Genomic DNA, 141,363 nt, shown 5'->3' on the forward strand with positions numbered 1-141,363 from the left:
TTGTTAACAGCTGTGTGTGTGTGTTTTTTTTTTTGGTAATTTTAAATAGCAAACTTTCATAAACAGCTTACTGTATGAACATTTGTTAGTTGAAATCTGATAAGCTCATGTTAACACAATATAAATTAATATTTGCATAAGATATGCAATTGATATGCATAAGCTTTGTTATCTACATGCATCGTGTAGTCTCTGTTCTTTTGGTTCCTGTGTCTCCTTCAGTGTTGACAAATATTCTAAAAAGATGCTATGAAAACACAATCTATGGAAGGTATTTTCAGTTTTAGTCACCCATGAACACTTTTTTTTTTTTTTTTTTTTTTAAGTTTAAAAAATTGTCTTCAGTAAGGAATGTCTAGCTCGGCTTTCTGCCATTTTATCAAGGGCCAGCAGAGGGGCCAGTATCCTGCTTTTGTCTCCCTCCACAATGCGGCCATTTAAAATGATCTCATCCAAAATAATGTGCACTTTGTCAAAGTTGAACATTATCAGAGAGGCTTTAGGTTAAGGAACACAAACTAAAATACATACTAGAGAGCAATATGTTTACAAAGGATTATAAACAATTTATTATGCTTCCCAACCATCCAAATAAGCAATATCCTGTCAATCATCAAAATTGCTTATATTTGACAACATTAGTCTTGATTATGCTTTTAGTAAAGAATTCCACGTAACAAATCTATGCTGTTTATCAATTATAGTTCAAGTTATTTTTATGTGCATAAACTGCTTTAAATGTACTGCCTGGATTGCAGAATGTGGGACAGTGTTCTTAGCATATGCCTTTGAATTGGAAAGTTACGGATTTAAGGCAAGACTTGCATTGATTATTGAATGTTTAATGTTTTCATTTCTTAAATCGGTACCCGGGAGAAGGTGTTCTACCTTTCTAAAGGGTAGTAAATTCTACCTAATTAAAGAATTGTTAAGGGGTCTAAAATCTTGACAGGGTGGGCTCCAACAACAGTTTTAACCACATACTTTGAAATCAGTTTCACCTATATTAAACATGACTGGAATCTTCAGAACAATACAATATACACTTCCATCACTTGGATCATACTTAGAATTATTGCATTTTAAGTGACTAGTGTTTCATAATGTAATTACATTTTTTTTTATCTTGCAGTTTTCTCTGTATTTTGCCCACTTTATCATCAAAATGTCCGACACCTTATTGACACCCATCCATTACTGAGGCCTCCAATCCTCAATGTGCTTTCTTACTGCTTTATTGATTTGTCTGCAGCTGGATATATATTACAGGCAGCAACACAGAGATCAGGTAGAAGTAGCAGTTACGGTAACAGCTTGAAACATTTGTCTCAAAAAGATTTGATACCACTGGCTGTAACGACATCCACAACTCAAAACATTATCTGACTACCACCAAAGGGTTAATTTTTATTGTACAAAACTCCTAACAAAAGAGACTGTTAGAACACAGTTGTGTGTCAAATATAAAGCCAACATCTGAAAATGACTGTAGCATGTCAGCATTATTTGGTGTGAGGTCAATGTCACTGCACATTGCAGCTATGCAGATTCAACAATGAGGTGCAGTGTCAGTGACACAGTGGTGCTATTACTAGATTATAACCCAGTAAGTACCCATTTACAGGGCTGCTTAATGAACAACGATGCATCATCTGATTTGCAACCTGTTATTTGCTTGCCAATTGGAATCCATCTCTTAATAGAAAAATGACAGCTCCTTACTGATTGAAAAACAGGAATCTGGATGCCTGTTTTACTGGAATATCTTACTTGCAATCTTGGTCCTGCTCTTTTTCTTGCCTAGATCAATGACAGAGTTGGTGTCATTCAAACAATGTAAATAAAAATACCCTAACAGGAACACCTAATATAGAACCATATTCATAAATCATTTACCACCTTGCTAATTTAACACCAGTATTATTTCTAAAAAGCAAAGAAACCAGTGATTTTAAAACGCTTCCAATAAATAGCGCTTTAGTGGTTTCTTGCCAGTTCAGTTGCAATTGAGTTTGTTTTTTGAGAAACAAAATAATGGTGCAAACTTATCACACTGGTAAATGCTTTGTGAACATGAGGGTTCATCACGCTTCGCAACAGGGGCTCCCTGGCATGGTCATTACATGCTAAAGCTGGCAGCAGGGATCCATTCTGTGTAGAAGTCAATTCGTATTGATTCCCTGCATCTGCCCAAAGGTTTGGCAGGCTGCTGTTGTTTAGTTTGAACATATTCAAATCACAAGCTTGGACGAAGTGAGCGAATTCATGTCAGCACTGCAGAAATATGGCTGGAGCTGCCAGTCTTTAAAATATCAAATATTAGCCCTAAAGCCAAACTGGCTTGTATACTACAAACATTATTGCAGCTGGGTCCCAGCACAGTTTAAGGAAAGCACCCAGTGGTACTTTATGTAGAAGCTTCATAATGCATCAGCTGGCATATACAGTAACACTGCTGGTGAAGCGTAAACAACCATTTGCTGTGTTCCTGTCCCCTTGAGCAAGTATCTATTTCTGTCTGTGTCCAGGGCTGAAGTGTTGTTTCTATTGTGCCTTGGCACTGCAGATACTTATTCCTGTTCCCATCAGGGTTATTTTAGGACTTGAGCAGAACCCCCAGCTGTGGCTCTGCCACCCAATACAAATACATATAGACACAGTTATACAGTAACCACCCATTAACTTGCTCACTTAAAAAATAATAAAATTAGACTTAATTATGCACATTGATCCCGTAATGAAACCACACTTCGTCATGTGAAAATTCTAAATGCTTCACACTCCCAGTACCACTGGACTTATTAAACATTATGGCAACATTAAGGGCAATTACCCTTAACTACCAATTAAGAACATGTGAAAAATGACAACAATTACCTTTCAATTAAGTTTTGCTCTATTAGTTAGAAAAGAAACCTGCTTACCTCTGCTTCGTCCACCCAATCACAATAAAAAGTGCTGCATACTGTCGATAGACCAGCTTGAAATCTTTACTCAACGAAGGAACGCTGGAATAAGGCACGGATTAGTAGCTGTATTACATCACATGACAAATGGCTTTATAGTGATAAATGTTTTCTGACTAGTTGGTTACTTGAATCAAGGGTTGAGTATAAAAATTGTGATTTGGTTTGTGCAGCGCTAAAACAACTCTGTATTTTGAGTTATTTTACCAAAATTAAACTAGAACCATTTATGAGAAGGCAATGAAACAGGCATTGTAATGGTGCTTCATAATAATTAAATATGACCTAAAAATGTACCACTTGATATGCAATGACCCATATGCTCTCACAAAGTCCCCCAGCCATTTGAGAGTACCTGCTTGATAGAATGTGCACAGCAGTTAAAGTATGCTTACATTCTGGGCCTCTGTGCTTCCCCAGCATTTCCAGCACATTTCACGCAGTTACATTTCCACCTGTCAAGTTATTCAAGGTGTTTTTTGCCTGAGTGTTTTCTATATGACTTGACATAAATAAAGTGGCTTGAAACAGAATAACATTTCCACTTCTATAAATCAGCCTTTCACTTGAAAAAAAAAGCAGTTAACTACAAGCTCCCCCAAGATGCATAATGTGAGTTGCAGCAAGTAATTGGCAATAAATAACCCATTAACCATCCACCCACCCTTAAAATGTTAACATTTAAGATTAAAACAACTGTCTAAGTTTAAGATCTGAGCCTTATAGGAAGAGATGGTATTCTAACTGGCCTTGATGCAGGTCACTGCACTATAACTCTCACAGCTACTGTGACAGCTTACAAAATGGACACTGACTGAAAACACCAACATCATTAATATTATTTGTTAATTCCTAAGTATTTAATACAGAGATTACAACCATGTGCATATAGCTATTACTAATCATCTCTTGCAACCGATAGATTACAGGAACATTTCTACACTTCACACAGCAATATAACTAGACAGGGTGGAGACACCAATGGGCCACAACATGCATGCTGGCCTGCTTCCTCATTCCAGTCTAATCAAGTGATAATGTGACTTTGCAACCCTGTTGGGCCCACTTGCTCTATAGTAAAGAGGAGGCGGGGCTGAAGGGTCATGTTGTCACATGTTGTCATGTTGTATGGGCAACCAGACATATTATCTAAGCATACTCAAAAGGCAAAAAGATAAACAGAAAAAACACTCTGAAAGACTGCAAAAAATCAATTAAGATTAACAGCACACTGTTTTACGTCAACTGACATCTGACCATGTGCTTTCATAAATCTTAACACACTATTTCATATTTTGTTTTACAACAAAAAAGTAAATAAATGCAAACATCTTGAACATTAAAATAATGCTGAAAATGATCTAGAACCATAGAGTTGCCTACCTCGTTCTTTGTCCGAGAGAGGGAATTTCTAATTACATCTGCTTCTAAAGAAGTCATTTTATGGATCTCCACATGTTCAAAATATTCAGACAGCCTGGTCTGACCTTGCTTGTTCACCATCAAAAAAAACTCGATCATTTTCACTCAGTGGTTTTCTTCGATTCTAAACAGCGGGACCTGTAATTAAATTGTACAACTTGAGTGAACTCTCAGAATATGTGCAAACAAGAAGAAAAGAAAGGGCATGGATCTATCAAAATGCAGGATTACTGCACAACAGAAACAAATCACGTAGTGAGACTAGTATGTTTAACAGGAAGCAGGGTTTACTTTACTTGAGAGTAACCCTATTCCACTTTCTGCCTCAAATCTGCATGAGGTCAATACAGCATGATTTAAATATCACCGTCCACCAGGAGGAGTTCCATCCTGTGAAAATGCACCATTCTGCTGCGTTTAATGTTACCTCAAATCAACCTGTGATACAGGTAACAGTACCAACACATTAATACTGTATAAGAACTACACTCCAAATAGCAATACTAAATAGAACTGCATTAATTAGAATGCAAATCAAGTGCTGCCAGCCACTGTTAGAGGAGAACGAAAAGACATGAGGAAGGTTAACAGCAGGATATGTTCACCCAGAAGCTGTGCTTAGACAGTAATTCCTGTGGCTTGTGGACCTTGTGATTAATAAATCTCTAACACTCACCAAGTTACTTTCAACGCCTATTATCTATCTTGTTACACACATCTATCTCCTTTTTTTTAAAACGATGGTCCCCGGATAATTCTGCATCCCACACTCATGAAATAATTTTACGGTCACTTTTTAGTGCAGTATTGTAATAATGAATGCGTAATTGCACAGTATTTACAGTATAATCATAAATCTCGAAAAACTACTCACTTCTAAATCTTTTGTAGTCATTTTTGTATTACTTTAGTATAAATACATGTTAATTTGGATTCATATGTTGTTTTTTTCTGACTTTATGTGAACGAAAAGACACACATTTGCCCGTTTTCCCATTGGAAATAGTGATATTTTGAAATATCACTGTCCTGGTCACAAAAGCAAAGTTTGTGGGGAATAATAGCCATTTTCTATACTTTTGAGGCATAAGCAATTAGGAAATAACACTTACTAGCCAGGAACAAAAATTGTGTTACATAGTGTAATCAGTCTTGTGAAGCCCATTTAGACAAAATTGATTGTTTGTCTGTGTATTCCAGTGATGTTATTAATCACACTCATACACAAACCTGTGTGCTCCCAAACATTATACCACGATAGTAAAATGCTGAAACAGTAAAACTAAGTAAATACTGACTACCACAGTTAACAAACAACCCAAGGTAATAGCTAAATCTAGGTTTAGACAAAGCCAATGTCATTTCTTATAACCTGATTTACAGCTACGTGACATGCTCTGGATCACACAGCTAGCTGCAGTAATCTACTGACCTACAAACCTAACCTCGAAATGGTTCCCATCTAGGGAGACCAGAAGTCCCGTTTTTTCCATCAAAAGTCCCAGTGTCCTGAGGTTTTTCTCAGTCTTAAACAAATCTCATTTTTCTGCAACTACCTTTTGTCAAAATACTGTAAACAACTGCTTCCTATATAACTTAGTTTTTAAAAAAAGTTACTAGGGTAATCAAGAAGTGATTAACACAGACAGACATACATGCTTATTCCTCAGTGATCCATGCGTTTTCATTTAGTTTATATTCAATATGAATCTACAATTATGTGTTGTACAGGAACTGTGTAGCTGTTCAGTTCTGGCGAGATTTAGCCCAAGCAAAAATGTCAAAACGTAAATTTATTTTTATTAACAATCTACAGAATGAATTATTATTATTATTATTATTATTATACTCAATAAAACAGTAGCAATACATAACACAATGTGCCAAGTAAAACTAATTAGGCATACACTATACACCTGGGAGTGCACTGAAATTAGCTTTGAAAATCTGGTCATCCTATTCCTATCCATGTGTGTTTTATTTCCAGCTTGTATCATAGAAGCTGTGTATTGTTGGGTTTCCTGTGTTTCTATGTTTTGTAAACTGGCCAAATTGCTCATGCTAGGACTGGCATTAAAGTGTCATTTTGCTTCAGTGTACTCTCCATTATGCTTGGAAGTAAGTTGCATGATTAAAAGCTAAATGTAATTATTTATATGAAAACCTGTTTGTTAATTAATATCCTGGTGCAACTACAGTCAGCAAGCCCTGAACATCACTTTTCACTACTTTCATTAATTCCCAGCTGTTTGTTTAATACAGTTATTTGTTTTGCTGAATTCATGACCAATAACCCTTAAATATCTACTTTTACATAACAACAGGTCATCAAATATTTTCACTGGAGATCACGTCAGTCTTTTATCATGGTTTAGACAGACACACAATGCCAGATTCTGATTATCACTTAAAATCCAGTCTATCCGATTTCCTTCCGGAATACTGCAATAAATCTAAATGAAGTATTAATAAGCCATGCTGCGATCAGCACGAAAAACACTATATTAAAATACACACATACTTTCGGCATTCAGAAACATCACACAGTGTGTAGCAGGTACAACACTTTAGCTCACCCACATCTTTATGAAGTGTGCAACACCACCCAAAACACTCCTTAGTTTTTGCCTACATGCAATGATCACGCATGCCCAGTGTTTGACAGCACTGTATATGGGTTTAAAAAAAAAAAGCACTCTCGGCGTGCGTGTCCCATCATGCAGTGCGTGCCCATTCTCCCTCACCCCCGCAGTGAGGAGACAGCATCCTGCCTGACTCACACACTCACATCCAGGGAATGTAATGGCGACAGGCGGCTCGGCGCTGCTCTGACACAAAATCCAAACACCACATAACAACAGACCTCCCGCGGCACCACGGGGAGGGCGTTTACAAACTGTCCACCGAGACATTTGTATTAAAAAGGGCCTGTACAAGAACAGACTGTAGCATTTTTTTTGTTCTTTTATTTTTTTTTTAAATGGATGAACACCCCGGAGGAGGCGGAATAGCCGCTCCAAGGCAGCAGCTGCAACAGCAGGGGAATAATAATAATAACGTTAATCCACAGCCTGGAGCAGGAGGGGGTGCCGGGATGGGACAGCAACAACAGGACGAGATGCCTCGTCCTCAGCAGTACACCATCCCGGGGATCCTGCACTACATCCAGCATGAATGGGCCCGATTCGAGATGGAGAGGGCGCATTGGGAGGTCGAGAGGGCCGAGCTCCAGGTACCGGCATCCAAATGACAAATGTAATAAAATCATAGCAGCTTCAGCCCGACGCAGACTAGTAAAGTAGCACAGGGGAATCCGAAAATATCGAAACGGTGCAGGCTGAATACAGCTTGGAATAGGTGACGTCTACCTGCTTGTCGTTTCCGTGCGAAGTCTGGACTGTCAGGTTATTATTTCTTTCGGTATAAATCAGGAAAAGCAGAAGAAAGCCGAGTGATGTTGTAACTGGTACAATTGCTGAGCTCGCCTACAAGCAGCCATTTTGGTTTTGCCAATATGGCGTCTGCCTGTGTTGCTTTCTGTGTTGTTGTTGTCCTGCAGATCTGAATAGAAGTTACGCGTACTCTGTAACCCTTCAGGTTATCAATGGACCCGACACTAGTTTGAAATAGGATTCAGTACTTTGCATCGTCAGCCATTTCCAGAAGTCAAACCGATTCAATAAATGCAGTTTGTGACATTGACAGCAAAGGCAACACACAGATCGTATATAATATATACACATATATACACACATACATACACACACACACACGTTACACTTATTGCTGCAGGCAATTAAGGCTAATTAAGGCTAAACAATATAATTTGCACTGCAACAGATATAAAAAATAAAAATAAACCCCAGCCATAGTACTCTTACGTTTAGTGACTATGGCAGAAGCAAAACACATTGTTTCAAGTGTGACAACAACGCCACTGCTCGAGAGACGGGAAACTTACCATCCTGTTGTCATTGTTAATTGAGTATTCGAACTTGATTTATAGAGCTACTGTATGCAATTTGAAATACCATTTTTGTTAACCATTTTTGTTAAGCTTTTAATATATATATATATATATATATATATATATATATATATATATATATATATATATATATATATATATATATATATATATATATATATAATTTAATGAATGGACACACTTAGGTGGTACGTTAGTTTGATGATGACACGCTGTGTGTAGATATGATTTTTGTCATTAGTTTAATTATGGCCTGTTTGATCTCATGTTGGTGAGGTCCAGATGTTTTTGAGATGGTGAGACTGAGAGTAAGTCAATGGGATCTGGTTTGTTACTGAGCCAACTGTAACAATTTAGTGGAGACTGGAGCCAGTACTGTGGCTTTGAGACAGAGAATGACAGGTGCCTAGAAAATTTGTCAAGAAGGAATGGCTAATTGTATATCTCCCACAAGCTGAATTCCTATACAAGAAAGTGCAAAAATGCAATTTGGTGTTACACTCTACTGTGGAACACGGTTTACTACAGTTTAGTTGATTTTCATTGGCACAGCATCTGTTTATAATGAGACTTGGCAACTCAGCTGCCTGCAAACTCATTTCGTAGTGTGTGATCTTGTGCCTGGTTGCAAGGTTCTTTTGGTTTTGATTGACGGGATACATTTTCTTAATCAGTAGTACATGTTTATGCTGTTACAAATTTCTTTCTTCAAGCTCTTTTTTTTTAATATATGTTGAGCTCTGGGTAATACAGTTTTCCGTAATGTTATCTCTTGACACCCTATTGATCAATTCATGCTTCTTTTAATGACATTTGATGACTGTCAGGGAAAATACATTTTATTTCTCTTAGTTTACTGGTATCACATTCAGGATTTGTAGGGTATACTGGTAGTGTCGTGTTTGTAAGTTACTTAAAACGAACCAGTTTACTTCTGTTTAAGCTGGTTTGAATTCTGCACGTCCGATTTATCTTTTTTTTTTTTTTTATTGCACAGCCTATATTGGACATATACTATACATTATGCTGGTTGTGGGAGAAGCTATCAACAAAACAGGGCCTAGTCTGTACTAATTGAGGCTTGATCAACCAAACTGTTGCCAACTGATTCATTTTCTGAGTTAAAGGTGGCAGTTTCTAGGAGGCTTAATTGATTCAAAGCATCTGAATAGCATCCAGATTATATTACTAGAACAAAGACACGTTTATTTCTGTTTACTGTTTGTGTCCAATAGAGTAATTCAAAGAATGGTATGTGGTTCTGAGGTTTATACTCTGATTGTATACTAAGTTTAAATCAGGTTTTGGCAAGTGAAAAAGGTTTGATAATCGCAAACCCATTTGTAAAATAATGCACAAGTTTTAAGTTTTTAAAAGGGGCTTTTGACAAGCAAGGTAGAAAGGGCCTCTTCTGATATTTGAATTCAGAAAAAAATAATTGTCTCTTTTTGTAGAGATGCAATGTCTGTAATATTATATATATATATATATTATATATATATATATATATATATATATATATATATATATATATATATATATATATATATATATAAAAATAAATAAATAAATAGCGCTGTAACCAATTGTTGGAGGTAGTCATTTAGGAAGCACACTGTAACTAGCTTCATAATTTAAAGAACAGAAAGTCGGTGTTGAATGTAGATGTTATGCAATGCAAAAATCTGTGGCAGTCCAGGCATTCCATATCATCTCTGGAATGTAGAGGTCAGGAAGGTTGGATGTGAGGCTATAAAGTTAATGTGTTAACAAGCTTTATCTGTATACCAGTTGAGATGATGTTTTTGTGTCAGGAGGTTTTCCTGGTAATGAATGGTGCTTTGGGGCACCTGAGTTCACAAAGTTTAATGTTAAGCTTGCACTGCTGCCTGCGTTCTGTAATCTTCATAAAATGTCATAACAAAAGCTTACGCTGGAAAATATTTCTGTGCCAGAGCATGTTGTGGGCAAAATTAGCATAAGTGAGAAGGAATAATGCTGGCATGAATAAATCCAGTTTGTGTAGAAGCTTGTACTTGTCTTACAGTTTTACTTATGAATGAATTGCATTCTTTGTAAGTAACTTTGTAAATCTGTACTGAACATTGGACACAGTAAGGAAAGCACTTGTTTCTGCAAATTTCAAGACTTGTTAATAAAGCTAGGAATCTGATTTTAGAACAGATCCTACTGATGTTCCTAAACAATGACCAATTCCATCAGCCTAGTCTAGAGCAAGCCAGTAATTACGTTGTAGTTTTCTTTTGAGGTTTCTATTCAAGTCTAATGAGTTATACATTTGGAGAAAACATAAACTGCAGAGCAAATGGAGCCAACAGAGTTCAAAGATCACATGGCTTTCTGGAATGAGGAAATTCAGGACCACAGGAATAGGATGTAGGATACGCAGTCGGATACACAGTCGAAACTAAATTAATCTAAAAGCAAGACAGCATCTATAAGGACAAATGAAAAATGTATAATAATCAGTGTAACAAGCCTGTCAGTGACATTCGTCAGCCACCACAGGTATGAATATAAAATTCTAGATGTCTGTATCATGATAAAGTAGATATCCAACATATCCACCAATAGAAGTTTGACGTTCATACAGATTACGGACAGTCATAATTGAGTGAACACTTCTCTAGATATGTAAAACATGTGTGTAACTGAAAGAAGTATGAGAAATAGATTCTGATACTCTAGTAAGTTGTGCAAAAGAATGCCCTTAGCAAATTTCATCACAATTGGGCAAACTGTTCTCTATATGTGAAACTGTCATTGAGACATATATATCTATGCCTCTGTTATATCCCCTGGCAGAGTTATGCGTTCCCAGATGGTGATATAATAACAATGCAGTCTACTACTGAAATCATTAACTATTTTTTTATATATGTTATGAGGAACAGGTTCTTAATGGCATGTTGTGCCTTGCAATGTTGGGAAGACCGCAACTTAACTGCAATGCTACTGTTGCTTGGGTAATTGGGGTATCGGTTCGTAAATATGATTCAGAACTATAGAGGTGACTGGAACTTGTTAAAGAGCATTTCATAATCCTGTGCACCAAAAAAAAAAAAAACATTATTTTGTCTTTATGCTGTTTTTTGCAGTAGGGTTTTTTTAACATGCCAATGCCCAAATACCTAGGCTACTTAGGAAAATTGTGTTTCTGGCTCATGTTGTGCATCTTGGAAGTTATGCTTCCACCCCCACAAACAAACAGACTGAACTTGTTGAGAAGATTGCTAGAATAGAAACCACCACAGAACAGGTGGAGTGTACCTGCTGTGAAAATCTGTTTGTTCAAGAGGGAGCAGTCCTTGTGAATGCGTACAGCATATTTAGCTTAGTGTAAGTTTGATTTGGGGTATTTCTTGGGAGATGCATATTTTGTATGAGAAAAATGGGATGGTAGAGGAGGGTGTCCCTTTACTTTAGTGACCTCTTGTTTCTTTTGTTTAACCCTTTCCTTCTCCCTTCCACCACACTTACATCATGCAGGTTGGAGGGGATGTGTCTGCCTTTCCTTAAAGCTGGTTTGCTGTGGTTTCCTTTCGGAAATCTTTCTGCGCCAGGTTGTACAGTACTTCCTGTACCCAAACAGGAACAAGGATCACTGTTTACTCTCAACAAGTCATCAGATTTCTAGGCTTGCGTCTTAAATAATTCTCACAGATTTAAAATGTTGCAGCAAGTACTGTCAGAATCCCACTTACTGTAAATCTCCCCAAGAAAGAAACTAGAGTCATGTTATTTGCAGTCAGTGCCATACGTAGACATTGTCATAGCATTTGCACTGTGCCACGCAGAAGTCAGTGTACATGACCTTACATTTAACTTTTTTCCCTTGAAAATGAACAGGAAAAATAATGTGTTTGCATGCTTTACTTGTCAGCATTTACATTCGTCTAGTTCCATTCCAGGTTTAGAATAATTCAATAAAATTGGTTTTAGAACCTGGAGAAATTTAATTGGTTAATTGTTGATGACGGAATAATGAACAAAGACCTGCACTGGAAGCACTGAGGATACCCCCATGCAATATTTCAACCTCCTTAGATTAAAATTACATTACATGATAGGAGTGTGCATATACTTGTATTTTCTGAATAATTCCTTTTAAGAAGTTTTCTCAAAACAAAATATATACTTTCATTGTCAGTTTACAGCCTTAGTACAGCAGTAAAAATGTCTGTGTCCCAGGTAAAAGAGAAATTTGCTTTCAGTCAGTTTTGGTGCTCAATGAAAGTATAGAATTGGTAGAAATGAGAAATGTATATCACAACTTGTTCATGGGATGAACACACGATTTTCATTTTCGGATATGCGCTCATAACTTAAATATTCGTTTGTATATTCGTTTCTTTTCAAAAAGTAATAAAAGCCATTATGTTGCTCATAATCCAGGAGGGGCAGGGGGACGTGGCCCTGTGTGTATGTGTGCCTTTATTTTACAGCAAGACATCACAATAAATAACACATAAAAGTAGAAAAATATCCCAGGAGTAAATAATATGTTGTGTGGGACTTACTTTACTCCAGTGAATAAACTACAAAGCAAAGGACTCCAAATAGCAGTTCAAGTTAAACGTTGTTTTGTTTATTCCTGAAATAAATAGTACATAAAGTTGACACCACATTTTATTTATTTTGTACTTTTTTTTAATTCCTTGCCATTGCTGTTTCTTCACAGTAAACAGTAGCCATCGACACGTTTTCATTAAGTAATAACATGAGGTTTACTTCTGCCTTTTTGTAGCTGAGCAAGCAAACGAAAACTGAAATTTAACTTTAAACACTTGTGGAAATGGCACTGTAAAATGAAGGAGTTCTCGTTTATTACATTCCACGTAACAAAGTCACAGCAAAAAATATAGACTATATAAAATCTATATAAAAACCACAACACATTTCCAGCAATTTGGGCACTGTAAGCGGGTCATTTCAAAATGCCTTTTTTCAGTTGCGTGAGATTTTGACTCGCTGTAAACCAGCACAATGAGTTTTTGACCCAGATGGCCTTCCATAGAGATCACTATACTTGTGCACGCATAAACTAGTTTGTTTACTTTTTGCTGTCTAAAATTACAGACTCGCTTTATTTGTCAGCTTTGGTTGCGTGCATATCCTATTCTGGACTCTCTACTTTTTGGTGACAAAAAATGTTAAATAAGGGGTGAAGAGCAACTGTCAATCATGTTTTTTTTATAAAATTATTTTCTAGATTCCTTTTTTAAAATCCATAACCCTACCCTTATTTGAGATTGTTTTGGGTAGGTGACATTGATAGAAAACCAATTTCTTTTTTAACAAGAACAGTCTTCAAACCAGTCTCTTGTACAGATGAGTAATACTGAATGGGTGGGTGGTTAGCCTCACATTCCAACAGTAAGTGCTCACGAATAGTTTGTGGGAGAGTCATGTTGTGATTGGCTCATTTACTCGCATGTTCCCAGGTCTCATTGATTTCTGGGTATGTTGTGTTTTTTTTTTTTTTTTTTTAAAGCAGTAAAAAGAACCATTTGCAGTAGTTTTACAATGTTATGCATAGTAAGCTTTAAACATCATAGCAGAGTAGGCTGCCTGGAAACATATAACTGAAGGATACTTTAATGTTTACATCACAGGGCTTGAATTTCAGCACAGGATTATGGGAATCGTGCATTTTCCATGTTGCTCCCGCATATCTGCAACTTTCAGTGCGGACAAATCCCGCAGAGATATATTAAGACACCAAGCTACTGTATTTTTTACCCAGTATAGAATACCTGAAACGCCACAACAGTGTCAGTGATGAACGCAGTATGAGCCACGTTCTGCGTAGTTCTGGTTAAATAAATAAGTAAGTAAAAGTAGTGCTGGATGTTTTAAGTGCCGCGAGACTTATTCTCTTGTACGTGATTCTAGGCCACTATCTTTCAGCATTACAGAAACTCAGTACAGTGCAGTAAGTAAACAGTTTTGAAAAAAAAAGACGATATTAAGTCTATCTAGGTGTTGTTTTGCAAGAGGTGACTTTTGCTTTAACTCTTAACACAGCCCCATTCATTTTGGGGTGCCAGCGCACTGAAGGTTACACACACATTACTTGTGCACCATAAAAGCCACCTACCATGGCTTTTCTAAAAGTACAGATTCAGTGTGTCTGTGGTACTTCTAGCCAGAACTACGATCGTCTGAAGTTAAGCCTCTCATCATATGACAGAGTTCACAGCTTACGTTTCGTTTTGAGTCTATTGCGCCATCATTGCAGCAGCTAGACTGAAAGGGGCAGTATTGTTGGAAAGCTTAGAAGCATCTGTTGCACAGTGCCCCCATGTATTTGCATTAGGTCCCATCATGTCGGGTAGGGAAAGGATTTGAACTTTGAAAACATGTAAATTAAACTTGTTGCCACCACATGAACATAAACTGTTTCTGTTGTGTCAGAGTCGGCTGGTGTGTTTTGTGAAAAAAAAAAAAAAGTTGATTAACAGATCCTGCATGAAAGGAAATTAATACAGTATAATGAATACACAGGCTAATAATGACAGAGACGAGACTATTGCAAATGAATTGCACAGTACATTTCTTTTTGGCCCAGATTTTATCTTGCTGGAATCACCAGTCTTGACAACCCATCTTTCCAGTTCTAACAGTATCATCTTGCAACTATGCACATGACATATGGCAATTGAATGTGTATTGCAAACATTTCACACATTAACTTGGTGGATCCTTAACAGAGTTAAATAGGTTAGTGTCTACAAGAATTTGTACAGATATGTTGACAGCGCATATGGAGATTTTTTTTTTAAATTTAAGGTGAATCCAGTTGTTTGTCAGGCTTGCCTGGAGTTGAAAACACACATTTACAATAACACCCCCTCAAATGTATGCATCTAAATTAAAATTAACACATGGCCTCTCTGTGTGCAGTCCTGTTCACCACATTTGTAAACATGTTACGCTTGTTTTTCAACTTGAATTTATTTTAATAAAAAACGTTTACTGCATAATAACAAATTTTGTACTGTGAAATATAATGCCCCCCCCATCAGTCCCGTGCACCTGATCTACAGCCAAAAATATTATCTCATCGCTTTCAAACAAACACATACAAAGATAGCATCAGTTGAAGCCTGACAAATCACTTATACCTGGGTAAAGCGTTATGATCAGTTTGAACTCTCTTTATAACACTAACCATGTGAACTTGAATCACAGGACAGGTACGCTTGAATCTACCCTGCTGCTCGCACTGCTTTTTCCTGTTAGAGTGTAAGCAGGGCTTTTAGTCACGACTCAAGATCTTGTGGAGGAGGGAACAGTAGCTGGACTCGCACTTTGTCTGAAACTTTCAAAATAAAACAAAAGGGATGATTAGTATCATACTTCCTTAACAGACAACAAATGACCAAAATTTTCTTGCCATCACTGAAGCGGTTTCCATACAATTACTGTAGTGTACGGGGCACAGACTTGTAACATTGTACACTCTAGGAATCAGAACTATTTCTAAGCAAATTTAAATGAATCCAAAAGTGAGTGTTTTTTCATATTTTTGGGGCTTGCAGGCTTACTGTGCAAGTTTCAAATGGTGCATAATATCTTAGATTATTATTATTATTATTTTTTAATCGAGGAATGGCCAGGGTGATTACATTTCTTTTATTCTGTAGTTTGTTGTTGCAGGTATATGTAGATTCGTATTATGCATTCATGTAAATTCTAGTGGACATTGCATATTTTAGTTGACTATGACACAGCAGGTAAAATATATGTTGATGAAAGATTGTAAATATAATTAAAGGTTAGTTTACTCGGTAAACAACATGGTTGTCCCAAGGAACTTGGCATTGGTAGTAGTAAAAATAGCCTTAGTTATTTATGGTTGCTTTTAAGTAATGTAGATCATATTACAATATATTGCACATGGTGTTGGTGAACTGTAAACAGAGATTCTAAACTATCTAACAATAGTATTGACTTTTGAGTTGTATGCTATTCTATAACAAGACCAACAGGGTCTTTCACATCTTGTAATTGCAGTGGATTAAGAGTCTGTTGGACTTTCTGATCTGTTAGGCATTATATTTGTTAGACTTTCTGGGTAACGGTGGGTATGTGACAAGAATTAAAAATTGATTTAAAGTGAAGTACAACTGGGACAAGGTCGGCCCCAATTTCTACTGATGTTGCTACTCATTCCTACTGCAGCAGAAAATAGGACCCCAGTTAAAATAAGTTTACCCCAATTGTGTCAACATAGGTGTAAATATAAATGTAGAACCTCTAACTTCAAATTGTGCACTAGCTTTTAAGTTAATTCAGTTACTTTAAGTTTGCATGTCATTGTCAAGTTCTACTTTAAAAGATGTTTACATGTTTCATGGATGGAAATAAACCCCCATTGCATAGCAGTTTGATCCATTCCTGGCTTTACTATGAGTGCAATAAGATGCATCTGAGCTTGTTACGTATACACTGTGGCTAATCAAGCTCATAGCAAAACCTGGAATGGGAAAAACTGCTATGCAATAGGTGTCTTATTTCCATCTCTGATGTTTGGAATGGCTCAGAGGATAATTAATTGCTTTCAAACCAAGTTTCTTCAATATGGAAAAGGTTACTTGTCCAATTGTTAAAATAATTTGTTTGAACATTACCGATTTAAAAAGAATGTTTTGAAGTTGCGGATAAACGTGTTTTGAGGTGGTGATAAATACATTGTTCTCTCTTTTTAGGCTCGGATAGCATTTCTACAAGGAGAAAGAAAGGGTCAAGAAAATTTAAAGAATGATCTAGTAAGAAGAATAAAAATGTTAGAATATGCATTAAAACAAGAAAGGTAAGTGACACTTATAAAGTAGTTTTTATATTGTTGAGATATGTTTGTATATAGCGTTATAATCCATTTTAAGTGTCATAATTTATTTACACGAATGTTCACCAATGCAGATAGTAGCCACAATTCAGAAAGTTAGTGATAGACAGATTTAATGAGGAAATGTTGCATCAAACACCTTTACCTTTCTACCCTTAGGGATACAACCCCTTGAAGTTTCAGGGTAAACTTTAATTCTATTTACAGGTGTGAGTATTGATAAGATCAAGAGGCTATAGAGGTAGATATTGAAAGTTGAACTTTTTTTGCTAAAGTGAAGTTATTTTGGTTAATAAAACTACATTTTTTAAAATTATTGTTATTTCGGGGATGGAGGGTGGTCCATAGAGGAAACTATGCATACTAAATTTCATTAACCATATATCTCATATAACATTGTTACATTGTTTTGACCAAAAACTAGACCAGTTGCTGACCTTGAACAACATTAATAAAGTCTTCAAAGTCAGCTTGAGAGCCTGAAACCTCATTATCCTCAGGTCAAAAGACGACCAAGTGACCCTAAAAAAAGTCTGCCATTCAGTATTGTTTCCTTTTATTTCGGAAATGGAATAGTATACCTGTTAGGTTAAATACAAATTGAAGGGTACATTGTCATGACTTGACACTGATTTAAATGTTTGAAAAAAAAACGTTAGTTCATGTCAGCAGCAGTTTACATTTTTGGCTCAAATGTTTGGGTTAGTTTTGGAAAAACTAGATGACCTTTCCGACATCTTGATTTGATTTGGAATGACCCTGTGCATTTTACTGTTCTGTCATGTTTAATGAAATTGTTGAAGCCATTAATGTAATGTTAGCTGATGCAAAACTTCCTGTCACTTATAACCCATTAAAAGCTTGAAATGGGGAATTTCACACTGAACTGCCACCAGTGAGGATAGTGAAAGCAGATGGTTAAATGTTGCCCACATTTTTGCTTACTGTTAATTCAAAACATTTGAGTATTATATATATATATATATATATATATATATATATATATATATATATATATATATATATATATATATATATATATAAACTGCAATGTTCTTATAGGATGTAATCAATGTGTGGTTTCTAGCTGCTTCTGAAAAATGTAATTTCTCTTCCACTTCCAGGGCAAAGTATCATAAATTAAAATATGGCACAGAATTAAATCAAGGTGACTTAAAGATGCCAACCTTCGAATCAGGTAACAGATTTTCTTTTTTTGTGCTTACCTTGAATGATAACTTAAGTAATAACTGTTTTATAAAGTGTGTCTCGGGAATTGCATTTATTACAAGCTTTAAATATGACTGTTGAGTGATTTCTAAAACAACAAAACCTTGTGTGTCCTCTAATGAATTCCCAAATTGATGTTGCCATAACGGGGTATCGTACCTTGTAAATCACAATTTATGAATGTATTTGCATTTGAACAAATGTGGCAAAAACATTTTTGGAGAACTTTATTTGCAAGGATATTATATTTAAACTTCTACTTTTTCAAATTAAAATTAAATTTGTGTGTTTTGCTCAAGGGTATACAGTAGCTGACATTTTGGGTGCAAGAATTGTAGCTTGTATGTTACCAGAGAGTTCCACTTTTCAGTTGTAAGAATAGACTGATCGTTTTTTATATAGTTTTGTATTTGTTTTGAAAGTGTAAAAGTGGGCAAGTTGGTATCCTTTAGTGATTGTCTTCATTCCCTTTACACATAAATAGTTGCAATGAGGATTGTCTACAGTCTCTTTTAGCAAGCTTGTTATTCATGAGTTTTGAGACTGTCCTGTGTTCTTTTTAGGGCATTCCTTATGCAATGAATGGAATTCAGTCCTATTAAGAATCCTGCTGACCCCGATCACAAAACATTTTTGATGGAAACTAATTCTTTCATTAGTTGGGACATTGTGAATGCAAGATTTTTTAAATGTATAATTACTGGACTTTTGACAGTAGAAAAAAGAAACTACCTTTGGTGTTGATTTTAGTGAAGACTATTAATCTCAAAGTTAAATCTTTTATTTAAGATTTATACTTTAAATAGTATGGATTGCATTTCATGCGTTTTTGGATTATTAATGACGTTAGATACATTTAGAAGTAATTGTAAAAGTTTATGTAATTGCTTAGGTTTAAGATTGGTCTACAGCCCTATCTAAAAGTTTTGTATTAGCATAGGTGTTTTTTTTTTCAGTACTTCTATAGCTTTCCAGAGAAGATGTGATTGCTGTTTGACATTTTGTTGCACCTGTCTACACTTCAGTCATTCTTCATTGCTTTTTGGAAAGCTAAGGAATATGCTATGTGACTAGTTGATTAGAAGTGCCATTCCTAACATCTGTTTTGGTATTACAAGAGTGGTATTTTTCTTTTTAAGTAGTCACGTTTTAAAAAAATAAATAAATAAAAAAAATAAAAGTTGAACTCTGTTTATCATTTTAACGTACTAGCTAATTTTGTTCTTCTGGAAAAGAACTGTAGAATCCTGCATGCAGTACAGTACAAGTACAGTAGTTCTTCTAAACCATACTGTACAGTAACAAGAACAATGCCGCTGTCTGTTTAGTCTTTTCATGTTGAGCACAAAAGGATATAACTTCCCCTTTCTGGTACAAAGTATGTCAGATTTTCATAATCGTGAGAGTAGATCTGGTCGTACTACTTGTAATTAATACCGGATAGGTTATTTACGAATATCTTTTATCTAAAATCTAAATTTATTTTTGTACATCCCTAAGTCTATTCACTCACTTGCCTTGTTACTTTCAGCTTTTTACTTGCAAATAAAGGACCAGTTGTGTTTATGAATGGGTAAATACTTGTGCCCATTGATGTTTAACCCAGACAATGCATACATTGTTATTATTAAATATAATTACTTACACGCAAGTTGCAAAATAATTGGTGCAAGGCGAGGATTAATGGATAATACAACATGAAGTGTTATAAGAACTTTTTGCAAGAGGAGATAATGCAGTGTTTATCATTTAAGTGCTGCAGAAGGTCACTAATCTCCTTAATTGATCGCTTGTTGTTTTTTCTCTTCTAGAAGAAACCAAAGAGACAGAGGTCCCAGCAGTACCTCAGAACAGCCAGCTAACATGGAAACAAGGCAGACAATTGCTTAGACAGTAAGTAATGATATGAAAGATAAACCAGTAAATAAGTTTTCCAGTTGAGTTAGGAACAGGTTATTAAACAGATTTTACAAATTGTCTACAGTGTCCTATTTATTATTTGCATGTACAGGTTAACTGAACAATCACATTTCCAATTGAATTGTTTTGTTCTACCAAGATTTATTTTTTTATTTTTAATACTATGTTGATGTTGGAAGTAAGGTGCTTATTTTTTTTTTCTCATCTCTCTACAGGTATCTTCAGGAAGTAGGTTACACAGATACAATATTAGATGTACGGTCCCAAAGGGTACGGTCTTTACTAGGGCTGTCGGGCTCTGAGCAAAATGGCTCAGTAGAGACAAAAAATCTGGAACAGATTCTCAATGGAGGAGAATCTCCAGCAAAACAAAAGGGACAAGATTTAAAAAGGTGCTATGTTTGTTCCTTTGCTAACTGACTTTGATGTGAAAGTTATAAAAGTTCATTTTTAAGTTTGACTTCAAAGTACATATTTATAGCAACTATTAGTACTGGACTGCTGACAACAAATGGCTTATTCAAGAAGCTCTTTTTATCATGTGGTTTGATAATTGTTTTTTAATTCCCCAGTCAAGAGTTTCAAATCTAGTTTCATCCTTTTTTCTATTCTCTTGTGTAAATGCTATAAACCATGTAGATCAGGGCTTCTCAAACTCGGTCCTGGGGACCTCCTGTGGTAGCTGGTTTTCATTCCAACCAAGCACTCAGTTACTTAACTAAACCCTTAATTGAACTAACAATTTCCTTAATTAGACCTTTTTACTTGTTCTCAGCTCTTAAACAGTTGCAGTTCAAGTTACTTATCAAATGTTACCGCTAACTTTAAATATGCAACTGTTTAAGAGCTGAAAACAAGTAAAAAGGTCTAATTAAGCAAATTATCAGTTCAATTAAGGGTCTAGTTAAGTAATTGAGAGCTCAGTTGGAATGAAAACCAGCAGCCACAGGGGGTCCCCAGGACTGAGTTTGCGAATCCCTGAAGTAGATGCATAAAGAAAATCTGTATGAACACGAGTAACACAATAAGAATGAATTTGCTTATAAATATGTACTTTAAGTTTGTCTGCAATGATTTTTCTAACAAAATAACATATACAGTTAACCTTCATCTGTAATAGATTGTCCATATTGAATTGCAAACTTTAATTAATTTGCTTAGTGTTACTTTCAAAGATTTTATTGCATCTCTGGAAAATATCTATTGCTACTTGGACTTCTATCGGGAGTCTGTCTTGATCTATTGTTACTTTCCAACAACCCCTTAAACTCCAAAATAACCAGTAAATTAATTTCGAAAACTGTTTTGTCTTGTGAAATTTCACCAGCTTTTAGCAAGGTTTAGTTGATGAACATGTGTATCCATGGTAACGTTATGTTGTCTTACTATATTGTTTACAGGAATCCAGGAGATGTTCTGGAAACATTTAACTTCTTAGAAAATGCAGATGACAGTGACGAAGATGATGACGATGACGAAGAGGGAGATCTTGTGGCAGACATGACAGGTGGAAAACAAAAGCACAGAATAAACAAGAAACATAAAATCAAGGTAATCTGGTCACAAAAATGAACTATATGTTATGAAGCATATGCATATTCAGGAAACTATAGTTTGTTGGAACTGTACAAACATGTCATGTCATAGTGTGATATTTATGCTTATTTTATTCTGCCATATATTTAACAGTAACATTGTAAAGAGACTGGTATAGAAGCTCTGTACAAGTGCTGGGATATTTTTGTGGCACTTGCAGATCGGTAATGAGGGACTGGCAGCAGACCTCCCTGATGATCCAGACACAGAGGAGGCATTGAAGGAATTTGATTTCTTAGTGACAGCGGAAGATGGGGAAGGAGCGGGGGAAGCAAGGAGTTCAGGGGATGGAACAGAGTGGGGTAAGGCAGTTTACTGAGATTCTGATTTGCAGTAGTTGTCGAAAGGTAGGATGCCGGTGTAAACAATCATTTTCATTTGCCTCTTGCCATTTCTGCTTGCTTGAAATTTCCTGATTTACAGTATTATACCGTCACTTTGGGGAGTTTACGAGCGTATTAAATGATATAATATGCTTTACTGTTTCATTTAGATATGTATATATATTTTTTAAATTCTTCCGTAGATTTAGAAGTTAATTCTGATCTCTGTTTTTTCCTTTTGAGTTTACATATTACACTGATTGTCTGATATATTTTATAGTATTTAGGGCCACTGGTTACTACAAAAATGTTCTAGTGCCTTTTTATTCTTTTTACAACACAAGTGTAATATCATCTTATTTTTGCATTTGTATTTAGTTTTTTTTTTTTTTTAATGAAAATTGAACACACCATGGCCATTCTTTTTCAGTGTAGTTCAATTTTAATGTTTTGCCCCAGGGCTTATCAGTCTCAATATTACAAGCAACAGCAGTATTAAAATATTATACCATATACTATAAACTTGCTCTGCCACCTTTCTCTTTGGAGACTATGAATTGCCATTTCTAGAAGCACAGATATATTCAGGGTTATGCTTACACCATGAGAATGCATCCCCCATGAAATCTGCACAGCTGCTACTATGGGTTGACTTTCAGGCACTTCATTTGTTGTTGAATTCAAAGCCAGAAACCCTGGAGCATATGGCTGGTGCTTTAAGACTGTGCTTAAATTCTGGGAACACTCATCTCTACAAAATGTAGACTACAGTAGTTACCTTAATAAACTGTTTATTGATTGGCTTTCTTTATGGTTGTGATAACAGAGTTTATTTAAAACAGAACAGTTCCCTGTTTGTTTGTTTTTTTCTTCCCCCACAGCACCTCTGTACACTGTTAGATTAACCTGTGTAATAAGGGTTCAAATAAATAAACTTGTCGTGCTTGTCATGTCAACTCTGCATATTGGTTAGTGTGTGGCTGTTCTCTTAAAATGACACTGTCCTGTGATTCTGCTAGAATGTGTGTTTTCAAAGCATTTGTATCTTATGTTAATTTTATAACCGAGACAGTTATTTATAATCGGCACTTTTATTGCAGCTTTCTGCAAATATGCATCAGTAATCGGGCGTCTCCACAAATCCAGATGACGATGATAGTGTAATTGGATGGTTTATGTAATCCAGGAACATGGACGTTTTATGTTTTCTTTAGGCTGTGCTAAGTGAAATAGCACCTCATTTAAACAATCAGTCTATTTCGGAAGCCAGGTCAATAAAAATCACAAAGCATTGCTTGTTTTGTGGCTGGATTTCTATGACGATAAAATGCAAGTTTTTTTTTTTTTTTTAATTTTATTTAATATTTTTACTTTATTTTTATTTATTTTTTATACAATTCATGTACCAATTTCACTTTGTTTAGTCAAAAAAAAAAAAAATTAAGTTCCATGCACTTGGAGATATAAGTGCCCCCCCTCCACCCAATGGGGGGGGAGGGTGGGTGGGGGATGGTGGTGGAAAGTGAAAGACTACCTGTTTAGATAAACAGTTTAACAGATGTATTTTCTTGACTAACTAAATCATATGATTTGCATGAATGTTATGTCCAATAAACTTGCCTCTGTTCACCTTCCATCTCTTTTCTGCTATAGCCTGCCTTTTGTTTACAATTCTCCGTTCTCAATTTCTTTTTTTAGCTGAGCCTTTAGCATTTCCATCTGGTGGTGGCAAGTCATTTATTATGGGTTCTGATGACGTGCTGGAAAGTGTCCTGGGCCTTGGTGACTTGGCAGATCTAACGGTTACAAATGATGCTGATTACAGCTATGATGTAAGTACTCATTGATGTGGAATTCTGGATAGCTGGATAAAGATGTAACTCTCTTCTCCCAAAAGACCCCCTCCTCGTGAATACTGTACTATAGATAAGACTAAGAAGTGTTTGGTGGGTTCACTAAGACTTTGTGTAGATGACACATCAATTATTTTTCTTTAAGAATGTTAGAATGTAAGTATTTTTTGTTGCTGATACCTCTCATCTGTTTGTCAAACTGACTTAATAATTGTATTTTTATTTCTGATTTAATCTTAACAGTCTCAAACCACAGTTGTGTCCATTTTAATTATGTTCAGTAAAACATAACTTTCATTAAAATATTAAGTTTAAAAAAAAAGATAGTGATGTCATCTATAGTGTATTTTAGGAAAATGAATTTGTATGACCATTAACTTATTAACCTTGTAAATTGATAGTAACAGGGGTTCGTGATTCGTGCAGCCTTCATACAACAGCTGTGTAACAGCACTGTTCTATCTTTAGTTGCCAGCTAATAAGGATGCCTTTAGGAAGACATGGAATCCCAAGTATACACTGCGCAGCCACTTTGATGGAGTGAGATCCTTAGTATTTCACCCAGTAGAGCCTGTGCTGGTAACAGCCTCTGAGGACCACACGCTGAAACTGTGGAACCTGCAGAAAACAGTTCCTGCCAAAAAGCAAGTATCTTACTATTCAAAGTGATCCAGTCTTTCAAATTATTAGACATCTGGTATAGGAAGCCAAGTTGTTGTTGTTGTTGTTGTAGTATAAAAAACAGCAGTTCTATAAAGACGTCAATGAAACAAGGACTCTGCAATCTTCATTACTGGTATGGAAGCTAATTGTTTCCATGATACAATATATAGCTTTGTAATTGCTTAGGCATATATGCATTTTTAAAGGTTGAAGACACTTGCCATCTACTATGGAATACCCTGTGTTGTATGTATTCCCCTCCCACAATTGTATTGCTGTATCATTTGCCTGCTGCTTTTATTAGAATTGGTTTTGTTTACACAAGGGTCAGCTTACTACAATAAATGTTTTGTACATGACCTATGTTGTGTAACAAGGGATATATATATATGCTGTGTTCTTCACATTGTTCACAAAGCCTGAAATAATAATTGTATTGGTAATATTGTCACACCGTTGTACATGTTTAATTCTTCATCTTGTTCTTGCAGGAGTGCCTCATTAGATGTTGAGCCTATTTATACATTCAGAGCCCATGTGTAAGTGTTTTTCTTCTTAATTGAATACAGACTGTCAAGTATTGCTTGACTGAGTATCTTGTTTTTTTACTACATTGACCCAATTTTCATTTTTTATTGTCAAATCAAATGTTATTCATATATCTTCTTTGATGCAAGAAGTATCTCAAAGCGCTGTGCAAGACAAAAGAAAGTAAAAATAAAAACCATTTGTATAGTTTGGTACTATCGTTCTGATATTCGCTCATAATTTAAATATTCATTCAGATGTTCATTCGTTTTGAAAAAAGTAGTAGGCCATTATATTGCTCAGAGCGCACGCACAGACAGCATAGCAGCAAGGGCAGGGGGCGTGGCCCCTGTGTGTATTTTACAGCAAGACGTTAGACTATGTAAGACATTATAGTAGAAAAATATCCCAGGCGTAAAGAATACGTTGTGTAGGCCTTACTTTACCCCAGTGAATTAACTACAAAACAAAGGACGCCAAATAGCAGTTCAAGTTAAACGTTGTTTTGTTTATTCTTGAAATAAATAGTACATAAATTTGACAACGCATTTTATTTCTTTCTTTCTTTTTTGTTGCCCAGAGCTGCATGTCCTCCAACGCTGTTGTAGCTTATGGGTGGCTGCATGGTTAGTCCGCAGTAAGAAAAAAAATGTGGTTGGCTTCCGGACGAGTCAGCGCAGGGCTGGTAGCAGTGAGCTGAGCCTAAAAAAATAATTGGACATATCAAATTTGGAGAAAATAATAAAAATAATTGGCAATGACTAAATAAATATATATATATATATATATATATATATATATATATATATATATATATATATATATATATATATATATATATACAATGAAAGAGATGTCAAATTTTCAATTAAATTTTTTACGATCTGATATTTTCAAATTTACAGTTTTAAATCTGAAAAAATCATTATAGTCAGTAACACACAAGCATCATCACAGACAATAGAAATTACCTAAGTCTACCAGTGTGTCGCAGATGGTAAAAATGAACTTTGGTGACTTACAGATATAAGACTCTTTCAAAAGATAAATAAGATCCCCCGATTTTTCTGTATGTATGTTACTGGTTAAATTATCCAGATCTATTTGCAAATATTTTGTGGCTTCTAGTTGCAAATGAGAACCTAATAACAACTTCTGTCTTATCAGAATTTAACTGTAAACATTTTTGGGGGCATCCACTTCTTCACATCAGTAATGCATTCAGTTAAGGCTGATGCAGCCAGAGTATCATCAGGTTTTATGGTGAGCCATGAAAGGGGTTGATTAAAATGAATGTGTTATTGTTATATTGTTGTTACACCTTCTTCCTTGGTTTTCCCTTCACAGAGGACCTGTATTGTCATTGGCAATCAGCTCCAATGGAGAACACTGTTTCAGTGGTGGTATTGATGCTGCTATTCAGTGGTGGAACATGCCCAGCTCTAATGTAGATCCTTACGACACATACGGTAGTTATCTTTTGTTTCCTTAAAACTTATCTAAAGTTGGTAGAGACCTATTGCGCCTTGTACATTGAATACATCTAACTGTTATAGTTGAGACCTGAGGTGCCTTTTTCAAAAACTGAATTTAATATAATGAGAGAAACGTTCCTAGCTGTACATTTATTCAGTCTCTGACGTACGTTTAAGTAAACCAGGTCTGCCTATTAACTATCCTGTCCTCCTGTCTTCTAAAACCCATAACAGGGGGAGAAAGAGTCAATGTATAAATATTTGCATTAAGAATTTCTGCTGTGTTTTCATAAGCTGTTTTAATGCTTTTCAGATCTGAATGTTCTTGCTGGAACGTTTCTTGGCCACACAGATGCTGTTTGGGGCCTTGCATTTAGTGGTATTAAGAACAGGCTGCTATCCTGCTCAGCAGATGGCACTATTAGGTTATGGAGTCCTTCAGAGAAGTCACCTTGTATAAGCACATATAATGCAGAAAAGGGTAAATTTACATTGTTATTATCAAATGTGTTTTATTAATAAAATTACATTCAATTTACTCCATTTGTAAAAATGTTGAAAAAAACGCAATAGCTGAAGTTTTTTGACATGTGAAATGTATTAGCTGTTTAAAACTCTCAATGTGGTGCTTACTATCCAGCAGTGCAAATTACTTATAACACATTGGATTTTTATATCATTCCCCATGGTTCTCTGCAACCTATAAAAAAAAAAAAAAAAGTTTGCATTTGGATTTTAATTATTACAATACATAGATCAAGCCAAAGCAAATAATTTGTCCTATGTGTTTTTTTTTGGATTGCCCATATAAATGTATAACTTACTATTTTATATTAAGACACAAGCTATTTTAAATTAATTTTAAAAAAGCAGGGTAAATGTTATAACGTGATTCAAAGTCATCCATACTTTTAATAGAAAAAATATGTAGTACAAGAAAATCTATCAAATTTAAGTGGAGAAAAATGTATTCACACACGTTGCATATCTGTCAGTTTTACTTGTTTCTTCTTTTTTTGCAGAGCATGGAATTCCAACTTCTGTTGATTTTAATGGATGTGACCCAGCTCACATGGTGGCCTCTTTTCATAATGGAAACACGGTTATTTATGATTTAGAGACATCTCGGCCAGCTGTGGTTTTGGCGTCACAGGTGGATTCAAGTAAGTTCTTCTGTCTGCACAACAATTAGTCTGCTTTCCTCCAAGGTGGGAACTTCTATATACAACACACCTGCACAGAGCTATGCATGTATTGCAAACCTCTCAAAGTAAATAGACATGCCGATCATGGTAATAGGATCTGATGTCCCTCAGGATGTGTTCTGCACAGCATAGTGTGCAGGCATTCATTCATTGTTCTCCTAACAGCCGTTTCACTTTTAATTTGACACATTTTCTTTAATGTTGTGAATTTTTGTGTTGTAGTAGGATTCATTTATTTTTCTTTCCTCAATAAAATATTATTGTAGGACAAAAGGAAAGTCTAATTCTGTATTAGTTAATTCATTTTAGGTTGTTAAACCTGCTGTGAAATTAATGGAGTTCCATAGCTTGATTTAAAAAATAAATAATTATTATTATTAATAATAATAATAAATGTTTGTTTCTATACTGCTTGCTTGTATACTTGGCTAAAGTGTTTATTATTTTTCAGATTCTGCTTTAGGCAATCATATAAACAGTGTGGTCAGTCATCCCACATTACCTGTTACAATTACCGCTCATGAAGATAGACACATCAAGTTCTTTGACAATAAAACAGGTAAGAGATATTTACTGTGTGTTTAGAGCCTCCATATTTCATATTTAAAGCATCAGATGACAAATTCCTCTGAAATTTCATCATGAAATGTTGAGGGGGAAATCTAGTGGAAATAGAGGACACTTATGCTACTTCTGTTTTACAAGTTGCTCAAATGTATTTTCAAGGTGTGTATTTACACTGGGGTTGTACAGAACATGAAACGGTATCTAGTTGTCTACAGAGCCATATGTTGCTGTTCCTCTGTGATGATTCACTGTAATTCTTTAAATTGAGGGTGCTAATCTGCAGACATTGTGTAGAATTAGATGTAGTGTGGAATAGCATTTACTACAAAAAGCTAATTCCCAGTATGTTGCATTTAAAGGCAGTAGTTTTTTATTTAGAAAAATCTGAACAATAAAACAGTTAAGTCTGCTTGGTAGGTGTCTTCACCTACGGCTTGGCCTCTTGCCTTTACAGCACAGTCAAGTACCAAACGTTAACGCCCTCTAATCAGATTCCGTTACCCAATTCTATTATTTCTGTAACTTAATGTTGTTTGTATTTGTGCAATGTAAACGATGACGATACATGCATGTGTGTGTTTATGGGCTCTAGGTAAATTGATCCATGCAATGGTGGCTCACCTGGATGCCGTTACAAGTTTGGCTGTGGATCCAAATGGAATCTACCTGATGTCAGGAAGTAAGTATGATATTAAAATGGCAGCAATCAGATATATAAAAAAAAAAAAAAAAAAAGTTTGATTTTGTTAAATCCATGTTACTGTACTAACTCCTAGGCCATGACTGCTCTATTCGCCTTTGGAACCTGGACAGCAAGACGTGTGTACAGGAAATCACTGCCCATCGGAAGAAATCGGATGAATCCATTTATGATGTAGCGTTCCATCCATCAAAGGCGTATATAGCCAGTGCAGGAGCTGATGCCCTTGCCAAAGTGTTTGTGTAATGTAATATATCAGACTTAATAGCAGGTGAGCTCGGACAAAATCGAGGGATTGCTTCACTGCCTTGAGTAATGAGATTTACCATTTAGACACTACATCAGCTCTGCCTTTCCACTTGATTCTCCGAAGATGGGCAGCGCAGGTACCAAGTGGTGAAGTTTTCACCAAAGTCCTCAATTAATAATGTCAAAGTAATTCATGTAACTTTAATTACTGCAAGTAAAAACAAAACAAACAAAAAAAACAATACAGAAAACCAATATTTATAACGTTGACTGGGTTTTAACTAAGCTGTATCTGTTATGTAGGTGTATTTAAGTAAAAGTGGAGTCTAATTTTACAACGGTCAATTATGTTGGACTCTGTGCTGCCTTAGGGATAGGAATGCGGTACTCTGCTTGGGAAAGTGACAAAACAATATAGCGATACTCATTCAGTTAGTGCCGTTCAGTTGATATATGAGCTCAGTTGCCCGTTTAATCCATCATTTTTTTTCAAAAAAAATAAATTTTAGTTTTTATAAGCTTTTTATATATAAATAACAGTAACAGTGCTCAAAAGTTTGTTTTAAAAAAAAAAAAAAAAAAAGAAAAAAGTTTTATTCATAATGCCCTGCTTTTACTGATCTCACTGACCCACTGCTATGTAACCACACTCTACCCTTCTTCATTCTGAGATGATCTCAGCTAGTCCTTACTTACGGATGCTATTTTTAACAATTGCTTTAAACCGTCTTATCAGATTATTGATGGCTGTAGAAACAATGTGTTTAAATGGAACACAGAGTTCAGTACTTGCAGTGAACTCTTTTTTAAAATAAATAGCAGCTTCCTATCACTGTGTGATATTTTTGTACATCTTACTGTATTTACAAGTTTATTTATCACGGGTTAGACAATTTAATGCTATTGTCCTGTTATTTATTTCTCTTTTCTGTTGGTCTTTATACCCTTTTCTGTTTTGTTGTTTCCTAGTCAGCCCTGTTTGTCTAAGAAAGGGCTATGGCAAACAACAGAATTCCAAAAACTATAAAGTTAGTATGACCAGATGTTTTTAAGTACAGACCAAGTTTATTTTATGTCGGATAATATGGGTTTGCCTGCCCCGATGGAACTTGAAAGTGAAGTCCCAAGAGAAATAGTGTATTTGTTGGGAGGGTTGAAATAGAATGCAATGGAACTTAAATCACAATTTGAAATCTGCTGTGTTTGGTTTAGCTTTCCCTGCTTTTATTTTTATTTTAATTTTTTTTTTTTTGAACTGTGCATAAGTTTATGGTGTAACAGATTTTTTTTGTTGTTTGTGTAATGCATGATTAATACAATAAAGTATTTTTTCTAGTCTTCCACAAAAAAAAAAAGATTTCTGATCAGTTTGCGAGTTTTGATGAGTTTTGTAAGGTTTTAGTTTTACAAACTATGAATCAACAAGTTTTTAAGATTGTACCACATAGCAAAAGTACAGCTGTTGAAAAGTAATGTATATAAAATGTCTATAGTAAATATTAAATGGTGTACCTGTATAGTGTCTTTTGAATTATTTAAGTTTGATCTCCAATATGTCCTTTTAAAATATCTAATAATTAAAAAGACAGGATGTCAGCCATAAGTTTTTAGATTATTCTTAAATATAGTGTAGATGAATTAGGTTGACAAATCCACCCTAGATTTCTAATGCCTGGTTATACAGTACTGTATAATCCTGTAACGTGTCCAGTTGCAGTCATATGACTTTTTGTTTTGTGGACGATGAATACAAGATGCTTTTATGTCATTGATTAAAACGTGGTACCTAACTGTATTCTATGATACTCTTGGTCAAGTTGCATGATTCTCGTTGTCCAAAATCACAATGGACTTGTTCAGTAATCAAGTTTCAAGATAAAACCTGTCCAGGTATTGGCGTAAAATCTTGTACAGCTATATTACAGGATTTGTTTTCATTCAGGTCACGATGGCTTACGTTTTAATGATACCTGATTAGCTGAAAATATATTTCTTGGAAAAACACAAACTTAACATAGATGTTGTTACAAGGAGGTGATGGAAATTGTATCAATGTAGGTTGTAATAATATTATGATACATGGAAATATATATTATATGTATATATATATATTATATATATATATATATATATATATTATATATATTATATATATATTATATATAATATGTATAAACTTTTATAATAAATTTTTTAGTTGTGGCGGACTAGGTCAAGTCTCAACACGGCTAGTGACTATGCCCTCCAATGCTACACGGATGATTTTAGGTGACATCTTGTTTTCTCTACCATTTAAAACATATTTTCTCTTGTGGTATTTGGTAGTTGTCCGTTGCTATCATTTAGTTTTGTGATTTTGTATGGTTAGTTCAGTTTGTAAGACACCCAGTCTAATATAAACTCAGATCCCTAATGAAATGTAAGAATTCTTCTTAAACAAACACAAAGATCCAGTTCAGATTAAAGCTTTAAATGTTTATTGTTCCATGTAAATACAACACTACAGAGGTTGAAAATAAAATACATTTATTTTACACAATATTGAATAAGTTTACAGAATGTTGACATGCAAACAGTAATAGTCCACAAACCAATGCAAAAAGAATTAAATAGTTATTTGTTTTATCCTTTTGTGAACAGTCTTGTAAGAAAGGGTTATATACGGGTTCTACTGTCCGCTTTATATCTTCTACAATAATTCCTTTTGTACAGCTGAATCGGTATAGCACATGCCAATTTGTTTCCAAATCAGAAGCAAGCATGCAAGCCATTCTGTGCCACTTATACAATGACCATACCACAAGGAAGAAGAGTTCTCTATTAGTTTGGATTTAACTTTTTCTTACCTGCATATCAAAAGTTTTACAGAGGATTATTTCATTCAACCAATAGGCTTTTAGCTTTCATTTCAAACTTCATAACTTGCAAAGAGATCCGTTACACAGTTATATACTGTATTCATTCAACACTGCTGCCATTTAACTAAAATGGGCAGATAATTAGTGCTTGGTGTAAGTTTTACAGTGTAGGCATTATTGGGCTTTGATGCTATTCTGTAAGGCTATGTAGGGTAGACTTCACGTCATACATGGGCGAAGCATTTACTCTAGTGTTGCAAGCCAGCTAAGCCACTTCCAGGTGTTTCCTCTTTCAAATAAGGCAACTCTGCTTTTTTTTCTTTGTTCTTATTGTGTCTCTGTGAAATCTCTGCAGATGCCTTTAATGATGGGCTGCTCAAACTGGTGTAATCCTGTGAACTCTCTGGTGAAGAAGGTGTGTGACTCTTTGGGTTCAGAGGCCATAGCTTTGAGGTCCTCCATTGGTGCCCAGGCCACCCCAACAGAATACACAGTAATGCCTAAAATGAACAAATAAGCGGGTTTTAAAAACATACAGGACTTAGGATTTATACAATGAAGGTACACTTGGATAAGAACCTTTTAAAATAAGCAAAACATGGTCTATGCTACCGTTTTTGTTTCTGTTAAAAAACAAAAAAAGAACCTTGACTTTTGCTTTTAATTGAAGGTTGAAACTGCCACATTTTTAAACCTTTGACACCTAAGCTATTCCCTCTTTCCCTCAGGAACTTATCCCACACAATAGAAGCAACATTGGCATGCAAGGATGTGTGAGAGTAGGTTGGGAACTGACAACACAGTGTATTAGCAGCCAAATAATGCTAGAGCCAATAAACTAGCGTACATGTTTGTGGCTTTGAGACTGGACACCCAACAGGTACACTCATACTTGTCACACTGAAAACAGATGGTGGAGATTAGATCTTTTACTAATTTACTTAACCCACAAAAGCAATACTTGCTCTTTGGCTTTTGTATCTGCTGTGTGTACTATTTTTTAAACCGTAATTTGAAGGGATCCAGTAGATACTCTTTAATCTAAACAGTGTAAAGTTTTATTACAGAAGTAGATTCACTCAGAACATACCTTCCTTCTGTGCAGAAACAGCAGGGCCTCGGACCTCATCATAAGACTGGCCGTCAGTAATAATAACTATGAAGTTCCTGTTAGCTCCTCCTCCTTTTAGTGGATTGTACAAGTTACCGACTGTGTATGAAATGGCTTCCCCAGTTGCCGTCCCACCACTCATGTAGCGAATACCACGGACAGCGGCAAGAGTATCTTCTTTTGTCGTGTAGTCTTGGAATCCAAACTCTTTTTTCTGGTCGTATGTAAACTGGACAGCCCCTATTTTGCTCCCAATATCGGAGATTTCAAAAGCATTGACAATGTTGGCAATAAATTCAAGCACCAGGCGAAAGTTACTGTCCCCCACACTGCTGGATCCATCGATCAGGAAGGCGATGTTAACAGAGTTATAGCAGTTCTTGCTGCAAAGCATCTGCTCTTCAGCGCACAGCCTCTGTGCCAGAGGCTTCACAAACTTGTTTGTGCTGAACCAGCTGGGCATATTGTAAGAAAACAAGTCACTGTCTTTGCAAACAGCCTGGATGAGAGACAAAAATGAAATTGATATTTTAACCACAGTATTTCAGGATGAAGTTCATATTTGGATGCTGGCTAATAACCTAATGATCCTGTCTGGCTGCAAACAATGGTAATTCAAGCAAATGCATTTTACTCTGTCTGGAATGGGTTTCCATTCAAAAGCTACTCTCCCATCCACTGAATGTGCTAGGCTGGATTCACTTTGCTAAATAAATGGGCTTGTGGTACATTAACTTTAAAGCAGCTATTAGTATCTGTCCTGCTTTACCTTTTGCACAAATTCCCTGTCTTGCACCATGCCCAGCTCCTCGGGTGCCGGCTTTGCCACAGAGACAAGGAACACGTTGATGCCAGACTCCCTGGCCACTGTGGCAGCCTCTTCTATGTCGTCAGAGGGCCAGCCATCTATAAACATTACAGCCACACGAGGCAACCCCCTCCGAGCCCCATTCTCGGGGGTAAAGAACGTCTCTGCAGTGTGCCGCAGAGCCTTCCCTGTGACAGAAACAATGCAATGAGGAATTACACAGCAAGTATCGTTAACCATCATTAAATCAAGCTTAAATATACTAAACTGCTTAATCTTGGGGATAGAAATATGTTTTTAAACCTCCCTTATGGTTACCAGTAATTTAAATATTTTTATTCACCTTTCAATTAATCCAACCAAACCAAGCATTTACATGTACTTTTACATTTTTAAAATTCAGATTTAATTCATTAAATTAAGTTTTGTTTTTTGCATGTAATCATTTTTGTCACAGTTTAGCTTCAACCAGCAAAAGGCCAGCTTTGTAGATGTAGTCTTCAGTTCATATTAACTATTCACCTGTATTTGTGTTTCCACCTCTGAAAGCCACCTCCTTAATGGCAAAAACAACATCTTTAGGTTGCGTGAAGTTTTTAAGGTAGAATTCAGTTTTGGGGTTTTCACTGAAAAAAAGAAAGACAAATATCTCCATCCTTAAAGGTTTTATAAGTATCATGTTGTTAAAGTATTTCAATGCCAATTTCTTTTTTAAATCATGCGTTCTTTCATCTAATTGGAATACCTTGCCTGTATTGAATAAGTGGTAATATTATTTCACTATTTTTACTTGCTCATTAAAACTGACCTACATTACAATAAATGTTCTCCAAAGGCAGGCTTTACTGTATGAAGATTTGACATTTCGTAGTGCCTTAAAGGACCGTGACCCTGTCAATTTAGCTGAAGTGCCAGTAGGATGCACGTTAATGTTATTTTTTATATAGATGTTATTTTATCATTAATTTACTGTTGATTCAAAATGACGACCCAGCACAAGTGAGGTTTGCATATTACACTTTTATCCATTTGATAATGAATATTTTATCAACTTATATATATATATATATAGTAATTCTACCGATATTTCCAAAAATATTCACAAATTTTATTGCAATAAAAATAAAATAATAAAAAATACAGAGGCATATTAAATACTAGTTTGTTTGCCGTTGTAAAAACATTCTGTTGAGAACATCGCTGTATCTGTACCATGCTGTACCATGTTTTGATGGCAGAGCCCCTGCATGCTGTAATATACCTGACTTGTACAATCCCTACGTGTGGTCCCTCAGAGCCTATCCCCAGCATTAGGGCTAGCTTGTTGATGAAGTTCTTCTGCAGGTTGAACCTGCGTCGCCCAATGTTGTAGCTTCCATCCAGCAGGAACGCAATATCAACTTTACAGTCTAATGGAAAAGACACGGATCAATTCACATGTTGTACTTTACAGAAGCCAGTCAAATGAAGCTCAGTAGAAAAACAATCTTACCTTTGTTTCCATTGTTAGTTTTTTTCAAGTTTTTCTTAACAGGTTTCTTTGCTAAAACAATCAAATAGAAAAGTCGAGTCTTTTAGATGTGTGCAGTCTCTATCCAGGAAGAGCAGACCCTATCCTGCCCCGTGTAATGCCCTCCTTAATTATTTATCACACATTGTTTCTGCTCTGTTGCTTTCCTCTTCAGTAGGTGGAAATATTTCTTAATTTGATACTTTATATTTCTTCATAGGAGATACAGTATATTGTTATAACAGTGTAACAACACAACATCTTAGAGATGTAAATTAACTACACAAACCTGAATTTGGCAGTGCAGCTGCTTTTGGCTGACCAGAGGCCTCCATTGGGATGCTCTGAGCCCCTTCGTCAGAATGAGGAACACAACATAATTACTGTTCACATGGGGTATTATCTAAAGTGAGTTATAATCTAAGATCCATGACGGCAATACACTTCTTAAGTTGTTTATTCCTAACTCTGTAACATCAACAGCTGTTTTCCATCTTTCTGAAAATAAAACACACATACAAAACAGTGGATGCTTGGTCAAGTGATTAGACAGACATGCTCATAAAAAATGGAATGTTAGAAAAGCATTGAATTAGTGAAATATTGAGCCATGGATCATTTTGGCAGTTTTAGTTTATAAAAATCCTACAAGTTTACACAAGGTATACACATAGTGTGGGAATCTTATCACCACTCATGAAGCCAGGATGGAAGTTCCTCTGCAATTAGAGAACACTAGTAGAGTACTAGTAAAAATATCAAAGAAGGATTCATTATAAAATAACAGTACAATGAAGTTAATATCAAGGTATGAATGAAAGGTATCATGCAGATTCAGAGCAAAGACTTTTTAGAAATATGTCATAATGTAACCAAAGCCATACTGGGGGAATGATAATAAAAATAATAATAATAATAATAATAATAATAATAATAATAATAATAATAATAATAATAATAATAATAACAACAACAACATTACAAAGACTGACACAAGCTAAAGAAAAATACACATACAAGACAAGAAAGCAAAAATTAAACAGAGTCCCACAAACACAAAACATTTTCTGTCATCTACTCTCCAAAAAAGAAATCCTTGAAAAAGCAAAAAAAGAGCACAAAATCTACACAGATCTTACTTGTGAAAATATAAAGCCATTGTCTATATACACAGACAGTTAAGGTCTTTTTATATTGGTAAAACATTGCCACCTACTGGACACTGAGAAGGATGAAATCCATCTGGAGAGAGTCTGAGATTTGATGCCGTTTCCATAGGAGCTGAGGTAGTTTTCCTGGCCAGACAGTTTCTGAATTCTTACTGGACCGCCTGCTGTGCTGATCACACCTCTGAGAGGGACAAAAATATGTTAATCAGGTCTTCATTTGTTTTTATTTATAGAGGTTTTATTTATAGAAATTCTTGATGTATTATGTTGTTTAAAAAGTTCTTTTGGTAAGTCCTGTTTGGTCAGTCAATCTGGGTCTTTTAGTTATTCACTGATCAACAACCAGTGACTCACTGATCTGCTTTGTTACTTTTGGCTGGCTACTGAACAGCTGCAGAAAAGCATTTAGAAGTGAGCAACTGCACTGCCAAAATACATGTTTACTCAAGGCCAAGTTAATACACTACAATCACTATTACAGAACCTTAATCATTTCTTAATTTTATATTCCACCTCTGTTGCCCTTTCTGGTAGATACTCTAAATATATGTACACATCATTATACCTTCTTCTGTTATATGACCTTTTTATCTCAATCAGGTAGGCTGTACATTTAAATGTGTAACTGTGGTCATCTAGTTTAGGCCTCAAGTAAATCAAATGAGGTGCGTGCAGCTTATCATGTAGCAGTCATAGGATCACCAGGGCATAGTTTGAATAATAGTATTTCTAGGCTGTACTAGCTTTACAATGGAAATGCTTCTTTGTTTATGGGGAACGTAGGAGTTAAACGTTTAGAAAGAGTGTTTTTGGAGTTGAACAAAGAGCTATTTAAAAGGTAACTAACGGATAATGTCCAAAAATTCTGGGCTGCAATCCACCTCCTTTTTAACTTTTTAACCTAGGGCTGGGGTTTGTTAGGCTGCAGGATGGAAGAGGCCTCTCGCTGGGTGAAAATTTCATTCTCGTCCAACAATTTGACAGCGTGACACATTGTTTCAAGCTTAATCATGCAGCGACACGGGCAAGCATCGCTCCCACACAGAGCAGAGTCTCTGTGCAGAATGTTGCTGCTTTGAACTTGTTTTGGACTTTATTTCACACTGTGCTGGCTCCTTCTTTCCTGTGTTCAGCAGTCCTACCTAATGTTAAAAATGCATTTCATGGAGAAATAATTATCTGGCTTTTCAAGACTAGCTCGGGTGGGGGAAATGAATCAGACACGTTCCTCTGTCCGCAAGATAAATGAAGCTGGTGAAATGTAAAAGGCTTGTGATGAGGGCAGTGCTGTCTTTTGAATCTCTTTCCAGAACAGCAGAATTGCAGATGGTTGGTATAGAAAAGGACCTCTGCTCTTTTGAGTCAGTGTTTGTGTGCAAGATTATTTTGATAAGTACAGAGGAAACGGTGTCCTGTAGTGTTTCCTAGCTCCTGATCAGGAATGCATGTATACAGGCGTTAGTTGATGCAGAAGCCCAATCTGTGTTGTAGTCTGATGACTGGCGTACAAATTGATGAGCCTGCGTTAGACTTTTGTTAAAAAGCCAAAAACAGTTCCTTGAATATAAAACTGTATTTTAATCAAAAAAGATCACAAGTTAAAACTTTTCTAACTTCCTATAATAAATATTTTCAATACCAGGTAAAATGTAACTAAAAGTTGACACTATGTAGCAATTATTAGTCATAAAGGCTATTATAAAAAGCTTTGTAAATACACTTTGTTATCTTGATAGTATAAAAGGTGTTATATATGCAACAAAGAATTATATTTATCAATGTGTACCACTTTTACGAAAGTCAAACAAAAATAAAACAAGGTATGGAATTAAAGGTATGTTGAAGTTGCTTGTTACTACTAGTCCCCACCCACCCCTTACACTAAAGTGGTTGCCAATGCAACAACAATGACAAAGACATCTACAGCCTACAGCCATGTTTCAGAACACCAGCAGATGTCACTATTCAAGTAGGTTTGCAGACTATTTTAACTTTGGTTCATTAGGCTTAAGTAGAGAAACAGGCGCTGGTTTGGGTACACAAATGAAAAATACTAGTATGCATTACCAAAAAGTTTTTTGTAAGTCCTCTGGTAAGATGATGAATTATGGCATTTTTTCATCCAATATGTTGAACCTTATTACCTGTGAATAGCAGATCCACAAATGCTGGAGACTGAGGCATACACTCCTGACCCGAACACAGAGAACTGCCAGAGAGGACAGTCCGAGGGGCACTCAACCAATGCTGACTCGTCTGTGAAGTCAGTTCCGCGGGTAGCACAGGATATAGGTACGGGAGCTTTAAGGACAAGTAGGCTGGTGTTAAATGTAGTCAACAATATACATACTCTGTGTGTGTGTGTGTGTATATATATATATATATATATATATATATATATATATATATATATATATATATATATATATATATATATATATATATATATATTGTTGTAACCCCTAGAATTTCTCCAATCAGAAGCAAGCTAGAGTGCCATTGCTCACTCTGCACATGCTCAGTTCAGGGCTCAGCCTGCCCGTGGAAAAGGAGCTGCCTGTGCCAAAGCCCTGAAGTTTTATCTCCAACAAATGTTGACCCAGGAGAGTAAACTTTATCTCCAATGTTCTTGTTGTGATACATACCTGTGTTACACAGTTTATGGATCCAGGCTGTGGCTCTGACCTTTATAAATTGGCAGTTATGGGGTTAAATTCCCCTACCTGCCTGGGTTTACTGTGTTCAGGTGGCTGGGGTTGATTAGAGTAATTAATGATCAATCAGCACCCAGCTACCTGACATAAAAGGAGGCCTCAGCTTCCCATTAGAGGAAGGAGGGAGCAGAGAAAGCAAGCTGGTGTTGGTGTTCTGTGGTATTTTTTGTATTTTCTGATCCAGTGAAGGCATCGCTCAGCCTGGAAACCTTTATTTTTGTAAGTCTTGTTCTGTGTCTTTCTGTTTGTACTTAAATACCTTTGTTTTGGCCCTTGTGCCCTTTTATTTTGTGCTTATTTATAATAAAACTGTTATTTTTTTGAACTGCAGTCTGTCTCTGGGCCTCTATCCACTCGCCAGCCTGTCACACAGGCATTTAGCATTCTCATCCCTGATCTCTGGACTTATGAATGACACAATTGATTGCTCTTAATGTTGTTGTTTCTTGATGGAACACAATGTTTAGTAATGGCTCCCTGGGTTGGGGCCAGCTGTAACACATGTTATAATTGACCCCATAGACATTAGCTCAACTATATTTGGGCACAAGAAGCTTGCACTGAAGGAAACAAAATGTGCATATGTCACAACTGTGACTAAAGGAGCATATTCTTGCTTGAAAAGGCTATAATTTTAGACATGGTAAAAAGCTTAAAAAGTAGGATATTAAAAAAATGGCCTTATATGAACATTTTTATTTTTTAATAAAGATACTTAGTTTTTGAGTTAAATAAAAACAAAAATATTTGCTTTATGTAAAAATTGATCTTATTCAATAAAACATTCAGTTCTTGAGTTAAATTAAATGTGTTGCTATTTATTTAATTATTCTTCACAGAATGTTACATCTGACCCTACCCCCTGTTACAAATGACAATGACAATGGGGTCAAATGTAACATTGGACACCTTACATTTCAAGTGCTCTTGCTGTATGTATACCAGCTCTTAAAACAGGATAACTACGGGGATTGGTAGAAGACAAGTTGTTTGAATCAAAGTCTGGTCAAACTAGCTCAAATCATCTCTGAGTAATGGAGATAAAGGTAAAAAAAAAATGTTACATCTGTCTGTGATATCCTCTATATATGGTTAATGTGTATGCCAGAATTCCTATTTGTTGTGATATATTTCAAGTGACATTTATCAAGTTTTTTTTAAAAGACGTGAACGTCAATAATAGCATGTACAATTTTTAATTTTTTTTTTACAATAATTAAATAACATATTTAAATAACTAAATAATTAAATAACATTTAAAAACAATTTTTTAAAGGAAATGTTCATAGGGTAGCTAATCAAGCCTAAGAAAACATACAATTGATTACTGTTTTATATTGTTTTTGTACATTACATTTTCATTGTATTTCATAAAATGTATTTATATTTGATTTATGTGTAAAAATGCTATTTGGCAAATCGCATAGTAACGTAACAGACTTAAATTTGCTCCACGGAGAACGTGCCATTCCACGCTCAAAATATTCAATTTAGTCTGACTATCAAACATGAAATAAAACATACTTACAATTTGCTTCAGACCCTACTGCTGTAGAAGCTAGCGAAAGGATACCTAAACAAATTAAATGAAAGTTTAGAAATACTTCTCAATAATGATTAGCATGCATAACAATGATTATATTATTCATTGCAAAACTGCTTAAACGGTAGGTGGTGGGGTTTTGACAAACATAGTTACATGTCCCCATGTGTTGCTACAACTGTTTAAATAACTTAGCTGTCATTTTTCTTTTTATTGTTAACATCTTACAACTTTTTATACTTACAACTTTAAAGTTTGTTTCAAAACTCTTTTCAAAGTTAGTGCACTGACAGTGTGAGGATTATTGCCCACATTGCAACCAGGTAGATCAGCAATAATATTCCATGAAGTGGCACGGAACTGAAAAGCCAGAGCACTTATTATGTTTTTATTTATTTTTTAAAATCGCTTTACTTGTAGTGATTTGGAGGACAGATCTCAAACCCCAGTGCACTAGACGGGCCGTTTCAAAAACAGACTTTAATGATCAAAGTGCAAAAAGCTGTCACGATGTTAACAGTGAAAAGAAAAATAACAGATACGTTATTTGAACAGTTGCTATATTTTTCTGAACCTCGTTACTTACGCTTTAAGCTTCTGCTATTACACTGTGTATATAAAAATAGAATTGGTAGAATCGCATTCTAATTCTGACAAAATACTGGGTACCTGGATAGTTTTCAGGTCATTTTAAGCTCACATCCAATAGCATTATTCATGTAAAACAAACACACATTTGTTTTCTGTTTTTGCATACTCTTAGTTTCGGAAACTATGAGAATATGTAACCAGTGCTGTAATATAGCAATTCTTATCTAAAAGATAACTGGGACAAATGTAATTACAACCCATGCCCTCCATAAAAAAGAAGCCTAATTCTCTCAAAACCCTTACCTACATGAGCCACACACATACTCTTCTGAACAGGAAGGGAAATTACCCCTGCGCCTTGCTGTGCCAATGAGAGGTACAGTAAGAACTGATTTTCAAAGTCTTAGTACCCTTTTACCAACTGACAAAAAAATGGATTTGAACAGGTCACTGCAGGTCTGCATCACTGTTTTTAGTTGCTGTACAATGGGTTTGACTCAGAATGCATTCCCATTTCTGTGCAAGAAAACAATAAGAATCTCATACTGTATTGTGCAAAGGCAATTACTGTAAAATGTGTGGACCTCTCCCTCTAGGCTGCATACATACCCAAAGCAAACAAAACTGTAGAAAGAATGGACATGATGACAAGATTTCACACCTACAAAAAAGGATCAAATACCTGTTATAACAGCTTGCTGATAAGGTATATGTCAGAAAATATTAATATAACATATCCTGCATTGTAATTAATGCTTTATGAAGTACAAATGCACTTGCTTCAAACCAAGCCAATATTCGTTCTTGAAACAGGGAACTCACAGAAACAAATACAAAATTGTTCAACTAAATAAAAATGTATAAAAATATCAATAAATGCATAAACTAACCACGTATATATATATATATATATATATATATATTATTAATGTAGGACCTTAATAGGAACAATTTATAATTTATAATGATTTTGTTTAAATAATAAAAAAGGCATTTCCTTTTTGGTCCATTGTCAATATAATCTCCCAGAATTAAATGCCCAGTAAACAAAACAAGTTTTATCGAGGTACAAAATATTAGTTTTCCCTACATTGTATTACAAAGGCTATCAAAACAGACAATGCACAGATTTATAATGTTAGCGCTCCTGCAATTAAAACACAAACAACAAACTGCTGATCAAGGGCATATTTCAAAAAGAGAAATTAATTGCCAACACATGTTAAAACTCTTTTATAATATTTTCCAAACAGGTAGAGGAAGGTGATTTTTTACTGACTAACTATTATTATTATTAAGACATGTTGTTCAGAAAGTACCTTAGGGGCCATGCAGCTTGTATTAAAAAGAAACACCTTACTCTGCTTTAACTCTGCAGAACTCCACCTAAACTATAACGTTTTCAACATAATTATATACACACTGTATAAGCGCAGTCTGCTTTGCTAATTTATATGTGACATGAAAAAAATAGCAAGTATATACTTTTAGATTTTTCTTAAATACAATGAGTAAATAAATAAGAAGACAAAACCCCAAATTCTTACACACAGTGAAGGGTCCTTGACAGTAAAATCCAGGTGGAGGAAAGTCCTGTTGAAATCCTAGTTGAAAAAGTTATTTTTTTCTCCCAAATGCTTTCCAGCTCCTCTTTCCTTTATTTTGTGAGGAGAGGACAGCTGCATCTCCTTAAATATTGTCCCCGAACTTCTCAAATCCAGCTCACATTCTTTGTGACATCAAGCTGAGGCGTTCCTAAGGTGAGTTTTTTTTTTCTTCCCACTTCTTTGTTACAATCTAGCAAATATTGACTTCAAGTCCTTCTCCAGATGGATGCTTACATAACTGTATGCTGTAGAGATAAAATGGGCTAACTTGACAAGCATTCTAAAATTATGTTAAATTACCACTGTGTATACTGTAAATTGTAATAAAGAGCATACTTTTGAGAAATCATAATAAATAAGTCATTATGTTTTTTTATGAAACCAAGCCCAAAACAGAAGTACATGAAGCTGATTAATCACACTTTAGCAACTTCGGAGAATGGAATAATCACTTTTAGAATAGCAAGTCGACATGGTATCCAGTTACTCTTCATGACATGCCTGGCACCAGCAGTCACAGGCTTTGTGTAGTTCAAAATACAAAATACAAAATACAAAATACAGAAATCCATAAGAATGTTGAAGTGACAAACACCATAAACTGATTATACCCAGCTTGATTTCTCAACAGGCTTCCTTTAGGACAAAGCTTCCCAACCCTGGTCCTGGGGACCCCCTGTGTCCTTGTTTGCATTCCAATTGAGCTCTCAATTACTTAACAAGACCCTTAATTGAACTAATAATGTGCTTAATTAGATAATTTATAAGTAACTTGAACAATTAAAAAGGTATAATTAAGCAAATTAATAGTCCAATTTAGGGTTTAGTTAAGTAATTAAGAGCTATTGGAATGAAAACCAGAAGACCCGGGGGTCCCCAGGACCAAGGTTGGGAAGTCTTGCTTTATGAATTACATTCCATGAAATGGGACAGATGTATTATATTAGGGAGTCAGAGATTACCACGATGTAAGGTAACTAGTTTTAATAAACGCTTAAGCAATATCCCTATCTACTCTTTATCACAAACTCATGAAGTAATAATTATGTGTTTGCAGATAAGCAATTTTGATATGATATGAACTATCTGTTAAAATACTTATAAAGTCATTGCAAGCCACATATTGAGTACCTTTTATAATAATATCTTTACATGGTGCCTGTCATCGTGGACCATCATCCTAAAGTGCTTTACAGGGGCAGGCTGTAAACTGCGCATTATACACGGAGTCACTTACAATAGGACACTGATTTAACATCTTATCTGCAGGATAGAGCACAAGGAGGTTAAGTGACTTGCTCAGGGTCACAGTGAGTCAGTCAGTGGCAAAGGTGGGATTTGAACTGGTGAGCTTCTGGTTACAAGCCCCTGGACTTTAACCACTGGACCACACTGCCTCCTTATTTTCAGTTCATTGCAGTAATAATATTATTCAACTGAAAAATGTAAACTACAAATAAAATGTATTCATTGTTACATGTTATTGGACAGATTAGTTTGCGTAAACAGAACATTAACTTCTATATTTATTCAAAACACCCTGCAGTACAAATGTCACAGCAAAAGAACAAACAAACAAATCTGAAGTATTTGTAAAGCAAGGATGTTACTATATATTACAAGTTGTTTATCTAAAACACTTTATTAATAATTAGATAATCTGTTAAGCATCTAATATAGTATTGTTGGATGGGATGCAAGGTGGCAGTGAAGTAGGGTGGCTTGTGCCCCCGCGGCACATCAATCATCTACAGCCGTCAGTATGGTATTTATTAATACGTCATACCTTCTGTTCATAACTTGCCACCTGGTACTCAGATTAAAATTGTGCTGTATCCCACGCCCCAAATTTCTAATGCAGTGAACTGAACTGAATTGAATTAACTATTATTGGAGAAGGTAGTCTTTATAATGTACCTCCTACTGCATGGAACTGCACTTGCAGTTTATACATTTTTCCACTGAAATGTACATAGATGGTTCCAGAAACCATTTTTTCATCCAATAAACTGACACCACTCAATAGAGCATTTTCCAAACTCTTTTTTTCTTTCTGATTTGAAAAAGAAACTATAGTTTAGAACTATAGTTTCAAACTTTAAACAGGGTGTAGGTATTTCTGGAAATCTTCTTTGGACGCTGTGCAGCTCTGGCCAAAAGTTTTGCATCATATTCAATTACATACTGTATCGCTTTATATTTTTCCATATACTTAACGAAAAACTGACAAAAATTGAAAAAAAAATGACATTTTCAAAATCTAACATGAAATGCTAGTATGGCTTCCGGTAGACTTTTGCGGTATCATTTTGTAATTTCTTGATTACATGATGTTAAATAAGGATCAAAATTATGTTCATATAGTTTTTTTTTAAATGATGTCTAAATTCTAGATGATGCAAAACTTTTGGCCAGAGCTGTAGATACATAGCCAATTACATTCCTAAATGCCCTGGTTTAAAGTTTCCAGTTCACTATGCTTTCGTCATGCATATGCTATGCCATACTTCACTGTATTTTTTGGTTTACTGTACTTAGTTATGCTATTACCACAGTTAGCTACTTTAACACTTAATATTCTAAATGACAATACAAGAAAATAATCATCTAAACATGAACAGGTCTTTTGTGAACTTGTCTATTTTCACATTGTGGGGAAGTGTTTACTAGCCTGAGTCTGGATTGTTCATTCTGCACAGAACCACAGCAGGGGTGGTGCTGCTGCTGCTGCTGCTGCAACACCAATCCACAGAAAACTGTTGGTTTGTGAATGAAGCCACAGTAAAGAACATTCAACAGAAAAGCTAATACCATACATTTTTATTCTCCTTGTAATTTGTCTATTACATTTCTTCTGGACAGGTTCAGGTCAGGAACAGCAGCAATGTCTTCATCACATACATCAGCATCGGCAATCTGTTTGTAACAAAGGGAATCACTTCACGGTTTCTTACGCTAAAGTATTTCAGAAATCTTTATGCTTGTCACTTGTACTCTTACATTCACATACAACATTTGACCTATCCCAGTCCTTTCCCAAATGAAATGTTCCTCAACTCTAAGGTTATAGCAGCTGTAGCTCCCAAACTGTGGTTTGTATCCAGCATGGTTTAAAATAAATGAAGGATTATTTTAGGATCAATTATTTATTTATTTATTTTTTAAAACTGGTTTATCTCTTTGTATTTGCATTTGGGGAGTCTTTATGAGCATCCTATGGAAGACCATCGCTTGTATTCTGAATCAAAGATGCCAATAATCAGAATTCCGTTCAGAGACAGAAATTGGACAATTCTGGTGAAAATCCTAAAATCACTAAAAACATATCCTAGGGAAGGGGGTGGGTTGATATAAACAAATGATGAAGCATATTTTCAGACCAATCCAACAAGGGGTTCAGTAGTCATAAGCCTGCCAAGATTTGTAGAATCGAACAAACACTGAAACAAGGAAACCTATTAAAATAGTAATTAAGAAATTTACTGTTTTGATCTTACCTCTACTATAGTATTTCTTTTTCTTTTTTACTCTTGGTCTCAAACTCATTTTTGGATGGGTTTCTTTGGTTACAGTCTGCATATAAAATGAATTGTGCAGGCCTAGCCAACCAATTCCCATTTGTAAAGCTGAAAATGATTAAGATGTACAACAGGCCAAAAGATAAATAGATCTTCCTTCAAGCAACTTGTGCTTGAGTCACTCCTGAGTGGCTATGGCTAGTAATTAAAAGGGTTATGGGTCATTATTGACTGGAATTATCTCAGTGTTTCCTTTAGGAATTGTATTACCTGATTGTTTCAACGTTATTTACTGGAATTTCTGAAAACCAATTTCGAAATAAAATATATACAGCGAGTGACAAACTTAATCTGTGCTGGCTATATTTTGGGTTTAATTTGAAGTATTTTAAAGCAGTCTCTTTTTAGATATTAATATAAACAGTATGAACCTGGCAAAGACGCAGTCTCAATTATGTGTTGTTACTTTATATATAGTATAACAGTATTTATGCAAGATAAATGAAAGTGAAAACTACAGTCTTTTTGCTTTACAGATAACCACTTTTTAAAATACTGGTGAGTGAAAACAGCATGGAAAACGACTTTAAATCCCCCACATAACTGATAGTATACTACTAACCCATTCAGTACCATTGTCTTCATCTGAGGACAGGCTACTTTTGTAATTTTTGGAGCAATTTTAAATGGCATCTACCTGTTATTTACATTTTATCTTTAACTATATTGTTATAATAACTTGCTCTAACCACAAAATTTAAGTCTAAATATAATTAAATGAATACAGCTTGTGTTTTGATTTTTTTCAAAGAAAAATTTGGTACTTGGTATTTGGTACTTAAACTCCTTATTGCACGTCTGAAATGTCCAAGTCTCTGTGGCTGAAAAGGATCATGTATATGCTCATAGCACTGTCGTGCTCTTGGTAAAACAAATGCTACTGGCCCATTGCTAGAAAGCACCCAAGTGTGATATTAAATATTTTCAGCAAGCAGGTGATCATCAGAAGAAGAAATTGGAAATTGAAATTTCTATACTGTGCTGACATCTAAATAGCGCACACTTAAATGTCACCCACCTCCAAGCTTCAGCGTTCTGAAAAATCTAGCGTTGCAGTCCCTATGTGTTGCTACAGCTGTTTGAATAATGCACCTGACATTCTTCTTTTCATTGTTAACAGTTGTAGTAGCACGTGCGGAGGTGCAACGTTATATTTTGTGGAACCCCACTACTTACTCTTTAACATGACAGTTTAACATGAGTTATTGTAAAATATGTTTAATGTTAGTTTGGATAAACACAGCTGCTTAGCATGAAAAACTCCCTAGTACTTGAGTGCAATACTTTATCATTTAATCAGATCTAGTAAACCTGTTTTTGAGAGGTCCTATCATGGTTGCCTACCTGTAGCAGCTTATTTACAAGAAGTACGCACTTCATCACAAAAAACAATTGGTTCTGAACTGGCGGGAATCCATAAAAATGAGTGATCATACAGAAAGTATTTATAATGCTCCTACTTTACAGCATTAACAAAAAATGTATGATTGCTGGTGACTTTCTTGGAAGATCCATCAGTTTCCATCAAGTTTTTATATATATATATATATATATATATATATATATATATATTATATATATATATATATATATATATAATATATAATTACGACGAGTCAAAAAGTAACAAGTAACATTTTTATACCAAGAACCTGCTTTCTGTAACTTTAATGAATGACCTCTAATCCAGTTGCTAATCACTTGTAATGTAGTCCATCAAGATCCCTGATTCATGAATAAACTGCTGTGCATTTGGTTTGAATTCAATACTACACTGATGTCCAACACTACTTCCTTTTTGCAGCTTCCTCTCATCAGGGTGTCGTACAGACAGAGCCTTCTCAGTGGCAGCTGATTGACAGGTTTCTCAAGCACAATCATCAGGATCACGAAGATGATTGTAAGAACAGCAGTAGAACTCTAATGGGTTTAAGAGCTTTGCCATTACAAACAACCCCTTTCAGAGACTTTCTACACTGAACAAAAACATAAATGCAACAATGTACAGTGTCAGTCCCATGTTTCATGAGCTGAAATAAAAGATCCCAGAAATTTTCCATATGCACAAAAAGCTTATTTCTCTTAAATTTTGTGCACAAATTTGTTTACATCCCTGTTAGTGAGCATTTCTCCTTTGCCAAGATAATCCATCCACCTGACGGGTGTGGCATATCAAGAAGCTGATTAAACAGCGTGATCATTGCACAGGTGCACCTTGTGCTGGGGACAATAAAAGGCCACTCTAAAATGTGGAGTTTTGTCACACAACACAATGCTACAGATGTCTCAAGTTTTGAGGGAGCATGCAATTTCTGTACAGACTGTCACAAACCGTCTCAGGGAAGCTCTTCTGCTTGCTCGTCGTCCTCACCAAGGTCTTGACCTGACTGCAGTTCGGCGTCGTAACCGACTTCAGTGGGCAAATGCTCACCTTCGATGGCCACTGGCACGCTGGAGAAGTGTGCTCTTCATGGATGAATCCCAGTTTCAACTGTACTGGGCAGATGGCAGACAGTGTGTATGGCGTCGTGCCCCATGGTGGCGGTGGGGTTATGGTATGGGCAGGCATAAGCTACGGTTACAACGAACACAATAGCATTTTATCGATTTCAATTTGAATGCACAGAGATACCGTGACAAGATCCTGAGGCCCATTGTCGTGCCATTCATCCGCTCCCATCACCTCATGTTTCAGCATGATAATGCACGGCCCCATGTCGCAAGGATCTGTACACAATTACTGGAAGCTGAAAATGTCCCAGTTCTTCCATGGCCTGCATACTCACCAGACGTGTCACCCAATGAGCATGTTTGGGATGCTCTGGATCGACGTGTACGACAGCATGTTCCAGTTCCCGCCAATATCCAGCAACTTCGCACAGCCATTGAAGAGGAGTAGGACAAAATTCCACAGGCCACAATTAACAGCCTGATCAACTATGCGAAGTCATGCTGCATGAGACAAATGGTGGTCACACCAGATACTGACTGGTTTTCTGATTCACGCCCCTACCTTTTTTTTTTTTTTTTTTTTTTTTTTTTTTAAGACATCTGTGACCAACAAATGCATGTCTGTATTCCCAGTCATGTGAAATCCATAGATTAGGGCCTAATGAATTTATTTCAATTGACTGATTTCCTTATATGAACTGTAACTTAGTAAAATCTTTGAAAATGTTGCATGTTGCGTTTATATTTTTGTTCAGTATATATTCTCTGGAAACATGTTTGTATCCTATTTCCTGCCCATTACACCAGATGGCTTTAAATAAAATCTATTATATCTTGTTGGGTCTACACTTAAATATTTTCCAAACTACTATTATTATATTTATATATACAGATAAATACGTTTAAAACGACTTGACTTAGGTTGAAGATGTTTTATTCACTTACTTGGAGGGAATTATGTTTTTAGTACAGTGGATGAAATATTTAAATGTTAACAAAAAAGGAATACCATGTATTGTACGCCTTTTGCTAATTAGTCAATTTGCCATATGTATGTGTGAAAAAAAAAAAAAAAACAGAGCTTCAAACTATAATTTCTCGAGGCATTTATTTGAAAATGTACCATAAACCTATATAATACTGCAATGCAAAGCTTACAAGAAAGATATGGGAACGAATGCCAGTTCTAAAGCTGAATGGCAAAGAACAAAGTGTAATGACAAATTGGGGAGCCTGGTAGGCTTTTAACAGTACTGTGTTCTGTCTAAAGTAAATCAGTGCCCTCAGATTACTGCTCATTTGAACCCCTATTATTCTAATTAGTAAGAATCCTGTTCCTTGTTTGTGAGCGAACGCACTGAGAACACTGCAGTTTTCAGCATTCTAACACTGGGGGAGCGGAAAGATCTGCTAGATAATTCTGTCAGCAACTTTAATAAGGAAACGGCAGCCAAAGCTGGAAAACATGTAGCTTGGCATGGGACTGGCATACCTTGGTGAGGCTGGCATCCTTTGATGTATCTGATGATGCTGATGGCTGTCAGAGTATTAATGCTGATTAGACCAAAGAGCAGAATTAGGAATCTGTCTGTCTGACAAAGAGAACTTTTTCAGATTAGCATGAAGGGCAGTGAAGTGCAGGTTCTTTTAGACAAACTAATACCATAGTTACCAATTTGCTCTTCACTTAGTACTGAAAGTACTAACATTTATCAGGCCAACGCAATATACATGAGCCAAATAAGAGAATTTCAAGTAAAACTGTGGTTAAACTGGCTGGTGGTCACTAGTGTTTTAGCGCTGTGTAATTGAAGGTTAAGATGTTAAGAGTCGTGTTTCTTTGTGAGCTTCAATTCTCTATATAATTTTACAAACATTCCTTGTAGATGTAAAAGCAACAAAAACATAATTTTGTACTGGTATTGATTCTCAGTAAAGTTGAAGTAAAAATAAATTGTCACAATTTTTTTTTGTGTTTATATTCAACTCCACAAAATTCCCAATACCGTTATACAGTATGCTTTTCAGGTGGCCTGAAAAACTTCCCACTGTAACCATTCCTTCGGGTAAGCGTTTTTATTAAAATAAAAACATACTCACATCCATATATTTATATTGGTATAATAAATGGATGCCATGCATGCTTTACACTTAATGCAGCAAAATGAATATTTCATTAATCATACAAAAGAGTTAAATAAAAGAAACACATAAATAATCTATTTGCATGCTTCTAGCTAGTTACTAATTTGTGATGCTTTGTGAGACTTCACCGCCACGTTCTGGACTTCTAAGACCTTTGTAAATCACTTTTAAAAAATGAGTATCAATGTGTTGTCAAAAAAAACCAAAAAAAACAACAAAAAGCATGCTAACTGTAAAACCTTACTTGGCATGTCCACATGGATGCAATAAGAAAACCATTGTCTCTAAACACGGTGAATATTTCCAAGATCCCCCTTGAGTATCCAAATATAGAAATGCCTGCATCTGAGATGGCGAGGTTAAAAGTGAGACAGTCCTGTGGTTCCATGGACTGCAAGAGCCAACATAAAAGCAAAACGTGATTTATATTCCTATGTCTGTCTGTGTTTGTGTGTCTAGGTAACACATGGACTTAAAATGAAAACTTGTTTTCTTGTGAGTGGAAGATGCCTACTCCATTGTAATCATGTACTATTGGGAACGGTGGATCATATAAACACACTATGAATTGGAAACAGAATACATTTAATAAGTATGCTGCTATATGTTAATAACTAAATAGTTTTATAAAAATGGTCTAATATGTGTTAACATACAGGACAACTGATGCATTTCTGGTTGAGTAATTATTTAACTTAATGGTTAGTCTGCACAAATGTAATAATTTTAAACAACAACAAAAAAAATCAATTTAATTAAGCCATGCTCTATTGACACAATTTGCTTACTCACCTAATGCCACTAGCTACATTCCTATTGCTGTTTCGCTTTCCTCAGAGACAATGTACAGAGTTGTTGTGTCGCAACATGATGGAGCTGTTCTTCAGATCCCTGTCCATTCTTTCCACTGCAGTTTGCTCAGTGATTCCACCCGCAGGGACCTCACCAAAGACTCATGCCACGTCCAGATCAGACGCACTAGTGACTGGGAACTCTTGTTGAAATCTCTTCAGTCATATTGTTTTAACAACTTTTCTGATGCATGGGGTAACATCTTTGTTCCATATATCCCAAAATGCAATTTGTATATTTTTAGCAATGTAAAGGCAATGTTATTGCCAACGCCTATTTACGTATATATTGTATGTATTAATGTTCAACCCATTACCTAACATGAAGCAAATTATTTAAACACACACACACACACACACATACATACAGTGCCTATAGAAAGTCTACATACCCTATCAAAATGTTCACCTTTTGTTGCCTTACAGCCTGGAATTAAAATGCATTAAAATAGTTTTATTTTTCATTTATCTACACATGCTACCCCACAACATCCAAGTGAAAAAACATATTCTAGAAATTTGTAGAGAATGAATTAAAAAACTAAAATAGCTTGGTTGGATAAGTGTCCACCCCCCTTGTAATAGCAATCTTGAATTAGCTCAGGTGTAACCAATCACCTTCAAAAACACACACCAAGTTAAGTGGCTTCCACCTGTGTTAAATTGTAGTGATTCACAGGATTTCAGGATAAATTCAGCAGTTCCTGTCTGCTTGGTAATGCATTTCAAAGCAAAGACTCAACCATGAGAACCAAGGTGCTTTCAGAAGAACTCCGGGACAAAGTTGTTGAAAGGCAAAGATCAGGATATGGGTATAAAAAAAAATCAAAGGTCCTGAATATCCCTTGGAGCACGATCAAGATTATTAAAAAGTGGAAGGTGTATGGCACCACCAAGGCTGGATGACCAAACAAGAAGGAGACTGATCAGAGAGGCTACAGAGGCCAATGGCAACTTTGCAAGAGCTACAGGCTTTTATGGTAAAGACTGGTCAAAAAGTGTGCATGTGACAACAATATCCCAAGCATTCCACAAATCTGGCCTGTATGGTAGGGTGGCAAGAAGGAAGCCATTACTCAAGAAAGCCCACCCTGAATCCTGTTGGAAGTATGAATCCTGTTTGAAGTATCAGGAGATTCTAGTTAGTCATGTGGCAAAAAGTTTTGTGGTCTGACGAAACTAAAATTGAACTTTTTGGCCTAAATGCAAAGCGCTATGTTTGGTGCAAACCCAACACAGCGCATCACCCAAAGAGTACCATCCATACTGTGAAGCATTGTAGTGGCAGCATCATGTTATGGGGATGTTTCTCATCGGCAGGGACTGGGGCACTTGTCAGGATAGAAGGGAAAATGACTGGAACAAAGTAGAGAAGTCCTTGAGGAAAACCTGCTGCCCTCTGCAAGAAAGCTGAAACTGGGATGGAAGTTCACCTTTCAGCATGACAGCGATCCAAACCACACAGCCAAAGCTACACTGGAGTGGCTAAGGAACAAAAAAGTAAATGTCCTTGAGTGGCCCAGTCACAGCCCCGACCTAAATCCAATTGAAAATTTGTGGCATGACTTGAAGATTGCTGTCTATTTCTAGTCACAAAAACCCTTTTACTGTGCAGAAAACAAAAAACACAAATATCAATAATGTTTCATTGTTAGTTAATTTTATTTGCTTTGTGTGTACAGGAATGAAATTAAGCAAAGGTTTTAAAATAGCAAAGTTTATCAGACATTATCAAATACATGAAACACCATGGCTTAAGATACTAGAGGAAAGTTACAGAGGTTGTCTTTGAATAAAGGGCATTATTTGAACTCTTGAAGATCTTAGCGAAGGTGGATGCTGAAAACGCAAATCTTCATTGTTCTATTTCTGCCCAAGCTGTGATAACTAAGAACAGTAGATGAAAAAAAAGAAAGATATTAAGTTTGGCAAAGAGTCATGAATAAATAAATAAATACTTAAATCCAAATAACAAATATTTAAAAATGTAATAAGATATCTATACAGAAAAAGAATGCATGTATTGAAAAACATACAAACAGTATTGTTAAATATTGGGAGTTCTATATCACATTTAAACACAAGCATTCAATACCCTCAATGTCTCCTTCATATGTAAATGGAAATGTGCCCCCTTTTTAATTTTTTTTATTTCCACACACCTGAGAAACAATAACATAACAAAAGGTGCTATATTTAAAAGCAGTACTGAAAATACCTGTTTTAGAAACTGGGAGGCATTGAAGAGTTCACTGCATCCATATAGCACATGTTTTCCAGGTTTTGCCTATAAAAATAGGTTTCAAACTTAAAAGTTAAAAGTTGATGGGCTGTGCATTCAAAAGATCAATGTGTATAGGACATGCTACATGTGAGTTTAGAAAGTCCAATATTCATGGGTTTGTCCAACTGTGCCACACGTTACTTCATTATCTGTATGACATCAACTCAACATACCTGTGGATAATACACGGCTAAGCCACACTTAACATGATTCTCACTAGAAACTAACATTGACGGCTTTTAGGTTTTTATCTGAATTATTAAAAACATAGCTATGCAGATGTCTATAAGCATCAGTACAAATCTTTCAGTTTTAATTTCAAGTATGAGATTAACAAAAGATTTTTGTGTATCAGTTTCCTGAAAACCTACTATTCATGCACGCTGGAGTCTCCTTGGCACATTGAAACCCTAAACATTATTTGACTCATATCAAAATTAAATTCAGTATCTTGTACATGTACTTCAATATGAGATGATGCATAGGGTGTCTCTTGTATTACAGATGCTATCTTGTGCAGTTTGGGTGACAGAACTGGGAAACAAAGCTAAACGACGCATCTGCCATGAGGCACTCTTGACAAAAAGCATTACACTAATAAAATCACACTGGTCACTTGAGAATGTTTTTGGGGATTTACAGAATATATTTTGTCCCCCCACTGTGTCTATTGGTGTTGCGTGGGGATATTGCTCAGTTTTTTGGGTGAAACGTTGTTGTAAGTGACTCTGCAGCTGATGTATAGTTCCCATACCCTAGTCTCTGCAAGTTGCCCTGGATAAAGGTGTCTGCTAAATAAACTAATAATAATAAATAATAATAATAATAATAAAGACTGCGTTCACATTAGTGCACTTTTTCTATTGCAGTCACCTGTGGGTTTTCTTCTTTACATACACCTTGTTAACCAATACCAAGTGCATTCCCAGTTGCAGTTACTATACAAAGTAAAGCTGATATCTGTATAAAGTGGAACAATGGATAGATAGTGTTTAGGACATTTGATTTGTAAAAGAGGAGCTCAGATTATAAACCCCATTTAAAATGCATTAAAGTTACCTTAGTATAATCAACAAGATTCTGATATTCAATGTAATTTCCTCCACCAACCACAAATACAATTGCCTGAAAAAAAACATGAAAAGGCAAATATAATACTTTAATGGCTTGGAAAAATACTAAGGATAATACTAAGGATAATACTAAGGATATCACATTTTCTGACAAGTCTCTATTTATTAAACTACTTTAAAATTTCCCCGGAGTTAACGTTTTTATCCGTTTCATAGGAGATATATTTATAGATTATGAATTCAGCCTGTCAAACCCTGAATCAGACTTTTCAAATGTTTTCGTTGCCACTATGTGCCGATCCAGTGCTTTTCAAGGGCCATTACACCCATCAGCAGACCTACTTTTTTCACTTCTGACAGCTGAAAGGGCACTGAAGCGCCTCTTGAACAGTCCCAATTTGGGTACTAAAACTTTCTTGCATGTGCTACAGTGTACTCTCTACATTTTTCAGTAGGATTCTGGAAAGAAAAAACAAACGGCTCTTAATCATGGCAGTGAACCAAGATTCATTAGGGGATGTGTGCAAGTTTACACAACCTGAAAACAATAGAATTACTGAGATACAAAAAGGTACAGTTAGCCAGGGGAGGAGAATTCAGGTAGTTATAAATACAATGTGAGTGACATTTAACCCTGATAACAATAGCAATGAACTAATTAAAGTATTTAGTAAGCTTTTCTGTATAACTTACCTCTTGGAATGGATTCTTGTTTCTTGGGACAGAACTACAAATAGAAAGAGATATGCTGGAAATGAGACACATATTCAATAGAAAATGCACTTGTATTAAAACAGGTTCCTTACTGGTATTTTTAATTGTTTTTTTTTTTTTTTTTTTTTAAATGCCCAAGAACTTTCTATGCATCCTCTTTAATAAGGCATATATTTTTTTTTCTTTAGAATAGTCCCAATCACAAAGGCAGACACAGTTCTCTTTGTCATTCAGTATCTTATTCACACTAAGACTCCAAGAACATCTCTGCTTGGATTGTATGGAGAACACATGCTCTTAGGAACATAAACTTCAATAAACATTTTCACTGTCTTTATTTCAAGCATGTTTAGGTCATTTATTGTTTTAAGTAAATTGACACAAATACATCTTGCTACATGGTATTTGAAAGGAATATAATGTATTCCCATAAAAAATAAAAATCCTTGAAATCCAAAGACATATATTGCTTGGTAATTTGGTAGCAGCCTTAATTATTGGGTTTAATCTAACCTGAAGTCATTAGTAGGACTTCTTTAAAAAAAAAAAAAAAAAAAAAAAACACGCCACTGCATTCAAAAGCTTAATGATTATTCTCTCATTTTATCCTGATTATTGAATCCTGGTAACTGTTGTCTTATTATGGTTGCCATGGATTTAGGGTTCCCAGTTAGCATCCTAACAAAAGGTATGATTTATAAAATGATAGATGCCTTGTGTAATTTCTTAACCAATTAGTGTAGAGAAACTTCAATAATATGTGTGCCCACATAAGCTAGGCTTGTCCTGTCGACCCTTGATATCTCTCTCCCTCTCACTCTGCTATTTAAGGATGCAACTGTATCAGTTTTGAAAGTGAAGCATTGTGTGCCAAGTTCGTACCCTAACAGTAGAGGTTTTCCAGTGCAGGCTTGCTTTCTTCAAGATACAAGGATTCGTATTTACCACTCTTATTTCTGTCAGTAACTGTACCTCTAACCCCTGTTAGAGGCCAGGCAGACATTAAGGAATACAATACATCTAAGCAGCAGACAGTATTTTCCAGATGTAGAAAATCCCCAAATTTACACAAAGCTTTCTTAGAAACTAATCAGCAAAACGTTCCAACGTACATAGGCTACATTTTCTTCACAGCTTTTTTCACTACCAAACTACCAATGTAACAGTTTGTTATTGTGGTATTTTGTGTGAATAGGGTCCATTATGTTGAATATATAAAAGGATAAAACATTTTTTGTAAAGAAAATCAGTTTCAAAATCCGCTAGGCAAATAGAGAACATCATCTTGAGAATCATGGCTCTGTAATAGCCACTTCTATTATCTTTGGAAGTGTTCCAGTGTTAGAATGGCCAACTTAAATGCAGCTAATGGAGGAACTGACAAATAGGTTCGATTCTTAAAGCTATTTACTCTGAATCGTCATTAGAATGTTTTTACCAGGAACAAAACAAAAACACACACACCATAGTTACAAATAAAACAACTTACACACTTAATTTAGGGGCATATAAATAGTCTTTTTTAATTTTTTTAATTCATTTTAGGATTATAATTTATGTTTTTCTCTCTCTCGGAAAATGCAGAAAAATCGTTATTTGGAGTAAATAACGTTGGAATCCAGTCAAAGGTGTTATTTAAGCCCGTACCATTCACAAGGGAAAGGAAAACACTCTGAATGTTAAACCCTAAAAGTCAATTCTGTATTCCACACGGCAAACCTTGTGCGTTTAGAATAAATCACTGTTCTGATCTGTGCCAATGTCATATTACTCTGAATTGAATGCTCTTCTTCACAGCTATCCAGAGTGACAAGCGACAACTGTTCAGAAACATGCAACAAGAAGATTTGGAACCATCTCACCTTTCACTGCCTCGAAGCATTTTGGGATCAAAATATCTGTAGTCATCCGTTTCCTGTGGAGCAGTGCAAAATGGCTCTTCAAATTAAATGAAACATTCACTTGCAATTACTTAAAATTATGCTGAACATTTCTAACCAGGGCAAAACAAAACTGCACTAGTTGCTGTGCTGTTGTATTAAAACATTTTACATGCAGTATTTTCAGGATATATTACTTATAGAACTGTCTAAACCTTGGCCACAGTGGACAGTGGCCATGTTTACAACAAAAAATAAAAGGTAGTATTTTATGATGACAGCACTATTCCTGAAATAAATAAATTAACATATCCACTTGACCCTTGATCACTCATCAGAAGAACCGTCCCATTAGGTAAATGTAAATTGCATTAAAATACGTGTTTATAACAACTAAGACTTTACAATGCTGTTACAGAAACGTACCAATTTTACTTACACTGTCATGGTTCCTCGGCACTTTGACCCAAGCACTCCATTTTAACATTTTAAATTTGAATATATAAATATTAACAGTGACATTTTAAATATACCATTTCCTTTCCGTGAAACAGACACATGCTGCACAAGCTGTCAGTTATACAAGTCATTGCATTGATCCAAATTTGATATTAAGTTTTCAATTTCTGACACGGGACAGACCGGTAGATGATCCTTATGTCTACTAAAGAGGCTTTATTGGCTAGGTCTGTTTTATTACTTTAAAAACAAGAGTATGAAAAAGTATACTGTGAACGCATTTCAAAAAATGCATTATGAAAAATAAATTATAAATGAAACCTACACCATTCAAATCATTTCAGCTTCCAGTAAATGTCTTCCATACGCAGTAAAAGAAAACAAGATGAGCTATCAAAAATGTAAATAAGGATTTTAATTAAAACTGCACTGACTAGTGTCAACTTCTAAAGCTCAGTTACAAACACTTTCCAATAAGCATGCAGGCTGCTGTGCAGATCCAATTTTGGTTTTGGCTCACCTAGTCGTTAAACTTCTGTGCATTTCCAAAGCACAATTACTGTGTATAGCACAGCAGCAGGACAATAATATACTTGAAGAAAAATGACCCTTCCACTAACACAGGCATGTGCACTAACAAAAACGCATACACACACACACTAAAGGTCAAATATAGCCCAGCAGGCATTATGACTCCATTATGCCCACCTGTAGACACATTTGTAACAAATCATGGAAAATCACTGGGGGCGGCGAATGTGAAAAGTGAGGCATAAATCAAACCCAACTTATTTCACATTTTAGACGTATAGCTGATCCTAGTTGGAACAAACTATACCTATTGCTGTGTGAAAAATTATAGACTTCTCTCAGAACAGCACCAATGTGTACAAATTAGCAAAAAATAAAACACTGATCTTTCATTTGTGTGATTAATGTTAAGAGGATTTATTAACAATGACAGATACTTTTGCACTGTGCTAATATTTTGTGGGGTCCACTGGCTGTTATTCATGACAGTTAGAATTAGGTGATCGTTTGCCAAGGAATGTAACCTGAAAAGCATATTGCAAAATATTAGCAAGAAATTGTATTTATTGGTTCTGCAGTGGAGCTGCCAGATCTGTGTTGATAATGTGTACAATTATAAAACGTTATACTGTAAGTCAGAAAGTGATGCCGTATTTTGTGATTTAATCTAACCCTATGGAGAATGAGACTTAACAAGAGTATTTGCAATATGAAAAATCACTACCAGACTGGCAAGACTGCTTTTAATTTATTATTACTACAAAACACGTGCATACTACGGTTATGCAAAGTGCAAAGGACATTTTGAATACACCACAGACAAGCACATTTTACTGTTTAAGGAAGACTCTAGATTGTTCCATCCAGAATTCAAAACAAACTTTTGTTTCTAATCAATTTGCAAAAGACCAATTTTTCCAATTAAATATCTTTTATTTGTTGGCAGTATTTCAGTTTAGTAAATTAAACATAATAAATGGCTAGACAGAAAATGTCAGGCATTAGTAACTGCCAAGAAGCAAAAGGAGTAATAGAAGACAAAAAGGGAGCTTCAAACCAGACACGTGTAATGTTGAAAAGAATGTGTTTTTATCATATTAATGCTGAATTAAAATTTCTGGAGGGGTCCAGTTTCCAAATATATATTTTTACAATCTTAAAGCAAAATAATGAGGAAGGTGCCAATTTAGTTGTATGCCATTTTACTTTCATGACAATAAATTAAATATATATCTGCAGGTGTTCCAACCCTTTGTACTGCATCTTTGCATCGGGGTCTGGATAAGCACCTCAATATGCAGGGGTGCCACTGAGGCCCAGTATTTAAAGATTTACCTTTGTTGTTTTCATTCATATATGATTATGTACACCTATATCCATTTCATATGCTGCCAAGACTTAAAAATAACAAAAAAAAACTAAACTTTCCACATATCAAATGCATATCAAATACAAAAACAACTGGAATGCCAGCATCAAAGATAATTTGTGTTACACCCCAAAGGAAAGGTATTTTTAGCATTCAACCCCCCCATGATCCAATATTCTAAAAGAAATCAATATTTATTCAGTAAGTTTATACTGAAAATGCTACTGTCAATAACTAAAATGAGTTTTCCTGGCTTTTTTTCAATAAAGCAACTTCAATTCTAAAGCCAAAGCAACTAAGGTGTAACCTTAAAACAAACCTTTTAAATGGATTCATAAACAAAATGATTGAATAACTTACAGGATTGGACTTCATGTCCATGAGGCTGTCCAGGATGCGAGTCACTGGCAAATTCTGGAGGGGGAAAAAAAAAAAAAAACTTTTTATATTCCTAGAATTTATGAATATAAGTTATTAATTTAGATCAAGTCTTGATTAAATTCAAGAAGCTTTGTTTGACCACTGAATCATATTCAGAAAGCTGAAGTCAAGGGTCACAAAATGTATATATTATATATTTTATGTTAGTTACATGCTATAGGCAAAACACATACAATATGTAGCACACACCCTTTTCATGTGTTATTCAAAAGTAATCCCACTTAAAGTCAGAGCAGATTTTGCGGCAGTCTCTCTGTAATTAAATGACACACAAAAAAAAATAAAAAAAATACATCTGCTACAGTTGTACTCACTTGTTGCTTCAATACTAGATTCTTCACTCCTTCCATCACAAACTGGGATCCTGAATTCATTACCCTTGAAAACAGACTGGAACCGAAACAAAGAAATGAAACACACTGCGGTTCACAAACCGGCTGGAAATCAATTTCAGCCGCCACAGCAGTCTTGAACAGATATACAGAGACCACTTACATTATCAAATGCCAATGCTATCATTTAAACAGCATGAAGAAAATAAATAGGCTGCTTTAAGACATTATTTATATATGATTAAATTAGGAATGATTTAAAAACATCTGCTCTGTGAGCAGCATAGCACTTGTAATGCATCAAAACAATAACACAATAACGTAAAAATGTATTTAAATGTGTGCAAGACATACCGTAAAAAACGGTTTATAGGTCGCACTGGCGTAAAAGTTGCTCCCCACTTCGAGACTTCAATATTAGGAAAACTACAATTTTATTTTAGCTAATCAAGTACCCAAACAAGTTCAGGAACATATCTTCTTTGTTTTACTGAACATTTCTTTCCAAAACCACACTTAGACAATAGTTCCTGCTGCATTGGCTTTTACAGATTCATTGTATGAATTCAAACTTAAAAAGAAAAAGTATAAACTGCTGTTTCACCAACTAAAAGCAAAATGAATAAATAAATAATAAACTAAATAGTGCACCATTTGATAACCAGTAAACAAAACATACACTGCAGTACAATTGCATTCAATTTCCAGCTGTACAAATAATTTAATTTTGTTTTGTAAAATCAGAACCATAACCACACACAGTATACCACTGCGTTGCACTGACATGTAGAACAAGTTACAGTATGTACTAAAGTCGGTCAAAAGTACTCAATTTCAAACAAAATGTTTTCTCTATCGTGCTATAAACACTTTCATCCCATCAGCTTGTTTTTCTTTGGCCATTTTAGAGTTTGTGTTTGTTTCATCTCTGGTCATGTAATGTTTTTTTAGCATTGCGATTAACATCCACTTTTGCAATTTCAAACCTGTTGACTATCTTTTTTTTTTTTTTTTTTACTGTCCTACTTAATCCAGTCTCAAAGTCATCTGCACTATTACAGTATTGCAGTTACAACAAACACAAGACTTGAAAAGTTTACTACTCGGCTTTCTAACCAATAGCTGTTTGCTACGGATCCCAGGGGCGGGTTCAGTTTGAATGTTGACAAATCAATGGCTTGGGAGGGTGGGAATAACGAAATTCATAGAGACTGACAGCTATTGTGTTAACACTAAGAGAAGCAGTATAGCTGTGACGTTTTCGAGAGGAGGTCAGTCAGTCTGAAAGCTTGCGCTTGACATTCAAAATGACAAAGGGTATTGAGGGTAAGCAATTAAAACTTTTAATTAGAACAGTGGTTTTGTGTTTCTACCTAACATGACCTGAATGTTGTAGCTCCTGAACAAATAAAGTTGTTGACAGTTAAGTTTGTGTGAGACAACCATGGCTGTAGTAATCCCATTGCGGCACTGGTACAGTAGTTTTATATTAGACATGCTGTCGCATATGTTGCACCTGTGTATGTGTATGAGTCGCTCCCCCCTTTTATTATTATATATATATATATATATATATATCTATATATATATATATATATATATATATATATTAATGTGTAGAGGAATAGCTAGGCTATTGAGCATTTAGAAAACAACACTTGTTTTTGCCTCTTCCCAACTGTATATTTCAAAGCCATTCTGGTGTGTACAAAATGCTAGTTTATAGAAAACAAACCCAAAATTCTAAGAGTGACAATTTCCTTCTATGAATCTTGTATAGTACTTAACCTCCAATATAGGTCCAAGGAAAATGAAAAATATTGACTCGAATGTCTATCACAGTGGTTCTTGCGTAATCAGTTATAATACCTAGCGTGGCACATAAAACACAAAAAGGGTGCTTACCCCATTGTTTTAGTTCCACTGCTGCCGTAGTTAGTTGGCCCTGCAGCCATTTTGGAAAAAGCTCTGATATTAGAAAAAAAAACAAAAAAAAACAAAAAAAAACAACAACATTATTAATTTGTTTAATTGGGATAGTTGTGCTATTTTTTCAATTACCAGTGTTTATAAAAGAACAAACTTCTGACTTGTATTTCATTTGGTTGAGAAAAGAGGCTTCATTATGCAATGGTTACATGCAAGACATTTTAAGTAAAAGCAGCTTCTTAATGTAATACTTTTTTCTCTTGCTCTATCAACAAATTCAAGATTTAAAAAAATGCAAATTGCTTTAGGTAACATATCCACAGCACTTACAATACACAGTTTTAAAGTCAGATATATATCTAAAAGAAGCTATTTAAAAGTTGCTTACTTCCATTGCTTGATGTAGTTTAAAGGAGAAAGGTTACACCCAGCATCAGTTAATGCTTTTTTGTACTGTTCCAGGTCAAACTGTAAACAACACATATGGTATACTTTTAGTATTGCAATGGGGACAAGCTAAGAACCTAATATTAGTCAGGCTTATCGAAGGAACAAAGTATTGGTTTTCCGACAATACCTGACATACCCTAAATAACACTATGTAACACAATTTTTGTTCCTGGGTAGTAAGTGTTATTTCCTAATTGCTTATGCCTCAAAAGTATAGAAAATGGCTATTACTCCCCACAAACTTTGCTTTTGTGACCAGGACAGTGATATTTTGAAATGTACCTATTTCTAATGAGAAAACGGTCTTTTCGTTCACATAAAGTCAGAAAAAAACAACATATGAATCCAAATTAACATGCGTTTATAATAAAGTAATACAAAAATGACTACAAAAGATTTAGAAGTGAATAGTTTTTCGGGATTTACAATTATACTGTAAATCACTTTCACGAATCAGCCCCCAAATTTAGTCTCCCATCATGTTCTCGTTATACTGTCCTTGGTAGCGGCGTTCAAAGTCCAGTATATCCTGGTGGAAGCGCTCGCCTTGCTCCTCCGAGTAAGCTCCCATGTTCTCCTTGAATTTATCAAGATGAGCATCAAGGATATGGACTTTGAGGGACATCCTACAGCCCATTGTGCCATAGTTCTTCACCAGAGTCTCAACCAGCTCCACATAGTTTTCGGCCTTATGATTGCCCAGGAAGCCCCGAACCACTGCGACAAAGCTGTTCCAAGCCGCTTTCTCCTTACTAGTGAGCTTCTTGGGGAATTCATTGCACTCCAGGATCTTCTTTATCTGTGGTCTGATGAAGACACTGGCTTTGACCTTTGCCTCAGCCAGCTTAGGGAAGAAGTCTTGAAGGTACTTGAAGGTTGCCGACTCCTTATCTAGAGCTCTGACAAATTGTTTCATAAGGCCCAATTTGATGTGCAGTGGTGGCATCAGCACCTTCCGGGGGTCCACTAGTGGCTCCCACTTGACGTTGTTCCTCCCCACAGAGAACTCGGTCCGCTGTGGCCAGTCCCGCCTGTGGTAGTGCGCCTTGGTGTCCCTGCTGTCCCAAAGGCAAAGATAGCAGGGAAACTTGGTAAAACCGCCTTGGAGACCCATCAGGAATGCCACCATTGCAGCCTCTTGATGCCATCTCAGAAAAATGTAGATATGAATCCACTTGGGCAGCTGGAACTAAATTGAACTGGTGGGCTTAAGGCCCCCTGTATTTATACTACTATTTATATTACTGGAAAGTTCTAGAATTTACTCCAAGTTTACTCAGCACTGAAACTATCTGGAATGTTCTAGAAAATAGGTAAATTTCAAAATATCACTGTCCTGGTCACAAAAGCAATGTTTGTGGGGAATAATAGCCATTTTCTATACTTTTGAGGCATAAGCAATTAGGAAATAACACTTACTACCCAGGAACCAAAAAAAAAAAAAAAAAAAAATTGTTACACAGTGTAATATATGGTATTAAAAAAAGATGAAATACCTCTGAGGGTGGCTGTAGTGAACTGATGTAATAGATCAGAAACAGTCTCATCTTATCCTCAGGAGTGCCCGCTGTGGAAATTGAAAATTTATGAGGTTGTGAACATTTTGTAAACTCAAAATGTAATGAAGCAAGAGAAAGGAATCATTTGGCTCAATTGTAAATTGTTGTGAACAATTATCTCTTGAGGCATAATGTAAGATTTGATAGAATTCAGTAGCTTTAAACGTGAAAACGTGAAGTAAAACGTGAAGCAAAATGGTTAGTTAAATCAATATAGCAGAGAGACTGTTAATTTTCACTGGACAACACCGGTAATGAACCTTGGCTGAAAGAATTATAGAAAAACTCTGTGCCAAAAGTACAGACAGTATTGTGAGCTGTATTATTACTAAGCCCGGGTTAAAAAAGATGTATTACATGCTGTTATATTCTACTCCCTATAGACAGTATTTGAACTCAAAGATTTTTCTTGTCTCTTTTGGGAACTTGACACAAGTCATAACAGCTAACATTATTGGTTATCAAAACATCATTTTTTTCTTCAATTATTGTAAAATGTAATACTGTAAATGTACCAATGCCTTTGAATCATTTTATGAAGATATCACCTGGATAAAATGGCTTTATAATACTCTCAAGCCCTGACAGACAACTACAATGATGAAAATAAAACAATGACAATACAACTATTGGTTCTATTAGTAATCACAAATCAGATGGCAACTGAACAGGACTAGTTTATCCACTCCCTACACACGTCACTCACCATGCTGGAACGATGGGTGAATGCAAAGATGTAAGTGTGATATACAGACGGATGGATGAAGAGAGAGACCAGAATCTGATACTCTCAAGAGCCAATGCTAACATTTTAATAGTATAAGTTTCATGACAACTTGGTAAGCAATTCTCCAGATATAAAACAGAGCAGCTCTCACAACAGAACAGAAGCTACTGACACAATCGCTGTGTCTGCCTAACTGTCTTCATCTGCCTAATGACAAGCAAAAAATGTAACCTTCATCACAAAGCACAAATCTGCTGGCTATGTTCCTCAAATCACTCGCGTCTGACAGCAAACACACAGATCTTTCTTTCTTTTCAGCTAGAAGCTATTTTCTTTATTTTTCTTTTACATTTACATATGTCTTCGCTTCAATTCCTTGCCTGAAGTCTTTCATTAGTACGACTGCATATCTTTCCTCCATTTTCTTCCCATTTTGTCATGAAACGCTAGATTAGATTTTGTACTCGCATCTTGCCAGTAATTATTTTAAATTGACAAAAAAAGACATTTGTGAGTTAAATTTAAAATACATTTTGTTCATCAACTATTTATAAATTAACATATATTTCTGATTGCAGACCCCCACTACCACTACAAATGATTATATATGGGAATATAAATCATTAAGACAATGATGAGCATAAAATATATTTCGCCTATATTACCAAGATGCTTTCCAGTGTATAAAAAATACAACAAGCAAGCTAGAAAATGTAATTGTTAAGGCCTAAGTATACGGATATGTCCCACAATTTTCTTCTTACAAAACACGTTGTTACTGTACATGGTCATGCAACAAAATAATAGTCAATTATGCAACACTGAGACAGAATATAGCAGACATCATCATGAGGTACTAGCCAAATACTAGCAAAACTTCGGTCTGGAATTGTTTAATATTCCCACATCTGCTTATCTAATGCAATTTACAGTTTTATAACTGCACTTGGAAATAATAAAAATGTTGCTGTGATGGAGATGAAACATTATGAAGGCTTCCCAAGTGATCCCCCAGAAAATGTACAAAAAAAAGACTAGATGGTAATATTATATTTTCAAATGCGTTTCCAATACTACCATTGTGCATTTACAGTATTTTCTTTATTATTATTGCAAGACCCTTTGATATTTATGAATCTGCTCTTTCATCCATTTATTTGTAGTATAATTGATTAGGATAATTAAATTTAAAAAAACATTTTAAAAGGTCACTGAGATTAAAAAGCTTTTAAATTATGCATTACCTTAATTAAACTAAACCAAAACAGAATGCATAGACACAATTCATTTTTTTTTTTTTTCTAGTTGGTTATTGTTTTTATTTTACATTGGTGCTAAATACAATACCACATTCCTTCGAATTTAAGACATACTTTTTAAACCTTTTTTTTTCCCCACAATAATGGTTTGCATCTTAAATGCAACAAAAAAAATCGCCAACAAAAGACTTGACTGCTGGAGTACGCAAACAGGAACGAGACTGGCTGCCCGAGGAAAGTTGAACAAAAACAGCAGACAGCCACAAACCGCTTCCATACATTTTCTTACATGCCGAATTGAGGTTGTCTCTTTGTAAATGCATCTTTATTTGATGTTTTATTTTTACATCTGCGTCTTAAATTCGAAGGAACACAATGCTTGCTTAAATTTCTGAACCAGGCTACATCTTTCAAATGAAAACAGAATTCTGCAAGCTTAGGAAATACCTTTCAATGTTTGTTTAAATGCTTCAGTAACTAAAGCTGCAGATACTATTAATAGGTACTTGATTAATAGACACCCTGCTACTGATTCTTCCAATAGGAAGTACACAGTCTCAAGCATACAACTTATTTGGCACCAGGCTTTTATAAGAGTTTGCCTTGAAAGAAAGTTTGGCAGAAGTGTCTCAAATCAGATCAGTACGAAAACACCTTTACTTAAACCCAAAAGGACTGCACAGCCAAATAATGCCTACCAAATCATAAATTCTCCGAAACTCACTGAAAAATGTCCCAGGGCATAGCTTAACTGAATTGAGAACATGGGATACAAGTAAACCCTCTGCTTCAGGGAGGACACAGTAATATAGGTACCTTCTGAGCCTCCACCCCCTCTAACATTTTGCTTATAAAATCATGCAGTTTCAGTACCTACCATCTGGGTCACTGATCGTGTCCAGTAAAGACTTGTCCAGCGTAGATTTGCTCATCAGTTTTTCTTCACACTCAAAGTAAACATCAAGTTTGCGAGTCTGTGAACACATGTTTCAAGGAAATGTCACATTATTGAGGCATTCAGGAATTACACAGTCATTGAGATATCCCAGTTACTCGACTGTTAAAATGTCTAAATGTGTATCATAAGAGTAGGATGAACTCAAAACCCTTTATTTTATCTTGTATAATTCAGTGCCAGCTGGTGGGTAAAGACATCAGATCAAATTAATTCATTTGGTGATGTCCAATGGTTTTGTGTTTGGAAGTAAATGGATAATATTTGTGTGTTATGTGAACATGGGACTATTCAAGCATACCATGATATTACCATGGTATGACTAGTGTAAAATTGGAACTTGTAGAAAACATTTTGGGATACTGCTGCAATTGTTTGCTCAAAATATTATGAATTATCTATTCAGGAATATCAAGATTTATGTTAAATAGAATAAAAAACAATGATACCAAGGCCTTCACTAAAAGTATATAATTGCTTATCCATTGGCTACCTGTTATTTAAAAATCGCAGGAAATCACAAAACAGTTTCCTGGGGTATTATATAAGTTTTTTCCAAAAATATTAAATGGTGTCACCTTGACAACGCTGTTTTTTTTTTTTCAAATCCTAACTGCTATGTTCTCATGGCAGGACACTCGTTGCCTATCCTATTTCCTGACTTGGATTCAGGTTTCTTAAGAAAAAACAACCACTTGAGCCGAAATCAAAACAAAGCAGTAGATGCTCTCCCAAAGTCTCAGTCACATCAAACACTAAAAGTAGGCTCATGACACAATGTCAATGACTGGACCTGCTGTAGTAATCCCACAGTGCACTGTGGTACCTACTTTACTTTGAAGTCAAACTATTACTGAATCTTCACAGTAGGTACTAGTGGGCCCACACAAATATTTTTATTTCCGCACTTAAATCTTGTTTAGAGTGCAGTAGAGCAATACAGATTTTGTAGACAGCCACTATTACATCATGTCATCATCCTCTGGAACTTTTGAAAGACAACTTGTTTATAACTGCTTGTTTACAGCATTGCTTTTTACATCCAGCTGAAGGTCTTGTATTCCTAAATTTCTTGATTTAATTTTTGTTTTAATTTTTAATTTTTTTTTTAATCAATTATACACATTTGTGTCCTTACATTACCTTTTCTTTTTGATTTTGGTACACAGCAGTTTTCTGTTTTTAAATTGTGTGTGTGTGTATTATATATATATATATATATATATATATATATATATATATATATATATATATATATATATATATATATATATATTCTGTTACAGTGGTTATATTCACACAGTAGCAATGTATCACTTTTACAAAAGACAACTACCAAAACTTGACGGACCTCGAGGTAGTTAGCTGGCATCTTCACAAGTGTTTTAAGTTGAAGCAGATGAGACCCTCATCTTTTTGCATGATGTAATACATTCCACTTGATTCAACTGTCAATGCCTGAAGTAACTTCAATGAGCCAAGGGAAAGTGTCTTTTTCAAAGTATAATAACTCACAAGCCTTATTATAAACATACTCTTAAAACACATTAAGGGTTTAATTAGATGAAGTGAGTGAGTTTACAGTACAATCAAATGTGACAGCTCATATTAAAACAGAACTAAGAGTTTCAGTAAACACCTCAGCTTCGGATGTCTGATTTATTTCATACCTAACCCCGAAGAATTGCTGCTGGGGTGTTTCTGTGCCAGAACACCACAATATGGAAAGGATAGGTCCTTAGAAGATGTTTTGTGGTGTGATAGCATCTCTGCTTATCATAGGCAACAAGTTACCTTCCCAAAGTGGTAAGAGAATAAAATGACCTACCTAATGTTTCTAACTGTTTCCTTGTTAACTGACATGATGTTACTTGAAATATCTGGAAAGCAGCTGTGGAGCAAACAGCGTAAGACTAAAGGTCACACATAAGTGACTTGCAAACAAGAGTCCCCCATTAGCAAGGAAAGAAACAATAGGACTACAGGAAAAAGTCAAAAATAAGAATCTCTGTTTAGTTGCTTTTTGGCAAGGGGCACAGATATGAAAATACAAAGTTGTTTCTTAATTTTGTTAAGCACAGTTTCACAAATGGATATGGACAGGTTTCAAAGTCTCCATATGAAGATTTTAAAACTCACTGAGGAAACACAATTTCTGTTTTTCTTGAGATTCACTTAACTAGGGGTGGGCATCAATGTGTCTGATACATGTCTGTGAGCTGGAGAGGTCACTCTGATCAAGGCAGTACCATTAGCAAAGGAAGTACAGTAACAAACTATGCGATTGGGGCTTCTTAAGAATCCAATATCAAGTACAAACACAAAAGGGGCACAGAGTTCCTACAAATAACATAAAAAACAGTAATGCATCAAAGAGCAAGAATGAAGAAATATCCACTGAAAACTGAAATACCAATAGAACGAGAAAGTTGGCATTCTAGTATTTAAAAAAATTAACTCGTGATAATACAGGAAACTTAAAAAGAGAAAATAGAACTTTTTCAACAGCTGTTTCTTTCAATCTGAAAGACTTGTGACCAGCAACCTGAATCTGAACCTCTTAACAACTTGTGCCAATAAGCTTTATTTGTATGTGGTTCCACTGATAGCAAGCTTGGCACCTTTTTGATTGTTTTCGACTTTGTAATTCAATCACTTCACAGGAAGGGCATTATACCTTTTTTTTTTTTTTACAGAATAGAAAAAGAATATTGGCATGAGCCTAGTACACACACTGTGCATAAAATTTTTTTAAAAAGTAAAAACAAAAATTCTTGTTGGCAGAATCACATATGCAGATGTAGGAATACTAGGACAGGCTTACCTTAATATGTTCTAACACAGCTGTTGCAACATTTGTATGAAGGTCAATAAGTCTCTTTTTCTCAAGCAACTCTGGAAGGGAGCTTAAAATAATCAAAGAAACAAAGAAACGTTTGGATGAAGGGTTCAGGATAGAAATATTCCATTTTATTTTAAATCAAGATAATGTAATTTGATCACACCACCTTTTTGAGGTTAATTGCTTTACTCTTAACATATATATAAAAACCACAGAGTCTCAAATTAGTTTTGAACCATAATGCACAACGGGCGAAGCCAATGAAATGGCAGTGTTCCATAAGATCAGAACTGAGGTGCAAAGGCAAAGCACCCACATGCACACACGTTTATACATTTCATACTGAACATGCTTATCTACCTTACTGCAGAGGTAAGCTTTGCTGTGTTATCAGATAACATGCTGATTGCTCCTTCATCCTCTCCTTCTAGCCCCTGTGCAAAACAAAAAATAAAAATGTTAGGCAAAATTCAGACAGTTACTAGGCATAGCAAAGGAAATATAATAAACATACACGTCCTATTTATACATATAAAAAAAAAAAAATTAATTATCTATGACCAACTATCTGCCTGGATCCCCCATAATGGTACAATCAAAAACTTGTAGATTCACTGCAGGTTTTCCTTTATGTAAGTCGGACAATTATACTGAAGTAGGACTCACTGAATCCAGCAATGTTCAGCCGTGTATAAAAGGTACAGTACAATGACAACAGCACCCTATCGGAGTAATCATTCAAATGTTTAAAAAAAAACAAAAAAAAAAAACACCTTTTATTTCTAACACACCTTTGTGCGTAATTACTTTGCATCACTTGACAACATTCTTACCATGATGCTTTTAAGATGCTTAACCTCATCTTCTTGGGCCCTGTATGTATCCAATTCCTGTTGTACAGACTCTGCTACTTCTGGGAAAGGGCTAGAAAAATACATCACATTATACCTCATATGACACACGCTGTACGAGAGGGAAAGACATAGGTAATCTTTCTAATAAAACACAGTTTTAACCATTTCCCCCCCTTCACTTTACAGTGCCATTTCCACATTTGTTTTATTTGAAGTGTTAAACTTAAATTTCAGTTTTCGTTTTGCTTGTTCAGCTACAAAAAGGCACAAGTAAATTACTTTATGAAAACGCATCGATGGCCTCTGTTTACTGTGAAGAAACGGCAATGGCAAGGAATGAAAAAAAAATTAAGAAAGAAATAAAATGTCAACTTTATGTACTATTTATTTCAGGAATAAACAAAACAACGTTTAACTTGAACTGCTATTTGGCGTCCTTTGCTTTGTAGTTTATTCACTGGGGTAAAGTAAGTCCCACACAACATATTATTTACTCCTGGAATATTTTTCTATTTTTATGTGTTATTTATTGTGATGTCTTGCTGTAAAATAAAGGCACACATACACATAGGGCCACGTCTCCCTGCCCCTCCTGTCTCTACCTGGATTATGAGCAACATAATGGCTTTTATTACTTTTTGAAAAGAAACAAATATCCAAACGAATATTTCAGTTATGAGCACATATCCGAACATGAAAATCCTGTGTTTGCCCCAGCACGTGTGTGTGTGGGTGTGTATATATATATATATATATATATATATATATATATATATATATATATATATATATATATATATATATAAAATATTTAACACTTCTTATTTTTAAGAGAGCACCCACCTGCCCTTATGTTTTTGCCAAAACTTGTCAGCAGCTGTCAAGTCATAGCTTTTTTTGTTCTTTTTCTTTGGTCTTGCACCAGCTGGTGAGTTTTCGGGACCAGTGGACACTTCCATGTCTACTCTGTTCAAATGGAAATCCTGCAATAACAACAACAATTGATGTCTGCAGCACAAATATGAACAACTTATGTAGTTCATTACATCTGTCTTAAAGCCTGTTGCCAGCAGTCAAATACATGAAAAGATTAACTCGGCTTTTCATTTATTTAGTGACTTACAATTGATTTAAAAAAGTTATGATGTCAATAGTTTGTTTGAATTTGATTAACTGAATTTCAGCCAGCATTGGGCTTTTTTCTTCTGCAGTTAAAACAGAATGGTTTTGTAAAAATGCCTTTAAACTGACTCACTTAATATACTTCTCTCACAACTGCTCTAAAAGGTTTGTTTCTTTGTAAGTGATTTGGTTAACCAAAATAAAGAAAAAAGTACCAGACAAAGTGGAAAATATGTAACAGCGTCTGTTACTGGATAAACAACAAGAACAAATGAAAGTCAAAACACATGTGGCATGTTTTTGAAGGCATTTCAAATCCAATACCTGGCAGTTAGGATATATTAATATTTGATTATTAACTATGGTATACACTGAAGATTTAAATACGATTTAAAGATCACTCAGTCTTCCAAAACAATTACATCATCCAAAACATAGTACAAACATCAAACATATGATCACTCCTTTAAGGACTTTAGACACTTGGGAATAATCTGTACAAAATAGTAACTTCTATTCCCCAATGACCAATAAATCTAAAAATCCAAGTACAACCATTACCTCAATAACGTTTTTGATGTTTGTTGTGTGATTAATAGCCACATTTGGAGTCCTAGACGTCACTCTGGCCAAGTTACAATAAAGGATTAAGGAAAAACTTTATTCGCTATACTGGACCGAATTTTGCAAGAAATCTAGGTGATTGCCACAGCTATCCCATTTGTTTCAGCTCTATTCAAAATAATTTCAGGAGAGCTCTAAATACTCTAATACATGGAAAACAATATGTTTATACCTCTGGGATGATTAGGTGAGATCGTTCTTGTTACTACCTACAGAATAATAGTAACATCTACAAAAGGAGCTGTTATATCCACAAAAGGGGCAGCCCCTCAAAGATGAATATAAAGTGGCTTAGCTAAACTTGGTCCCAATTTAACCTTTACAGGGCAGACCTTTTAAGGTGTATAACCCCATATAATTAACATACAAATGTTTTCATAGGCCAGAAAATGTACTATTGTTTATATATTATTATTTAAAAGGACTAATTTTTTTCTTGATTTAGGTTATTGTAGCTAACACTTACAAGTGTGCAGTTTTGAAAAAAGCACATGTTGCAGCAAACATGTATTTTAACCTTAAAACATGCTACTACACTTGGTTAAAGAAAATACCTTCATTACTTCGATACCCTATGCTACACTTGCTCTTCCTGGGTCAAAGCATGTTATTGGCTAAAAACAGTCCAGTGAATATGGGAAAAAGATGGTTGGTAAAGAAGATGCTGAAGGTGTCGGGTGAACTTCACCCTCTAGGTCAAATGACAAAGCAAGTATAGTACCAGATAACGTTTTGATTTTTAACGACCTTGATTTTCAAGGTTTGGTATCTGAAGCATAATCAACAAGTACAGAGAAACATCATCTGTAACAAGGATGAGCAATACTTGAATAATATCCTTAAGGAATAGAAAGAAGACAAGCGTTGAATTGACAACAGAACTGGCAGAAGGCATAGGTGCAGCTGTCCATCAAACGTTGTCCATCTAACAGTATGTAGGTCACTCTTGAAATCTTAAAAGGATGTGTTGTAGTAAGAATACCTCTGTCAAGAAAGGGGAACAAGACTAAAAGGCTAAAACATGCATAAGAACAAAGAAATTGGACTATGGAACAATGGTCAAAGGTGCAGCAGTGTATATATTTCTAGTTAAAGTTGTATGGTTAAGTAAGTGTATTATAACAATTTGAGTTAAAGAACAACATGCAGCAATATAAGACATTTCCAAGCATTTGGTGCCAAAACCGATACTTTCCTTCAACTAGCAGTCCAACCATCCATTTTCCACTATTCTTTTGCCTTTAGGCATAACTTTGAACATCTTCTGAAATATTTGCTTCACCACTTTTATTTTGAATTCAATAAGAACTATGGCTTTAAACTCCAGCATCAACAATTACCAACTGTTCTCTTCTGAGAAATGAGCTTTTCCATGTGTCCTGACACAAATATTTTCTTTCAATAGTTTGTTTTTTATTCCCCACCAGTTACCGTCATTAATCTATTAAGGGATCTTTACTCAATGCACTGTCATCATTATATATTAATGATTACTCATATGTCATCATTATTTTCTGATGTGTTAAAAAAACAAAAAGGACATCAAAGGCTTCCACAACACCGATAGGGAAAGTCTTTAATCCACAGTTGGTCAGAAGATTTGCGCATTCTGGAATTTTACTGAACAAAGTGGTGTATTAGTAGAAATTATACTTCTATTTTAATTCTACAAAATGACTGCTATAAAAGGAAGGCCAAAATAAGAGGTGAAAAAATTAGTAAATGCAATTAAATGCAATTTAAAGAAATACAAATGCATTAGCCACATAGTATAGCAAATGTAACAGAGTTGTTACCTTCTATTAAGGCCTTCATTTCTAATCATATTTTTTTAAATAAGTAAACCACATGTCCAAGAAAGTAAAAACTATCTACAAGGTGAAACTGCTATTATCAGTCTCAGCTAATTTATTCAAGTTGTTAATTTTAGATGTTCCATTTTATAAAAGCAACCCCCCCTCCCTAGAATTCAGTTCAAGTCAATGTTTAATTCAAGGCCAAGCAAACAAGAACAGCAAGACTTGTGTGGCTGTTGAGTGACATGGGCATGCATTGTACAACGTTTAGATGGATTAACACGACATGTTATTATGTCCATACTGGCAGTGGTTCCAGGAGGTCATGCTTTTTTTCTCTCAGAAACAATATACTCCATTAATACATTTTGCACAGATTGGTATATTTTTTAAAATTTGGATTTGCTCTCTTGCTTTAGACTGCCCTTTTTTTTTTTTTATTTCTTAGGACTAGAAAACTTGTGGAGCCCAGTACAGGACGGTTACAATTGCAGTCTTGTTAGTTCCTGAATTAACATGACACTGGGTTACATATCTTGTTGACAGGTGCAGATAGCAGAAATGTGTCAAGGTACAAGAGTCACCTGTGCTCCTGGAAGCCCACCAAACATCTTCCAACCAAAAATCAATTGTGGTACATCTGTGTACAAATAACGTGCAGTTCAATTTCAATAGTGTAGACACTTCAGGCACTGCATTAAATATTCAAAACAATGACTTAAAGGCGCAATAAACATCTTAAATAATTATCCTACAATGAAAACCCAGACAAACAAAATATAACTTGTTTTGTGCATTGACATTACAATAGTACAGGGTAACAATGGGCTGAGGCTTGAAAAACAGAGCCTACCTTTGCAGTGCTACTTTCCTTAGAAAAAAATCTTTAAAGATTGAAAAACTATTAACATTATTTTTTAAATGGCTTTAAATACTGAACATGCTCCACACTTCTGACAAAGTTCAAGTCATTTTTCCTAACAGCTACCATATGTGTAATATGAGATTTAAACTTAATTTTGAGAAAGAAAAATATTGATGCAGACAAATAAATATCCTTTTTAATTTGGCTTTACAGCACAAAAAAAAAAAGTAAATAAATTCTCTAGAACAAAAGGCTTTCACAGTTGTACTTCATGTCCTTTTTAAAAGAGTATGGGCATGCCAAACAAAGAGTTTGATGGGTGAACTCTTCATGGCACAATGTTCTTGTTTTAGTGATGTATGCTATTTGTTTTACAATCGATGCTTTTGTGTACTTGTAGCTTTCCTACTACAACCAACAGTGTAAGATGTTGCAGGTATGTATCTATCTAATTAGAATAAAATTCTAAATTATTAACAATTAATTTCATGGAAGTCTACAAAACAACTTGCAAATGAATTACTAGTCCTCCAATCAAGGAGTTTTTTTAAATGATCTAAACAGTGGTGTTACTGCAGTAAAATAATGTTAATTAATTTTACAAATTAATGTATTTTTTATTGTATGGAGAAGTGCTAAAAAGTTGGTCTATAAAATGACCCCATGGGGAGAATATCAGCTAGATTAATACGGAGTTAAGGTTTGCAGTATTTAGATCTGTCACTATTTAGACAAAATAAAACAGACCCTAAAGTGTGATTTGAAATCACTAATGTTTCCAATGGAAGCAGACCGGAGTGATTTAACATCAGACATGGGCTGGCTCCACTATATGTAGATTATACAGTACTAATTGGGTAATATTAATGAACTAGCTTCAGATTGATGACTAAACAAGAGGAGACCGAGTTCCTCAGACTGGTTTATCATACTTATCCTGACAATTAATTTTTACCCCATTTTCTCCCAAGTTTCAAATGGTCAATTGCATTATTTTAAGTTCAGCTCACCGATACCACCCCTGCGAGGCTCAGGAGCGGCGAGGACAAACACACGCTGTCCTCTGAAACGTCCGCCGACCGCTTTTTTTCACTCTGCAGGTATGCCATGCAGCTACCTCAGAGCATCCTACAGCGTCGGTGGACAACGCAGCTCTGGGCAGCTTACAGGCAAACCGGCAGGCGCCCAGCCAGACTAAAGGGGTTGCTGGTGCACAGAGAGCCGAGGACATCCTGGACAAACTAAGCCACCATTGAGCAAATAGACCGCTTAGTTTGGTAAACAAGACAAAGTCTGATTCCTTTTCATTTCTTTTACAGCTGTCATCTGTACACAACCTAAAGCCATAATTGCATGTTACAAGCTGAATTTCTTTTTTAGAACAGAATATCTGTAAGTAAATGTGATTTAAAAACACAGAAGACCAACACTGGGATGCAGCTCAAGAGTTGATCTACTTCTTTGAATATTCATGTTACCACATGATTTTATTAAACATTTCACTTTTACACAATGACAAAGCAAGAGTTTTTCCTTACCAAAACATCATGTACCAAGGCCTGATACGTCCATGTATGGTGCAGTGGGGTGGCCAAATCTAGGTTTCTGTCCACAAGAACTAACAAAGGTCTTTGGAAGCTGCAGACAACAATCAGAAATTCATCATAAGTCAAGTCTTCAACAGCCCTTTTTGAAAAGGTTTTGTAATGGCACTTTTTATATTTATACATTATATTTTATATGAACCAGCGGTAGCTCATCACAAAGCGCAGAATTCAGCTAAATGTATTAGCAGAAGTAGTGGTGGAGAATTATGAAATGCTTTTTGGTGCTGAATCAGCGAGAACATTAACTTCAATGAAATATTAAGGACAAATACGCTCCGTAGCAGGTGGGCGGGGGTCTTGTCTCAAATCAGAGTCCCGCGAGACAGTCAAAGCAGAGAAAGTTATTGTTAATGGAACATTTATGTTTAACTCTGCAAATCATAAATAATAGTTTGTTCAACTTGATCTCCCTCCGATTTATTTTGTAATATCAATCAAGTCAGCAAAGCACTCGCTCAGTCAATTAGAAGTTCACTATTTACATTTCAAAAGGTGTTTGGTGAAAAGTCACTTTTTAAACATTAGATGCCATTTGATTGCTTGTATTTATGACTGCACAACTCGCACTCTGTGTACATTCATTTATTGGACATTTACAGTTTATGTTCTATATTGTAAAGCTATTTCAAAGCATAGCCTACTTAAATATCACAAGTACATGGTGACTATAGAAATATATTAACATAGCCGAAAATGTTGCATTTACACCTGCCTCGTAATCTTCATATATCCCAAACTGTCTGAGGATACACAAGTCCATTGTAATATTGGACCGCAAGTCGCTATTGAAAAAATCTTTAAAACTGAAACAAACTTTTGCTGGAATTTTATTTAAAATGGACTGCGCTGGCTGCAAAAAAAAGTAACAAGCAGACAAAACAGATTTTTTTTAAACAACCTTGATTCAACATATTCAGCAACATTTGAGTTTTGTAAACCTTTAAAATGTATGTTGACACATTAATTACAATGACTGTGTAATTCCCATAGACTACTTTGCTGCTTTTAATCTAAAAATATTAAACTCAGTGTCCTTGTCGCATACAACGCAAACAGACTCAGAATCATTAATTTTTACAATTAAATAGTCTTTGTGTGCTGCATACAGATTTTTCATTGATCAGCCATTGTATCTGTAAGTTCGCTGCAAAGGTTTCCACTAATTCAAACGTGTTGACATTACGTGTGTTACACTTGCTGTGCTCTTTCTAAACACTCCTGTGATTGTGACCTGCTTGTCTGGTAATTTTTTAGCTTGAACTTCAACTCTGATTCTCTTGTTTTTGTGTACTGCGCTGTCAAGATGCTTTTCAATAGTAACTTTTCTTAGATGATCCAAAGACACAAGTTCAACAAAACAAAAAATCCCACCATTTGCATGCAACGTTCCCTTTTCGTAGCTCTGAACGCAATCTTCTGCTAAAATGAATTTAGCTTTTTGGATTTGTCAGCTGTCTGCATTTGTAATGTTAATCACACACTGCAAGCTAATAAACCAACAATATCTAAACAACCATTTTAAGCTTCCTGACTCTCACTCGAATGTCATTGCTCAGTCCGAGGAATTCACCAATCATGAAGCCGGTATTTGTTTGACCTCGTTGCCCTAGTAACCAAATGCACGGCACTGATGCCAGACCGTGTAGAGCTGAAATGAAGTGAAGAGTAAAGTAAAATACTGAAAGGAAAACAAAATGCATATTTATCATGGTAGGCAGTCAAATACACGATTTCTGTGACATTCATGATATCCTGATTTTTCCGGGATCCGACATATACAGCTAGTATCTGTATCTAGTTATTACCTTCTCCTCACATAGTAACTTCTGCCTGGTCTGAAATACTCTCTCCCTGACTCTTCTTCTCGCTCTCCTGTGCAGCTCTTCTGCTGGTTCTGTGACACCGCCTGGTTTCAATAAGCAGTACTTTTAACACATGCTGAGGCACCTAGTAAAGTTAGTGCCCTCGCGCTAAAGTGGCTTACTGCGTGCAAAGCACGTTACTGTGGTTTAGTGAATGAGACCCTATATATCAATGATGCACTAATGGAATACCTGAATTGTCCAGCCCCGATGGTGTCCCCAGTAAAAAGGCTATTTCTCGCATCTCTTAGGTTTTCACGGAGCTTCTTATCCAGTTTCTTAAAGGGTGAAACAGAAAGTCAGATTTTCAGGTCTTAACCACAAAGTATAATATTCTGTACTGTAAATGATTAGTAGTAACAAAGGCGGTTTTCCATGAGATTTGTTGAAAATGCCAGATGGAATAAACAGACCGACCAATGAATTACAGTTCCAAATTATTCCTATGTATGACTGCAAACACCTTATGGATAGGATACATATGACGTTTGTGGAATACCTATCCTATATGGATATATATATATATCGTATATATATATATATATATATATATATATATATATATATATATATATATATATATATATATATATTTATTTTTTTAGAAGTTTTTAAATGTCATTTACATGTATAAAGTTTTGTATAAAACATTTTCATGATGAATATAAAATCTTGTGTGATCTGACTGTCTAACTCTCCCAGTGCCAGATGATGTTGTAAATACAGAATATATGGGCTAAAGTGAATTAATGGTTATAATTTCATCAGGTGTACTGGTGACTTCATCAGATCCCTGAGATGCAACTACTGTATAACCCAAAGTAATTCACTTCAGGTTTTAAACCACAGTAAAACATCACAAATCAATCACTGCTGTAGCCCACATTTTCAGTACTTGGAATTTATTAATAAAAACTAGTCAACAGTTTTAAAAGACATACAGGGAATTCCAAAGAAAAATAGTTGGGGAAGTCCTAATTTGGATAATACATACATCTTTAAATTTAAATGTACAACTTTTATTTTTATTTTGGTTTAAATTCATCTTGGTTTACAGTGAACCTCTAGAGTTTCTCTCAAAGAGAGTTTAACTTATTTAATATATATATTATATATAATATATATATATATAATATATATATATATATATATATAATTTCCCACTGATTCTCTATGCATACATCAGAGTCAAATTACTAAAATAAACGTTAATACCTATTATTGATTATAAATCAATTCTTACCACTGCTACCATTTCAGCAGCGTTCCCCCTTGGACATCTTATTATGGGAACAGCACCTAATAAAACAAATGTAATACGCTTTTAAGAGACATGGCTAATGGGCTGAACAGAAGGTAGTTTTGCCAACTGTACCTTAACATGTCCATCAAGTGTTTTACAGGGTGTGCTATTAATATTAGGGAAAAAAAAAAAAACTAAATTTAAGGTAAATTCAATATTTATTTTCATTTTCAATGTGTTGCAAAATAAAATCACCTGTAAATATCTAATTACAACAAAAATGTTCAAAAACGTTAAGACAAATGAAGACTCCTTGACATAATAATCAAAGTCTGGGCCACTGTAAAGCTATTTAGGAGTGTGCTATCATAGCACTTGAAGAAGGGGTGCTGCTCTGGTGTCTGGAAATATACAGTACCAAAAAAGTTTGAGTACACTTGCTGGAAACGAGGTTTTTTTCATAATTGGCAGTGTTTTATGTCGTATACGTTTCTGTAAATACTTGAAAATGAAAACACATGTTACGATATACAAAACATAAGGAGTATCAAAGCAATGTTCAAGAAAATTGAAAATTGTCTCTAAATCTTGGATTCCTCAAAATAGCCACCCTTTGCCTTAATAACAACCTCACAAACACGATGCATTCGGTTGACAAGTTTCAGCAGGAAATCACCCGACATGTCTTTGCTTTGACTCTTCTGTCCAGTTCGTCCCATACAAGTTCTATGGGATTGAGGATTGGAGACTGGGCAGGCCAGGTTATTAGATTGAGTTGTCCTTCACTTTCCTTCATTACCAGATAGTTCTCGCACAACTTTGAGGTGTGTTTCAGGTCATTATCTTGTTGAAGAATGAAGGACTGCCCAACTAGTCGTAATCCTGATGGAATGGCATGCCTCTGAAGTATGCTATGACAGCCATGCTGGTTGAGCTTCCCATGGACTTGGTAAAGATCACCAACTCTGTCACCATCTCAAGTCTTCATCTGTCATGGAAAGCGTATTCTTATGCATTTCAAAATTGATGCAAGTCAGAGATAACCTGTGTTTGATTGTTGGGCTTTCATTCAATAGTGAACATTTTCTTTTCCAAAAAGATTCATTTTAGAACGTATGTGTTGAACCATTTTAGGTCAAATCATGTCTTATGTCAAATATAAAATAAATTCAAAACATTGGGGCAAATATTTAAAAGCAGATTGCGAACCAAATTTAAAATGGGAATTGAGGGAGAAAAAAAAAAACCTTGCTCTTTTTTTTTTTTTTTTTAATAATGATTACATTATTTGTATTTATTTTAATCACAATGTTGGGGAAAAATGTGTTGTATGTGTTTGACTTTACTTAACTAATTCGCAAAAAGGTTAAAATACCATTTACTCATATCAAAATCGAGCTTAGAGCTTACTAATCTTTGTATAAATTAACTTTAGTTCTAGTTGTTCAGAGCAGTGCGAGAACTGAAAAACAATTCATTTCCTGTTTAGATTTATTCGGGTGTACTAATTTCCGCAGCCTTGCGATATTAGCAATTTATGTGCAACTCTGGTATTTCAATATGTGCAAGATATTCACATTGCAAGCAGAGTTGCATCCATTTACAAAATCTTTGAATATCTGACTGATTGATTCTCTATGTGTTTGACTGACATTTTGTTGGACAATGACACACTGCAGCTCCCACTGGAATGGACTTGGGGAATTTCCTGGTGCAACTGAAGGTTTAATGCAAACCTAATAAAAACAGGATTACGCAAAACACACAAAGAAAGTCCACAGTTACTGTGAACCGTAGGAAGGCAACAGCAGCCAAAGTCTAGGAAAAATATGTAAAACATTATCACACAAGGGATCCTGAAACTTAGTTAGAATACTATATTAGGTAAAATGTACCAATTCGGGTCACGTTTCTTTAGAACAGTAGATGTATTCAAAGTTTCAACAGGGTCTGGTATAGATTAAACTAACCTTGGGGAATTATGGTTAATAATATCTCATCTTAATAAAACTGCAACTGTATTTCTAATTTCACATTAGACAGCTGGTGCCACCTGGCTTTCTACAATGGTATGACATTTAGTTATTACTGTTCAATCAATCTGCAAAGAGTAACCAATCAAGAAATAAGTTAGGCTTCATTATACTAATTAGGGGTGCTGGATTATATGGCTTAAATATTAGCCCTTTCCTACCTGTATGGGAAGGTTATTTCTGACAACGGTTTAACTGTTACATTTTTATCTCAAGGCATACTGGTGCCCCTCCAAAAACAAATTTCCAAGCACAAAAATGAACTTACCTAATGTAACAAAGAAGCAGAACAGACTGTCAACTATTGTGTCCATGATGATCTCCATATCTGTGTCCATGATATCGGATCTGTTGATGGCTTTAAAATAAATGAGACTCTTCATAACCAATACTTTATCAGATCATTGTTTCATTTAAATGCATCACGTTGTGTTACTTTAACAATGTGCATTATTCAAAGAAAATCCCTCTTGCATGTATTTTTGAGATTTGGCTTCATTACAGGATATATGATTTACAAGTAAGTATATCCACTGTACCTATTCAAACCTGGCAAGTACTAGACAACCTAGTACCTGACTGGCATTCTCAGAAGATACTCTCACATAAATAAACCCATGATATTAGTGGTCCTTAAACATTACCCACAAAACAACTGTATTTTCTTTAATTTAAAAAAAAAACAAAAAACCCTGCTGTTATAAGCATACCATATCTTTTGTATGTAGTTTTAAAATGTAACATATACCTGTTGGAAACTAATTCCCCCTTTTCAACAAACAATACTTCTAAAACTCAACAATAAACACCTAGTAAAATTATAACCCACCATGGTACGAGATGAGCTCTTTGTTTTGGTTGCAGAGTACAAACATGTCATCTTCCAGTGTAATAAAGTTCAGATACTGATCAAAAACCTGTCGAAATATTTGGAGTTCCTATTAATATGGTGAATACAAATTAAACACATTTTCTCAGGGTGACTAGAAACCACACAAGCAGAGGAATACAACAACAAATTCAAATAACTTTCTGAATGACTGTACAACTATCAAGTTTCTCAACACAGACAATACATACAATATATAACCTGTACAACAATCTGTACAGCACTTACCTTTGTAACCTGGTTTACTGCATTAGCTCCCAAGGCCGCACTTGCAATATCTTCCAATTTACTTCTTGAAATTGCAGATATAAAGTTCAAGTAGTAAGATTCATAAAGCTGATTCCGAAGGTCCTAAAAAAACCCCAAATATATTATTATATATATATATATATATATATATTAATTTATTCTGATATCTATCATTTTATATATATAATTGTGTGTGTGTGTGGTATAATAGTGTAATATATATATATATATATATATATATATATATATATATATATATATATATATATAATTTCTATTCATTCCCAGCATTTTTTTTCAAGCACAAACCATTTTTATTTATTTATTTTACATTACCTGACATATCCTGTCAATATTTTCTTCTGTTGGCATAACAAAATAAATGGCTGGAACATCTGGGATGGGGTCTCTATCAGAGTGCAACAGGCTAAATAACAGAAATGACATTTTTAAACAAGTTAGGGTTTTATCAATCAAAAACTACTCAAGTTAATGAAAGCTTTGACATTTCATTTCAATTAACAGTTTATATATACATTATTTTTCATGAAACTATTTTAGATTCATGTGGAAAATCATGCTTTTAAAATCCAAAAAGATACACTACATTGAATAAGGTTTATACACATCAACACCAAGGTGTGCAGACAGATATTAACTTACAGGTGCAGTGTGATCCCCATGTCTCTTAACTCTTTCACTGCAAGCAGAGGCGAGATGATATCCTGACCAAATCTGTCATAAATTAGCACCTACACCAGGCAGCAAAAGAAAAATAATCTGAATTATACACAGTGAAGATTCTGTGAATCTGCATTACTGTATTGTTTTAACCATTTCTAGTATGGCACTTTATCTACTGTACAAGCACGTAACCCAGTAGCTGTCAAGAGCAAGCAAATATAACATTTATTTTTAATAAGGCACGTTTGGTATTGTACATTGAATAGCAATACAGCTTGCATATGCACACATGCAGGGCTGGATTAATGCTGGAGCTTTAGGGGCTGCAGCCCTGGATCTCAGAATTTGAGAAGCCCCCAAAATATAGAGCTAGCATACAATACATACAATAAATATGTAGGGTGTGGCTGTATAGATCGGAACAGGGCTGTTTTACCAAGCCCTATTCAGCCAGAGCAGCGAATTGACAAAAACTAGTCATTCACAATTCCTTATGATGTTCAACGATATTACCGTTACAAATGGCTGTTCTTATATATGTCCATATTCCCTTACCTTCCATACTGGCTCTGATGCACTGTTTTTCACTGGAGGAACATTGAAATTTAGCATCCGCTTCAAAGCAGCTGTCAAACACAGCGTAATGAATAAATAAATAAGAAAAAAAAAGGATTGCAATAAACTTACATGCAGCTGCAGGAAATAAAACAAATTGCAGCTTTGTTTTTATATAGAAATTGTTGCTGTTTTTCATAAATAGCTTAGCTTTTGTTTTAATCGCCTTACATGAGTAACAACCAACGTTTCAGACCCCAATATCAACATTAAGTCAAGTGCTTTATCATTCTACTCATATGTTACTGTTATACCCTGAATGTACTTTCTAATCGAAGTATAAAAAAGATCCAGGTCAAGTCAATAGTTATTTAATGTCGGCTGTCTTGCAGCAATAAATACAAAAACAAAACACGGTAACTGCACCTTAATGCTGTCAACCACTGTGTTTATATTTAAAATGTATTTATACTGCATGAATTAAACCACATAACAGTTGTTTATGTGTATATCTACACGGGCACAAAACTGCCAATCAATACGCCTTACCAACTGAATTGGTAATAGTACATTAATATTATTATAGCCCGCGGATGCTGTCTCTAATTAATAAGTCACAAAACAAATTTAGTTTAACGTTTAAAAAACATCTTTGGTACTGTTCTAAATACATACGTAGAAAAAGCAGTGCTTATCTTAACTTGCACCGTATTTCCTGGTGTCAGTGGTTATCTTTTTAGACAATGGCAGTTCAATTTAAAAGTCCAAATCATCTTAGAAAAATAAACAGTATAACTAGACAAGATAATTCACAATTCCGATAATTTAAACGAGACTCACGGACCACGTCCTTAACACAACGCTGATGTACTGTTGCTACATAAATGTAGACACTTAGATTACACTACCAAAGGAATTTGATCACTTTATTTAATTCTGTAAATTTCTGGCATAATCTGCATTCATAAAAGAACACTGTCCAGCATACTTTACACGTCTCATACATTTAATAGTTTTTTTGTAAATGAAAAATAAACCGCTCACTCATGTAAATAATATATTTACAGACCTGCCTGTTTTTCTCTGACGGACGCTGCCATCTTGTTTCTGAATTATTCAATGACGGAATATCGGATGACGTGGCAGGTATAAGAGTGCTGGGAACAGACGTTAGGGACCGTCTTCTTTTCCTAAACAATTACTATGACGCAGTATCTACGGTAAGTAGGTGGACGTCAGTTTTGTTTTCGTTGCTTTATGAAAGAGGCGTAAATACAGATACATTATTGTCAGTTGGGAAAAGCAGATCTTTTGGAGATTCAAACGATGGTGGCATAATAATACTACTTTTAAATTGTTTGCAATATCATTTGAACATTTAAATGTGGCATGAATTATTTAATGCTGTTGTAAATCCCCTTGAGAGTTCATTCACGTTCAATTAAAAAAAAAAAAAAAAAAAAAAAAAAATCCTTCAAATGTGCAGTGCACAAGGTTACACCAACTTAAAAACTTGTTTGCTACTTACTGCAGTGGCATACCACATATACAGTATGACATTTTCAACATGGGCCTCTTTGGTATATATTACGTCACCGTATATGTATATATCATATATATATATAATATATTAATATATATATAATTATAATATATATATATATATATATATATATATATATATATATATATATATATACACATATACATACACTACAGAAATAATACTTTAAAACATTTTTATTTTAATTATTGGCTTACAAACACTGAAATGTACAGCATGCACATGTAACATTTTCTATATACTTAAAGGCATTAAAGTAGACACACATTTTCAATAAGTTAGTGGGTACATTGGAAGTTCCTTTTTTCCCCATGGCTATAGCTAAGACACACCCCAATTTCTAGACAGAGAGACATACAATATTTACAGATAGAACATTTTAAATACTTCAGATAGAACATCCCCCCCAGCTGCACTGGCTACCTGTAAAGTTCAGGATTATGTTCAAAACTCTCCTGCTCACCTACAATGCCCTTCACACAAATCCCGAGTACCTCCTCAGCCTGCTGACTCGCTATGTCCCTACCAGCAAGCTGAGGTCCTCCGACTCTGGCCTGCTTGTTATCCTTAGGTAAAAGCGCACCACGCTCATTAAGCTTCATGGCTCCGACTCTCTGGAACGCTCTCCCACCGTTGCTTGCTTTAAATCAACTCTGAAGACCCACGTCTTCCCTCTGTATTTAATGTACTATTTCATGTATTTTGCTACTGCCGAATTATGTACTTTCCACTGTATTTAATGTATTATGCATTGTTTTTTTTTTACTGCATATCATGTTTTATGCATTTTTCTGTATTTGAAGTATTATGGATTTTCTTCTTGTTATTGCATCTTGTAAAGCGCTTTTTGAAGGTGGTCCATATGAAAGGTGCTATATAAAGACTGACCGATTGAAAAAATGGGAAAAGTACATTCTTTCTACTATTTTATATACTGCAACAGATGGCGTAATCCATGCTCCTTCTAAACTCTTCGTAAGTTTGAACTATTGGCAGTTTCAGGATGTTGAAGGATGTCTCCCCTTGTGGAAACATCTCTTGAAGCTGGCCTTGATTATGGAGAAACTCTATGGAGGGTTCAGGGACAAAGCCCATGGGAGGAACTGCATCAGCTGCTGTTGCAAATACAAGAATGGTCTCCAGGGACACAGGACATGCAGAATCTATAAAAACACAGGGAAATCATTAATCATATCAATAAGAGCATCCAAAATGAAAATCATTTCATGTTGTAATAAAGCTGGAAACTATATTGATCATTTCAAAAAAGGAGTAACGTACGCATATCTCTGTAGTGAATATAGATTGTCAAAAAGGACTGTACTGGTTTGTTCAGCAACCATGTGGTAAAGCAAAATTGACTAAAGAAAAAACAACAACAAAACTTTTGGAATAAAAAAGTTCACGAGATGAGATTGAATAAAAGTATAATTACATGTACCTGTTCTCACATGTAAGCAGTATCCTGCCTTTGCTTTATCCTATTTGTTAAAGAATTAAAACACAGTTCTAAAAGCAAAAAGCACAAATTGACGCTGAACTTATATTCAAAATAAACCTGACATTAATCATTTCAGAGTGCACCAAATCTTAATCCAGCGATATAACAAATAAAAGGCTTGGATCCCAAAAGGTTAATTATAGACAGTGTGCACTGTTAATTATAAAACACCTTAGGAACCTACCTTCACAGTCCTGTAAGTATTGCCTCCAGAAGCCAATAACTTTAGTCTCACGTAGCTTTCTATTCCCATCAAGAGAACAGTGGACTGTGAAAAGGTCACCAAGTTTAAGTGATGTAAGTTTTTGTGGTTTGTGGCAAAACAATTCAGCGAAGGCTTCTGGGAACAACTGAATTTTTTCCAAAAGGCCAAGGATTTTTAGCCCTTCACAGAATCTAAAAACAAAGTACAGCAAAACATTAAATAATCTGCAGGATGGAGGGTGCTCAAAAATTCTATGACTTTTAACAACAAAATGTATCAAAGACCGCACACCTTTGAATGGGCACATGCATTTGTGTAATCAAGTGGAAGTTTAGAATTTCTTTCATCAATATTTCCTTGTCACACAAAGTCCAGTCTGGTCTTAAACATCCGGCAACAGCCAGATACTCAGAAGCTTCCTTAATTGCGGTTTCCAGCTCATCCTGAGTCAATGCCTCTTCAATCTGAAAGACACAAAAAAGATTTAGTGAATTAGTCAATTATCCCAATCCCCTAATATAAATATATAGTGACACTCGTGAGAGGTGACGCTACAACTGCTTTCAAGTTCATGCAGTCACTTGCTGCCGGTGTAAGACCTTATGTTTTCATTGTAAACTGCTAAATTATTCCAAAAGCCCTGTTGAAGAATATAATTTCAGATTTCTATTGCATAGCAGTTTGAGCTTAATTTAACAATGCATGCATCATTTGTAACTTACTGTTAAGGCTCACAGAAAAGCCTGGAATGGCTCTCACTGCTCTGCAATGGGATTCTTAAATGATTCCTGGAAAACTCAGCCTGGAAGCACTATACAGAAGGGTTTGAAACATGTGCAGATTCAAATGGTTGATTGCATGTGTAAGCCAATCTTTTTATACCATTAACACTGTGTTATGCCAAACCAAATTTTCTTGGCTGTTCCAAGGTTTGGCAATTTCCTTAGGTTGTCTTACTCAATTCCTCACATTTGTAACCAAGTAAACAACAGAAACATGGACCTGGCACCCCCATTTTTATTTCCGGCTTTCAGATTTGTTACCTTCTTGACCTTTTGCATGGCACATGCATCAGCCAGGTCCTCCAGGGTGGGTACAATGTTTTCTGGTCCGTACAGCACGCAATTAAAGAGCATTTTTGAGAAGAACCCGGGAGCTGGGCCACCATGTATGAGGGATAGCCCAATCATCCGTCCAGCATCATAGTACAGATCCTCCCTCAAAGCTGTAAATAAAGAAAATACTGAAGTCAAAACAGTAAAAGTGTAATATAGGTTTGTGCTGGGTAAGTAAAACGACATACAGTAATTCAATGTATTAATCACAACAAAACATCTCATATAAACAAATACTAACATCCAACTAATATCTCCATGCAAAGCCAGTGAGCAAGGTCAATGAGTTAAGATTCCATTTAATTGCCTAAATGTTTAAACCCACTGTGTTGCAGAGAAGAAAATTGTAAAATGTTTTACACTTGGAAAATATTTAAAATGTAAACTATTAACATCCCTAGTTTTCCCAAGATTCACAGTAGAAAATCAGTGGCATATTTTCTTTGGACAATACGATTCCTTGTGATTTCTAAATTAAATTCTTCATGTGTTAAAGTACTGCATCTTTTATGTCTATCTGAAACAGCTGACCCATTTTTGATAATTAAGAATGTTTGTTACCTTGAGGGTCTAGTGCTAAGTTCTTACTACAAGAGCCCTCAAACAGTGAGGAATTTTCAAGTTTATGCATCAGTAGACGTAGGAATTCCCTCCTGTGTCCCTGATTATTTGCCACAGTTTCAAAAGTGTTTCTTGTGTTTGTAAACTTCACAGCAATTACACGGTGGGGATCAAACCCTTTACGCCTCAAAGCGCACAAGGCACCCCTAAAGACATCTTCTTTGTTGATGGTAAATCTTGTGAATTCAAGTAGGTTAATCTGCACTTGTAGTTGCTTTAAAATCTCCATAGCTGGTAATGTCTGTAATGATTGCCTGTGGAAAAAAAAAAAAATTAGAACTACAATAATAATAATTTTTATTATTATAATCTTTATTGTTATATAGCACCTTTCATAGTGGACCACCATCATAAAGTGCTTTACGAGATACAAGACTAGGGTGTGTGAGCTGCAGAATCACTTACAAAAACGTCTCACCCTTAAGACAGAGCACAAGGAGGTTAAGTGAATTGCTCTGAATCGCACAATGAGTCTGTGGCTGAGCTGGGAATTGAACTGGGTACCTCAAGTTATAAGCCTGTTTCTTTAACAACTGGACCACACAGCCCCCGAGCAACGAACACACACACACACAACACATATATATATATATATATATATATATATATATATATATATATATATATATAATATTTAAGAATTTTAATTTAACAGTTGATTAATACAAAATATGTTGAAATCAAGACACAAAACTACAATGTGACACGCAACACATTTGTTCAGAGCTACTTTAAAAGGCAGTCCGAGGCTTTCAAGAGCTCTATAATTGTAAATGGGCTAAAATTGCAAACATTTCTTTAAGACAAAGGCTACTACTTCTCATTCATCGCCATCATCGTTGACTGCTTTAGTTCTAACACACACCTGCTCGGAATGTCCCTGTGGTAAAGGGCTGACAGTCTTGACCTTTTTGGAGAAGGTTTTACTAATTGCTTTGCGGTTTCATTCTTCATTGGGGAAGAGGCCAACGAACCAACACTGGTCCTTTGTAAAGTCTCTGGGAAGGAAAAAGGTTTAAAAAATGTTAGCATCTAACTTATAAAGCATTCCTTAATCCTTTATACTTATAATTGGGATAGTAAAATCCCAAATTGCCGCTTAAATGGTCTATTGAACCGTCTCTTTACATTTAATTCCGCAAAAATCAATAAAGTATAAACATATTAATACCATTTTCTGATCAGACAAACAAAGCCTAAAAAATGTAGGCTCAGAGGGTCATCATTACCTGTTTTGTGAATGATGGCTCTGCATTCTGAGCACACCCAATTTTCTTGGAACCTTTTCAGAGAAGAGCAGGATCGATGAGTTCCTCTGGAGCCGCAGTACTGGCACCTTACAATTTCCCACTTGCTGTAAGATAACATGTTTGATTTAAACCAAACTGTAAATAATGCACATTTTATTGCAGCAGCTGGAATTCTCATTGGAATTTTAACCTGCTATAAGTTCAATATACAATATTGAGAACAATACAATATAAAAGATGAAATTGCTTCCAACATTTATGTTTAACACAGTAAATTATTTTAATTCATTAGCATTAATCCTTTCAACAACAAGGGTTCTCTTCAAAGAGCTCCAATAAAGCAATCTAAATAAAGTATTCGTTAAATAGTTCTAGCTCTTTCCTTCACAGGATACACTGTTTCATAATAACTACTACTGTAGGCCACCCAATGTTTCTTGATTGATGAAAAAATGATTTAAAGTTGGTATGAATACATGCGACCCTTATCCTATTTAAGATTTACCTGATAACAAAACTTCTTCATACAGAGTAGCCCATTAAGGACTGTAATATACCTAATGACACACAACGTATTATAAAATTAGTGCCTCGTTATACCCCTAAGCATAGAACTTTTCAAAGCCAGTGGTCTAAAGTGTATGTTATACCTGTTGGGCTGACTGTATTCTCTTCCTTTTCTGCAAAAACAGTGACGGACATCGCAATGTTGATAGGACTGCAACAGCTCACTATACGCATTTTCTTCTAGCTCCCAGGAGGCATCCCTGAAAGAAATAAAGATGCTGCTTTAAAACACAGAAACCTATCATGTACCCAAAAACTGAGAATTTGATAATGCAAGAAAAATCTGCATGCTGTACATAACTAGGTACTGTACCTTGCACAATAAATGCACATTTCCTTATTAAATATTAAAATGGGATTGAGCCAAGAAATAAGTAAACAAAATAAGGTATTGTAAGCACGCCACAATTGCTCTTACATTAATCATCATGCAAAAAAAGACAAAACACAAAGAGCTACTGTAACTGCTATAACAAATGACTTACTTCTCTGGAATGTATATACCCATCCTGAGCATCTCTTGCTGAAACATGTCTTTGTTGTTGCATATAGTGCACCTAAAAAAGAACATTCCAGCACTATAGGCCTGATGCTAAGGAGAGGAAAACAAAATCAAAATATAAATATAAAATGATTCACCTGTTCCTCAGTCGATAAGGTAATGCTGTTCTCATATAATAAATATGGTTGTTTAAATGTAACCATATTTCAAATTAATAGACTTGAGACTTGTTGGTGCAGTTCACACAATGGGAGTAATATAACTATGTTTTATTTTCGAGATTTTAACTATTTGTTAAACACAAACATCAACCTTTTTTTTTTTCTTATTAACAAATGTTTTTAAAAGGAAGTATTCCAATGAAATTTTTGTGAGAAACATTTTACCTGTACACAATCCCTGTGAAACCAGCTACTGTTACAACAGGGACATTTCAAAACACTGTAAGACAAGGCTGGCTCAATGAAATCCAGGCATATGGTACAGGAGTATTGACCACTCAACCTGCTTGACACTGTTGCGCGCTGAACAGGCCTGTGGATCCAGCAGAATGACCTATAAATACAGATATTTTAGTAAAATAATATTTTTGGCATACTAACTTTATATCAACCAGGTATTAAGGTCCCCCGCCCGTTTAAATGTCATTGAACTTACGGAAACATTTGTGTAAACTGGAAAATACACTCTTTCTTTAATCCACATGGGAAATGGAAGCTCTTCCGACACGCTTTAACTGAACATCCAACAGACGCTCCTCTCTTCTTGCAGAAATGACAAGCCTGGAAATATATACATACTGATATATACATACGTACATACATACACACACACATACTGAGGATTATATATATTAAAAACACACACACACACAGGGCAAGCTTCACTATAACGAACCCGTCTTATAATGAACACCCGTTTAATGATCTCATCAGCAAGAACCGATTTTTTCCAATGCAAATTAGAACGATCACGTACAGGATCGACTCGGATACAACGATCTCAGTACTGACTGACGCTGAACTTTCTCCAGTATCAAGCGTGTTACTCTCTCAGTGAAACCAAAGACCATGGTTGACTAATTGAAATTTAATGCTAATTGTAGTACGAACCATGCACGACGAATGCACGTAGTAGCGCAATTGTCGTGCACAGGAGGAAATTAGGGTTGTTTTTGTGTGTTTTTTGTGTTATGTTTGATCAAATGACTGTTTACAGAAGGGCGCTCGATTGAGACTTGCTGCCTGCCTGTCTTCTGTGCGTGCCCTGTGTGTTACCATCGTTGGTAGAATCGCATGACCCATTTGTTTACTTTCTGTTTTGTGTTTAATAAATCCTGCACGCCTGTACCGGTGTTTAAACTCCAACGCCCATGTGTCTCTGTCTTGCAATGTGATCAATGTGAAGAAATCTTCATAAAAGTACCATATATTGATGTTCAATTCAAATTTGACGTTTTGCCATTTATTCTGATACAGAAAAATGCCAAATCCTATTATAGTGAACACCCTGACGTAACGAACATTTCTGCAGGGGGTTCGTTATAGTGAAGTTAGCGCATATATATATATATATATATATATATATATACACACACACACACACACACACACACACACACACACATTAGTGTGTCCTATACTGTAATTGACGAAAAGAACAATTAACAGACCAAGCAAAACCTGGTTTACCAACTCTCTCATGTATCACTGTATACTGTAGTACCAGCAATGTACATTATTAACTCACCAATCTAGAAGATCTATTGATCTCCTTTTGTATGTCTTCAACTAAAAATCCATAGATCCCTTCATTTTCTTCACCACGTTGATATACACCACTGGACATAAGCTATTTTGATTAAATAAAAAACAAAGGTTTTTTTCAGCTTTACACTCAGTATCATTGGATTCCCTGTCCCCTAAAGCCACGTACTTTTAAAAACAACTTTTAAAAGAAGTTTAACAGCACTGGCTGCTATAAAAGATAAGAGCAAACAGCTACCATTTTTATTGCTTTTGAGCCAAGAATTAGCTTGTCACTTACAAGGCAGAAATAATGAAGTGTAATGTTGTGCTTTGTGCAAGTCGTCTTCTCCCCATACTTTTCTGGACAGTCATCAGGCAGTTTACAGAAAACACATGCTGAAACAACAAACTTTATTTTATTCAATACTATCAAATGGCGACTTTCTAATTGAAGAAGCAGCACGACTGCATCTTATCACAACAGCAAATCACAGCTGGGGGAAACAGAGAAATCAAATATCATCTCTTCACGTTTCAACTTTTGATAAACAAATACACTGGGCAGTCCTGAATGAAACTCACAGAATTGTATAATTAACAAATAACTGCATAGTTACAAAAATTAATGCAATTATTGTCTACATAAAATGATCAAGTAGGCCAGGTACTGTATCTTTAGCCAGAGTTTTTTTTCAGATGTCGTAAAAGGGACAATGCCCTAAACAGTTCTTCACAAGCCTATGCTGATGTGTGGTGGTGTTACGTGTATAATACTCACGCTGGTTCTGAATGTTCTCCACTTCTGCACGTTTGTTTTTTTTCATTGTTAAGCAAGCGAGACACTGTAGATGCTAAATAAGAGAATGGTTCACCTGTTTAAAAAACAAAAACAAACAAACAAAAAAACAAAACAATTCAACTTAAAAGGATGCTCTACATACGGTATACATTACTGCGTTTCTCTGTTTGGTTGCAATCACATGGGTGTCAGAATTCACGGATGGAAAAAAGATTCCTATCATCCCGGGGACAATGGAATCCAAATATGTGCAAAATGGTGTTCTTTTGTAAAACATGATATGGCCACCTGACGCAATTTCTTTAAAAACCCTTCAAAATCTTCGGTCAAATGTAAAATTACCTTATAACTCCTTACAATGTGCAGATAGGTTAATGGTTACTATAGAGCAGACAGAAACTCACGCTCCATCCAAAAATCACCTTGCCTGTAACTTTTTAACCTCTCTAAGGTCAAATGTAAAACTAGCCTATAACTCCTTACAGTGCACAAAGGGTTACAGTTACTATACAACTCATTTAGGAACCTATATATGCTCTATTCCAAAAATTACCTTGATCGTGACGTTTGACCTCTCCTTAAGATTAAATGTAAAATTAGCTTATAACTCCTTACAGTGTGTAGGAGCTGTGAACTATTATTATTTGACGTAGAACACAGTGAATGCGCAAATATCCAATATTAACCTAACTTCTTCACCGGGGAAAGCAGGAGTGGATCAACCTGTGATGCAATGAGAGTACTATTTCCATCCCAGAAATTAGAAAGTACTGCCAAATAAAAACTCCTTAATTTAAGAGATAGTAATACATCTTCTGATAAATAGTGGGTGTGTGGTCATTTGTATTTAAAAACAAACAAACAAACAAAACAAAATATAGATTACGCGGTACGTTATGTAGTTGACATTTTCGTACTAGATTGCCCAAATAAGGCAGCTAATAAAATTATCCTCACACGGATCATTTGTATTTGTACAGGATTTCACAACCATGCGCTCACACACTCACACACAAACAAATGACCTCACGATATTATTCGGTTTACGCCTCAGACTGCAATATTTACTTTTTTTTGTTTTGTTTTAGGATTCAGAGGAAATTTGCTATTACGGTTCAGTACAGTGTTTCATGACACTCAAGTCAAATCAAATCAAGTTTATGTTGACAAAACAATGAGTGAAACCAAAACTAAATCAGTTTCTAACGTACATTTACAATATAATTTGTACTACAGCACAGCCCATAAAACTATTTGTACACGAGTTTTTGCTATAATCATAACGGAGAACTTACCAGCGACTATTTCTTGCTTTTAAATAGCCCCAGCTACTTCGAATCTGACTCTTTGTACACATTCTTTCAGATGCTCCAATGAAAATCGTGTTTCCAAAATTCAAACTCAAACATCCGAGTGAGGTGCAGTGTAAAGGAAGTGGATACACACCAGAGTTTCTGATTGGAGTTACAGTTTGCTGTGTGTTTTCATTGGCCGAGAGTTTGCATCAATGAGACGATATTTGGGGAGTGGCTGCTCGAGTTGTCTGGTGCGGTGCTTTATTGAAACATGTCCGTTGTTGTTAGAGAATTCAACCACGTGTTTTCTGTAGCATAGTATTTCCAATGATATGGAACATATAGTATTCTGGAATGCTATTCAGAAGTAAAATACACACATAAATAAATAAAACGTAAAGATTGTGTTTTTGGAACGCACTGGTGTTCTAGGTTGCCTTTTAGACTGGTTGCCAGAAAACTGCTCTGTTCTTCATCTGGTCAATTACCGCTGTTATTATGTCCTAAAATTCTACCCAACTCTGGGTGAGAATAGATCAATTCAACAATGCAAACCAAGACCTTCACTTTTTTGTATTATTCTTTAGCAGCATATAAACTAGAGGGAACCCTCGGCATGCCACTGACTGATCTGTTCCACTGCAAACAAATATACAGCGTTTCCTATATGGTAAATTAGTGACGTGTCAAAACGAACTCAAAATGCAGTACATGTTTTTTTTTTTTAATACCTTGGTATGGTGTGCATACTTTAACATTACCCCAGTGCATACCACCTTACTTAACTGGGATAGTAAGAGCAAGCTGGTCTGTAAAATCACTTGATCTGAAGAAATCTTTAGCGGAAACCTGGCTGTTGTGGAATTGTGGCAGCTGGAGATGGCCAGCAAGGTAGGTCACTTGTTATGTCCAAATTTAGAAAAACAACATTCTCTTGTTCTCATAAATCACCCAGTTGAGCCACATGGTATCCCAGAGCTGTACTTTGTAATCAAATCAACCCTTTAGTAAAGTTCCAGCATAAAACCTGGGGTCGGGAAATTACATAATAGACTCCCTTTCTAATTGTAATTTGATTGCAGACCGACTGTTCCCTAGAACTACGTATGTCGTGTTATTACTTTTGTATGTCCTGCTATATAATAGGGCTACAAAACATTTTTTTAATGCCACACACTGATAGCGCTATAAAGATTTGTGCTCATGAAATCAACTGAAAAACAGCACCTTAGAAATACATCTGAGATGGGATTTTTCAATCAGGGAACAAAGACACAGACAAGACCTATTAGTTGGGCTGAAATCTTTGGTCTTTTTTCCTTTAAGATGCTCTCATATAATCCAAATGTCCATTTCCAAACCTATTCAGGACCAGTGAAGTATATGATTTTTCTGTTTAGATTACTGAATAGCAAATTGAGAACTTATCCAAATGCAGCTAATTATGTTGGTCAAGCTTTGTCCTGGACACAATAATCCTGCAGGCTCTGCATTCACTTTTTACTAATCAGCTATTGCTGCAGGGCCAAGGGCTTTAAATACACACACTAATTACAGCCGTACACAATGCTATAACAGGAACCTTTAAAGCTTTTTCACAATTAAATGAATGGTTTATGCAACATTTCTCTGTGTAATAGGAAAAATGTTAATAAATACAATGAAATGATCAAGAAAAAAAAAAAAAAAAGAAAAAACAGCAAGACTTTTTAAAGCTCACAAGTCCTGCAAGGCATCCTGGGTGTTATTTCATAAAAATAAAAAATAAATAAAACAACTACAGTACAGTTGAGGCAGCACATCGAACCAGAGGCATCTTACATAACGCAATACTGGGGTCAAGCACCCTATTAGAAAACCTGATTTTAAATCAGTTACCTGCTAAATTACAGGACAGTTTTGATAAAACTTAACATTCATCTTTATTGCGTCTGTATTATTCAAAGCAGATTTAACAACAGGAACAAGGGCTGCGACGGAGAGGTGAAGCCTCTTTGTTTGGAAAGGAAACGAGAGTGGTTGTAACTAGGAAACGAAAATCCAGGGTCTCCCTTTGACTTGGTGGAGAGCTTTTCCGGTGAGCTTCATTGCCCCCAAGGGAAAAACAGCCTGCGAAATAAGAAAGAAAAGGTACCCTGGGGTCATCCCCCCACATTCAGGGGGTCACTTGCTGAGGGGGCCGGTGCGACCAGACCACCAGCTTGGAATAAGAGCACGTATCACCTATGGGAAGACTGGGTGAGGTGGCACTACCGTCCTCCAAGAACAGGAAATGAGCTTCACTTACCCCTGGAGGGGGAGCAGTTTCAGAGGTGCCATAGCACAGAGGGAGGAAGCAAGGATTATATAATCCATGGGAGAATGAAGATTGACAGGGAGTACCGTGACTGTGAATAGTGGAGATTGATAGGGAGATGAACGAGGGAGGAGCCCTAGTTCCTGCCCCCTGAAACACCTAAGGGTTACAAAAATTGCTAATCATTTCATTTTAAGGTGTAAATTATAGGACCAGTTTACACATAGCTGTATAGGTTGTAATATTGAATGCACTGTATCAATCTGCTTGTTGATCTTTGGGTTGATGTGCGTCATTTCGACTAAAACTTCCTTTAGAGAATGCAAATAAACTTGACATCAAACAGTATTTTTTATGTTTACATTTCAACATTTTCATTAATTTGGCATTTGTAGATGTGGGCAGTATGTTTTCTTAATTCATACACTGAAGCTTAATTGGAGTATTTTTTATAATAATCTCTTTTAATAGTGATTGTGCCTCAGCTTAACGCCTGTGTTATTTGTTGTTATTTTAATGAAGTTGAATCTATAACTCATGCAAACAAATTGATATATACATATCAAATAGACATATGGATATTACATTGAACTGCCCATGTCTTTCAAAATAAGAATTACTCATCTTCTCCAAATTGCTTCTTATTGCAGCAAATGAGAGCTAACACTAAATAATACATGGATGGCAATTTTATTTCTTTCATAATGAATCAATTTTAAAATAATGATTGTACCTGCTGGCTGTGCAGTAACTTATTTCCACTACATTTTATAAAATACCACAGCGGTGCACATCAATATAGTACACCCACAGCCTGTTATAGTTGGATGTATGACAAAGTTAGTTCTGGTTGAAGGTATTGCATCTAAGTACAATTTAATTGTGCTGCTGTGCACATCAGAGTGGCAAAGGAATTACCCTAAAATAAGAACATGCGGTCCAAGGAATGATGCATTATATTTCCATGACAGGTATAATTATAAATACGAGGTAGATCTGTGTCTGTGCATGGCACAAATTGTTAGTGATTGTATATATATATATATATATATATATATATATATATATATATATATAACCTGCTGAATAAGTTGACATATTGAATAACATACCACTTTGTAGTTTCTCATATACTGTACTTAATGAAAAACTGACAAAAATTTGTCACAGACAAAAGTATTTGGGCAGTTAAAAAAATAAGAAAAAACACGAAGAAAGTGATTTCTATCATTTCTAATTGTTCTATTGAAAGAGATAAATGAAAGTAGGTATTCAGCTTTAGAATAAAACAACATATTAGTACATAACATGCATAAAAAGAAAAATACCATGCAAAAACTAATTTTATAATTTGACAAAAGTATTTGGACAATCAACATATTTCGTATGAAACCCATTTGTTGCTAATTCTTGAGAATTATCATGACAGAAAACCAACACATGATCATAATTATAGAATAAATAAATACATAATCAAGTGCTGAAAAAAAAATTGGAAATTTGTGATTAAGAAAAGCAACAGACATGATTAAAACTAAAGAGTACAGCAACGATCTCAAAATGGCAGTGATACAACTAAATGAAAAAGGAGAAACTACCTGAAAAATAGACAATTATTGACAAACACTGGAAAACATAACTTGCTATTTTAGATTGGATTTTATTTTTAACATATGGGCGAACATGTCATTTTGTCATAAATCAATTATTTATATGGTGTGTTTTAACATTACTGAATCATTGCTATTTCTGTATGGCACATGTTAATGTTGTCAATAAAGCTAGTGGGAGGTGAACAACACAGCCTACACACAATCATACATCTATGCATGAAGAAACCTAATGATTTTCCAAAGGTATGAGAGATACCCCAATGTGCCTTTGCTGCAGGATACTCAGCCACAACAAAATATATGTCAGCAGGCTGATGTTCACAGTGTATCTACTAGCTGATGGAAATAAATTAATCTGTATTGACACATTTAGAAAGTTTCACATCTCTCTCTACTTAACATTAAAAGGTGATAATTGCAAGTCTGCTGATTTTTTTCCCCTTGTAAGAATTTTTTTTTTTTTGTAATCAATAGTTTTTACAGTGTTATTAATAACCTTATTACAGAACTTGTTCCCTATACATAGTTAATAAAACTATATATAATATATATATATATATATATATATATATATATATATATATATCTATATATATATATATATATTAGACTTAATAAATATTAAAAATAAAGATAGGAGTTGTCAACATCATTGTATCATCGTGTCTTCAGTTATATTACAATAACAGTGATTTGAATCCTATATGACCAATCTTTCCTTGAAATCCCAAACTTTCCATTTCATCTTATCATTGTTTAATTAGTAGTGTTGTCTTTTAACTGAAAGCAATGGTTGCTACCCATACAGTTACAAGCCAAATACTAACCTAATTTAGGCCTTGATAAAATGTTAGGAATATTTGCTGACAATACTTTAGCTACAAACTTAGCCTGCTGACTCCCTTAATCTGAAATTGTCGACTGTCTGTCAATGATAAATATAATCGTTTTTGGCGTATCTGCCACAAATGTGGCTAGTTCACAGGCTTCTTTTTGTACAAGTGAAATGTGTTAAACCAGACTGAAGGTTCAATATTCCTCATTCAGTACAGTGTCAAATGCAGGCCAATACTGAATGCAAATAATGCATTTTGTTGAGTGTCAATACTAAAAAGCAAGTCGTCTCTCTGCAATGCATTACCGTTTATAAACATAAGAAAATATGGTATGTGTATGGATTTGGTGTTACCTGCATTCATTGAAACTGAAAAACACGTTTAATAAGTTTGCTGTTATGGCAGGTTAATTCTCTGTCTACGCGAACGGTGTCCATGCCCCTCATTAGGAAGAAATGCTACAGATGTGCAAATGGTACCCGGCAATAACACTCACTAAACTAAACTCACACGCAATAATCACCTTCAGCTATCATCATTTTAAAATCACAAACACCTCACTTCAGCGAAGACAGGATGTCACCCATCTCCACTAGGGCAAGGCACAAAGTCCCATCTGTACGACATTTCACAAGTCTAGCTATACACCAGGGGCATACATCTGTCAGAAGGTTAGGAAAAGCTCTCCTGAACTCGTTTCAACAACTCTTGTAAGTAACACCTTGATTTTGTTAGCAGAGTTAATAAACTTCATGTTGTGCTTTAAAAAAAATGCAGTTCCTTTAGATGACAAAGGTGATCAAGCTAAAAAAAGGTGAAATGCTGAGCATCTACTTTGTATCATTAGCACAGTTATATGGTGTTCTTGAATACATTATTCAGAATGATGTTAGCTTATAATATAGGTCTATATAATTAGGAAATACAGGAAAGTTAGTTTGCATGAAGGCAGAAAATGCCTAATTGTAAGAAACTAACAATAATACACTGCAAAGAAAATCTACTGTATATACTTTTAAACACGTCAATGTAAAAAAACCCAAAACAAACAAACAAAAAAAAACTCATACAAAGTTGTTTTTAAAATCTGTTCTAAAAGATGTTTACTCAAGCATTTTGTTTTACAGTAGATTAACCTACCAGCAATGCTGATTTGCTCTATCGAAAATGACTGTTAAATTATATATAGTAGTTTTAAAAACTTTAGAACTATAACAATATGAGTATTGCACTACTGTGCTGTATCCTTGTATTATTTGCCAAACTGAGGGTGTACATAGCAGGTGTGCAGATTTATTAAACCATTTTCAGAGTTAAGGACATTTGAGACTTACGAGAAACATTAATTCTCAAGGTGTTCTTAAGTTTCTGCTGTATAATCTTCACAGTATAATGTAAATCAAGTTGTGCTGGGTGTTTCTTCAAAACACTGTTTTATTTGAGTTAGCCGATATAACACAATACTGAATTTAGAACCTAGACTAGAGATTTTTTTCTCTAGAATATTTTGGGTCTTATTCTTGTTTATAGCTCACAACAACAACAATTTGCATTACGAAACATAACGTTGTTTTCCAGGGTTTTGCTAAATCAAATACAAACATAAAATTATGGCTTTATTGGATTGATCTGTTCTCTATAGCTACGAATGCCACTAGATGGCAGTATATAACTATAAAAAACAAAAAAAAACCAAAGTTGTTACAGCCTGTCACTAAGCTTGAGTTTGTTTTTCTTATGGTGGAATAATTTAAATATTTACATTTTTGTACTATCGAAAATAAATAACACACTAATTGCTTTCCAATTACAACAAAAAACAGTAGAAGGCTCGAACGAATACAGCAAATGGAGCTCTTAATAAGCTTTATATGCCAGTCATGTTTTGGAAATACAAATACGTTAGAGTTTAAAGTTTAAAATATCAGTTTAAAAGGCAGTTGGGCTACTACTAAGCAAAAAAAAAAAAAAAAAAGAGTTAGCCTCCCAGATAATATCACATTTTGGGGATATACTGTCTAAGGGGTCTGTCTGTCTCTACATCTGGCCATCTGTATGTCACACATTTTAGCATATAGCTAGTAATTACATTTGTCATACAAATTTTATACATTTTGCCCCATAGATATGAAAGTCAAAATGAGTGTGTTAGTAAGTGTATCAAACAACCATTTCGGCTAGTGCCTTCATCTGCGTACACTGATGAAGTGGAGTGAATGTGCCAGCTATAACTTTACTCCATATGATCATATAGCATTGTAACAGTTTTTAAACAAGCAGGTTGAGCCCACAAAAATATAGAATGCTTAAAGGGCTTTATGGATGGATGAAGGTTGTGTAACAGCTGCTGAAGCTTCCATTAGGAATTGAAAACAAACTGGCAAGCCAATGTAGCCGGTGAAGATTGAGTAAGTAGAATGGAATGTACAGAAGATTCTACACTAGGGGGCGTCTTAACAGTTATACTGTGGTATACCAGATACAGTATGCTCTGATACACATGTTTATGAGAGCTCTACTGAAGCCACACTGAAACTCAGTTTTAAAAAGTCACCACAATGTTATGATTGAAACAGAAAATGTAGTAATAAAGTTGATATTTGTAACACACAAGCCAAGCTGATTTTGAAGCTGCCATTGATTGAAGCATAAAACAAATCCAAAACAGTAAAGCCCTAGCTTGAATATATACTGTGCAGTACTGTGATAAACACAATGAACTCAATACCATATCATTCTGTTTAGATACTTGTCTCTGTTGTCAGTCTAGTTTTTCTCCTATTTGTGAGCTTTGGGAGAATGTTTTTCAAGTATTTTCCACTTAATCCCATAGATTTAGCAACTGTAACTGTAGACCAGTAGATGACTGTACAATCTCTTGCATTTTGGGAATACCCATGGCTTTTTAAAGGTACAGTGCTCCCTCAATATTTCACTAATAATTCACTAATTTGATTAATTCACTGTTAGGCCATATGGATAGTAAATAGTTAAAGTCCAGTATTTCTCTATATAAGGGCCCTTTACTAATTCACAATTCAATATATTTTGACGTGTAAGTCATATAGCAAAATGAAAAGGTTGCACTGTGTATTACAAAAAAAAAAGAAATGCCAATAATGAACCTGTTATAGTATTGAAAGGGTTTGGTGATTTGGTTGAGGAGTGTGTACTAAAAATAAGTAAATAAATAAATAAAAATAACACCACTACTTAAATTGTGGTGTTGCCAATATATAATTTACGGTTTGTGTATTGGTTACACATACAGTACTTTGTGTGTGTGTGTTACACACTTTAGCATTCCATACTGCACCAGTGCTGTTGTTAAGGCAGTAACAGGGCAGGACTGCAGTGTGCTTACAGGTATGCTTTATGACTCCAGTTGTCTGGTGTGCAAGACCCATTTCTTGATATTTGACAGATTTATTGTTTTATACATCCTAAACTCATTCCACTTGTGTGCTTTGAGCAACCTTTTTTTTAAATCACTAGTTGAAATCGTAGCAACAGGCTTCATATCCTGTTGTTTAAACAGTGTGCCATGCAGTCATTATGGTATTGCAGTACATTCATTATCCCAGTGTAAAAAACACAATATGTGTCGCTATCCTCTATGGGAGAATAGGCATGCATGACTATTGAATAAAAAATGCAATATACTGTATAGGACATATGATAGACCATACTCTGTTCTGTTCTCCAGTTCCCTCCTATAGGGCCGTTTCTATACCTGTCACTGGTGGGACCACTTCTTAAGCTTCAGAATCTGCATGGCTATAGCTTCAGTCAGAAAACCCATCTTACACATGAAATGGTGCAATGGAAAGCTATCAGCATAATCAGACTATCGTCTCTCCAAACTCCACACAGCGCCCTAACAATACTGGCTGTTATTCACCAATGATATGCTCTGCTTCCCCTTCCCTAAAGAGATCAGATTCCCACTCCAATCAGAAAATCAGGTTAGCAAGAGATAACAAAGTCTTTTCTAAAGTGTAGAAGGAAGTCTCTTACATGCAGGCTCCTTACTTCTAATGCTATTAACATTACTAGATACGTTTAACATTTAAGCTATGCATGAATTGAGATGTTGTTTTTTGTATCATGTGTGTTAACTGAACAACTCCAAATTGCTATCAACAAAGAAATACTTCTAGTGATCATTTTAACTGTTACAAGGATGCATGTCTGAAATTTAAGATGCAGTTTAAGATGGAGACATAATATTGAAAAAAAAACAAAAACATATGGTATCTTCTTTCTTTAGATCTTTCTTTCTTTAATCTAATATAGAGATCTGTTACAACATAGATGTGTGTAAGTAAAACTTGTCTTGCATATTGTATGAATACAGTAGGAAGGTCCATGCTGTTTGTATGCATGTCATCTGCATAATTCAATCAAATCCTGCAGAATTGTTGATTGTTGTAAAGAGGCTGGGCTGTGTTTGTTCTTGTTATTATGTGCTATTTTTGTTTCTGATTCACAGTTAAGCAGTCATTATTGTTATTATACAGATTCCCAGCAGATTCATTTAAATATATGCAGTTTGAATGTATTTATTATTTCTTTTAGAAATCTGGCAAAACAAGCATGATGAAGGGATACTTGCCCTCACTGATTTCACATCCAGGCTTCTTCTTCTATCTGAGTGTAAACAACACATCTTAATAAGACAGAAACCTGCTAGGTTGACAGCTCCCTTACGAAGGACAGGAAATACAGAAACAAATTAAGTCAATTAAACACAGGTGATGTACTAATTCATCAATTACAAACCCTATTTCAAGCATATTAATTGCAGTGTCACAGAAGAGTCATCCAATCTCAGAATATCCAGCATTGAAACATTTTTTCATAAGCAAACAGGCATCCAAAACAAATCATAGCTCTCCAAAATAAAGGTGGCATAAGGATTAAACTAGCGATCATTCAGTAATAGATCTTTTTGATAATTATGCAGAAATGTACTAAACATGTATTCATCTTGCCTCTCTTTCTGTAGCATTTTAGAATTAGAAGCATAATTTGAGCAGGAGGCAACATGCATAGGAAATCATTTTAAATGCCACTGCTTAGCAGTAGGAGTATATCTAGACATTAGCAAGAAGGTCATGCTACATCATTATTATTTTTTTTTACCACTTTTGATGTGTTATGATTATGTGACCATCAACCAGGAGAACTCATATAGTTTTTCTCTTTTTTTATTTTAAAGGAAATCAAATGTGATTATTAGGCTGTGGAGGAACTGTGAACTAATGCTACAAATTGGAGAATATGTGGGACACCCATTGAAAAAAGTCAAATTAAATGATCAGTCCCTAGTTAGTAGCCACTTTCAATATTCTTTTTGCTGCAGGGAATTGAGATCTGGCTAGGACGTGTGGCTCATCGCTCCAGTACATACATTTGTAACAGCTTGGGTTATATGATCTCATATGGCTTAGGGGAATTGCTGTCAGCACAAGCCAAATAATGTTGTCTCTTTGACCCTGAGGAATGACTGAAAAGTGTAATGTCTAATTATCAAGCCTTTCTATTCAGCTTGCTAGTCCCACCCTAGCGCAGTGTCACTAGTCTGTCTCACACTGTCACCTCTTTGTCTCTGTCAATGAAAATTGAGTTTCTACCAAGTGATAAAATGCACTTGGTAATCATGAATGTGACACATGTCCCTGTGGTTTAGGTATAACTTGAGGGTACAGTCGGACGGAACACAAGAGACTATCAGTACTTTCAGTAAAATTCCTTACAAGGACCTTGTGAAACAATCTGCACCCTTAAAGCTCTACTAAAGCCTGGTTTATTATTATTATTTTTTTTTTTAAAAGATGAAATAAACTTTGCCTCTCTGGTATTATGTTTCGAGTGAAGTTGTGCCGTGAAAGAGAAAGCTGCATGCATGTGATACGGCCCTGATTCAGTAACTGTGTCTAGGGTGTCATCTAGTTGTTTACTGTTTGCAAACCCCTGTGTTGTTTGGTTTCAGGCCAATGAGGTCATAAGAGGGTGGAGGAAATACTGCTGGGAGGGAACTACAAAGTTCCAGTGCAGGGCAAAGACAACTACGTTATCATTGGGCATGATTTACTTCTAACAACACATAAGACACACTTCTACCAAAGTAAAAGGTGAGGCACTATAAAAGCTGCTCTACACATTGAAGAGGAACATTTGGAAGATAAAAGAACTGTAAGGTAACACAAGTCAAGTTGATTTGTACATTTTGTTACAATCTTGCTGGAGGTTTATGTATCTTGCTTCTGTCTTATATGTCTTGCTTGATTATAAACTCATTCTGTTTAAGAATTAAAGGAAGCCTTTTCTTTTTTTTGTTGCCAATTTTCAAGCATCTAATTACATTTTATTTTTGGAAATTAATGTTCGAGTGATGACTAATAAAACATTAAGTTGAAAAAAAAAGTAAAATAGGCAATAGAGTTTGTAACAAAAAAAAAACAAAACATGAGGGGGTAGTATTTATTTATTTTTTAAACTATCTTTAAAAGTTATATGTGTGGAAATGTACATTTGAAAATAATAATATAATAATAATATAAATTCCTGAGTGGAATTGTATTAAAAAAGTATGTTAACTAATATGAGTTGGCAATTGAAGAGTCTATTCTAATACATGTTAGAATTAACTGAAGAAATATAACAATTTGTAATTCATAAGCTCCTGATTTGGTAAACACTACTATAGTAGATCAATGATAAACCTCAAAACTGTCTATCTGGCAGAAAAGAACAGTAAAACTAAGAAATGTTATTGCACACCCTCACCCAGCAAAACAAATTACACTTTTTTGTTTAATGTATTTGCTTCAAAAGCATCTAATTAGATAGTCCAGCTGTTCTATTGAAAGAAAAAAAAAACATCATTCTCCAGAAATATAATTTAAATACACCATTCAACTCACAGTTGAAAGTATTTAATAATGAAATACTACCGTGTGTAAATAGCTACTGTCATTCCTGTTTATACGACTGTACATCAGGTAGAGGAAGGCTATGTTCAAGTAAACAAGATTGCTTCGACATTATTTTCTTACAGTGCATTGACTCCTTAACATTTTTTCAAGCGTTGTGTTTAGCTGTCAAGCATGAAACGCACAGCTGAAGAGCCTAATTTATTATGCAAACAAGAAAAGGATTAATATTCCGCCCATTAGTATGCAGGTTCAGTGAATTTTCTGTAATGTTTCATAGCAACCTTACATAATTACACTCCTCCTTAGGAAACAGTTCTGTTGCATGGAATTGCAAATATCGTACAAGGGCATTTTCATGTAATGTCGTCTGTCTTTGTGCTATTTGTCTTCAAGGACTTGACCTTGTCCTTAACTTTGTTTGTATTCATATACATTACTTCATTTTCCATGGTTTTATTCTGCTAAATAAAATCTGTTTGAACTCAGGAATTTGTATATACGATTTAAATAACACTCCACTTATAAATTTCATTTTTCAAATTATATGTTTATTTTATTTGTATGTTAAGACACAATAAGCAAGACCAGGCAGGGCTTTTGACAGCAGCACAACATGCCTGCGACAATGTAAACAGCCTGAGCCAATGAGAAAGCCTTTTTGTGTAGTAAAACCAATCAGTGAAAATTCAAGATGGGTTCTGTAGTATCTGTAATTTTAAGTCATTTTAACACATCTGCCACATTACAGACTAAAAAGGTTTAAAGTCAGATGGATTTTCTTAATAGATGCATACCTGCTGTGTTTGGCTAGCAATGTATTTTGATGAAAAGCAAAACACAAACTTGAAATAAGAAATTGAGTTATGTGTGCTCAAGATGACAGGAGGCATTGAGGGACTAGACATTAGCAAGAAGGTCATGCTACATCATTATTTTGTTTTCAATTCCTAATGGAAGCTTCAGCAGCTGTTACACAACCTTCATCCATCCATAAAGCCCTTATAAGGAAGACTGCTTTCAAATGTAACCATTGCTGTCAATCGATTAGTGAAGTGTCACGGTAACAAATTAGCCATTATCTGTGATAACAAATGATTAGGAGATAGCAGTACTGTTACTTCATCTTCACAACAATGAAACAATAACTATTTTTTAAATGTTCAATTAGGCGTCCTTCCATTGAATGTTACTGCATTGTCAGATATGACTTGTTTCCTGTACTATATGTTTGCTGTTTTGAAGTTGTTTTGGGAAACAAAGCAATATCATGACTGATTGCCCACCAAAATGTTTTAATACACAGATCATTATCTCTCTGAAATTGAGTAATAATACAATTTATTTTAATATAATTTTTGTTAAGAAACATTTAAAAACATTTAAAAACAAAAAATCACCCATGATTGGGAAAATGGCAAACATTTGGCAAACATTTGGAAAATGGCAATATATTAATAACTGCAGAAAGCTTGAATAAAATCCAGATATTTTCAGTTCCTCATTATAATATCATGCTCACTGTTTTATTGGTTTAATTTCTGTATGGATTATTTGCAAAGAGCCTTTTGTTTCTGCATAACTAGGACACACAGTGGGGAGTCTGGGTGGGTGTACTGCAGATCCTCAAGAAGTCCCCATTCAAGGCATACTATTTACACTGTTTATCTATAGCCCCCACTGAAGTGATCCACTTCTAAGATTTTTTTTTTTCTACTGAGACTTTGAGTAATTAAAAACATGTACATATACAAACCATAGTTAGGGTATGCTTGTGTCAGTTAATACAGGAGATTGCTGACTGGTGGATCGTCTTTGAGATATTTTATATAAGAGCAGGGTCTTAACTTAAAAATAATAATAATAATAATAATAATAATAATAATAATAATAATAATAATAATGAAAGTTTTATCAAATTCAGGGCTAGAGGTTCTCAAGACATCGTCTTCAATAGCCCAGCCAATCGGGTGTCATCAGTACTATGGAAAAAGTAGGTTGCTGTGAGCTATGTCCATAATATATATATATGTCCATGCAAAGTTTGGTCCGATTTGGGCTAGTTTCCAAATAATCAGTAAGGCATAAAAACAATAGTGGTACATCCATTTTTTAAAATGTATTGTTTTGCAGCAGAAAATAAGATATCAAAATCCAGACAAAACCCTGATAGTGAGGAACATATGTGCATACTAAACAATGCATTTTTCTTGTGTCTGAATAACAGGCATGTTACTATGAATAAGACTACTTTTCTCTTTGAAGTGCATACACATTTACACTGAGAAAAAAAAAAAAAAAAACAAGCAAAAAAACAGCAAAATGATGGTGGTAAAGATACATATGGGTGAACTAGAAATCTACACACTAAAGAGTTTAATCCAGCTATGGCCAAAGGGTTAACATCAGCATAGAATTTTAGGATTGAGACATAATTTATATGTTTTATTTAACATCCTGTAATCAAAGAAACAAAAAAAATATATCACAAAAGTCTACTGAAAGCCATAATAGTAGTACAGTATTTCTTGCTACATTTCAAAATGTCAAATTTTTCAATTTTGACAGGTATTTTTGGAAAACTACTAAGCTGTATGCAATTCAATATGTTAATGTAACATTATTTAGCAGGTTTCATTCGATTTCATGCAGCAAAATATATTAATTCTATAGGATCATGCAAAACTTTTGAACATTACTGTAGCTTTACATTAGCGTTTGACATTACAGCTGTACATTAGCAGTTGCGAGCAAGGCATCTCTTTAGAGCAGTGACATGACTTTAGGAGGATGTGTCCGCATACATAATTCCTAAAAAGACAGTGAAACATAAATCTTAAATATATATCTTGAAAATGGGGTTGGCATCTCATTGGCTAGTACCTTTGGCATACGTTAACTTTCAATAGATGACCATAAAATAAAAAGTACTGGCATAACTGCCTTTTTACCTGGACGTGGAGCCATCTACTCCCAATCACAAAACTTGTTTCTGTCTTTTTTTCGTAACCCATGTATTTTTAGTTGCCCATGTATTGAGAAATACCGGACCTTCCATTCCGCCCTTAGGCAGTCCAGTATTGGCCAATACAGCCCACCCTGTCGGGTCCTATAACTTACACAATGACTGGGAAGTTGTGGGAGATATAGAACCTTTCTTTTAGTACGAAAAAGTGTTAAAGAAAAATCGTTATAAATGTGTAATTTATATATCCTGTTTAAAAGGTGCTTTTAATTGATTTACTACAATGTAAATAAACCACAGGGAAGGGGGCTGGACATGCACAGGAGCATCATTCAGTTGGGTTTTAACATATGCTACATTTTCAGAAGCTATGAAAATACTTTATTATTGCTAGAATTCCATTTTATGTACAGTACAGTCCATAACAGTACTGTAATGCTCTCTGTACGCTATCCATGAAGAAAATAAAAAGAACTGATAAGGCCTAGAAGAAAAGCACAAAGTTAAGAGTGTTTAATGGAATTCCTTTCCGAGACGCTTGCCTTATTCAATGGTCTTGGATAGGTTTTTGCTGCATTACAGCTGTGCTCATTTGGCGTCCATCCAACGCATCCACAATTTCTTTGAACTGTAAAGAAATGCTAATGATTTCAACCTGCGGTTTTCATTTTCTGCGGTGTTATATATACAACATCTGGAGAAATGTTGGCAACTGCTAGTTGTTTGTTTCAGCACTGAAAAGGCTACATCAAAATATTGTAAAATGTATGAAAACTGAAAAGAATGGTTATACTCTATGTTAAAACAGTCAGCAAAGCATGTGAGAGAGAGTGGAAAACAGTTTCTGTCTATTTGTGTACCACACCTGCTGCCTGTGGGGACTCAGTACTTTTACAGCCTTGAGCTAACACACGTGTCACTCCTCTATGCTAGCAGCTCTCTTATAATTCTCCTAGAATAGCAAAAACAAATAAATAACTATATAGGGTTCTATTTTAATCACAATGTCTCTTTTTATCCAATGGAAATGATGATCCTGTTTTTCAGATTTAAACAGATGCCCATGTGTGTGCATGATTAACTTGTCTAGCATCCTCCAATATGCTACCACAGAGCTTGGAGTCAGGTCTATAAGACTGTGTGTTGTAAGGAAATTCTGCATAAACTCTTAACTGGTAATGTTTTATTAACAATGTGTCTCTTTAACTATTTCCCTTTTTAATACTGTTGCAAGATAAAGAGGTCCCCTGAGTAATGCCTGTTCCTTATTGTGGCAAGACAACAAAAGCTCTGTCAGATTCAGAGCCCATCTATAGTAGACTATTCAGTCACGATTGGGGGTGGAGTTATTCGAGAATTGCAATGTAATAAAGAAAATAAATATCTTTAGTGGATTTTAACTTCCTACATGACCTTATTTCTTTTACTATATTACACATAACGCTTGGGGCAAGGATTCTTAATCCATAGCTCTACATTATAATTATTATGGTGTAGCAGGGTAGAGGCTGGGCGTGTACTGGTGGCCTCACACACCACAATCAAGCATCTTAACCACTATGTAAAAGAGCCGAGCTTGTGTGCATTCATGTTTATAGAGCTTTTACACTCACCTCAATGACAGGGGACTCCATAGCAACAGTTCATCACTCAATACTGCCTGTGACATCAATGCTACTACCATTATTTTGAATTAATATTTAAATACGTAGCTTGCTAAATTAAAGCATAAAACAAGTCAATGTTTGGGAAAAGATTGAACAGATAATGTATTAATATGAATACATTTCTTTATCTCTGACACTCACCCACACTTACAGGGAAACCACCAAATAATCTGGTTTTGATAGAATTAAAAAATAAAAATAAAATAACAAAACACAGCATCTTGTAAGGCAAGATGTAAAAATATATATTGTTCAACATGTTCCTTCTGTGAGCTTTTTAATATTTCTGCCTTTCTAAACACAAAAAAATATCTAATAAATAACTGAACCCTGTCCTGGTTTGCTACTTTCAAGAGCAGAAACACTGCTTTGTCAGTTTAAATCTAAAATATTTTGCCTTACCAATATAATCCTGATAGTTTTTTGCTTGCTTCTTTACAATGAAAAAGGAAGCAGACAATGTTATGTTCTATAAACCACATGCCAGGGGTTTAACTTCCTTTATTGACATGATAAAGTGCAAACTAGTATCACAGGTCCATGAGAGGTCTGCATAGCCAGCTTCCCACAAATAATGGAGAAAGACAATGGGGTTGTGTAACATTGCATTTTATAAACTAAGGGATAAATATACTAAGATGGACCAGTCACAGCGCAAACAAACATTTTATTTGTGACAATTCACAAAGTATACATTTTGTCATATGCACTAAGAGAAGTTATGTAAATGAAGAGAGCCGCAATATACTTATTTAAATATTTGTTGCATCTTCTTAGCAAGATCTCAGCATTACGAGAGCCGTGGGACATTTTTTTCAAATAAATAATGAAAGGCAGTTTAATCCTAACAGATTATACAGTCCCCCCCCCCCCCCCCCCCCCCCCAAAAAAAAAAAAATCTGTTTCTATGAAAAAGCTTTTCATAGTCATATTGACATACGGAGGTGTCGAGTTTAAAACAATATAATAAAATCGCACACACACATACATTTATAGTGCTCAGTGTATTTTAAATGTATATATCATTGCGCTGAAACAACACTGATGTGTTTTGTGTTGGCTACACATTACATTATGTACAAATATAAATCTGTACAGTAGATCTATACAGTACACTTGTAAAATCAAATGCATACCTTGCACATTTTCTTTTTACTTTAGCCTGTAGGCTACCAGTAACACAAAATAGATCATGCTGCTGCATTGACAAGTGATACTTATGGGAGGGCAGTCAATTCTCATTAATATACATTTCAAGGGACCAACAACACATTTTGCATTATACCACTAATTTGTATTATCATGTGTAGCCTATAAGCCAAATGTATACTGTCAGTTTCTATTTAAGTTAGTCAGTGGTGCACTGGTAAATTGTGCACAATTACAAACCACCTGCAGATTAATAGAATAGGTGTGTTTCCTATTCCTATACAGATGCTCAGAATGAGCTGGAGGGGTTAGTGGCACATGTGTGCAGTATATTGCTCCCAACACATTGGGGAAACCAGAAATGTGTTTTCAAGGCTTGTAAGTACACCCTGCTTTTAGGGAAAAATAGGTATTTGGGCATTCACCTCAAAAATGCATTGAGCTCAACTGGTAAAGCACGAGAAAAAGTGGACTGGGAAATACCAGCAACAGCTGCCACAGTCCCTGAAAGGACCCAGTGGGAAGATACTGAACTGAAGAAGAACTGCAATGCATAGAGTTTGAACAACAATGAAGAGAACAATACCTACTTCCATTTTCACACCAAGAGGACAAACAAAGGGCTGGTGATTTCTGTGACTCAAAAAGAGACAGTGAAGAAGGCACTGGAAACTCTAAAGTCTATCGAACAGAACTACCTGTAACTGAACATTAAAATATCCATGATTTTTGAATGGTTTTAGATGGTTTCCTTCTCATCTTACTTATTCAGCGGACCCTCACAGTCACCATACCTGTCACGAGTACCATATTGAATTCTACATCACCTTGAATGAATGTCCCAGTAGAGGACTATAAAGAGTCAATTGTCTCTTCATTTGCAGACAACTCAAAGAAAGCATGGAGGTGTGTCCCTGTCTGGCGCTGAACCCTGAGCATGTAGCTATAATAAAGATCTGTGCTGAAAGAGGTTGTGTTTGTTGCAGGTTTCCTCAGATCAATTTTATAGACCCACAAGACTGAATTTCCACTAGAAGAGTTAGGAGGTCAGAGGTCTGAGCCAGCGGGATACATGAAATCAAAACCTGGGAACAAAGGCATTGATTAATTAATAGTGAGCTGAATAAATAATCAGTACATGTGTGTTGCATTGGTGTAAAATACAGTACAATATAAAGACTTATTATTTGAGCTTCTTTCTATTCAACAAAATTATCCAATATAATGTTTACATTCTGGAAAAAAAAATAGGCATAAACTTAACTTGGCACGAAAGGAAAGAGGCTTTTGCCAATTTGTTTTCATAAACATCTAGACAAAGTGCTTGAAATAATGCCGAGATGAACTCTCCATTCTTCTGTGATACCTTTCCCTTGGGTTAAAGATAAGGCAAAAAAAAAAAAAAAAAAAAAACATCTGAGTTTTTAATATTTCTCTAGAGATATAGAACATGGCTCCTTTAGTGGATGAGGCACGTACTTTGACTAGGCTGTTATTATTTATTCAGCCAAAGGGAGTGATCTCCTGTTTCCAATCACTGGTACATCACTGATGTACCAGTAGCCATGCCCTCCTCAAGTCCCTTTGGGGGATAGAGGTGGGGTAGAGGTTTAAAATGTGATTAACTTCTTTTCATTAAAATGTTCCATCACACCCTTCATCAACATATGTACTAATATAGCACTTGGACTTATTCACCCATTTCAATTCAATCTTTGCATTATTAATGACCTCTTAGAGGCCACTGAACCATTACCACATAATGTGCATTGTGGTTAAATTCACCTGCTAACCATGCAACTCAGGGACATCAAACAAATGCATGTAATCTGATGTGACGCCAATAGCTTTGGGCTTTAGTACTGAATCAGAGTTACCACACGCAGTGTAATTGTTTTATGCTCTGTTGTGGTTTTATGCAGACAAAACTGCCCACACATCCTAATTGTAATTGTTTCTGTGAAATATACAGTATGGATAATTGATATAATGATCATTTTCCTCTGGCTAGGAATCACAAACTGACCTACAGTATTGTACATTCTAGCTACCTGTATATTCACGTCAAGGTAATGTCGCAGTATTATTCATTATTATTTGGGTTTTTTTTTTTTTGTTGGTGTTTGTTGTCTTTTTTGTGATGATACATTTTCACAGCAATTTTGCAGTTTACAATTTTTTTCAATATTTATACTACTGTACCAAGGTTAAACATGGATTGAACAATGCTTTACCTCATTGAGTTATCTGTGATAACACTTTGACTACGTTTTTACCATGCTTTTCTACACCTGATAAGCTTTCATCACAGTAGAAGAAGTTTTCTTAGGGAATTAATAAAGACTAAGAACTGAAAGTGTAGTAATGATGAAGTGACACATAGCCAATAACCTTTACAAGTACAGTTACATATATATATTCGTTTAACAGAAAATGACTTTGCTGACAACAAATCTACCTAAAACAATAACATAATATTTTATTATTTTTACTTGCTACATAAATTCCACATATAAGGTTAACTTTAAATATTTGAATTTTATTTGTTAATATCAAGGTATTAGTTGATTCAGGGATTTTTGGCATTGCTAGAATTATGTAAACCCTTTTCAACATTTAAGAGAAAGAAAAAAAAAAAAAAAAAAAAAAAAAATATATATATATATATATATATATATATATATATATATATATATATATATTATATATATATATATACACAAAACCGATTTATAGGAAATTGTTACCACAAAAATAATGTTAAATTCCATGCTTATGTCTATGAAAAATGATTCTGTTTTCTATTTGGATAACGAACAAAGTGATCCAAAATCACCAGTCAGCTGCCTGTTGGTAAAATTATCATCTTTTCAATTCAAATTCAAAATATTGAAGCAGCACTGTGTTAACAGTTCAAAGCTTTACATTTCTATGTGGGGTGTCAGAAATTAATGATTATTTTCATTTGCGTCTGGTAAGTGTTAGCTTTTTTCAATCACTTTAGCTGAAAATAATAATAATAATAATAATAATAATAATAATAATAATTCTTCTTCTTCTTCTTCTTCTTCTTCTTCTTCTTCTTCTTCTTCTTCTTCATCATCTTGTTATTTACAGCTATGGCCAAAAGTTTTGCCTCACCCTATAGAATTAACTCATTTTGCTTCATGAAGTTGAATGAAACCTGCTGAATAACGTTACGTTAACATATCAAATTACATACCGCTTTGTAGTTATGACATTTTGAAATCTAACATGAACTATTGTACTATTATGGCTTCCAGCAGATATCATTTTGTAGTTTATTTGATTATGGGATGTTCAATACAAGTTCTAAATTATGTTCATATAGGTTTTTTTTTTTTTTTTTTTTAATTATGTCTCAATTTTAAAATTATGATGCAAAACTGTTGTCCATAGCTGTACAATAGCAGTGTTTTAGTTTTTTTTTTTAATTTTTATCCCAGACATATATTTATTTAACACTTTTCAAAAAAGCAACTTTTATGAATGTGTACTTAAGATTATAATTTTTAAGCGACACATGGAATTATTTGTTATGTTAATAGTTTCTGGTTATGTCTTGCTAAGCTATCTGTGAAAATGAAACTTGCCTCAGTGCTCTCTTACTTCCTGGATAAAAATGAACTTGAACTCGAAAACAGAAATTTCACCTGATGGGCAGCCCAGAATGAATCACATAGAAACCACATGTGTCTGCTGGAACAGAGACTCAAGCAAATCTGAGGTAGTCATTGTTCACAGAGTACAATAAATGAAACCACACGTGTATTGAAGATGTGAAGATTGTAACTGTGTTCTACATAGCTGCCTTGACACAACTGCTGCCATTATCTTGCTAAAACCTTGTGCTGCTGACTCATTGCAAGCTTGTCATCTCATCTTTCAGACTAAATTAAAAAGGGGAAAAAAAGGAGAATCAAAACAAAGAGGGGAAGAGTCACGGGAAGATATGTCTTCTTCTTCCAATATTTACAGCCGCTGGGGTTTAATGTGATCTATAAACTCATCTGTCTGTTTACATACCAGCAAATGATATGTCCTTCCGATCCACTTACATCTTGAAGCCTAATGTATACACAGAGCACTGACGTTGTGCATACAAGACACAGAGATAGCTGGGGGCTGTGTGATGTCCCTGCTTTCACAGCATACTGTCACTCTAATAAATAAAGCATTCGTTTGGGTAACGAGTCTCTGAGAGCCAGAGAGCCACATTGCGTGCAAATCCAGTTCAGTGCTTGAGCTTCCTTGCATTTGAGGCTAATCCTTACTGACATGTTACAGTAAAATACTTTATAAGATCAATATTAAATTCACAGCCTTTGACATCTTGGGACATCTAAGATGAAGGGGAAATAAGGCGTACAGTAAATAGTCCTGCAGCTATGTCAGTTGCTCAAGGAAGAAACCAAGGGGAGACACAGGAGACCATGGGGTAAATTAGTGCCGTGCTAGTTATGTTTTATACCAAGGTCTTGACATCAATGAAAACATTATAAAACGGCACGCAAACTCTTACAGCAAAAGAAAAAGGAAAGATCTGTGAAGGCATGTAGGCATATTCCAATCTGTAAATATTATAGCAAGAAGGAAATCTGAGGTAACCGCAGCAACCTTTTTCTCTAAAAAATTGATGTCACTGTTTTAAGTAAATGTATTTAAGTACAATGCATGTATTGTAGGATTTGATAATATGTCTAAAACACAAGGACTTGCTTGAAATGGAGGATATTTAAATGTGCGATCCACAGAAGTGCTGTGCACAGACAAGACATGTGCCACTGCCTTTGGGTAAATGTTCAATGATGAAAATATAAAACAGTTATTATAGCTGCTTAATTTGTTCACACATTTTTGGGGTTGCTGATGAAAAGTTAATTAATACCTAATTAAAATGTACTTACTGGTATATGAGATTTGTGCTATTCTTGTGTGTTATTGTAATTAACAATTGATATGTTGTGAAACTCTGGTGCTTTATTAATGCTTGGTAAGTATATATTGTTCATGTAGCATTCAGTGTTAAGTAATACTTAATTATACACTAATCAAGCAATCAATACAAATGCACTTATGCCTTCATATAATCACAGATTATTTTATATACCCCACTCTCAATAATTTGCATAAGTAGGTTTCATCATAGTTAGATAAATGGTTCTTAGATATCTGTAAAAATGTAAGTATGACACTCAAATCAGACAGAGGGACAGACAGAAAGTCTTTATTTGCCAAGTCATTTGCTAAATAATCTTCCCGGCAGATTTATTAGAAGAGGGCCGGCATATATATATATATATCATTATATATATATATATATATATAACGATAATTATATACGTTACGTACGTATGCATGCATGTTGGGAGTGGATAGCAAGAGGACGCTTAAAGAAAAATTAAGTTGCTCTGAAACAGCATTGTAGGTGATACAATATTCCTTCATTATAATGCATAGTTATGAGATGTGTGCATAAAATTGCGAAAGTGTGAGTGAATGGAATTAGAGGAAACTGGAGTGCCACAACACCTTATAACTTGGTCTGTGCTACAATAGGGTTGCATTACAACAAGGATGCTGCTGTGTAAAACCTGAATTAAAAAGTGAACAGGGTTGGGTGGCACCTCAATCTTTCTGTGTTGGTGACAGCTTTTGAAATAGTGGGAGGCTGTTACAACATCGGGTTGTATGGGTGTGCATGCAAACATTTAGGGTGTTTTTGGAATCATGAATACTAATCTATGATCTAAAGATGGAGTTCTGCTATAATCCCCCAGAGTATGTTTTCAGATCACCAGACCCTCTTAAAATGCCCTTTTAAGTCCAGGCATACTGTATGACATTTTATATAAATGAGCTTATTGGACAAAAGCTGGGGAATGATGAGCATACCAGATCTGTGCAACCATTTCTCGTATACTCAAACCATTTTAAGATCACTTCAAATGCACTGAGCTAAACCAGTTACAACTGAGTTGACTTTATTGGGATTTCAGCATTAAAATCAATATTAAAACATGGCATAAGACTATTCCCGTTTTCTAATTCACCTAGCACTAGGTATTGCATTGGTTATAAAAGTGTTTATAATTCAAAAGCATTCTCAATATACAATATACTGTACATGTACAACACATTATAATATTCAAAGAAAAGAAAACTGTAAACAGAAGGACTCAACATGACCCTACTTTATTTGATGCTTTTACAGGAGAAGTGAAATTGAGATTTGCTGAACGAGGCACTAAGTACCATGATGTTGAACTCCAGCCTTTGGATGAGACTGCTTACCTGGTCACAAATGAGATTTCATGAAATGTTAAAAACAGACTGATCTGTGTGGACTTGACATCAGCAGGGAATTCAAATCTATCTTTCTTGGTTTTTATCCAGCCTCATGCACACGAAAAGGCCAAACTCAATGCTAAGCTCCAGGCCATGTGTCAGCCTGAAATATTACTGGTCTGCTGTGTTTGCATGCAAGAGCTGAGCTGCGAGAGCCCAAACACACAGTGGCCCAAACATGAACATTTTCAGCTTCTCACGCAAAAGGAGGGCCTGGGAATCTAGGCTGAAATCATACAGGAGTAATACAATATAAACACACATTCAATGAATTCAAATTAACAATAGATGTTAATTTAAAACAATTAAAACCTTATTTAAAATAGTGAATACTTTTTCAGTCACTTATATATATATCATATATATATAATATATATATATTATATATATATCTATTATACACACACATATGTATCACTCTCTCTCTCTCTCTCTCTCTCTCTCTCTCTCTCTCTCTCTCTCTCTCTCTCTCTCTCTCTCTCTATATATATATATATATATATATATATATATACCGAGCATCAAAAGAAACTTATCACTATTATACCACATTTATTTTTGAAAAAAAAAAAAAGGTATATAAATGATTGACGAAATTAATGAGACATTTGATTGTACATTGGATATGGAGTGTTCTCAGCTGTTGAATTGCAAGCTTGAATAAAAGCAATAAAGAAAATCACATAAAAGAAAAACACAATATGCCACGTCTGTCAAGAGAGCAGTGCCTTCATGCAATTGATATGTTGGGGGCTGCACCAGGGCAGCATACTGTGGCTCGCCGTCTTGGGCGCTCACAGCCAGCAATTTCAAATGTGGCAAGACATTATAACCAGACACACTCTGTAAATGACAGGTCACAAACTGGGAGACCAAGCGTCACAACACCTGCCCGAGATCAACAGATCATTTTGCAGCATCTTCATGATGTCAGTTGTTAATCGGCACAATAAAAAGTCACTGCACCTGCTCTAAAACAGAGTTTGTCATTTTTCAATCACGTCCAGTGAATTTTATCCAAATATAAGTGACAAGTTCCTTTTGATGCTGAAAAATAAGTGATACATTTGTTTTGATGCTCAAATATAAGTGATAAGTTTCTTTTGATGCTCATTATATATATATATATATATATATATATATATATATATATATATATATATATACACACACACACACACACACACACACACACACACACACACACACACACACACACACACACACACACACACATATATACAGTGTGTATATATAGCCTTTTAGATTTTACAAATTTTACAGAATTCTCTTAGACCTGCAGCACTGGCAAAAGCAATCTGACACTGAACGCAGGTGACACTTAACATCCTCCACTTATACACTACACTACAAGCCATTCCACAGGTTACATTCGTTTACATCTCATACCAAGCATAAACAAGCATGATACAATTTACAAAAGTGTTGTAATGTATGCAAAACATAAATTCTAGTAAAGAGCATTCAAATGTTGCACATGGGACAAAATGGAAATCTTCAAATGAGCTGAGAGATTTTGTAAAATTAGGTAAACGGTATATATTGTAGTTATAAACAATCAACCCTGTATCTATAAGCGTGTTAAGACGGTATTAGCCAATTACAATACAGTGGGATTAAAAATAAACAGTATTCATTACTTTATAACATGGAATGAAAGATAGCACTAGCAGTGTGTCATTTAAATATTCTAAAATTAAACTGTTAATCAGTGAATTTAACATGCCCAGTGCTGTAAATAAAATTATTTTAAACAATTTCAAAGCTTATTTAAAAGTAAAGTTTATTTTAAAGTACGTTTTACCCACTGTGCCCACATTCTAGATTAAAACCTGCAGTATCTAAAGGTAATAATAAGGGAACAATGAAAAAAAAAAGTGTTTGGAAAGACTTTTGTCCCATGAGCCCTATCCTATCATATATCAGTCTAGTGTTCTAATCCAGAATGCTTGTTTTGCAATGCTAGAACATACATAAAACTGTCTTGAAAGATGGGGGATATTTTACATGCTCTGTGACTACCTGGTGATGAAAGATTTCTGACTTTCTGGGTTCACTCATTTACTCTTGTTTTGACAGTACAACTTTCCATCATGAGAGAAAGAGGGCCCTCTTCCCTTTCGTTTTGCAGATGCAATCACAGCACAATTTTGTGTCACCTTGTATTAGTGTCAGACTGCAGAATGTCAGTGGTTGAGATTAACTCTCTAATGGCAAGATTTTATATATACCCTGCTGTTCCATTCAGAAATGTGAGGTTGCATTGCAGCACCATAGGAAATGTGGATACACATCAAAATACAAATACATTAACTATGTAATTACTCTGTTCTTATACACTATACATTATTTTAAACACAAATATGTGGTTTTAATGTATGGAGTCCTTACAATCACAGAATTTAGAGCCTATAATAAATATTAGTAAACGTAATATTTGTAATCCAAATGGCTCTTTCTAACCCACTAAGCATAAGCAATAGATATTGCTAAGATACTGAACCCTGGAGACCAGTCCCAGGCTGGCTAGTCTCTGTCTGGACCACTAGAGGTTGTGGTGGTGACGTGAGAGGTAAACAGCTTCTACTTTAAGGTTTCATGTCCAACCATCTGTAAACTAGTGTGCTGATGTTGCCAGTTACTTATTTTGCAATTAAGCTCTGCTCTCTACAGAAATACTGTTTATCATTGGATTTCCTTTTAATGCCAGTTAAAAAATAAATATCCCAGTGCACAAGGTATAAAGTGTGTCCAATATTAAATAAGCGCTGCTAATAATGCTTTTATTGTAGTTTTCCTTTTATCTTTAAATACGTGTAAAATATCATACACAACACAAGGGAATAGCAAGACAATACAACATCTTTATCTGGGTTTATGACCTGATCTAAAAATCAGCTTTGCTTTAGCTCTGTGTTAGTGTGACTACACAGTGCAGCAGTGAAAAGCCGGTCAAACCACAGTCTATTTTTAGCATTTCACTTTCTACTTCACTCCTGCTCATTCAAAAACATTAAGTAAATGTGCAACCATGACGGACGCTTTTAGGAGAAGTAAACACACTATGCTGGATGTAGTCAAGCCGTTTGTGGACAATCTACATCAGGGTTGATTGAGTTCTTACTGTTGCTCTATCTTGATTGAGGGCTGATCAGGCCACCCCCAGTGCAATCGGCACTAAGACATGCCAGACTGAATTGTGTTTAGCTACAGACTTCTACAGTGATTTAGTGGGCACAGTTAATTGATGTTATTATTGCAGTAACATAGCACCAGGCAGATGCAAATGAGAGATGGGAAGTCAAGCAAATAAAGAAAGGAATAAAACAGAAATTGAGTCCAATGAATTATAAATCAAACTTGTCAAACCCAATTTCATTGCACTTTAACACTGTATGGATATTTATCTTATTCAATATTTTTTTCTTTCTATTCGTCATATGATTTACTCATTTCGATAATCAAATGTGTGGGATGAATATTTGTTGAAATTATACTTGCATCTTAACACTTTATGCAATGAACACGCTTTCTTTCCAGCACTTCTTTTACTATTACAAATGTCACTGTCATGCTCTGTGAATATTGGCGTGAGTACACAATGTTATCTCACTAAGCTCAGTTATAATTCTAACCACAAGAACAAGATGCCAAATGTTTGATTTGGTTTCAAGTTTAGAGGAGTGATAATAACGCACCTCCAGTCTTAACTCCATTTTCACCATTGGTACATGAATCGGGTTCTGCACACTGCAACACCTGCCATCAAATGAGATATTTTTAACACACCTGCTGTGTAATAATAATTCTGATGATTCCCCATTCTATTCCTTATTTAGCTGCACGAGGGTTTGGATTCTGAAAATCACAGAGCATTTATCATCGACCTGAATGGAGGGCCTTGCTTTGTCAAGGAGCTGTCAACTGATTTACTGTAAATTACCAGGTTGATCGCTTATTAGGTCCTTGTCCATGTAATGCTGGGTAATGATGTCTGAAACACCGTTGCGTATTCTTCTGCTATAAACCTTAACCCTCCGTGGCATGTAGTTTGTTTAAGAATACTTTTCAGAGACGATTATTAAGGCTTAATAACAAATATGACAGAAATATGTAATGAACAGTTTTATCTCTAGGCTCTCTTTCATCTCAAAAATGGTTTAATTGCTTCTTGTATATCATAGAATTAATATACATTATTAGTACTAATAGTGTTTGATATGTATGTCAAGCACACACTATGCCATGGAGGGTTAATAGAGTATAGTACAGATTCTGTAAGCTTTTTCTCCACAGCAAAGCTGACACTATTGAAATAAAAATAAAAATTTCATTTCAAAGCTTTATTAAACAAACAAGCAACAGGTAGTTTAAATCACTGTATGATTGTAGGCCACAATCTGGTTCCTAACTCAAAGCCAGAGTACATCCATGTTTACATTACTACTTAAAGATGTAAATAAATAATTGTTGGCTTGAAAAATTATATTTTATTTTAGGTAGAAATCTATCTATCTATCTATCTGTCTATCTATCTATCTATCTATCTATCTATCTATCTATCTATCTATCTATGTTATCAATTATTCACCTTTTTGTGTACCTACATCACCTTTTTGTTTGTGATTTTGCACCTTTTGGTACTACAGTTTTCCAATTTTTTTTTAAATATATATCTACAGTGCTCCCTCGCTATAACGTGGGTCTGAGGGGGTGTGGCAAAGTGCCCGCCCCTGTGTGTATTTTGTGTTATATGTTGTGTGTTAATGTTGGTGTATAGTCATTGGTACACAGGATATAAACGGGTCTGTGTAACACGAGTGTTTAAAATGTACATTTGTATTTAGGCTCGAGGATTGCACAGCGCTTCACGTGCAAGTAAAAAGTAATAATATGTGAGCACAGGGAATTGCACTTTATTAATTCACGTGCAGTTGTACCGCGATTCCAATTGAATGAATGATTAGCAATCGAGTCTCGGTACAGCTGCATAAAAGAAGCATGTTTTCACTCACTCGGGGTTGTGTGTTCGGTGAGTGGAGAATGGGATTGGAGATGGAGGTAATAATTGTGATAATAGTAGTTAAAATATCTGCTCACCTTAGTTGTCTGTGTAGTTTGTTTTTGTTTTGTCTTTTTGTTTTGGCGACGAGTGTCATGTCCTGTATTTTTGTTTGTACAACCTTTTTATTTTTTGTTCTGTTTATTTATTAAATGCTGAGCGAAAGCATTCGCTCAGCTCCACCAAACTCCACCTCTCTCTCTCTGTTTATTTCCTGTTTCTGGTCTGACATCACCCACTCCGTCCGTCTTTGTGACATGGGGACACACAATATGAGCTTTATAACCGAAGAGCGCTATAAACTGGAGAGGGGGTGGGGGGCTCCGCGGGACACATCACAACACACATCAGAGTAAATTGCAAAAAAAAAAACCTCCCTATCTATAATGGACATATAGTGAAGCAAAAATGTAACTTTCCGTGAAATAACGCCATGTAATCAACGCTGTATTTTTCACAACAAATCAAATAAAAAAAGGTAACATTCCCACTAGTGGATCATTTTAATTAGCATTTTAATATATGTTATCATCAAATGGATACACAAAATACTTGCAATAATTACTAAAAATGTAAAACATCACAGTGTGCACAGTAGTCTTTAAAGGTTGCCATAGCAACAGCCCCACACATTCTCAATGAGCAGTGCAGTGAGTCGGCGCTCTCTGAGATGGAAAGCACACAGACACAACATGCCTTTATTAATGGATTGACTTGTGGGAGAATAAAATCCTGCTCTTTGTATATACTGAATATAGGACCCATTCTGTACTAACATCTCTACATTGTTGTGCATGCTTGCCTTCAAAAGTATCAGTACTAAAACAAATAGCAGGGAGGGCTCTCTGTCTGTGATTTCAATTGGTTTTGTAAACTGTATAGATAATTACTGCATTCTTCATTAAAGATTTAGGAGAACAAAATCTAGTTGAGAAATGATTATGAGAATATATTTCATGTTATGTATTTCTATCTTAGAGTTATGAATGCAGCTATTTTATTGACTACGATCCTGCATTCCTAAAGTAGAAGCACTGCAATAAATGGAATGTTGTTCTTATGCCTAACCCCTATTATTATTATTATTATTATTATTATTATTATTATTATTATTATTATTATTATTATTATTATTATTAATAATAATAATAATACATTGTGGAATTGTTAATGTACACTGGTTCATTTTTACACATGTCCATACAATGCACTAAAACCTGAAAAACAAATAATACTGATTATATCCTCCAGTCTGTATGCTACTTGAACTCATTACCTGCAATAAAGGCTTTCACAAACATATCCCCTCCAATGGATCGTCTGGTAATACAAAGTTGTTTTCTATAATACACGCTTCATTTTATTGAAAGTATAATAAAATATCTGTTGCAGTGCCTCTAAAAATCACTATCTTAACTTCTTCATTTCAATGCCAATTTTGTGATTTTTACAGGTGCAGTCTCAAACCACAACATGGTTAAAAACTGTCTAATACCTCTAAATACATAAACAACATCAACAGTTTGAAGGGCGCAGGAATGGGGAATGAGTCGTGATGCCTTTAAAAAAATAAACAAAAATAGAAAGCAACTTTATCTGCAGTTGTAGCTGATTGTGTAACATTTGCCTTATGAATTTAAGCCTTTCAACAAGTAGCTTTATGTGTGATCTCACGAACATGCGTGCCTATAATTCATTCCTTCTTGTTAACGAGTAGTCCTTTGTGCAGGGGGTAATGGACAGCTCATTCCACTCATCCCCCCAAGGACACAGGGCTTGTTAGCAAAGCTTGAGTATCCTATCTCTAATAAAGAGTATCAGCAGCACATTTCATCCTAACTATTAGTATCTCTGTTTCCTTTCTGTGAGAAGCTCAGTGTCTCTTTGAAGCAGTGGCAAATAAACCCCTACATCTGAAGTGCCAGCCTGTCTTGTAGACAGCTGGACAGTAAATGTCACACTGTGTACTGAATGTCCATTATCAGAGCTAGTTATTTGTTCTGCTTTTTAGTTCTTCTTGTATTTATTTTTTTCCCTCAGCAAGCTAATCTAATACAAAATTGACAAATCAAGCCGGGTCTGTGACAAAATATAATGAACGAGAAAGCAAGAGCCAATTCAACACTATTCCCTCAGACCTAATTGGCCTAGTCATCAAAGATGTCACTCAACAACAGACTTTCTTTAAGTACATTTTCTCCCTTATTATGAGTCTGTTAAAAAGACCACTGGGTTACCATACGCACAAAATTATAATAATAAAAAAAACTAACAGCAAGCAAAAATGAGTCAATTAAAAGCATTGTTAACAGCCTCTGTCATATACCAACAATTAAATCATATAAACTCATTTAGTACTCAAGAAGGCCCATCATATACTGCAGTAACAAGGCAAAAGTGGCCATTTTTTAACAACACATTTAAGAAATGTTATGAACTATCTTATTCTTTATCTTACATATTACATGAAATCCAATGCCTCTGTTCTGTTCGGCACTGCTTAATGCATTTTTTTTTGCAATACAGGTTATATTGTTTTTTAGAATCTGTAAAATATCATTAAATATTACATTAAAGCTTCACTATAAAACAGATATTATGCCACTTTATATTACAAGGGATGAACAATCATATAATTACATTGTAATAACAGATTACTGACCAATGGTTACTGTTCTTACACAGTAACTAATGTGTAATTACATGGTATTGGTCTTGTGGACAACATTTGTATTTACCTGATGTAATTACATGTGGTACAAGCTAGTTCCATGTAATTACATACTTAATCCACCAGTAGTAACTATGTGAGAACACTAACCATTGATAGTTAGCTTGTTATTCCGATGCTATTACATCATTATATATGCCTCTAAATCTAAAGTGTTACCAAATCTTCTTGTAAGAAGGCTACATTGACTTCCAGATTTGTTGGCTTCAACATCAGCCATAGTATGGACAGATTCACTGCCCCATGAGACAGACAACAGTGTTGCAGAGAAATACAACAAAAACAAATGGAAAGGCAGATCTTTAAAAAGCAAAGATAATTTGCTTTCACTATGGCATGAATCACTGTTCTGCCTCCACATCACACCAATGCTTTAGATTTTGCCAAATGCAAAAGGAGTCCAGGGTTATACTGTACAGTCATTATGTGTGACCTACCACACATCTATTTTAGTTTTTTTAATATGAATAAATCTGTTGTTGTAAATGTTTAATAAGTAGTTCACATTTTAGTAGTTAATATTATGTTAATAGTATGTTTATAATACTTAATACCTTTAAAAAGTATTAAGCATTATAAACATAAAATGTATCCAGAACATGTAGCTGAACTTCTGCAAAACTATTAAATCCTAAAAAAACAATCATATTGTGTTATGATAATCACATTTAATTTCAATGCACAACTTCTGAAGCAAATGGCTTGCTAGTTTTGAACTGTGAGTGTGTACTTCTAATGGGCAGTCATGCTTTGTTTGAATCGGGTAATTATTGTAAATTATAATGCATTTCCTTTTAACACTGTATTTGTATTTTTCATGTACAGGATTCCTTTTGAATGAGTTGCTGCACCTCAGTGAGTCTCTATGTATAAAACACTGTCTGTCATAGAGCTTTGTATCTAAACATACAGCATCAACGTTTATATTGAAGTGTTTACAAGCATGAAGATAAGCTTAGAAAGGACCTTGGGCTTTAACTCGGGAGTCTGTTCTTATAAAAAAAAATACAGCTTTATATTAATGAAACTGTAGGTGGTTTTATATAACATTAATATCAAACTTGATTTTTCTTCATGAAGGTAGACTTTGAAGAAACATTATTTGAGATGTATAAATAAGTCACAGTATAACAACAATAACTCTGATGATATTTGACATATCAGCCTCCTCCTTAATAATAGTTAATAGATAATAATAGATAATAATAATAGATCCTGATATTGATGTGATACCGTCCTGAAATTTCTTTGTACCAGTTTGTAATAGATGGCTTGTACAAGATGGACTAATGGTCATATTAATATCAGATCTACTGTTTATTTATTATTTTCTTCATTACATACTGTATTGTGATGGACTCCTTTATATAAAGATACTGCATTATACAGAATATCATTTGGATGCAAACTGATTTCCAGCCCTCCAGTAAGCTGCTCTGGCCCCTTGTTGGGTAGATATCTGTAATTGTACAGTGTTTCAGGTGTGACGAGACCATTTGTAGTATGGTTTTGTTTATGTATTTGTTTTTAGCTTCCAGTCCTTCTGAATATAATGTTAATGAAAGGAGAGAAGCAATTACTCCTGATGAAGTGAGGCATAGTGTTGGCAGGCACCACAAGAGCTTTGCCTCATAATTCTGTGAGTAGTGTGACCATGTGGATCCAGGTTTAAACGTGAGGACCAGAGCGGGTATCAAGAAACATTTTGATTTTAATCATTTTTGACACAAACAACTGTGTGCTATGGAGGTTTTAGTATGTGGCTTAGGCATAGAAGGAATTCAGTTCAGTTACGTCTCAGCTTCAAATCAAATGTATAAAGGCAGGTTTAAACTGTGAGTTATGAATTAGTGCTGTACAAATTTGAGCTTAGTCTAGTAAAGACAACTTTGACAAGGATATTTTACAGCGAAAAAGACCAGCTTAGGCCTAGAAAGAGTTAAACAAAGTTTCCATTTTTTGTAACACACAAGCCGCAGTGTTATAATGACCAACGCAAATAAAAACACAACAGAAGAAATTCACAACACAATTTACTGCAATGTACAACATACACATTCTTACTTCAGCTCCCTTCAGCAGGACTAATAGGTTTTGACATTACAAGCTTCATAAACAGCCACTTGGCTGGCAGAGGGAAAAGAAACATTAGCAGTTGGCCCAACTGACAATTGATGCATATAAAACACTGACACGCAATAGGCAACTCATACAAGCAGATATTAAGCAAGACAAGAAGGTAACTGTGCAGTTGGTTGCAGCTTGAGAAGGCTTTTTTTTTGGGCTTTATTGCATAAGCGGTTAGAGTTTATCTTCAGAACTAAAATACAATATAAAAAGGACTTATTTAAAAAAAAAAAGCCATTTACTGTTACAATCCTCAGAGAACATTTTCCTTTTTACTTGTTTCCAAGTAGTGCCCAAAGAGTTCACAAGCTGAGAACATGTTTGTGTTTGGTTCTATTTGACTTTCTGTGACTCTACAGGGAGCAATCCATTTCATTCTTATAGTTGCGTCTATAGCAAAACCCAATAAATAGCTGACCTACAGAATACTTTCTAACAGAATTCTAAAAGCTTTTACTTTTCAGTATTGCTCTTGCAGGCTCCATGTTAAAAGGCTGGTCTCAGATTTACTATAGCTGCTTCCAAAACCTTGTCAACTTTCTGAATACTTGACTACAAAACTCAAAGAAACATGAACTGGAATGAAATATCCACTTATTATGTACTTATTCTAAGTACTTCACTGCATGGTTATCAAAGGCCTTGCTAGGTAGATGAGTGGGAAAGGTTTAAGAAGATATTCTCATGTTCATGCTCAGTTACCTAATAGCCTCTCCGTTCGAGTGTAGCCCCAGCCTGTGATGCAATTAGCCTCAGGACATGCATGAGCACTGTCTTTGCAATGGCATTGCCTGGAACCAGACACTGAAAGGTCCCTCTCCTGAGAACACAAGGACAACACTGAAAAGATTACCTAAAAGACCACCTGTTTTTAGTAACAGTACCACTTTTGTTTAAACTATGCATAAAATTGGAATAAATTAATGTGAACAAATAAAAACCACACTATACTTCAGACATAATATCAAATCTGGTTATTATAATATATATAGATATATATATATAGATATATATATATATATATATATAATGATATATATATATAGAAATATATATATATATATATATATATATATATATATATATATATATATATATATATATATATATATATATGATAATTTGTGCTTTTACTCCACTGTTAATATGAGGTAAAAGGTAGGTGAAAGAAGTAGGAGGAATACTAACAAAAGCATATGAAGAGAAAGCTTTCCAACTTACAAATCAGCAATCAACTTCAACAAATATTGGAGCGCTGGATGTTGAATATTTCGGTCTTCCCAACTTGCATTATCAACAAGGGATGGAACATAACTCAAGAAAGAAAGTATTTTGCCAGCTTGCTGAACTATGGGCAACTCGACTTGAACTATATGGAATGTATTCTCTTCCAGGATATGGGCATCTACTCAACTCTCAAAGGAAGATCTAAGTGCTACAGGGTTGGAATATTTTCCTTTGTAATTTGAGTCATATTAATTTAAATGCTCAATCAATTAAAACAAAAAACAAACAAACAAACAAACAAAAAGACATTTATCTATTATCACCAGTCTTAAAAAATAGATTTTAAGGTAAAATGGTAGATTGACAGACTTTCCATTGAAAACCAAACACAGCCAGCAGACATCAAGGCTCACTCTTGTCATCAGGTGAGGCTTGCTAGTATGCTCGTTTCACATTAAACAAAAAAACTAAAACTTTGGTGTGAAACCCACTGTGTGCCTTTTCACAACACTATGGTTAGCCTCAGTGGATCACTCTGGATTAAGTTCAAACACTAACAACTGGAGATGAATTGAAGTTCATCTACTGCAATACTAATTAATTTAATTAGAACAGTGGGAGGGCACAGCAATGGCCTTGCTCTGACTAATGGCTTCATCAAGTAGTGAAGTAAATTCACACATACTCTGGTTATTCTGATTAGTTTTTCTTCTTGGTCCTGTTATCCAGAAGCCCAGTCAAATAGTAATTATTTTAGACAGCGCCAAATTGCTTGTTAACAAATTTAACAATTGACTGTGATAACTGGTTCTCACGGAAGGCATGTGGTGTGTGTTATTGATTGTGCACAACCATTTATTGAGTGATTAATTAACCTGTATTCCGTTAGGCAGGTTGATTCTTCAAACACATAAAACACATTAATATACAAATGAGATGTATTAAAAAAATGTAAGGCATTACAGATAGGACTTATTTCATTGGTGATTACAACTTTTTGTTTTGAGGTTACTGCTGTGCTTTAAGTTATGCCAACCAACATACTTCATGACAAGAAGCACTATATGGTTGAATTCTCCTGACCTTGCATTTTATAATCCCCTTACCTCAACCTGTCCAGCAGTGAAAGGCTGTTCCTTGTTCTGTGTTAATAGCAGTCATCACTTATTTTTATTTTTTTCTGATAAGGCATCCAAACCTGAGGGCCCCTTGACGTTGGCTAATGTACACGCCACAATTCCTTGTGTCCCAAGCTGACTGACATCAAGTGACATCTGCACCCTGTAGCTAGTACTCTAATGCCTTGAATATAATAGGGACTGTGAAACATCATCGTTGAACCATCTGCTATTACTTGTTTTCTAAGCTATATTGGGCCATACAATATTTTCAAAGTCATTAATGAACTCCTATTCAAATTCTTGTTCATTTTACAAAACTAGAACCAAACAGCTAAATAGAGCCCTGTTCACACGATACTAGTACAGTTTGTTTCGGTATAAAATATACTGGTACGAAACCACTTTCTGCCCTAACTCACTTTTCAATACTGGTACAGTACCGATACAGTTGCGATATACCTGTCCAAATTGACAGTGTTCTGGTTCTGAACTCGTTTCCATGACGACAGCTGTCACACCTGTTAGAAATGGATCCGCTGTTATCTAATACAAAATGTTTTGCCGTGCTGTCCATGTACAGTATTTTGATTTGGTGTTCAATCATTATTAAGAGATGGGCAGAACTTGAAAGGATGAGATGAACAAAAAGGCGAAAACAGTTGGCCGTCTTTAAAAGCATGAGGTTGCAAAGACAGCGGGCTTGCATCACGGCTTAGGGAATGCATGCATTTTTTTTTTGCTTTTTGATATTCCCTCATAAGGGATTTTATTTTAGTACGCTTTACCTCATAGTCATCATCACTGATTTTTTGTAGATTATTTTGTCATATTACATATTTTGGCATTTTTGGTGCAGCTCACCATAAAATGTAAAGCTGTTTAAACTATTTAAACTGTAAAGCAAGACACGCACTTGCTTCAGAATATTGACTTAACTGTATCGATACCGTGTCGGTTTACCTGTCCACACTTAGGCTGTTCAGAATCGTATCGAAACAGCAACGGTATGAAACCTGCTCTTTTATGAGTTTCGTACCGATACAGTTGTGTCGATAAGGACTCCAGTGTGGACAGATGTTCGGTACTGTTTTTGGTAGAGTACATTGTAATGAACTGGGTGGCAGGAATCAGGGGGGTGAGTTGAAATCCTCCTTTGTATCGCATACTTCTAGTTACACATACACAATTGAAATCACCTGAGCAGGATGCCTACTTCTCCAACCTGTCCCTGGGACTTTTTGCAGAACATGATGGTCACAGAACACTTCCATGAAGCAGCCATCCAGCACTGTTTCTCTCGATGTACCTTTTTGAGCTGACCAGCCTAAATAAGCCTGTTCACAATATTCTAATCAACCCCTGGTGACGTATTACTCAAAACAACCAACTTTACTTGTGGACATATCATTAGCACGGATCCAATGCAATTAGACAGATACATGCTGTCAGGATATTGAGTGGTGTGGTGAAGAAGTAAAAGGTCCAGACAGTAGTTTATTTACAAGTGTTATTTTTCTTTTATTTATTAAGTTCCCTTCTACCAACAATTTAGGGTCCCATGCAATAAGGTATAAACAAATATTTACAGTCCTGGGTGCCAGTGCTTGTGTTCTGTGGTGTTGTACTCCTTGGTAGTGCTATGATGGTGCAAGTGCTTGGCTTATTAACGATGGCTCCCATTCTATCTGTCTGCAAAATCAAAAAACAAACAAAAGCACAGCAGTCCAGCACGTTAGTGTTTCAGTGTAAGTGGCTATACTTGCATAACTGCATCCCCTTTGTATTGCTAAACCCCTCCCTGTGATCAGTGCGGTGCCACGCTCTATCCAATTGCCGCATACACCACAGCTGATCACAATACAGTTTTTACAGCTACTGCCTTTTCCCAAGATGGCTGACTTCCGGTTCCATCCTACCATCGAGTGGGTGCATCCCTGTGAAGGTGTACCACCAGCCTTACTTAGCGCCCTTCCTGGTCGGGAGGTAGATTTGCAGTTCAGATTCCTTCTCTTCCATTCACACATGCTTATGTCAGTTCTTAGGTATTTTCATACAGTGTTTCACTTGCCTTCCATGGTTGCCATTATCTCTATCTGCAGCCTTTCAAATGCAGTCTCTTACATACAGATTGATAAACATATTACACCTCTGCTCTTGATCTATCTCTCGTGGTTTGAAGGCTCAATTGGTAGACAGAACTGACGTGTCACGTGTCAATGTATAAAACTTCATGCAGTATTTTGCCTGACCTTGTCAGAACAAGAACTTCCTATTACAACCAAGCACTGTCAGAATCTGCAAATACATTTTTTATCAGTTCAAAAAAGGGATGGGGGGCTTTAAGAACGTCCTCAATGGCATTCGTTTTAGTGTTTTTATTTGATATCAATGCACTCTGAAAATTATTTGTGTCTGTCCCATCTTGCAAACTCTTTCACCATTCACTCTGGCCTACTATGCCATTTGTGAAATACTCTGGCAAAGACTCCCTTGCAGAGCAGGCTGGCTCATACCAATCAGATTGGATTAGAACTATCTGATTATCTTTTGCCTCTTGTCCTATCTTATCCTATCTTAGTTGTTCACTGGGTGAACAAGTAAGTCTTAAGCTTTTGACACAAACTTTATAAGCAGCTGCTATTTTTAAATGGATGTGAATAGAAAATGAAACAGTTTTGTGGGCAGTTCAATTGATGTAAATGAAACATCCCACAAAAACCCTAAAAGGAATGGCGAAATAGTTAGGTTTCAAAACTTATTGTTCTGAACTAAGTATTTAAATGTGTAGGTGGGCTTTATTTTACATTGTCGTGGTAAAGCTGAATGACTGTACACATCATCCGATGCAGAGGAGTGTGAGATAACTATGGGTTGTAATATTATTTTAATACATCCATTAGAAACACATACATATGGCTCCAGTTTTAACTTATATCTATGAATGTACATCTATGAATGTAACTTTATTTATTTTATACTGTGTATATATATATATATATATATATATATATATATATATATATATATATATATATATATATATATATATATATATATTTACCTGATATGGGAAGGTTTGAGAATTATGAAGGTAATTATTTTCATGTATAGTACAGATAACACCAGATGATTCAGATTTAGAATCTTGCTGTTCAATAGCGACACCTGGTGGGAGAGGGCTGTAACTATCTGTAGTTTTTCACACAGTTGTTACCTGCCCACTGCCAGCAATTGCTCCTTTTAAGCTGCACTGCGATTACCATTTGATAACACATAAACAAACACTCCACATAATATGCTTTTATATGTATGTATTTCATTTAACATTCCGTTTTCATTTTCTTCTTTGTAATTTTTATATTTTTCACATGGCTGACTGATGACCTAAAGCATCCCATAAATACTACTTAGAAATCAAAAATAATTTGGATATTATTACTGAATGGTGCAGATGAGCCACCCAATTGTTGGAAACTGCAATAGTGCAACCCTGTTGGTTTATTAATATGAGACATAATACACTGCTTTCCGGAACCCTCTTTGCCCCCAGCGTTCCTCTGCCACCTTGTTTGCTGCTGCCTGCTAACAGTACCTGTTGCCACTCTGTTATAGTTCCTGAAAGGCTTTCTGGTTAAACAGTTCCAGAGGTTGCCACTCTTACTAGATTTAGTCTGCCACACAGCCAGCTTCTTCAGAGAGGCTTCTGAACACTTCAACTGGAGACTATACTACTGTTGTACTGTGCTTGCAAGTAACTGTGCCTGTTTTCCCTTTTGGCCAAAGGTATAGGTGGCAATGTTGCCGTTCAGTTACTTCTGCTCCATATGTGTTTGAGTAGCTACAAAATCTCAACTCTCTGGAGCCTGGAGCAACACTTTTTTATTGACCTTTCTATCATGAACTTTGGATCACATGAATGAAGCACTTCTGGAATAGATAGTACATTTTATTCCTCAAAAGAATCTGACGTTTTGGTAATTGTATTCCTATTCATAGCAAAGGCTAAGTAAAGCCCTCATTCAAACCAGAGCCTGCTCACTTAGCCCCTGTGTAGTGTGCTCTGGGCCAGCTGTTAAAAGGAAGTCAATACAGACGTACATTTGATAAACTTGTTGTGAGTAGAAAAGGTATAGGTTATAATGAAATACCTTTTTAGACAAAACACAACCGTGAATGTTATCGTTTGCAGTTTAGTCACAGTGTAGCAAAGCCTACATAAAACATGGTAAATCATTGGAAATTTGACAGGGGTAAAAACCATGGTAATTCAGGATAATGCAAACAATTAATATACATTTATACATTTTAAGTGTTGAGGGATTTAGCGATGACAAACCTTTTTGTACACAACAATGCTTAGTGACTTTTTTTTTTCATTATGGAAAATATCCTGCATTCATTGAAGTTCAATTCACCAAATTCATCGGTTTAATTTAGGTTCTTTTTTTCATACATTGTGCTTGGGTGTTTAAACAGAATACTCCATGAACATTCATGGAGTGGTGAGGTTGTTTTACTCCTGAGAATGCCATAAACAGCCCACTCTGTGGTTATTGAGCCATGGTCATTCGTGGGATAGCAAGAGTTCTCCATAAACGGTCATGGTGTATCCTCTATGCACTGTACAGGCAAAAATACTGTGCAAATAACATGATGTTGTGCCATGTTTTAAAATCTTTTTTTTTTTTTACATAATGGAAGGCTTTGATGAAAATGGAGCGCCGTTGGCTATAGTGTCTGTCAGTAGTTCCAAAGGCTCCCACAATACATCTGTGCTGAGGGATCAGGAAACTTGTAGGCAGATGGGGTGCTGTAGTTGCCACATACCAAAGGGATACTATGACTGACTTTGATCAAAACATTGCATAATTGATTTGAGGGGACTGGGTTTGTTATTTCTGGTACAACCTTGATAGTTTTTTATATTTCATGGGTCTAAAAATGCTAATGTATTTTTGATGGTCAAATATTATGCCAAACACTCCAAGCATTTTGAGAAAATCACTATAATGACTACACAAGCCATTTAGTCATATCTTGAATTTAAAAAAAAAAAAAAAAAAAAAAATTCTACCCTTTCAAGGTCATTAAATTTTTACATTGTACTTTTGCATATACATATACACAGTGACAAATACTCCCCCCCATTTTCACAAAGCATGCATCAAATGTGCTTAGAAATAGCTGTTTCCATAGCAACAGTCTCTCACTGCTATCTGAACATCTTTTGTCACTGTGACTGAAATGGGGTGCTTAAAATGTATAAAATAATTCTCAAGGGCAACCTTTCCAATTGAATGTAACATTTTTATTTTTTGAAATAGGCCAGAATACACAAGCTCAATTGCCTTTCTGATCAAGACATTTTTTTTAAACATAATTAGCAGCTGAGACTGTTGAAAACATTTTTCATTGTAGCTGTGTGCCGTAACAAACTGCAACGGTCAAAACATTAACCTTATACCAGTTTCTGGGTTATATGGAAATATTTGAATTGTTTTTGTGTAGAGTTAGCATGCTTTGAGCTGCACCTAAAAAAAACAAAAAACAACCCCCTGAAAAAAAAAAAACAAATTAAAGAAATAAATAAAAAACAAGCTATGTAATAAAACAATTAGAATTAAAATACTTAACACAATTTACGATTTATTGCATTTTTCTAAATGTTTGCAATCTAAATACTATCTCTATTTAAATAATTAATAACAGGCCCAAGGTTATGAAAACCAAACTTCCAACAATGCATGCTTGCCATTTCAATTATTTATGTATGTAGAAATATGAAGATTTTTATTTTAGCGATGTAAAGGATGAGTCTGTTTAGATCAACTGAATTTTGTATTTTTGCTATCCCGGGTAAAGTGCTACTGTAGGCTGCGTATTCCATGCATGTACACTCTCCTTATGGGTCCTTCAGTCGTGCCCTAGTATATGACAGCCAAGTTCACTCACAAGCCCCAGATAAGTTAATACTGAACTTTTAGTTTTATATAAAAATGTAAGTTATAAGATTTTAAAAACACATAAACAAATGCAAAGGCTACCTAGTCACACGTTGGATGAGTTCTTATTTTACCTTTTCATTTGACTAAGGTCTTTGTCAAAGATGCCAATACAATAGCCTTTACATTTCAATGACTAAGTAAATATTGAGGAGCAAAATAAAGTACTTTATGAGTCAAAATACAATCAGAATACAACCAAAACCATGGATAAAAGGTTTTGACATATCACAAGAACAAAAGATAGTTGTATTTTCATAAAACAGAGTTAAAAAACAAAGCAAAAAAGACCAACAGCAAAGCTTTCAAAATACATGTCATTAATATGATGACTCGTTGTCAGCGTCTGTTGAGTCTTTTAAGTATATACATACAAAAATGTGAAGTTTAGGTAAGCAGGTCAATCCACACTTCTTTTAATTTTCTCCAATCTACCTTGAAATACCATGGCATAGAATATGTTTTTTTCTGTATGTCATTATGTATGATTAACCCATAAGCCATATTTTTAATCGCACATAACAAAGCCCTGTTGCATGTACTCTTCTTTCAGCCGGATATTTATTGTGTTCTTTAACAAGAAAGACATTGGCAATACAGTATGCTGCTGACACATCTAATGATCCTTTTCAGTACTAGCCCTCAGCTCCTGTTGAAAACACTGCTTGAAACTTGGCTACCATAACTTTAGACTTGGTCCTTTTGAAAAAAAAAAAAATAAAGCAGCATACCTTTGAGCTGAAATTCTCTCTCTCTCTCTCTCTCTCTCTCTCTCTCTCTCTCTCTCTCTCTCTCTCTCTCTCTCTCTCTCTCTCTCTCTCTCTATATATATATATATATATATATATATATATATATATATATATATACAGTGCCTTGCAAAAGTATTCAGACCCCTGACCAATTCTTTCATATTACTGAATTACAAATGGTACATTGAAATTTTGTTCTGTTCGATATTTTATTTTTAAAACACTTAAATTCAAAATCAATTATTGTAAGGTGACATCGGTTTTATGTTGGGAAATATTTTTAAGAAAAATAAAAAAACTGAAATATCTTGCTTGCATAAGTATTCAACCCCCACACATTAATATTTGGTAGAGCCACCTTTCTCTGCAATAAGTCTTTTGGGGTAAGTATGTACCAGCTTTGCACACAGTGTCGGAATGATTTTGGCCCATTCTTCTTGGCAGATTTGCTCCAGGTTGTTCAGGTTGGTTGGACGACGCTTGTGGACCTCAATTTTCAAATAGTGCCACAGATTCTCAATGGGATTGAGATCAGGACTTTGACTGGGCCACTGTAGGACATTCACCTTTTTGTTCTTGAGCCACTCCAATGTTGCTTTGGCCTTGTGCTTGGGATCATTGTCCTGCTGAAAGGTAAATTTCCTCCCAAGCTTCAGTTATTTTGCGGACTGAAGCAGATTCTCTTGCAGTATTTTCCTGTATTTTGCTCCATCCATTCTTCCTTCAATTGTAACAAGATGCCCAGTCCCTGCTGATGAGAAGCATCCCCACAGCATGATGCTACCACCATCATACTTCACTGTAGGGATGGTGTGTCTTGAGGCATGGGCAGTGTTTTGTTTGCGCCACACATAGCGCTTAATTAGTTGGCCAAAAAGCTCTAAGAAGACTACGTGGCGACCTTGGCCAAAAGCTCTAAAAAGACTACGTGGCGACCTAATTAAAGCATTCAAAATTCTAAAAGGTATTGACAGTGTCGACCCAAGGGACTTTTTCTGCCTGAAAAAAGAAACATGGACCAGGGGTCGCAAATGGAGATTAGACAAAGGGGCATTCAGAACAGAAAATAGGAGGCACTTTTTTACACATAGAATTGTGAGGGTCTGGAATCTACTCCCCAGTAATGTTGTTGAAGCTGACACCCTGGGATCCTTCAAGAAGCTGCTTGATGAGATTCTGGGATCAATAAGCTACTAACAACCAAACGAGCAAGATGGGCCGAATCGTTTGTAAACTTTCTTTTGTTCTTATGTTCTTATCTTGGTCTCATCTGGCCACAAAACCTGACCACATTGCAGCTGGGTCACTCTCATTCTTTCTGGCAAACTCCAGACGTGCTTTCAGATGGTACTTTTTGAGTAACGGCTTCTTTCTTGCCGCCAGACCAGTGTTATGCAGAGCTCTTGATATGGTTGACTGGTGCACCATTACTCCACTCCCAACCACTGAACTCTGTAGCTCCTTCAAAGTGATTGTCTGAGGGATGAGTTTTGAAGGACGGCCTTTTCTTGGCAGTGCCTGGGTGGTGTGATGCAGCTTCCACTTCCTGATGATTGATCCAGCTGTGCTCTCTGGGATATCCAAACACTTGGATATTATTTTGTACCCTTTCTAATCTATGCATTTGTATTACTTTA

At 35.2% G+C, this 141,363-nt stretch overlaps 4 protein-coding genes across 6 annotated transcripts; 1 reads left to right on the top strand and 3 right to left on the bottom strand.

Annotated features, from left to right (window-relative positions):
• The first annotated feature begins 7,123 nt into the window (after positions 1 to 7,123).
• On the top strand, positions 7,124 to 31,077 carry LOC121324339 (striatin-3-like). The gene is made up of 16 exons (XM_041266072.1): positions 7,124 to 7,620; positions 17,112 to 17,215; positions 18,376 to 18,449; positions 20,293 to 20,374; positions 20,617 to 20,793; positions 21,802 to 21,952; positions 22,158 to 22,299; positions 24,019 to 24,152; positions 24,642 to 24,817; positions 25,328 to 25,375; positions 26,712 to 26,833; positions 27,153 to 27,320; positions 27,862 to 28,002; positions 28,496 to 28,603; positions 29,204 to 29,290; positions 29,388 to 31,077. The coding sequence occupies exons 1-16, from the start codon at positions 7,369 to 7,371 to the stop codon at positions 29,555 to 29,557; spliced, it is 2,136 nt and encodes a 711-aa protein (XP_041122006.1). The 5' UTR covers positions 7,124 to 7,368; the 3' UTR covers positions 29,558 to 31,077.
• Positions 31,078 to 31,784: 707 nt separating this feature from the next.
• LOC121324340 (cochlin-like) lies at positions 31,785 to 43,507 on the bottom strand. 2 transcript variants are annotated; one of them, XM_041266075.1, is made up of 12 exons: positions 43,416 to 43,507; positions 42,474 to 42,525; positions 41,259 to 41,303; positions 39,161 to 39,317; positions 37,064 to 37,197; positions 36,137 to 36,199; positions 35,830 to 35,880; positions 35,599 to 35,746; positions 34,860 to 34,963; positions 34,299 to 34,525; positions 33,509 to 34,028; positions 31,785 to 32,918 (listed from the first exon to the last, which is right to left on the bottom strand). In XM_041266075.1, the coding sequence occupies exons 2-12, from the start codon at positions 42,505 to 42,507 to the stop codon at positions 32,746 to 32,748; spliced, it is 1,656 nt and encodes a 551-aa protein (XP_041122009.1). In that variant the 5' UTR covers positions 42,508 to 42,525; positions 43,416 to 43,507; the 3' UTR covers positions 31,785 to 32,745. The 2 variants fall into 2 exon arrangements, with proteins under 2 accessions (XP_041122009.1, XP_041122007.1); XM_041266073.1 differs by having other exon boundaries at positions 43,412 to 43,507.
• Positions 43,508 to 54,128: 10,621 nt separating this feature from the next.
• On the bottom strand, positions 54,129 to 86,829 carry LOC121324501 (sec1 family domain-containing protein 1-like). Its single transcript, XM_041266474.1, has 25 exons — positions 86,753 to 86,829; positions 85,684 to 85,754; positions 85,108 to 85,196; positions 84,781 to 84,871; positions 84,424 to 84,546; positions 84,136 to 84,223; positions 83,575 to 83,664; positions 81,274 to 81,329; positions 80,223 to 80,308; positions 78,100 to 78,199; positions 72,998 to 73,137; positions 72,134 to 72,224; positions 71,661 to 71,734; positions 71,283 to 71,364; positions 68,381 to 68,477; positions 65,455 to 65,525; positions 63,897 to 63,976; positions 63,485 to 63,547; positions 61,562 to 61,637; positions 61,167 to 61,220; positions 58,430 to 58,482; positions 56,547 to 56,580; positions 55,840 to 55,905; positions 54,715 to 54,783; positions 54,129 to 54,383 (listed from the first exon to the last, which is right to left on the bottom strand). The coding sequence occupies exons 1-25, from the start codon at positions 86,781 to 86,783 to the stop codon at positions 54,360 to 54,362; spliced, it is 1,899 nt and encodes a 632-aa protein (XP_041122408.1). The 5' UTR covers positions 86,784 to 86,829; the 3' UTR covers positions 54,129 to 54,359.
• Positions 86,830 to 88,054: 1,225 nt separating this feature from the next.
• On the bottom strand, positions 88,055 to 96,971 carry LOC121323836 (G2/M phase-specific E3 ubiquitin-protein ligase-like). Of its 2 annotated transcripts, none has more exons than XM_041265107.1 (15): positions 96,851 to 96,971; positions 95,535 to 95,607; positions 95,055 to 95,152; positions 94,758 to 94,859; positions 93,666 to 93,790; positions 93,395 to 93,563; positions 92,992 to 93,098; positions 92,590 to 92,706; positions 91,919 to 92,043; positions 91,555 to 91,687; positions 90,630 to 90,943; positions 89,997 to 90,178; positions 89,245 to 89,417; positions 88,933 to 89,144; positions 88,055 to 88,410 (listed from the first exon to the last, which is right to left on the bottom strand). In XM_041265107.1, exons 2-15 carry the CDS (start codon positions 95,578 to 95,580, stop codon positions 88,175 to 88,177), a joined length of 2,139 nt encoding a protein of 712 aa, XP_041121041.1. In that variant the 5' UTR covers positions 95,581 to 95,607; positions 96,851 to 96,971; the 3' UTR covers positions 88,055 to 88,174. The 2 variants fall into 2 exon arrangements, with proteins under 2 accessions (XP_041121041.1, XP_041121040.1); XM_041265106.1 differs by having other exon boundaries at positions 95,535 to 95,628.
• Positions 96,972 to 141,363: the final 44,392 nt, after the last annotated feature.

The sequence above is a fragment of the Polyodon spathula genome, chromosome 12 (assembly GCF_017654505.1).
Source record: "Polyodon spathula isolate WHYD16114869_AA chromosome 12, ASM1765450v1, whole genome shotgun sequence".
NCBI lineage: Eukaryota > Metazoa > Chordata > Actinopteri > Acipenseriformes > Polyodontidae > Polyodon > Polyodon spathula.

What these genes read in the sequence shown, in the direction of transcription:
- LOC121324501 (XM_041266474.1), bottom strand. Translation starts at nt 86,783, where the DNA reads ATGGCAGCGTCCGTCAGAGAAAAACAGGCAG. An exon ending in AGAGCTCATCTCGTACCATG is followed by an intron (nt 83,665 to 84,135) that starts GTGGGTTATAAT and finishes TTTATTTTAAAG; the next exon opens with CCATCAACAGATCCGATATC. An exon ending in CACGATCAGTGACCCAGATG is followed by an intron (nt 65,526 to 68,380) that starts GTAGGTACTGAA and finishes CAATTTCCACAG; the next exon opens with CGGGCACTCCTGAGGATAAG.
- LOC121324339 (XM_041266072.1), top strand. Translation starts at nt 7,369, where the DNA reads ATGGATGAACACCCCGGAGGAGGCGGAATAGCCGCTCCAAGGCAGCAG. An exon ending in GATGCCAACCTTCGAATCAG is followed by an intron (nt 18,450 to 20,292) that starts GTAACAGATTTT and finishes TTTCTCTTCTAG; the next exon opens with AAGAAACCAAAGAGACAGAG. An exon ending in TATACATTCAGAGCCCATGT is followed by an intron (nt 25,376 to 26,711) that starts GTAAGTGTTTTT and finishes TTCCCTTCACAG; the next exon opens with AGGACCTGTATTGTCATTGG.
- LOC121324340 (XM_041266075.1), bottom strand. Translation starts at nt 42,507, where the DNA reads ATGTCCATTCTTTCTACAGTTTTGTTTGCTTTGG. An exon ending in AGTAGGGTCTGAAGCAAATT is followed by an intron (nt 39,318 to 41,258) that starts GTAAGTATGTTT and finishes TTGTCCTTAAAG; the next exon opens with CTCCCGTACCTATATCCTGT. An exon ending in ACAGGGAATTTGTGCAAAAG is followed by an intron (nt 34,029 to 34,298) that starts GTAAAGCAGGAC and finishes TCTCTCATCCAG; the next exon opens with GCTGTTTGCAAAGACAGTGA.
- LOC121323836 (XM_041265107.1), bottom strand. Translation starts at nt 95,580, where the DNA reads ATGAAAAAAAACAAACGTGCAGAAGTGGAGAACATTCAGAACCAGC. An exon ending in TCAATAGATCTTCTAGATTG is followed by an intron (nt 93,791 to 94,757) that starts GTGAGTTAATAA and finishes ATATATTTCCAG; the next exon opens with GCTTGTCATTTCTGCAAGAA. An exon ending in GGTATATACATTCCAGAGAA is followed by an intron (nt 92,707 to 92,991) that starts GTAAGTCATTTG and finishes TATTTCTTTCAG; the next exon opens with GGATGCCTCCTGGGAGCTAG.